The sequence below is a fragment of the Dendrobates tinctorius genome, unplaced genomic scaffold (genome assembly GCF_039654945.1).
Source record: "Dendrobates tinctorius isolate UK_male_01 unplaced genomic scaffold, ASM3965494v1 ptg000166l, whole genome shotgun sequence".
Classification (NCBI taxonomy): Eukaryota; Metazoa; Chordata; class Amphibia; order Anura; family Dendrobatidae; genus Dendrobates; species Dendrobates tinctorius.
In genome coordinates this window covers 4,796,702-4,940,880 of record NW_027361833.1, presented here as the reverse complement: position 1 = coordinate 4,940,880, position 144,179 = coordinate 4,796,702, and the positions used below count along the sequence as shown (strand labels likewise).

At 41.9% G+C, this 144,179-nt stretch overlaps 1 long non-coding RNA gene across 2 annotated transcripts; it reads left to right on the top strand.

Moving 5' to 3' along the window:
* The first annotated feature begins 33,979 nt into the window (after positions 1-33,979).
* LOC141053643 (uncharacterized) lies at positions 33,980-101,822 on the top strand. Of its 2 annotated transcripts, XR_012221246.1 has the most exons (4): positions 33,980-34,317; positions 95,975-96,075; positions 100,420-100,931; positions 101,630-101,822. It is a non-coding gene; the product is annotated as an uncharacterized lncRNA (long non-coding RNA). The 2 variants fall into 2 exon arrangements; XR_012221247.1 differs by lacking the exon at positions 100,420-100,931.
* Positions 101,823-144,179: the final 42,357 nt, after the last annotated feature.

The following is a 144,179-nucleotide window of genomic DNA, read 5'->3' as shown; positions in this document are numbered from 1 at the left end:
AGAGTAATTGCCAGAAGAAACTTAGGTTGAACACCACTGTTAGGGTTCTAGGTAGAAACCTGAGAGTGGACCCTCTGGGTCGTGGCTCCAGAGCCCCCGAGGGCGAGCGGCCCAGGTGATGACCACCCCCTATACAGGGAGTGTTAGGGGCAGGCCCAAAGGGGATGGGACCATGACAGCCAGAACCAAAGGGACGACCCGGGGAGTAAACAGAAGAGCAGATCAGAGAATGGGAGGGTATATGAGGAATTGAGTGGGCCCGGGACAGGAGGAGACAGGCTGCAGGAACCGGGCAGGATTAGGACGGAGCCGGGACCAAAAACTGGAATGAAAGGACACAAGGAAATTAGGAGACACTGGCCTAGGGGTTCGGGCAGAACACCAGATAGGGGAAGGAAGCGAACTATGCCGGAGACAGACAGTTACTGAGGCAGAGGACCAGGCGGGGAACAGGCACCGGGGAATACAGGATGGCGAAAACAGAGGACCCGGGGAGAGGGGTAGGAGGAGAGAACGAAGAGGAAGGCAACAGCAGGGAGAACTGGACAGGGATCCCAGACGGAAACCAGGGCAGAGAGCAGAGCGCAGCAGGGGGTGCGCAGGGACCTGAGAGTCGGGGGTGACGCTGCGCAGGAACGCTAAGCGCCACGGATCATGACAAACAGGCGTCTTACCTGTCAAGACGCCACGCAGAAATACCCGGTGGGCGCCGCCATGATGGGGCGGAGCCACCGGGTCACGTGCTCCCAGGATGCCCAGCGGTCGGTGACAGGCGAGCGCGCATGCGCGGGCCTCTGACGCGCCGTGACCCTGCAAAGCCAGACAGGGGACGGCGCTAGACAAAAGAGGGAGGGCACTGGGAGGAGGAGGACCCCAGGTGAGCGTCAGGGAGCGTAACAGTACCCCCTCTCTTACTCCCCTCCTTCTTCAGGCGGGACAAAAACCTTCTCATGATATGAGGAGCAGTGATGTTCTCCCGGGGCTCCCATGACCTCTCCTCAGGGCGGAACCCTTTCCAATCAATAAGAAAAAAGGTTCTACCCCTGACAGTCTTCTTTGCCAAGATGTCCTTGACATCAAAGAAGTCTTCAGCGGTGCTAGGTTGAGGAGCATGGGACGAAGCTGGATGAAAGTGATTAAACACTGCAGGTTTGAGGAGTGAGACGTGGAAGGAGTTGGGAATCCGCAGAGAGGCAGGTAGTTTTACTTTATAGGCCACATCATTGATGCGACTCAAAACCTCAAAGGGACCAATGTAACGCGGGCCCAATTTATAAGAGGGGATCTTAAGTCGGATGAAGCGCGGGGATAGCCAGACCCTATCGCCCGGATGATAAGGAGGGGCATCCAGGCGTTTCTTGTCAGTGTACCTCTTCATCCGATCACTAGCTCTCTCAAGGGCCCCTTTCGTCTCCTCCCAAATTTTAGAGAATTCCGAGGACAAGGAGTCCGCCGCCGGCACGCCCGAGGTGGGGGAAACGGGAAGAGGAATGCCCGGGTGTTGCCCAAAAACTACAAAAAAGGGAGATTTGGAGGAGGATTCATTTGGGCGATTGTTGTGGGCGAATTCCGCCCAGGGAAGCAGCGAGACCCAGTTGCTCTGGTGTGCATTAGAAAAATGCCGAAGATAAGAGGTTAACACTTGATTGATTCGCTCCACTTGGCCGTTGGATTGCGGGTGGTAGGCAGAGGAGAAAAGGAGTTAGAGAAAAAACCACATGTGACAGTTCGACCAGTGGAAGTTCTTTGCAAGAGAACTGCTCCTGCTCCCACGGATGATGCATCGACCTCGAGAATAAAGGGTCTATCGGCATCTGGACGCTGGAGAACAGGCGCTGTAGAGAATTCTTTCTTCAGAGTTTGAAAGGCGTCTTCTGCCTCTGGAGGCCAGAGGCGGGGATTGGCCCCTTTGTGTATGAGAGCAGAGATAGGCTTGGCTATGGTGGAGAAATGAGGAATAAATTGCCTATAATAATTAGCAAAGCTGAGAAAGCGTTGAATGGCTTTGAGACCAAGGGGACGAGGCCAGTCCAGGACAGCGGACACTTTCTCGGGATCCATCCTCAGACCAGACCTCGAGACGATGTACCCTAGGAACGGCAGGGACGGTTGCTCTAAGACGCATTTCTCCAACTTGGCAAACAGGTGGTTCTCCCTTAGACGTTGTAACACTTGCCGTACGTCTCGCCGATGGGTAGAGAGATCTGGAGAGAAGACAAGGATGTCGTCAAGATAAACAACGACACAGGAGTAGAGGAGATCTTGAAAAATATCGTTAACGAGCTCCTGGAATACTGCTGGTGCGTTACAGAGGCCGAAAGGCATAACCAGGTATTCATAGTGACCGTCACGGGTGTTGAACGCGGTCTTCCACTCATCCCCGGCGCGAATTCGGACCAAGTTATAGGCTCCTCGAAGATCAAGTTTGGTAAATATTTGTGCTCCTCTAAGGCGATCAAAGAGTTCGGGGATGAGGGGTAACGGGTACTTGTTCTTTATCGTGATGCTGTTCAGACCTCTGTAGTCGATGCACGGACGGAGCGAACCGTCCTTCTTCTTGACAAAAAAGAAGCCTGCGCCCGCAGGAGAGGAAGATTTCCGTATGAAACCCTTGGCCAAATTCTCTTGAACGTACTCCGACATGGCTTGCGTCTCTGCCGGCGAGAGCGGATAAATCCTTCCCCTCGGAGGGATGGCTCCAGGCATGAGATCGATGGGACAATCATAGGGTCGGTGCGGCGGAAGATTCTCGGCCTCCTTCTTATCAAAAACGTCCGAAAAAGAGCTGTAAGCGATGGGCAACTCGGAGGGCATGGAAGGGGGACGGGAACCACCCACGGGACACACCGGCAGCAGACACCTCGCCCCACAGGACTCCCCCCAGCGCAGGATATTGCCCTTATGCCAATCCAAGGTAGGCCCGTGGGCTCGTAACCAGGGAAGACCAAGAAGGATAGGATGAGAGATGCCTGCTAGGACATAAAAGGCAATCCTCTCTTTGTGCAAGGCCCCTACTTGGAGTTCTACCTCGTGGGTGACTAGGGTAATGGCCTCTTGAAGAGGTTTACCGTCCACGGAAGTGAGGATCCGTGGAGTCTCTAAGGTCTTGACGGGGACCGAAAATTTAAGGACCTCCTTGAGCCTAATAAAATTTCCTGCTGCGCCGGAATCCACATAGGCTGCCAGAGAACAACGTTTACCACCAACGTGCAACAAGAAAGACAGAGTGAGGGGTAGAGAGGTATCACATACACCTAGGGAGGCCTCTCTTACCTGACCTAGGCGGAGGAGTTTTCCGGACGTTCCGGGCAGGTACGGACCAGATGGGAGTCACTGCCACAGTAAAAGCAGAGACCGTGGGTGCGTCTCTCCTCCCGGCATTGTCCAAATAGCTTAAGCCGGTCTACCTGCATGGGTTCCGGCATAGAAGCTGAAGCGGATATTCCGGACCGAGGGCAGGGCGGACCACGGATGGCTGGGGAAGCACGAGGAAGTCTCCTCTCACGAGCACGTTCCTGGAATCGTAGATCGATACGGGTGGCCAGAGAAATCAGATCTTCTAAGGCGGTGGGAGTATCACGCCCAGCCAGCTCATCCTTAATTCGACCCGCGAGACCTCGCCAGAAGGCCCCTACCAATGCCTCGTTGTTCCATCCCAAATCAGAGGATAGGGTCTGAAATCGGATGGCATATTGACCCACGGTTTGGGACCCTTGGTGGAGGTTGAATAAGGATTCCGTGGTAGAGGCCAGACGGCCCGGCTCATCGAACACTCGACGAAACGTCTCGAAAAAGGTACTTAGCTGGGAGACGACAGGATCATCTCGCTCCCAGAGAGGGTTAACCCAAGCCAAAGCATCTCCCTCAAGATGGGAGACAATAAAAGCCACCTTGGCTCGCTCAGTGGGATATTGCTGAGGCAGGAGTTCGAAGTGGAGGCGGCACTGGTTCAGGAAACCCCGACACAGCTTGGGGTCCCCGTTGTAACGAGGCGGCTTAGCTAGACGGGGCGGTGGGTGAGGGGCCAAAGCTGGGACGGGAGCTGCGGCAACCGACTGCAGGGAGAGTAGGCGGTCGTCTATAGAGGCCATATAACTGAGGATATGGGTCTGGGTATCTCTTTGCTGCGCCAGCTCTTGCTGCAGGCCAGCCAATTGGGAAGCATTCCCAGGATCGGAGGACTGGAGTGCGGAAAGACGAGAATCCATGGATTTCATGAAGGCCATGATACGGGTTTGATTCTCCCGCAAAAACAGCAACTCCTTTTGAGCCGCAGCGGCTCCAGCGGGGTCCATGGCCTGTTTGTTCTGTTAGGGTTCTAGGTAGAAACCCGAGAGTGGACCCTCTGGGTCGTGGCTCCAGAGCCCCCGAGGGCGAGCGGCCCAGGTGATGACCACTCCCTATACAGGGAGTGTTAGGGGCAGGCCCAAAGGGGATGGGACCACGACAGCCGGAACCAAAGGGACGACCCGGGGAGTAAACAGAAGAGCAGATCAGAGAATGGGAGGGTATATGAGGAATTGAGTGGGCCCGGGACAGGAGGAGACAGGCTGCGGGAACCGGGCAGGATTAGGACGGAGCCGGGACCAAAAGCTGGAATGAAAGGACACAAGGAGATTAGGAGACACTGGCCCAGGGGTTCGGGCAGAACACCAGATAGGGGAAGGAAGCGAACTATGCCAGAGACAGACAGTTACTGAGGCAGAGGACCAGGCGGGGAACAGGCACCGGGGAATACAGGATGGCGAAAACAGAGGACCCGGGGAGAGGGGTAGGAGGACAGAACGAAGAGGAAGGCAACAGCAGGGAGAACTGGACAGGGATCCCAGACGGAAACCAGGGCAGAGAGCAGAGCGCAGCAGGGGGTGCGCAGGGACCTGAGAGTCGGGGGTGACGCTGCGCAGGAACGCTAAGCGCCACGGATCATGACAAACAGGCATCTTACCTGTCAAGACGCCACGCAGAAATACCCGGTGGGCGTTGCCATGATGGGGCGGAGCCACCGGGTCACGTGCTCCCAGGATGCCCAGCGGTCGGTGACAGGCGAGCGCGCATGCGCGGGCCTCTGACGCGCCGTGACCCTGCAAAGCCAGACAGGGGACGGCGCAAGACCGAAGAGGGAGGGCGCCGGGAGGAGGAGGACCCCAGGTGAGCGTCGGGGAGCGTAACAACCACCAACAGAAAACGTGTGTGCAAAGCGTTTCTCTCGTTTAGGACAAACAGAAATAATATGCGAGGCATCTCCACAGAAAAAACACAGCTTATTACGCCTTCTGAACTCCTGACGTTCGCCATACAACAACCCCAAAGCTTGAAAGAATGCGTTCACATTAGTCAGAATAGGATCATCTGGTTTCAAAGAAAACGCCCAATCCTGGGGATCGCCACGCAGCAAAGAGATGACAATTTTAACCTGCTGCGCGGAGCTCCCTGACGAGTTAGGCTTCAAGGCAAAAAATAATTTACAATTATTTTTGAAACTCAAAAATTTAGATCGATCCCCAAAAAATACATCAGGTGTAGGGATCTTTGGTTCAACAGCATGCGAACGAGCAAGGTAGGCGGAAATTCCCCGCACTTCCGCAGCGAGCTGCTCCACACGATCAGACAATTGCTTTATCTCCATTGAGAGAAAAAAAAAATTCCCCCTACGGCCTCAGAGATATAGAGGAAAGAATATACACACACACTTTTTTTTTTTTTTTTAACACAATTCTTTCCTGCTATTGAGTACCCTAGGATCTGCGGTATGGCGGGTGATTCTGTTATGATTGAGTCACCGTAGGAGGCAAAACAGAAATGCTAGCTAAGTCCAGAAAACCAGAGCAGTTGGCAGCTATTGGATTGCAGACCCCTGATCCTATCACAACAACTAACAGTAGCCGTGGGGGTTCCTACGATGCCCTAAACCCCTCGATCACAGCCGGAGAATTAAATAGGCCTACAGAAAGAAAGGGGAAATCTAAACTGCCCCAGAGCAGACCCCAAAGCAATAGGCAGCCCCCAACATATAATGACGGTGAAGCAAGATGAAAACACTAACACAGACAGAAAGATAGACTGAGCAAAGACGGGGCCCAAACTACCTAGATAGGAAAGGACAGGAAGGCTGCTGTCTGCAATCCGTGAAAAACCCTATGAAAATAAGAGCCAACAGACTGACAGTGAAAAAGGCCCTGAAGACGCTAGGCTTCAAAAAAGCTATGTCAGTACTCAGGAATATTCTGAAGACAGAGCAACAGGCAAAAGGAGATTCAGCTCACCCCAGCAGGGAATGGCAGAATCCAGAAAAGCAAGGAAAACAAAACATAAATGCAAACAGGCAAAGCAGAAAACTTAGCTTTAGGGAAGCAGGAATCAGACTGGTGTCCTAGAAGTCCACAGAGAAATCACCCGCAGGGCAGAAGGGCGTCGGCAGCCTTATATCCAGTCAGTGACTCCACTCAGCCAGTCATCCTCATTAGTCTCAGGTGCCTGATAATCAGGCTTATTACCTTCCTTTACCAGAATAGGGAGTTCACCAGACCTCAGTGACAAAGGGGAAAATGAACTCACAACAGTCCCCATCGTTCATCCTATTTTTCTATCTGCACTTGTGTTTTCATCTTGTCTCACCGACATATGTTTGGGGGCTATCTATTCCTTTGGGGGTCTGCTCTGGGGCAGTTTAGATTTCCCCTTTCCTGCTTTAGGCTTATTTAGTTCTCCGGCTGTGTCGAGGCGTCTAGAATCACCGTAGTTGTGTGGATAGGGTCAGGGGTCTGCAATCCGCTTAGTTACCAACCTCTCTGGTTTTCTGTGGCTTAGTTTGGCCTTGCTTTCCTCCTCGGTGACCCAATCATAGCATAATAGTATCCCTGCCACCCCAACGCACGTTTTGGTAGAACTTAATCAGAAAAAAGCAAAAGAGGAAAAAGGTTTACACGTCCAGGCCTCCAGACAAATGCACTATCACAAACGTGGAGACCTTTGGCGCAGATAACGGGCTCACGTATTTTGGCCAAAATATCAGCTAATACTCCACATTTTTTAATGTGTTTTTTGCACTTTTTATTCAGGGTGCATTTGGGCCCATTTGGTCTTGTAAACTGCGGTGTCTGTTCACATGGCATGCATTTTGATAGCGCTGGGCAGCCGCCTGAGCTAATAGAAGGGTGTCACTACCAGGCTGACCTGGATGCTGTGCATGGCCATAGTGTGAACAGCGCCGCATACAAGTTTTTTATTGTGCATTAACATACCAGGCAACCGCCCCCTCCATGTATTGGTAGGCTGGGAGCGGTTGTTACATCGGTATTCTTGCACCTGTGTGGCCATCTTAATTATATGTGTCCACTGCATCCTGATAGTGCATTTGTCTGGAGGCCTGGATGGGTAAACCTTTTTGCTCTTTTGCTGTTTTCTATTATTGGAGGATTTTTTAAGTCCTCTTTCTGTGCTATTTCAGTGTTAGAACTTAATCAGGTAGCATGTTAAGCAAGCAAGCAACAGTGATGGCAATTTTTCCTCACAGCAGGCAAGTTAGGACATCTACTGGAAGTGGGTATTTAAGTGATACTCAGTGTTTGTTAGACCTGAAGGTCTTTGTGAATAAATACGGGATGAGCCAGGCTGGGGCACATTAGTAAGGTGTTAACTGTTGAGAGTTCCCTTACATGCTTCACAGAGTGCAGTTTGAGTGTAGGGTCTCAGCACAACAAATTAACCAGTGTGGCCGTGCGCAGGGAAGATGGAGGCCCTCAGCGTAACCTGTTACTCTTATGTAACGTTCTACACAAGTTAGTTGCCGTCGTCTGCAACCGTGAAGTATGAACTTCTGTCATACTGTACAGATGAAAAACTTAAGTATTATTCCTGCTACTCATTTTACATATGTTCTAGATCCAGTAACCGAGACTTTATTTTAAGAAACTTGTCTGTCTTCTTCAACATTGAGCTAAAGGGACCCCGTGTCGTATAAATCGTGCCTGAATATATAATAAAGGTGTTAATAACACTATTACAAAAATTTGCACACAGCCAGAGATTCCTATGTAAGGTGTTTAGGGATGCAGAATTAGATTTCATCAAAATTCCCACCCGTACAATTTGTCTCCTTTTAGGGGAATCTGTCAGCTACTTCATGCGAGACCAATGTGTAGGTTATGTATTGGAAAAGATATAGACAGATAAGTAAAAAGGCTGACACTTCCAACTATAGCTTTTTACTTTGTCATAAAGGAAAAATCAGTTGTAAGGAGGCCAGGGTGGTAGTCATGGCAACAGGCTGTACGGTTCCAACACCCTGGCGCCCCACAGATAAAATACAATGTCCCCTCTGCTGCAGGTGCAGCGTGCGCAGCAGAACACTTACGGTTACTGTCAGAGTTCCTTCCAGTTCTGGCCCTCCAGCTCCATGTTCCCAAGTTTCATATAACACCTCGGAGTCACAGTCTTTTTTAAACAGTTCAACTTTACTTATCAAAAGGGCACTCATTATCTTGGCAGCACAATTCACACAGAGCCACGTATCCTGCGCTATCCCTGCCTTGAGGGCAGACTCAAATCTTTCCGTACTCTTTCTCTCTTTTCTCCTGGTAATCCCTGCTGTCTCCTTGGACTAGTCGTGTCCCTTCCAAGCCATCAATGTCACCAGCTCCCTGTCAGCCCCTTGTCCAGTTCCAATTGGAAAGGTGCCGGGAATGCCACCTCCGCTGTTACCGCCACGGTCATAGACCCCGGATCTTTCCTGAAGATGAACCTGTTAAGCTGGTGCCCGGCTGCACTATTCTCTGCCTGGGGCCCCTTACTGCCATAACAGATTTATCCCCACGGCCGTCCATTTGCTTCATCTGCTACTTACTCCTCATCTTGCTCTGCTGTCTAATCAGGAAGTGTCCTGACTATATCTCCCCAGTCTGCACTGCTCTGCTCTGCGACCCATCCCATCAACTTAATCCCTAAGCTGCCTGCATCTAGCACTCCTATCTATTCTCTAATGTGCCCCCCTCAATTCAACCCCACTATTACTCTATGCTAACTTCTATCCCAAACCTTAAACACAGTACATGACATTACAGTGCATAAAGGTTACAGTTCACAATAATAAACAATGAGGTGCTGCATTTAATCATGTGAACAGCTTACAGGGAAGAAGAGGCTTGTGAGGTTCCCCGCCACCTCCTTACACAGCCACAAGGTGGCATAACATGAAACGTACAGTCTATTTGAATGACAGAAAACATGTGCTAAGATAAGTGCTAAAAGTGATTACTTACTGCACCTAAATTATCATTTTTCCACACTTCAATTCCAGTCACCTGACCTCCACTGCCTCTTTCTAGAGCACTGTGGAATTCCTTTTGTTTTCAATAAGCTCCACGACATTCACGACTTGTTTATGTCTCAAAACCTATCCTTCCTGGGCCTCACCGAAACATGGCTGACATCCTCTGACACAGCCTCCCTGTTGCACTGTGTAAAGCCCCTGTCACACTAAGTGACGCATCAGCGATCCCGACCATGATATGACCTGGTCAGGATCACTGTGAGTCACTACATGATCGCTGGTGAGCTGTCAAACAGGCAGATCTCACCAGCGATCAGGACCAGCGATGATGCGGGTAACAAGCACGTGCGGCGCTTAGTTACTCGCTGTTTACCTTGGATACCAGCTCCCAGCACGAGCACGCTGGTATCCAGGGTAAAACAGCGGGTAACTAAGCGACACGCGCACCTAGTTACCCGCTGTTTACCTTGGATACCAGCTCCCAGCGTCTGCTTACAGCGCTGGGAGCTCGCTGATCGATGGTCTCCCGCTGCCACACGCAGCGATGCGTGCTGGCCAACGGGAGACCAACGATCAAAAAAATGTCCTGGACATTAGAGCACGATCAGCGATACCCGGCGGGGGGGCCGGTCGCTGATACTTGTAACACACAGCAAGATCGCTGGTGAGATCGCTGTTGCGTCACAAAACTTGTGACTCAGCAGCAATCTCGCTAGCGATCTCGCTTAGTGTGACAGGGGCTTTACAGTGACCTTCACCTCATACACACCTCACCCAGGCATTAGACGTAGTGGACAAATTGGTCTTTGATTCATCTGTCTGCTGCCTTCCAACACAGTATCCTGATACAAAAATCCTCTCTTCCATGGTGTCAAAGACCTTGCCCTAACCAGGATCTCCTCAAACCTTTCTAAATGCATATTTTTCATCTCCCATTCCCATATGACCTCCTCACCCCACCCTCTCTCTGTTGGTGTCTTTCAAGGCCATGTCTAGGAACCCCTACACTTCTCCATCTATACCTTATGCTTTGGGACAACTCATAAAGTCCGATGGTTTCCAGTACTCTGATGACACTCCGATCTACCTCTCTGGTCCTGACGTTACCTCTCTGCAGGCCAGAAACCCAGAGTGTCTATCAGCTATATATTCCTTCTTCTCGTCACACTTCCTAAAGTTCAATGTGGACAAAACCGAACTTATCATCTTTCTTCCATCCCACTTAATTCCCCTACTTGATCTATCTATCACAATAAATGTCATCACACTTACCCCTGTTCCATAAGTCGGCTGCCTCAGAGTAACCCTCGACTCTGTTTTACCTTTCAAACTGGCAATCCAAGCTCTTACCACCTTTTGCTGCCTCCAACTTAAAAATATTTCCAGAATTCATTATTTCCACAACCCTGAATCTACTAAAATAATATTGCATGCCCTTATCATCTCCCACTTCGACTACTGCAATATACTCCATTGCGGCAGTCCTGCTAACAGTCTTGCATCATTCAAATCTGTCCTTAACTCAGCTGCCTGACTAATCCACCTCTCTCCTTGCTACTCCTCCGTGTCACCTCTCTGCAGATCCTATCATTGGCTCTCAATTGCCCAAAGTATCCAGTTCAAACTACTGACATTAACTTAAAAAGCCATCCATAATCTGTGTCCTCTGTATATCTCCTCAAACCTTCCCACACATAATATGCCATCCTCCCAAGATCTCCTTCTCTCCTCCACACTCATACATATGTTCCTCGCTTAATCACCTCTAAGACTTCTTCTGAGTATCTCCTACTCTATTGAATTCTGTGGCCTAGCAGGTACAATTATCAACCACATTCAGAACTTTGTAACATAGCTTGAAAACCCATCTCTCCAAGAAAGCTTACAGCCTGCAATTACCCAACTGTCACTCTGTAAGGCTATGTGCACACGTAGCAGAAAATTTCTGCTTAAAAACCGGACTCCCTTCCCAGAGACCGCGCTTTTTTTCTGCGCGTTTTCAGCTGTTTTCCCTCTCCTGTTATCACTCCCCCGGCCGACATGTATAGCATGTGCCAATAAATCTAACACTATTTCCATCAGCTCCAGGAGTGCGGTCCTCTTTTCTTCTTGGATATTTTTTGCGCAAAAAACGCGCTGTTTTTATGTGTTTTTTTCCGCGCGGTTCCAGACCCATAGAAATGGCCAGAAATGCGGAAAAATCCACGAAATTAATGAGCATGCTGCGTTTTTTACCGCGAAGCGGTTTTTTCGTGGTGAAAAACGCATCAATATGCACAAAAAGTGCAAAATGCATAGAAATGAGTGGGAAGCTTATTTTTAGTGTTTTTATAGCAGATTTATTGGTAAATACGCTAAAAAAACGCTGTGTGTGCACACAGCCTAAGAAGGTGGCGGGGACCCTCATTTACCTTCTCTCTCCTTAACGCTGTTCACCTGTGCCACATGCAGCACTCTGATATTTTATCAATGTTTTTCTATTGTGTGCACTGTAATGTAAATGTATTTGTCATGTGTTGCACATAGGCTTAGGGATAGATTAGGAAATAGTGCAGGACCATAGGGGGATTAGAATAGAGGGGGACATTAGAGATAAAGAATAGGATAGATAAGTGTGTTAGTGTAGGTATCGCAGGTACGCGGGATGCAGTGATGAGACGGGAGATGGAGTGAACTTAGGGTACCGTTACACCTAGCGATGCACCAGCGATCCCGACCAGCGATATGACGTGGTCAGGATCGCTGGTGCATCGCTAGGTGGTCGCTAGTGAGCTGCCACACAGGCAGATCTCACCAGCGACATCGCTGGGGACGGGGATCGCTACTTACCTGTCAGACGCGGCGATCCTGCGTCCTCCCGCCCGGCTCCACGCGTCGCTCGTCGCCGCCGCAGGAAGTGACCGACGAGGAATGATCCAGGAGCTTCTCGCGCGATCAGCGATAACCAGCGGGGGAGCCGGTCGGAGGTAAGTATCACATGCAGCGATATCGCTAGCAATATCGCTGCTACGTCACAAAATCGGTGACTTTACAGCAATATTGCTAGCGATATCGCAGTGTGTAACGGGGGCTTTAGAATGTATTTTTTATATATATATCTATAAGGGCTATCTTGAGTAACCGACAAGCTAATAACAGTTGTCCTTGCAGGGATCAGAACAATAATACACATATAACACGATCACGACTACCCGGTCGAAACCGGTAACTATGGGGCCGCGGTATGGCCGACTACAGGTCCAGAAAACTACAGATTATCAATTACAACGTGTCACTTATCCTCCTCTGATGTCCGGCAGAGTGGTGGTCGATATCTCTCCGGCATCCTAGCCACTGGGCCCAGCCTATGAGGATCTGACACAGGCTTCTGGCGCTCCTACGCACAGGTGGAGTGTGGGCACATCAGGCCCCTGTAGAGTTCCTCTGTGTTGCACCTCCCAGCGGGTAGGCTGAAGCCGCGGACTGGAGTCGGACATGGGTGGCTGGGGGCGGCGGCGAGCAGGCCGCAACCGCGGGCTGAAGACGGGCGGTGGCGGCCATGGGTGGCGACGGGCAGGCCTCTGGGCAGCGGCGGGCACAGGTGACAGCAGGCAGGCCGCAGCTGCGGGCTGGAATCGGGTTGTGGCGGCCGTGGGTGGCGACGGGCAGGCCGCAGCTGCGGGCTGGAGTCGGGCTGTGGGGGCCGAGGGTGGCAGCGGGTAGGCCGCAGCCGCGGGCTGAAGTCGGGCAGTGACGGCCGTGAGTGCAGTCGGGGTCCCTCTGCTGGTCAGCTTGGTGCCCTCTCCTTCCTGTCCTTGGTGAGTCTCTCTCCAGTCCCTCTAGTCGTCGCTCTCTCCTTCTGGCTCTGGCTCTCTGGCGCCCTCCAGTCTTCCTGCTCTTTCTCTCCCACTCTGTCAAGTGCCCCCTGCTGGCGTCCTCAGCCCCTTTTATATTGATTCCGCCCCCACTCCTTCTAGAACTCTCCCCGGTCCGTCCTCTAATTATGTCCCCCGGAAACAGTTTCCCTAGGAACCTTGGTGACAGTCCCCTTGGTTCCGGCCCGGTTACACAGCTGGGACTCCCCCTCCTACACTAGGTTAGGCAGAGACAGCATTGGGTTATTCCGTAGGGAGGAAGGAAGTGGCCTTTTCCAGCAGATCAATATACTCTGAATATAAAAATTGTTCCGGAATAGTTTGAAATACGTGACATATAATTCAAGGTGATCACTTGACCTCTAAATTTCCGAGGTTTTATTAGGCATCTTTGAGACTTAATGGGCAAAAAAGTCAGATCCGTGGAGGCCTTTCTGCATCCCAGATGCCATAGGACACCATTAGAGGTTTTGTGAAATCCAGGCTTTAAAAGTTCAGAGAATCAATGCAATATTAGCCAGGTCATTCAAATGTTATGGCTGATGAATGTATTTTAATATGTTGCTTGTAAGTACAACATTCTGTGCTATTGTGGTTTGCTTAGTTCCAAATTCCCATATGGTCTGATCCATCAAGCCCTTTTCATCAGAACAATGGCATCGAAAAATTAAAAACTTTTGAAAAATGCATAATTTTATACCATCTCCAATAATATTTTGGAAACTGAGTGAAGGTTAGTGAAAGGGCGTGTTGTCTATCATGACCCTACAAAAGTGGCACAAATTATAGCAGAAATCTACTCCAGTCAAAAGAGTCCACAGGTAACTGAAAGTGGGCCCAAATTCATTAAGAAGTATTTGTCCCTTATGATTGTGGTGCACATTACTTTAACAGACCCTGGTTCCAGACTAGTGTATAAAACATTAATGTGGAATTTACCCCATACAGTTACAGCTGTGGCTTTCTTCAGCCACGGCTAGAGGAATCATGGCACTTCATTCATATTGTTTTTCATATATTATTTTTTTATGGATTTAAATGTACTGTATTAACAGTATGAGGTAATCTCTAAAATTCCTATATTGGAAACAGAAGGTAGACAAAATTCTGTCAGTTAATCATGTATCTATTAAAGGGGTTGTCTAGCTCATCAAAAATAATCTGAAGATGTATTGAAAGGTAATAATATACAGCTTACTATTTAACTTAAAGTAAGAAGGATGTCCTGATCTCAATATATCAGCTGTCATTCTTGTTTCCGTTCAATACCAGAGTGTGCTTTCTGTTTTGTCACCTGGCTGGTGCTGCATGTAAAGTGGCTGGCTGACTGGCTTATTTATAAATCAGAGTAATTTATGGAACGTCGACACTGCTATTCTCAGAAGGTCTTGTGGCACTGTTATGTTATGTAACCGCTGCAGCCAAGCCAATGATCGGTTGCACCTTTTACTATTCTGAGTGGACATCTGTTCTAACAGAATACGGCAGGGCTGCAGCCGATCAGCGGCTGCTAATTGACTGCCGTAGTCACTTGACACAACAAAGTCACAAAACTCACCAAGAATAGGAGGTATTGCACCATTACAAGAGGTGAGAATTAATGTTTTTATTTAATAGAGGGCACTGAACTGATTAAACAGGGATTGTCTAGTGGTGGAAAACCCCTCTTAGCCATCCCCCCTATCTGTCTATGCTTTGGACTTGAGAGAGAACTAGCTCGTTTAGCTATTGAAATGAGCCAGTCGGTCAGCCTCCTTCACATATTGCATTTTTCACAAAGCTCTCTACTGTGTCGGAAACAAAATGGGCCTGGTACTGGTCAGATCGGGGCTCCACTCCTAATTTAAGGATATTAGTAAGTTGTGTAGCTTTCTAGTCAAAACATATCTAAAGATATTCTTTGAGCTCGACAATTCCTCGCATGCAATGGTGACAACTAGAGATCAGCGAATTTGTTCAGTTTTTTGTCTCCGAATCTGATTTTGACAGATTCGCGCCATATTCAAACACTCTTCGTGCCGAATGTTTCTTTAACCCCTTCACCCCCAAGGGTGGTTTGCACGTTCATGACCGGGCCAATTTTTACAATTCTGACCACTGTACCTTTATGAGGTCATAACTCTGGAACGCTTCCATGGATCCCGGTGATTCTGACATTGTTTTCTCGTGACATATTGTACTTCATGTTAGTGGTAAAATTTCATTCAAATAACTTGCGTTTATTTGTGAGAAAAACGGAAATTTGGCGAAAATTTTGAAAATTTTGCAATTTTCCAACTTTGAATTTTTATGCCCTTAAATCACAGAGATACGGCACACAAAAAACTTGATAACTAACATTTCCCACATGTTTACTTTACATCAGCACAATTTTGGAACCAAAATTTTTTTTTGTTAGGAAGTTATAAGGGTTAAAAGTTGACCAGCGATTTCTCATTTTTACAACACCATTTTATTTTTAGGACCACATCACATTTGAAGCCACTTTGAGGGGTCTATATGATAGAAAATACCCAAAAGTGACACCATTCTAAAAACTGCACCCCTTAAAGTGCTCAAAACCACATTCAAGAAGTTTATTAACCCTTTAGGTGCGTCACAGGAATTTTTTTGAATATTTAAAAAAAAATGAACATCTAACTTTTTTTCATAAAAAAAATACTTCAGGTTCAATTTTTTTTATTTTACCAAGGGTAACAGGAGAAATTGGACTGCAAAAGTTATTGTGCAATTTGTCCTGAGTACGCAGATACCTGATATGTGGGGGGGAACCACTGTTTCGGTGCATGGCAGAGCTCAGAATGGAAGGAGCGCCGTTTGACTTTTTCAATGCAAAATTGGCTGGAATTCAGATTGGACGCCATGTCACGTTTGGAGAGTCCCTGATGTACCTAAACAGTGGAAACCCCCTACAAGTGACCCCATTTTGGAAACTAGACCCCCCAAGGAACTTATCTAGATATGTGGTGAGAACTTTGAACCCACAAGGGCTTTACAGAAGTTTATAACGTACAGCGGTACAATTAAAAAATCATATTTTTTCCACAAAAATGATCTTTTCACCCTCAATTCTTATTTTTCCAAGGGTAACAGGATGTAAAAGTTATTGTGCAATTTGTCCTGAGTATGCTGATACCCCACATGTGGGGGTAAACCACTATTTGGGCGCATGGCAGAGCTCGGAAGGGAAGCAGCGCCATTTGACGTTTTTGGCTGGAATTGAGATCGGACACCATGTCGCATTTGGAAAACTCCTGATGTACCAAAACAGTGGAAACCCCCCACAAATGACACCATTTTGGAAACTAGACCCCCTACGGAACTTATCTAGATGTGTGGTGAGCACTTTGACCCCCCCAGTGCTTCACAGAAGTTTATAATGCCCGGGTGTGAAAATAAAAAATTTGTATTTTTTCCACAAACATGATCTTTTAGTCACCATTTTTTTATTTTCCCAAGGGTACCAGGAGAAATTGGACCCCAAAAGTTGTTGTCCAATTTGTCCTGAGTATGCTGATACCCCATATGTGGGAGAAAACTACTGTATGGGCACACGTCGGGGCTCGGAAGGGAAGTAGTGACATTTTGGAATGCAGACTTTGATGGAATGGTCTGCGGGTGTCATGTTGCCTTTGGAGAGCCCCTAATGTACCTAAACAGTGGAAACCCCCCACAAATGACACCATTTTGTAAACTAGACCCCCCAAGGAACTTATCTAGATGTGTGGTGAGCACTTTGAACCCCCCAGTGCTTCACAGAAGTTTATAACACCCGGGCGTGAAAATAAAAAATTCGTATTTTTTCCACAAACATGATCTTTTAGTCACCATTTTTTATTTTCCCAAGGGTACCAGGAGAAATTGGACCCCAAAAGTTGTTGTCCAATTTGTCCTGAGTATGCTGATACCCCATATGTGGGAGAAAACTACTGTATGGGCACACGTCGGGGCTCGGAAGGGAAGTAGTGACGTTTTGGAATGCAGACTTTGATGGAATGGTCTGCGGGTGTCATGTTGCCTTTGGAGAGCCCCTAATGTACCTAAACAGTGGAAACCCCCCACAAATGACACCATTTTGTAAACTAGACCCCCCAAGGAACTTATCTAGATGTGTGGTGAGCACTTTGAACCCCCCAGTGCTTCACAGAAGTTTATAACGCCCGGGCGTGAAAATAAAAAATTCGTATTTTTTCCACAAACATGATCAATTAGTCACCATTTTTTTATTTTCCCAAGGGTACCAGGAGAAATTGGACCCCAAAAGTTGTTGTCCAATTTGTCCTGAGTATGCTGATACCCCATATGTGGGAGAAAACTACTGTATGGGCACACGTCGGGGCTCGGAAGGGAAGTAGTGACGTTTTGGAATGCAGACTTTGATGGAATGGTCTGCGGGTGTCATGTTGCCTTTGGAGAGCCCCTAATGTACCTAAACAGTGGAAACCCCCCACAAATGACCCCATTTTGAAAACTAGACCCACTAAGGAACTTATCTAGATGTGAGGTGAGCACTTTGAACCCCCAAGAGCTTCACAGAAGTTTATAATGCCAGGGCATGAAAATAAAAAAATCGTATTTTTTCCAGAAACATGATCAATTAGTCCCCAATTTTTTCATTTTCCCAAGGGTAACAGGAGAAATTGGACCCCCAAAAGTTGTTGTCCAATTTGGCCTGAGTACGCTGACACCCCATATGTGGGAGAAAACTACTGTATGGACACACGTCGGGGCTCGGAAGGGAAGCAGTGACGTTTTGGAATGCAGACTTTGATGGAATGGTCTGCGGGTGTCATGTGCGTTTGGAGAGCCCCTGATGTACCTAAACTATTGAAACTCCCCACAAGTGACCCCATTTTGGACACTAGACCCCCCACGGAACTTATCTAGATGTGTGGTGAGCACTTTGAACCCCCAAGTGCTTCACAGAAGTTTATAACACTCGGACGTGAAAATAAAAAAATCATTTTTTTCCACAAAAATGATATTTTTGCCCCCAATTTTTTATTTTCCTAAGGGTAACAGGAGAAATTGGACCCCAAAAATTGTTTTGCAATTTGTCCTGAGTAGGTTGATACCCTACATGTGGGGTAAAACACTGTTTGGGCGCATGGCAGAGCTTGGAAGGGAAGGAGCAACATTTGACTTTTTCAACTCAGAATTGGCTGGAATTGAGATCAGACGCCATGTTGCATTTGGAGAGCCCCTGATGTGCCCAAACAGTGGAAACCCCCCAATTATAACTCCAACCCTAACCCCAACACACCCCTAACCCTAATCTGAGCCCTAACTCTAGCCCTAACCCTAGCCCTAACCCTAACCCTAGCCCTAACCCTAGCCCTAACCCTAGCCCTAACCCTAGCCCTAACCCTAACCCTAGCCCTAACCCTAGCCCTAACGGGAAAATGGAGATAAATACTTTTTTATTTAATTTTATTATTTTTCCCTAACTAAGGGGGTGATGACGGGGGGTTTGATTTACTATTTATGGCGGTTTTTATTTTTGGCAGCTGTCGCACGCTAAAAGACGCTTTTTATTGTAAAAATAGTTTTTGCATCACCACATATTGAGAGCTATAATTTTTCCGTATTTTGACCCACCAAGTCATGTGAGGTCTTATTTTTTGCGGGACGAGTTGACGTTTTTATTGGTACCATTTTCGGGCACGTGACATTTTTTGATCGCTTTTTATTCCTATTTTTGGGACACAGAATGAACAAAAACCAGCGTTTCATGAATTTCTTTTGGGGGGGTGCGTTTACACCGTTCCGCGTGCGGTAAAATTGATAAAGCGGTTTTATTCTTCGGGTCAGTACGGTTACAGCGATACCTCATTTATGTCATTTTTTTATGTTTTTGTCGGTTTTATGCAATGAAAACTATTTTATATAAAAAATAATTATTTTTGCATCGCTTTATTCTGTGAGCTATAACTTTTTTATTTTTTCGCTAATGATGCTGTGTGGCGGCTCGTTTTTTGCGGGACAAGATGACGTTTTCAGCGGTACCATGGATATTTATATGCGTCTTTTTGATCGCGCGTTATTACACTTTTTGTTTGACGGTATGATAATAAATCATTATTTTTTGCTTCGTTTTTTATTTTTATTTTTTAAGGGGTTCGCTAAAGGGGTTAACTAATGGGACAGTTTTATAGGGCGGGTCATTACGGACGTGGCGATACTCTAATATGTGTACTTTTATTGTTTTTTTTATTATTATTTCCAAAAAATGGATTTATTGGGGGAATATTTTTTTTTTTTTCTAATTTATTTGGCGATTTTTTTTAAATTATTTTAACACTTTTTTTTTTTTTTTTTTACTTTATTAAATAGTCCCAGATGGGACATCACTGTCCTGTGACAGATCGCTGATCTGTCACATCACAGATCACTGTGACAGATCAGCGATCTGACACAGGCACTGCAGAAGGCTTCCTCATGCCTGCGCTTTGCAGGCACTGAGGAAGCCAGCTTCCTCAGGCCCCCGAAGGCCCCCGTCGCCATCTTGGATCCGGGGGCCTGGAGGAAAGGAGTCCCCCGCAGCAGCGCTGCACATTGCGCTGCTGTGGGGGGCTCAGGGAAGCACGGAGGGAGCGCCCTCCCTGCCGATGCTTCCCTTTAACCCCCGGTACACCGCGATCATGTTTGATCGCGGTGTGCAAGGGGTTAACGTGTCGGGGGCGGTCCGTGACCGCCCCTGACACATTGTGCCGGGTGTCAGCTGTGATAATCAGCTGACACCGGCCGCGATCAGCGGCGCTCACCACGTGGGCGCCGCTGATCGCGCTAGACGTACTATCCCGTCCATGGGCATGGGGGCCCGGGTCCCATGGACGGGATAGTACGTCTCATGTCAGGAAGGGGATAATGATCGGTTCCAAACATATTCAGTAATTTCTACTCCCATTGAGCCTAATGACGTTCATCTGTGTATGACGAATATTGCAAAAACAATATTCGATGCCGATCGTATTCGGAACCGAATCCGAACAAATTCACTCATCTCTACTGACAACACTCAATTTTTTTAATGCATATATTTAATTATTTTTAGGAAAAAAACTGAAGGGTACACAATCTAAATGCTCTCGTTTATTTGTATGGGAATAACTATAGGTTTATTTCTTTCTTTATTTTTTAATGGTCTTCGGCTTGATCTTGAGCCATGGCGACTTAATGGATGAACGATCTGTAGGAGGATCGATCTTGTGCAATTCTAGCTAGGGTCTTCTTTGCTGTTATCGTGATAGTATCAAGCCATCAGATTTTTTACAGCTAAATAATAACATGAAAAATATTATATATCTAATATATAAAGCTCAATGTGGGTGTGTGTGTATGCATGTATGTATATCCGGGATTGGCATCCGCACCGTCGCAGCTACAGCCACAAAATTTTGCACAGTCACACGTCATAGGCTATGTTGTGAGGCGAAATTTTAACCCCGCACGTTCCAATTCACCAAACAATTTTGCCCCTATCTACATAATAGGGAAAAAGTGTATGTGTGTATTGGCATCTGCATCGTCGCAGCTACAGCCACAAAATTTTGCACAGTCACACGTCTGGACCCCGAGAGCGTCATAGGCTATGTTGTGAGGTGAAATTTTAACCCCGTGCATTCCAATTCACCAAACAATTTTGCCCCTATCTACATAATGGGGAAAAAGTGAAAGGAAAAGTGTTGGAGGCAAATTGACAGCTGCCAGATGTGAACAAGGGGGACATAAAGAATGAATGCAATGGCGCCAAAGAGTATATACCCTACAGTTGCTAATGTGGGGCCCTGACGTGGGATACTCACCACACACTGGGATATGAACACACAAAGAAAATGCGCCACACAGTACCACGTGCTTCAACACATATACCACTGTGGCGCCCCTGAGGCTTCAGTCGCCACAGAGGTACTGCACCTCCTCCTGAGGTGTGGTGCCCCACTATCCAGGTAAGGTGGGAACTGCTAACCACGCTGCAACACTCGCATCCCACACAACATGGTAGTTCAGCAAAGCAACATTGCGACTCCTTGCTTAGAGAGTAGCAGAGCACCTTTGGTGGTTCCCTGCTTGGAACACGAAGCGTGCTGGAAGGTAGGTGGAGTTTTGAATACATAAAGAGCGGGAAGAGTCAGTCAGTCAGTCAGTGAGTGGGAGAGAGAGACTCACTCGGAGAGGAGTGAGGATCTCTGGAAGAGGGATGGTGGAAGGAGTGCTGCAGCTGCCTCAGTGATCTGAGCCAGCTGGCACAGGAAAGGAAAGAAGGAGAAAGACATTAGACTGAAACCTGACCTTCTATGAGAGAGAGGGATTAGGACGGAACGAAGGAGTAAAAGGGAACACAGAGGACGTGGGTTAGAGGAATAACCCTGCCTAGAAGTTCTAAGCGCAAGGCCAGGGCCTGGTCCCCGAGGTTGTATGGATACTGAAGGTCCTGCAGCAGACACCGGTGGAGTAGTGGGCTGTAAATGCACTACTCCCATCTAAGACTTGGGGCACAACAGCATATTGGATAGTGAGCCAGGACTCAGGAGTAAGGAGTCCCCGAAGCAGGCTACAGCTGTCTGCCGTACAAGTAGAGTTCTTGGGAACATCTGTCAGGAGGCACTCCAGTGTAACTCAGTACTAGGAGTACTTCACTTAAAGGCGCTATAGAGGAGACGTTCAGAAAGGTGCATTTTGGCGGAGTGTTGGGAGGGAGCATCCTATCTTGCCTGGAGGTTGACTGAGCCCAGGACCTGGAGGACACAGCACGGAAGCAGGCATCTGTGTGAACTGCAGACTGTGAGTAAAGCTTTGGAACTACATGCCCTGGTGTCCTCCACTTATTCCCGCATCACTACACCCCGCACTACTACATCTGGGCACTGGCCTCTACACCGCCTGTGCCTCTCCTACATCTACACTGCCCTGGGACTACAGCTCCACCTGTGAGGAGCTTCACCATCTTGGCTGCAACCCACCACCAGTCCCAGAGTATCTGCATGCAGCGTCAGCCTAGCACCTCACTTGCCGAACACCACAGGTGGCGTCAGGAACTATTCATAAACTTCATTTCATTGTTCATTCATCCCCTTTTTGCCATGGAGCCCCAGGGCCACGGACCGGGTCACAGCTTCCGTGACAACTCCCATTGAGATCAACGGGCCCGGTACCGAGTACCCCGCTAGGCCCTGGTGGGGTGCTCCACCACCCTCAGCACAAATTTCACCACACATACACCAACCTCGCCACATAAAAGTTGAAACACAAAAGTCGCCACTCAAAACTCGCCACGCTGTCCCAGAGCTGTTTAAAAGATGAAAAATGAGCTGTGATTGGTTGTTATCAGCAACAGTTTTCTTTGTAGGCAGTTGTGGTAACTGAGGCCTATTATTCTTTTCATTTCTATGGTGTTATCGTTCTTCTGTAAAGCTGGAAATAGCACAATTTACTACCGTGCCCACACAGACCACCCTCTGACACAGACTGCAGGGGGAGCCCAGTATCACACAGGATAGGATTAGATACACGGCTCAGCAGTCAGTATCACACAGGATAGGATTAGATACACAGCTCAACAGTCAGTATCACACAGGAGAGGATTAGACACATGGTTCAGCAGGCAGTATCACACAGGATAGGATTAGATACACAGCTCAGCAGTCAGTATCACACAGGATAGGATTAGATACGCAGCTCAGCACACAGTATCACACAGAAGAGTATTAGATACACGGCTCAGCAGACAGTATCACACAGAATAGGATTAGATACACGGCTCAGCAGTCAGTATCACACAGGATAGGATTAGATGCACGTTTTTTATGTGCAATATAATCATTATAATTTGTTATAACTAACCACAGTTGGTTACTATGCCCAGGCAACGCCGGGCTCTTCAGCTAGTTTACATATAAAATTTATAAGAGTTATGCTTATCCACTATAAGGCAGCAGCCATACAAGTAACCTAACAGAATAATTTTGTTTAGGGCAAGAGAAACACCTGGCAAGCTGTAACATATAAAAAAAAATGTTCATAGCATGTCAACACATTCTTTACCAAAATTGAGGGGAGTTGAAAATGTGAGGCTAAAAGACCCCATCCTTTTAAGATATCAAGACTACTGTGGCCAATACACCTTCAAGCCTGTCTGCTCTCCTTCCCCGGTCGCTCCTTGGCACTATACTATCTTTTTTAGTGCTGTCATGTGTAGCAATATTGTCACATTAATGTTTGAGTTAAATGTAATGAAACTGTGTAATTTAGACTTAGCTTAACTACCATAGTATTCAGTGAAATAAAATTTCCATTCTAACAACCTTAATAAGTGTGACGACACAGCATTTCTTAATTATGCCAGTCATAAATTTCAGTATGACAAGAGACATAGGCTATTATCTTTATGTTGACTATTGAATTTATGTGTTTTTCTTTGATTGGTCAAGAAACACAGACTATTGTTCATATGAGCCTGAATATTGACTTTTGAGTTGCTGTTTGGTGCAACTCATTGTCTGCTATCTTTGAGGGACAAGGACATAGTGTAAGTAAACAATAGATGTTTGTTAATATATTGATTACACATTGTACCAGGCCAGCTAGTTGTTGACCTACAATAAAGAGAAGGATGAACTATGCAGATTGATTAAATGCTCAAACAATGAGAGTTAAACTCATCCCATCTCGACTGTGTGGATGATGATCTGAGCCACAGACAGGCCCGGATGGGTAATATAACCAACCGGGTATTTTCCCGCTGGGCCGCTGTCATGTGGGCCGCGGGCGGCCGCTTGCCAGCTGATGCGGCCACTGGCCTGGCTGTTGCTCCTTCCGCCGGCCCTCTGCGGGCACGGCGGTTATAGTTTCCAACCCTCCCGCACTGCAGGGAGATAAGCCGCCACACACCCCCACGCACCCCATCCTCGCCGTAGCATGAGACCTACCCCCCGCAGCCACTCACAGCGTCGCTTGCCTGCTCTCTTCTCTGTTAACAGGACCTGTGATGAGGTCACATGAGGGGAGGAGTCAGGGGTCACATGATCAGGAGCCTTTGTCCAGACCCCTGATCATGTGACCCCCTGACTCCGCCCCTCCCGTGACCTCATCAAAGGTCCTGTGTGCTCAGCCTTGCCTCTTGGTGTCTGCAAGACTCTGCTGTGCTGTTGTCATGGTGCTGGATGAGGTAAGTATGTGTGCGGTCAGGAGGGGTTTACAGGGTAGATGTAGCAGAGCTGTGTGTGTATGAGGTGTACGGAGTGGAGCCGTGTGTGTACGAGGTGTACGGAGCGGAGCCGTGTGTGTATGAGGTTTACGGAGCGGAGCCGTGTGTGTACGAGGTGTACAGAGCGGAGCCGTGTGTGTACGAAGTGTATGGAGAGGAGCCGTGTGTGTATGAGGTGTACGGAACAGAGCCGCGTGTATGAGGTGTACTGAGCGGAGCCGCGTGTGCGAGGTGTACGGAGCGGAGCCGCGTGTACGAGGTGTACGGAGCGGAGCCGCGCATGTACGAGGTGTACGGAGCGGAGCCGCGTGTGTATGGGGTATACGGAGCGGAGCCGTGTGTGTACGGAGTGGAGCCATATTTGTACGGGATGTACGGAGCGGAGCCAAGTGTGTACGAAGCATACAAAGCTGGCTTTTCCCATGGACACAGGAGTACATGGTGGAGCCCCGAGGAGCATTTTAAAACACACACATGACGTTCCACCTGAAGTGATGTGCTGGAAGCTGACCGGAAAAGAGATAATTTCTTGAGGAGATTGTGACGGAACCAGGAATGCTTCAGGTCCATCACCATGTCCTCCTCCAACAGCGCAGACAGCAGGATCGCCTTGGAATCGGGGATGTTGGCCATGTGAGTGGATCATGATATGTCCTGCACCGGTAGGCTCAGGTGGGCACTACAATGGGAGCCGGGCTGCTATAGTATCTTTATAGAATCTTTCTTTATTTCTTTCTCTCTTTTTCTTTCTTTCTCTGTTCTTTCTTTCTCATTCTCTGTTCTGTCTTTCCCTCATTTTCTTTCTCTTTCCCTGTTCTTTCTTTCTCTCTCTCTGTACTTTCTTTCCCCTCTTTCTTTCTTTTTCTTTCCTCTCTTTCTTTCTCTCTGTTCTTTCTTTTCTTTACTTCTTTCTTTCTCTGTCTGTTCTTTCTCTGTCTCTCTCTGTTCTTTCTTTCTTTCCCCTCTTTCTTTCTCTCTCTGTTCTTTCTTCTTTCTCTCTCTGTTCTTTCTTTCTCTCTCTTTTTTCTTTTCTCTCTCTCTCTGTTTTCTCTCTTCCTTAGTGACAGTCAGTGTGCCCATAATGCCAGCCACTGTGCCCTCAGTACCAGTCAGTGTGATCAGCAGTGCTAAATGGGTGCGATTAGGCGTGAACATGGGTGTGACTAGTTGTGAAATGGGTGTGGACGGGCGTGGCCTAAAATTTGCAGTGGCGCGCTGCGCACGCCGCAGTCTTTGTCCCTCTTTCCATTCTTCAAAAGTTGGGTGGTATGATAGGGGCAGCTATGACCAGGGGGTCTGGTTGCCCAATGGATAGCAGTTCTGCCAGGAATTCTGTCACCATGTGTACAAAAGAGGACAGAGCTTTGGGAGGAGTACTGTACCTAAAAGCAATAAATAGGACTGAGCTGAAATACTGGGCACAGCTCTGACTACATGTTATATAGTCGTGTTATTCTCCTCTCACTTCTTGTAACCTACAAGTGTACAAAGATATTATATAGTCACCATGTGACTTGTGGGCCTGTGTAACTTCAAATGCCAGGGCTGAATTTTAGTCCCAGTCTGGCCCTGGCCACAGATGTGGGTATAAAAGGGATTTCTATCATTCTGCAAGAATAATCAGAGAGACTTCGCAAATCCACAGCTAGGAACATTCTACAGGATGTCAGCTTAGGGGACCACGAAACTAGCTGAAAGAACACAGATCTGCTCTATTGACAGTTGCTGAACCCTCACAGATGTCTTGAAGAATCCAGGTTTAGACAATCAGGTCACCTGGTCCCATACCTCACCGCTCTCAGTCAGCTTCCTAAGCTTGTCATTACCTCCTCTCTGTGGGTGCCTGCAAAAAGTGGGGTGCCATTGGTGGGGGATAGTCGGCCTCAGAAGCCCAAAAGTCACAGTTGATCTAATCCAGGTAAGTCAGTGGAAAGGAGAGACTCTGTAATTTGCACCATATTGGGTATTTTGCTGGGACTGTTCAATATGTTATTGTTTATTGGTGGATAAATAAATTATTGCCACACTGTTTTATCCTCACCCTGTGCTGTCTGAGTAGTGTTCTGCCCAAGGGAAAAGAGAACGGGCGTTCAGTGGGATGTGCTCTGGTTCATGCAATCTTTCTAAAGACCCCTGGGCCAGCAGACGAGAGCACCCACTGATCTCAGTGTCTCCCCAATAAGTACAGTATATCACAATGGAGCAATAAAAAATAATAGATTTCCTAAATGCCTTTTTTCGGGCAATAGTGCTATGTGTAAATGAGAGTTTAACAGGTCTTTTTGTTAATATATAAAAAGGGTACCACGCTGTACACAAAAACTTAAAACATAAAAGTCCACAAAAACCACCAACAAAGTGGATCCTTAGATAATACCAATTGCAACAAGTTATCTGAAAAATATATAAATTGCCTACTGAACTTAGCAGCATTCCTAATATACGTACATTCCAGTAGGTAAATTGACATACACAATGTGATCCAAATCTAATGTATAGAAGTGCTGTATACAGGTGCCATCCACGGGACTGCTCTGCTTACCCTTGCTTGGTGCTTGTCGGCAGGTTCTTGACCTCACGAAGTGAGGTGAGATGCATGGGAAAGTGGAGGAGAGTGTAGGTGCGGATAAGCAGAGCCAGGGGCGTCCCTGGTTCCTCAGCAGGAAGGAAAAAATAGCCAACCGGAGTGATAGGAGGGTCGGAAAGAAACCAACACGTATCAAGGGACTCCGTCCCTCTTCATCAGGGTTACCGTGTCCCTACTAGCATCGTCAATATATACACACACGCGCTGCCAGGACCCACCTGTCTCCACCTGCGTCTGCCCAATATTCCTAATTACCAAATATGTTAATTCAAGTGGCGTTTTAAGAGTTTATTATTCACCCTCGTGATATACTTAAGTGTGCAAACTGCACACAATTTATATTAGGTTCCAAAGGGTTCACAAATAGAGATGCTCAATAACCATTATGAATGAAACACTATTGTTTGAGGAGTGCAAACTATGGTCAACAAAAAATATGTAAAATAATTATCTAAAAGGTAAAAAATAATAATAATAATAAAAGTAAATCTTTATTGGTGTCAAATAGAAAAATGTTAAAAGAATAAAAGTTGACGTATTAAAATGATGTGCCCTCCAGTGTATGAACCAGTCAACCAGATCATACATACTGGAAAAAAACAATTGGACCCTCATGGTCACATAAGTATGCATGGTACTAATATGAGAAAATAGGTCTTTTTGTTAGATGAAAACTCTTCCTCAATAGAAAAGAAAAGGTGGCAATTACACAACTCCAATTTGGAACAGCTCATATTGCTCTTAGGTATGGTACACATAGTATCATTGTTCATTTTAATTGCTTGAGATTACAGTGTTATAATGTGTTACTAATTAAAGTATCTTCAGTTTTAAATAGTTTATTATACAATGTAGAGAAGTATTAGAGCATATAACATAAAAAAAAAATGAAAAATCACATTTTCTGATACACGTGTTTCTTGTATTTATTTGTGCATAAAAAATAAATTGAATGGCCTGAAAAAAAAATCATCCAGCATAGTTGGAAATGTCATCCATGGAAAGGCCTGTGGTGACTGAAATTGTGCATGTAAGTGGGATTCGGTCAAGTTCCTAAAATGAATTTTTGTAATGTGGAGAATCTGCAGAAAAAAAATCTATCTATCTATCTATCTTTATCTACTGGTCATTAACTTCTTTGGCACAAAGAAATGGTATTTTCAATTCAAGCTAAATTTAATAGGCATGCACCATAATTACTACGTGGTTGCTGCATGTTTTACACATGTTCACTGAAACCTAAAATGGAGCTATGGCTACAGGGAGAAAATACAGTTTTATTCTCCCTGTAACCGCTCACTAACAGCAGCACACCACGTAGCTGCTATGGGGGACCCAGGTGCCAGCGGTGCAGCAGCGGGTGACAGGAGGCAGAAGTCGGCTGCTGCGGCTAAAGCTTGTCCCCACTGCTAAAGAGAAATGAATATTCACTCTTCCCCACACCCCCTTGGCATTCATTTCCCTTTTTAATAGCGGGCAGTGTTAGCCGCAGTGTTAGTGTTAGCCGCAATCTTTACTCTCCCCTCCTTTTATACGTAACTGATTCTGGTAATATACAATTTATACAGAAACTGATAATCAGTGGTGTAGGTGGTATTACACAGGGCTCAGCATTCTGAGCTCTGCTAGAACTGCAGCAGAGAAATCTATAATTCTATCTGCTGCACCCAGCATACTAAGTGATATATCTCTGGAATCAGGGTCTCTATCCCTACATCATGCTGCTATCATAGCAAAAACCTGATGACAAATTCCTTTTAACATAAGTTGTGACCTAACATTTTCAAGATAAGATCTCTACAACAGGACAGGAGAAAGTAAAAACTATGTTTTATTCAGCTCGGCAGACACTATTCCATGATATGATCAGTAACTGGTGAAAAGTCCTCTTTAAACTTAAATCTACATTTGTACATTTTATAATGTTGCTGAGTGGTCCAGTTACATATCATTACCATTATGCCTGGTGAATACAGAGTATAGAGAAGGTGGTCTTATGGTGCTAATTGTGGTTGAGGCGTTGTCTTGCTACTTGTCACAACCGAGTCAGGGTATTTCTAAATGTCAGGGTGTGTGTGGTAATATTGGTGGTTAGGACCTACTAAAAATGATCTAAGGGAGGACAATGTAGGATCATTGATTATTGATCATTGATGTGTGTGTGAGTTAAAGGGGTGTTTCCATCTCCAATATCCAATCCCAATTATGTAGTAGGTGCAATAATAATAATATAGCAAATACCTCCAATTAGTAATTCAGTATAGTTTTTCTGATTCGCTATGTCACTTCCCTCATGTGAAGGCATTGCAGGACCTTAGGTATCCATGGTTACGACCACTAGCAACTAGCTGTCACTATATCAGTGGTCGCACCCATGGATACCTAAGGTCCTGCTAAGCCTGCACATGAGGAAAGTGACATAATGAATCAGAAAAACTATACTATATTTGTAATTAGAGGTATTTGGTAATATTTTTATTATTACACCTACTACATATTGGGATAGGATCTTGGAGATGGGAGTACACCTTTAAGGCTAGCCCATCTGGTCTGATTACAGAGAAGAGATACTGTAAGAGAAATTACAGAAAAAGGTTTGTGCAGTGCATGTATTAATGGATATAGCTGCTTTAGCGGCACTAGGGGCCCTACAGAATTGGCCATGCTCCAACTTAGTGTAAACGCTGCGCTGTTTCTGCTGCACTTTTGTGCAGAAAATACACTGTATCTATCAATTCAAGCAAAGTGGATGTGATCTGATGAAAAATCTACATTTACTTGCAGGTAACGAACTCTGCTTTTAGGCTAAATTCCCACGGTGAGTATTTGGCGAGCTTTTGATGCTGCTGTTTTTTCGATGCGTTTTTGAGTACATCTTTTACATGTATTTTTATTGCGTTTTTACCGCTGACATTTTTGTCTCCTTTTGGTATGTCATGTTTTAAATCAACCTGCTTTATTTTGGAAACTTCCTTTAACTTAACTTTGGTAAAACTTAATTGATATTGAATTACGGTACACGTGCCTTTAGCATATTTACAGCACTGAAATCTCCTAAAAAAACTTATATGCATATTTTTATTTGCAGATTTTCCCCATCTTATTCGAGTCCATGGGGAAAATCTACGAATAAGACCCATGTTTACTGCAAGAGAGACGGACACATTGCAGATTTCAAAGCGCAGCGCGGGTCAGTCAGCGCCACGTGAGAAAGAAAGTACAGGGGCCATCTGATTTCTACAAATCCCATCCACTTTGCTGGAACTGTAAAATGTCGCATTTTTTGGCACAGTGAACATACTGTATGCAGCCTAAAAAACTCTCCAAATAGTCATTATGGGGCCATAACCTTAGATGTATTTTTCGCTTCAGTTTTTTTTCTAGACATATGGGAGGAGGGGGGGCTGAAAAATAACAAGCAAATTTTTATATAAAGTTGTAGTTGCATTTTTAGGGGCGGAACAGCAACATTTCTCCACTTTAAAAAACCCTACCTCGAATGCACTCTAAAGACGCATCAGAAAAAGGGAAAAATTCATAAAAGAGCAAGAATTAGAGCACATTGCGTATTTTGGTGTGGAATGCAGCAGAAAGAATATAGTGTTTCTGCACATCGGAGCACGTCTTTAAGGCTATGCCTGAATCATGTATTTCCTTTTAATATATACATGTCAACATCATTTATTTAACCAAAATATTTCCTGTGCATATTTATCGGCTAAATGTTGATGGGTGAGGCTATTACTCGAAAATAATCACAAAGTTGTGGCGAAAGTGATCTGCAGACCTCGGCTATTGTATGGGTTAAAATAAGAGTCAATCCCAAATTTTTTTGCTTTCAACAATTCAGCATCCTCTCGCCAGTAGGTGGCGCTGATGCCCTTAGAACTATTTGGCACTGAACTCTCAACCAGCGGGAAACACTCAGGTTAAATTTCACCATCCAAATAAACAGGGCTTAGGTTTCTTTTTCGCGCAGGTATTGGTAAATATGTTGCTAAAGGATCCACGTCTCTCAGTGTATGTGACTAGGTAACTAGACACAGGGCGCCGCTGTGCATAGCTTATTAGAACAGAAGAAAGATTTCCCCTCTTTGCTACCCTGTTCGGATCATTTATTGTTAACCAGGCTAACTGCAAATAGAGGTGGAAGGTCAGGAAACAGATTTTAGAGAGAAGCTAATTTTTAAACCTCTTCAATTCCGTGCTGAGCTTTTCCAGCCTTTGTGCGCCATGTGTACCACCTGCAGATTGTTCCTTAAAGGGGTTATCTCACCACCTATCCAAAGGACAACTGGGACCCTCACCCATTGCTAGATTGGGGAAATTTTAGCCTTGTTGCAAAATATCACATTAGATCATATGCCCAACTCTAAGAGATTGCTGGAAAAAGCCCAGCGCAGCATTTAACAGCCCGATAGGGAGCAAATAGGGAACGAGTCTCACATGCGCACTGCTACACCACTTCAATCTCGGACCCCCACCTATCAATAAGTTATCAGCTAATCTGTGGATAGGCCTCCTCCACAAAATCTTAAAGGGGTTGTCGGGAGAAAATAAGTTATTATTTTCTCCCGACAACCCCTTTAAGATTTTGTGGAGGAGGCCATATACTAGAATTCCAAATGCTACATATATTAGGAGATATTAAGATGTGATCTGCTAAATAAAACAAAATATCTCTTTTCAAAATATTCCCAAAATCCGTTTTCTAATCTCCTTGATATTAAAACTGCAGCACAGCAAAATTCAAATTATTATTATATATGGTTTCACACCCAAACACTTTACGAACATAACCGTTGAAATATGATCTGTGATCTGACGAGTGCAGGCACACTCCGTTTAGAGTGCCCGTCGGCCATTGAAATCTAAGATTTGTATTACTAAGGTTTGCCAGGTTACCACACTAGGACACTAGTAAGGTTGCTATCGAGCCTCCTGATGATCCCAGAGGGGTGAAACGCGTCGAGGCGTATTTAGGCTATGGGGAGGCTGTTGGAGTATACGATGAGTATCCCATTTTTATTTTGAGCTTTCCACCGATGATATGTTCTATCCGCTTTTTGATAATATGATGAGATCTGAAAACTGATGGTGTGGATATAAGCTCTATATGTGTTTTTCGACCCTGGCTAAGTTTATTAATCATGACCTATGAGGATGTGGTATTTTAGACTATACATATACATGTCTGTGAAGCAATACACATGCTGCGATAATTAGGTGGATTGACACATACTGTTTGCAGCTGATGAGTCATGATGTATTGTACTTTTGTCAGTCATATTTATATGCCTGAGCCATGAGTCAGGACAGCACTGTCTCCCCATAGGCCTATCTATTCATGTGTTCCTTTTTATGTGTAACATTTTGTGGGTTCTAGGGTCCCCCTTATCGTAGGTTTGTCTCTGTTATTTGGCAGGGGTTCCCTTAGCATCGGGGAAGGGACTTCATTAGTGGTGCTAGGGTAAAATAGGGCCCCTAGGGACAGCCATCGTTGAGCGGGGGCGCCACAACGTTCCCCCTAGGGTGCCAACCTCCGCGGTTAGGAAGGTGATAATAGGTTACCTCAATAGGGACTCCTAGGACATTCCCCACAAATCATTTTAATATATTTACTTTTGGACACTTTTTTTGTTTTGTCTTTTGTGTTCACTTGTGGTGTAACCCTGGTGGGTTTTTTATTAATAAAATATTAGTTTTTAGGGTATGCTATATGATTTCTATCACCATCATATTATATTATATCTTAAAGCAGTACTCCTAACATTTTTTCCCTAATTCTGTCTAACGATCTATGCAATGCATTGTAGGTGCATTAATATATTTACAGATCGCCGTCTTCCATGGTTTCCAGCGCATCTCCTGTCCTCTTCTAGGTCATGTGATTTTAATTCAGAAAGGGGGTTTAGGGGTCACCAAGAAGTCACTTTCTCGGTGAAAGTACATGGAGCCTGCGTCTCCATAGGCTTATATTGAAAAAGTATCACCGTCCCGGTATCAGCCGGCAGAAGAGGGAGTGCTCATGTGATCTAGGAGAGGACCGGAGCAGCGCTGGAAACTGGGCAAGATTGCAATCTGTAAGTATATTAATGCACCCACACTACATTATGTAGATAGAAATCATAAGGGAAAACAAATGTTAGAATCTATTAATATCTTAATTTAAAAAAGTCTTTCCCCAAAGGCCTTAAGCCTAATTCATATTGCCATGTAGTACCTGTGGTTAAAGTGTAATCTATCTAATATCTGCCCACCAAGGTTCTACTGAACTGGACTGAGTTCGCCATAGATGCAGGGCAACCTGTGCAGCCGCAGAAAGGCCCAAGAGGTAAGGAGACCCTCTTCCATCTCCTAAGCAGGTGGAACTATGTTTCAATGTGAGCTAATGGACTGCAAAGGGCCCATATATTGTTCTTGCACCGGGGCCCTCTCCTATTTGCGTCCGCCCCTCCACAGATCACTTTGGTGCTGTAAGTATAGTTTTAGAGGAGGAATACAAACAGTTAAATTTGTCTGTCTAAACGAGGCCACGGACATGACAAATAACATTAAAAATAATAAATGGTCCGGTGTTAGCACATGATCGCTTCACAATGACTTACTGTCCTATAAATGAGATGATCAATCCCAACAAAGTGGACAATTACGCACCGCCGGTATTGTTAACCCCGGTGAATTATCCATAATCATTATCTGATTGGCAAATTTATGGTGCAGTTGTGATTGGAGATCAATTATCATTTTAAAAATGAAACATTGCAGAATTTAACTTGAATTGGAAGCCATGGCAATTATAAGCAGTTGGCCAGCTTAAAGATAATCTGTAATAAAATATCAGATAGTCATTTAATATATTAACCCGTGCCGCCCTGTGCTATAGGAACCGTGAGAATTTCGGACTATTCCTAGTTTCCCCTAACTTTGCATCGCTCTGATTTACTTATCTGACTTGGTAATTCTCCTTTAAGAAATGAACTATTCCCTATGAATATTTAATGTACTTTGCCTGCATTATCCACATGATGTGGGTTGGAGCTTCACTTAGACTGGGAGATCTGAAAGGTGCTGGAGAGAAGCAGCGACATTTTAAACTACCTTGTGATTGCAATCCCTGAGTGGAGCTGCAAACATTTGCGCTGACAATACGAGATGACAAATAAGGCGAGATGGCGGCGCAGGGGATGAGTGGGGTAGTTGGTTCATTTCCATGACAATGCTGGGAACACAGTTGGAGGCTGCGTTTCTCTGCCTGGTGCACTTCTCTGCAGCAATCAGCCCTACCAGCCCAAGCCCTAAGTGTGTGCATTTGTCTCTGATTGTGTAAGGAAAATGTTCCCAAAGATTTGTCTTGTAGAAATCCTTACGTTTGTGCGGCCAGAACAACTGCACCTCTGGGGTAAGTTCAAGCATGTAGGGTTTCATTGTCCAGGCTGCCTTCTTCATTAATGTTCTCCTCCATATCAGACCCTCCTTCAGATGGTGCACATGTAACATGCATGTTTTATTATATTGCATTGCTCTTCTTTATTATGTGTTGCATGCATTTTTGTTTGTGCGCTTGTGGGTCCATTTTTAACTGTTTCAACTCCCAACACATAGAACATTAAGATAAAATTGTCATCAGCTTACTAATTGGACACCTTTCCCTATGTGAGATTGCAGCGTATCATCTGCTCCGCAGTGAGAGCTTGTGACACGTACATTGCCATGCTTGGAAAAGAAAAAAAGTGTATAAAATTAGAATGGTTTTGTCCCTGACTTGTAGGCCTGGGAGTGTTATATCTGGAAAAGTTGAATTATACGTCTGACTCGGTTACAGGGTATTTTCCTGTAACAGATTTCGCAGGCTTAGCCTAAACACCATGATATATGGTTTCTATATAGCAAACTGTTTAGATCAATATTTATGTTGATAGTATCATACTAACAAATGGTTAACGCTGATTACGCTATATGTGTATAGTCATTATTACATTGGCATTATTATAAACATGACCTAAACACCATAGTGTCATTTTAGTAGTCACTGACAGTAACACGCAGCAGTAACATGATCATTATTGTATTTGTTTATATGTATATATACTACATATATAATCGAGACATGCAGAAGAAATGTAATAAATATACATATATTGTAATTGTAATATAAATGTAATTAATATGTATATGTGGATACTAGATAGATAGAAAGATAGATATCTGATAAATGAATAAATAGATTGATAGATCAGTGATAGACAGATTTATAGATAGATAGATAGATAGATACATGATAAATAGATTTTAGATAGGTAGATTGATTTGTGATAGATAGATAGATAAATAAATTGGTATGTGATAAATAGATAAATTGATAGATGATAGATAGATAGATAGATACATGAAAGATAATAGATAGGTAGATAGATAAATATGGGATAGATTGATATGAGATAGATCTATAGATAGATATTAGGTAGATAGAGATAGATAGATAGATAGATAGATAGATAGATAGATATGGGATAGATAGACAGATAGATAGATAGGTAGATAGATAGATAGATAGATAGATAGATGTTCTCTATATGTTTATTGCTTGGCTATAATTAAGAAAGGGGTACGGGGTATCTGAAATCCAAAAGTATGGCTGCCTTAGTAAGCAGACTATGTACTTTCCGTCAGTATACTGTAGCTGCTTTTCCTCCCACACAAGTGACGAGTACTTTTATTACACTTTCTGGTGAGAACATTTGTAAAAAGACATAACATGATTTATTCCATTTGTGTCTCGTATCTTCTTAATATCATTTACAATGGTGTGAAATCCAATATTTACTAAATACTGTGATTCACATCCCTATAGGCCTTTTAAGTAGTTGGCAGATTCTTTTTTTTTTCCCCATGTTCATTTTCCATAAAATTGCAGTTGAGCAGATTTTAACATGACGATCCTCCTTACTTCAAGACTGATACAAACATTTGGTAGACAACGAGTTGCTTGAGTCATTTTGCGCCTTAATTATGTTTGTGTAAATGGCGTTCTGCAGTCATTTAGTCTGTATTCGTGACTCGGGCTTGAATGATAGCTATGGATTCCTTTGGAGACTGGGATTCTTATCAGATGGGCTTCTTGCATGATCAATAATGCCATTAGGATTAGAGAAGCAGCACACGTACCTATATCTAATTAACCTGTTCATGTGAGGGTAACTGGCAAGAGAATTGGAGATCCGGGTAAACCAAGCAGATAGAACAGTGGCGCTATACACACATATAAAATCCTTCTTTTCAATATTGTTATTTTACTGGCATAAAAGATAAACATAGAATAAACAGTGACAAAAATTGCTATTCTTTGTGGAAACTCACTTTGTAAATTATTATTTGTAAAGAAGTGAGAACGTCTCCCTTCTTGTTTTCTTTCTTTATTACAGCACAGTGAGGGGAAGTCAATATTTCATTGTCTTTTGAAAGTGGGAATTTGGAACCTATAGGAACTAATGAGACGTTGCGTTACACGCTGCGGCTGCAATCTGATTGGTTGGCATCTGGGAACCTACAGGTGTTAATACTGCGCTCTAAGCATATTGTATAAATGTATGCTCTACCTATACCTAGCTCAGAAATAGCATTATATTTGTGTTATACTTTGCAATATTTAATTTGGGGAAACAAATTTGTCAAGCCAAGGATCTCTAAAATGCACACAAAGCCAATCTGAGCCAAACCCAAGAATAAAATATTTAGAAAAAAATTTGGAAAAGAAAAATGTTTTCACAAAATTAATAATGGTGAAATATTTCACACATTTGATGGTAATGCTAGCCTACATTATTCTTAAAGGCAAAACCAGAAGAAGTGCGTAAACACTGAACAATCTGGAAGACATATGTTCTGCCCTACTGCCATCACTATCGGGCCCTGCTGCATAAAGGGGTCCAATGGCACTTTGCACATAAGAAGTCATTATTCTTCTTATTACTGGCACATGGTAGGTGGGAGGCTCTGCTACAGATTTTGCATTATGGCCTAAAGCTTTGAGTTACACGTCTACTTGTAAGACTATCGGCTGACTGGGAGCGACACAAAGCCATTTATCGGTGAAGAAAGTCACACAAAACTTTTAGTCTTCCTAGCTCCTGCTACGAGCCTTACTCCACCTTTAGGAGCTGGAGATATTTGTAGAGAAGGCCTGCGAGATCGGAGAAATATGGGGTTAGTCTTGGTACAGTGGCCACATTATGCAGAATAAAATCAGCCTGTTGTGTAAGGAGTCTCAGACAATGCCCTCGATGTGTAGAAAGTGGCCTCTGTTCAATGCATGATGCAAAGATGGAAGGAGAGGCTGGAGATTACAAGAAAGAAGTCATATTGCTTTTCTCAGGACTTCTAAATAAATGGAATGTAGTTTCCAATATGTCACAGTTACGAGCACTAGCTTGTACATAGATTAGTTCGTGCATTATACTTTATGCACTTTATACATTTATCTGCTTAACACATTAGTACTTTACAAGATTTCCTTCTTTCATACTATTTTATGTTTTGCCCTTTACTTTTTGTTATGTGCTGACAATCAGGAAACATATAGGTGGATATCTATGCAATAGCCCGTGTATGTTTTATATGTTGTTAGTCTTCTGTCCGTTGGATGTGGTGTGTCTTTTTTTGACCTTTTTAAGGCAATTTAAATAAATTTTGAATTTTATATATACCGTACTAAGTTTTTCTGTGATTTCCTCTATGGCACAAGACAATCCTGGACATACCCCTCTCTTAGTATTGTAACATTTTGAAACTTGAAAAAAAGATATATGTATATGTACAGTACATATGTATATATATATATATATATATATAATAGCGATGAGTTAAGTGTTTTTATGATAGCGATGAGTTTTGTGTTTTTACGAGTTTACACATTATATATATGTATAATGTCTAAACTCATAAAAACAAAAAACTCATCACTATCATATGTTGACTCATTGTCTGCCTTGGTGTAAGTTTATCAATAGATTGACCACTATTGTTGGTTGTGCAGACGTGTCTTCCAGGCCTAGCTGTAGAGAAAGACTATCAGGGAACAAACAGGCCATGGAAGTTCTCAATGCCATTCCATAGTTGCCTCCATACTGAAATAAAGGGATAAAGAAATACTCCAAGGCTTTGCTTAGCTATGGAAACCTAGATCTGCTTAGGGCTCGTCTACACAAATATTTTTTTATATTTTTGTTAGCAGAACTGATGAATGATGAATTGGACAACAGATTCTATCCAAATCTAGGTGACGAACACCTGGCATGGTCTATCAGAGAGATTTACTGTAAATAAAAAAAACCTACCATATTCTGCAACCCGCCATACTCATACCACCACATCAGTCTATACCACACTCTGCAGCAGTCAGTGCAGGAATCGCAGCAGTTTACTTTACATTTATACCTCTCTTCTCACTCACACATGTAAAGATAAAGCTATCTGCTTGTTCTGGAACATCTGCTTGCAAGTCTGGGTTGAAGGCACAAACTGAATCATTGCTTCCATAACCTCCATGTATGATGTGGCAAAATAATAACCAAAAATCATCCTGCGTGAGACTTAGATATCACAGACACTTTTTTTCTGCAGTATTAACTTTTTAGAATCAATGTAAAAAAAGTATTAAGGTCGTCCAAATATCTAATAGTGCAAATATAGATTGTGTCAGGCCCAGTTTATGTTGTTTTTATACTTGTCCATTCTTATATATATGGGAATAGATTCCAGGATAGGCAATAACTTCCTGGAAGAAAGGTAAAGGAAAATGTTTCCCTTCTTCCCTAGAATTAATAATCATTTTTGGAAAAATTTGTGGAAAAAGAGCCTAAATTGTGACTCATGCTACGGCATACACTTCAAGGATGTTCCCAGGGCTTTCCTGACACGTGCTATGCTGATATGCTGAAGATGTCAACCCTCTGTGCCTTGTCTTTCTTCTAATATACTTTCAATGTGTTGAGAATGGTTGAAGAAATCCTGTTCTTCCCCTTTTATTTCTCCAGGGGACATCCAGGAGGTGGTAGGTGGGTAATGTGACATGAGCTTGTTTTTTGTAAATGAAAAAAAATATTAAGTTTAAATCTGACTTTTTATGCAGTTTGGTGGTCTACAGGTGTGAGATGTACTGAATGTAGCACATTGTCTAGCAAAAAATGCTACCCAACCAATCATATGTAAAGCAAAGGAAGTCACATAGCATAAACGAAATTGTAAATCTTTCATCACACCACCAGAACCCTAAATCCTAGCACCCGAAAGACAATGTTGTGACCCCCCTCCCTTATACTATGCAGAAGACAGATATGACCTTGTATGTACTTTGCCCCACTCCGGGACTTCTACAGGAAATGACCATGCTTGTTCACGGGCTGTCTAATGCTTGTCACTAATCTCTGTGCACAAAGCCTTTGGCGTGGTCATCGGCGCCATTTTTGGGTGTGTTCTGGTGTTCCAGGTTTGGATGTGTCTTAAAAGAAGAAGACAGAATCTTTCAACTTGCATATAGACTGCAACATTTTTTTTATTGATTTCTAATCCACTGATGGACTTGGATATGCACTGATAAGTTTTAATGTAATTTATGCACAGCTATGTTCACACTGGCATTTAGGTTACATTCCATATTTCAATTGCTCTTGATGTACAATCTGCTGCGCTGTTCTATGTCACTTAATGGAATCTTACATTGAACTATGCAGGTGTATATGTGTGTGTGTATATATATATATATATATATATATATATATATATATACACATAAGGGTTTTAGGTATATATATGTCATCTCCTTTCATTAGGCATACCACATGTTTTACTCTTTTTAACCCATCTTTTGATCCAGATAACTTTTTACGGTGACAGCATCACTCTAAAGTCTTTGATGATTGGGAAGCTATCTAATATGTAATCAAAAGCTGCAATAGTGGTATCTAAGACAATACATCAAAAGTGCTATCATTAATTAAAAATGATGGCCTGGTCTAAGGTTAGGCTAGACCCTCCCTTGGTGCTCCGACTTTAGGCACTGTCACCTATCAACAGCCTGCTTTGTAGCAGCAATACTAGATATGGCAGTGTTGTCCCATTCAAGCGAATGGGACAACACTGCAATATGCAGAACTAAACCAAGGTAAGTTCCAGCCTGTAAGTGGACATAAACATTGAAAAGCTGCAGCGCTCATTCAAGCCTCCTTAAATAGTATTGATGTCCTATTCTGAGGATTTTAAAAGGTTGGTTAACCCTTTTAAAGGGAATCTGTTGCCAGTTTTTTTACCTCTAAACTAAGAGAAGCATAATGTAGGGGCACAGACCCTGATTGCAGTGATGTATCACTTACTGAGCTGCTTGCTGTCATTTTGATAAAATCACAGTTTTCTCTGCTACACATCATCCAGTTCTCTGAATGCTGAGCTCTGTCTAACCCTGCCCACACCCCTGATTAGCAGCTTTCTATGTACACTGTACATAAGCAGAAAGCTGACAATCAGTGGTGGGTGTAGGGATACACTGAGCGAGCAAAAGGACTACATGGCACAAGACAACAAGTCCTCTACTGATAATCTGCCCAAGTACAGTGTATACAGAAAGCTGCCAATCCAGCTGTGGGGGCGGGGTTATACAGAGCTCATGAATATGCCTAACCACTTGGTAGCAGGTTTACTAGTCCTGTAATGATAATATCCTATGGATAAAACAGTGATTTTATCAAAACTACAGCAAGCAGCCCCATAAGTGACACGTCATTGGAATCAGGGTCTCTTTCTCTACATCATGCTGATCTCAGATTAGGTGTCAAATACATGATGACAAATTCCCTTTAAAACAGATCTCAGCTGAATGTATGTTTGGCCCACAGCCATTCTTCCCAACCTTTTTCCAATAGGGTGGCAAAAGCAGCTGCCTTTTTCTGTTACCCCCTACTGGAGTTCAATTCATAAATCTCACTTAAACCTTATTTGCATAGGTAACTGTTTGTGCTTTTTAAAAGCGGCGAAAGTAATGTAAAATGACAAAAAGTACACTTTTTGGACAACATTTGTGACTTTTTGTTGCCAAAAAAAAAATGGTGCAAAAAGCCTTGATAATTCCCCACCCCCAACATTGAGCATATCTAATAATTTGCAATGGCTGGGAAAAAAGGAGGCCATACATTACACAAATTTAAATAATGCACAAAACCCAAGGCCAAAGCAGGACGTGGAGTATTGGCCAGTCACATTGCTTTTTGGCAGGCGCTTCTACTTATACGCTGAGTTTGTGAGTGAGTATAGATGGTTAATTGATTTCCAGGAGCTTTGGCCATTTCAATCTGTTTTCCATTTAGCTGTATATGTGCGCACCTAAAATGTGTTCTCATCATGTGCTTCATGCTACACATGCACTGTATACACGATATGCACCTACACTTCAGAGGTTTATTTACCAAAGTCCCGCGAGTTCCCGCTAGCGATGTACACAATCGGATGCCTCTCCGTAGATGAAGCAGTGTGAATACGTGGAAAGCTGATGACTCATACAATGTGCAGTTTCATTTTCTGACTTACTGTCTGGCCGCACTCACTGGGGTTTAACACAAAGAGGAGCAAGACTACGACTTGTTTAAAGCGATTCAATGTTTTCTAGAAATAGTTTATTTGAAATAAAAAGTTCAGTCTCCCGCTCGCTGCTTACATTGGGAACTGTAAACATCGAATTTAAGCCAGTCATACAAATATAAACAGTCAATGTATTGAGACTCTCCTGTTCTGGGTTCCGCCCTTGCCTTTTGTGGTCCAGCTTAATTTGTAACACATTGAAGTGACTTTATAGAGTTACACACAAGAGCGTCGTTCTTTGTGAATTTACATTCATTCTATCAGTTTTTTGCAAAGTAACTAAGAAGCCGCTATCGTTTGCTGATATGGTCACGAAATCTGAGTGAGATTTCCATATTTGACCATTGTCCACTCCATGAGTGACCTCTCCGGGCTGCCATCTTGCTCTTTTAAAGGGAATATGCCTTCAGAAAATAACCTACTGTTTAAATTAGGTTACGGTAAATACATTTTATAAACAGTAGTTAGTGATGGGCCAACGTGCTCGGCACTGCTCGATACTCGATGGAGCATCAGGTGCCTGTTCGGGTTTCGCGCAGCAGCGAGTATCACGTGGTGTCCCAGAAGAGGCTCACTTGAATTTTATGATGTCGGGCACCGCACTGAGGGAGAGAGAATGTTTTTCCGTCCACCGGCAAGATGCTCGAGTTTACCATTCACTTCCATTATGCTCTATCACGTCCAACGTCCTCGATTTGCATACTGAGCACTTCAACATTTCAGTGCTAGATCAACAGTAATCGCAATCTCATACTTCCTGTTTCAGTGCTAGATCAACAGTAATCGCAATCTCATACTTCCTGTTTCAGTGCTAGATCAACAGTAATCGCAATCTCATACTTCCTGTTTCAGTGCTAGATCAACAGTAATCGCAATCTCATACTTCCTGTTTCAGTGCTAGATCAACAGTAATCGCAATCTCATACTTCCTGTTTCAGTGCTAGATCAACAGTAATCGCAATCTCATACTTCCTGTTTCAGTGCTAGATCAACAGTAATCGCAATCTCATACTTCCTGTTCTTTCAGGAAGTTCACATTTACATTATTATGAATGTGGTGCTATTAGATGTGTCTAGAGGTGTTATCTGTCATTGTAATCCTGCTTTTGATGATAACGAGACCTCTGAAAAGTCTTCTGTAAGGAACATTAAGTATAAATCTCCCAGATGCTGAAATGAAAATGATAAGATTTCTATTTGTTAATATAATTTGTGATACAAAAAAGCACTTGCCAAAATTTTGAAAAAATTAATTGAACATAAAAATGAATTTTCAGTCACTATTTGACATTTTCTGAATATACATTTTCTTTTTTAGACTTTATTAGACAATAATTCTGCGGATGTTTGGAGAGTTTTTCATCATTCATGTCAATTGAACAGTATAGTGTTGAGCTTGTAATACTGAAGAGCATTTCATCCTAAGGCCACCCACAGATGTCAGTAATGCTTTTTGTACCCATGTTCCAGTTGCAAACTCCCGACCTCCCATGGATCAATTAAACTGATCTAAGTTTGCTTTGTTGTTGGACAGCAGGAGGTTTGGTGTGGCAGATATATGACAAACTACAATTTGCCCACATTATGACGGTGGTCTTAAGTAAGAAAAAATGTCTGTAGCCAGCTCGGATTCGTCTGTGGGCATACTGGCTGGTGCCAAAAGGCTTCCTTGTGGGAAGTGCATTTACTAAATGAAAAGTTTACACAAGAATACAATTTGGTATTCATATATAAATTATTAGAGGTATATGTAAATTTGGTTCTCATATTTCTGTTGGACTAGGGAGAGGACACCCTTTAATGACCAGGGGGTTAGGAAGTGGGTGGGATGTAGTCTGCAGAGAATTCTAGATGTTGTGGGAAGTACATTCGATGATTTAGAGAGGTATTCTTATCTTGTACATTTCTAACTTACAGTTCTACTATCCTGTGTTAGTTCCATGTCTCACACTGGTAACTCCTCCTTGTTGTATTGCTCCTCTGATACTGGGTGGCTTGACTGTGTGTAAGGCATCATGAAATCTGAAATATTTCCAATGGATTTTGGGTCGCAATGTAGTGCCCAGTGTCAGAAAGTTGGGTCATAGATCTTCCAGTAGGACAATGACCCCAAATATGCTTCAAGAAGCACCCAGAAATGGATGGAGACAAAGCATTGGAGAGTTCTGAAGTGGCCAGCAATGAGTCCGGATCTACACCCATTGAACACCTGTGTAGGGATCTTAAATTTGCTGTTGGGAGATGATAGCTTTCAAATATGAGAGACCTGGAGTAATTTGCAAAAGAAGAGTGGTCCAAAATTCCAGAAGAGAGGTGTAAGAAGCTTGTTGATGGTTATAGGAAGTGATTGCTTGCAGTTATTTATTCCAAAAGGTGAGCAACCAAATATTAAGTTAAGGGTGCCAACAATTTTGTCCAGCCCATTTTTTAAGTTTTGTGTGAAATTGTGTCTAATTTGCCTTTTTTCTCTGTTTTTTTATGTTGCTCCAATACACACAAAGGAAATAAACGTGTATAACAAAACATACAGTATGTAATTGCAATAATTTTCTGGGAGAAATACTTCATTTTCTGGAACAATTTCAAGGGTGTCTACGCTTTCGGCCATGATCGTATAACCAACTACATATGCTATCATATAATATACCTTTCTCCTGATGGGTTCCTTTTTGCATAGTGTTGTAAACAGAAATCAGTAAAGTTGTGCTCCTCTTTCAGACTTATTAGCTATGTATGTTTATTTTCTTTTAACTTGGAAACATATTGCCACCAATAATGATTTCAAATATCCAGATGCTCCTTATTGGTAAGGTGAGTCTCATACATACAATTATTATTTAAATTAAATGTCATAATTGGAAAAGCAAGTGTATGAAATTGAGTGATGACATATTTTTAATGTCTACGAATGTTTAAAATGTATATTACAGAAGGATTGGGACTGGTTCCAGATTATCTGTTGAAAAGAAAGAAGCAAGCTATTAACCAGAATGGATGTAGGTTTACCTCTAAGGCCTCTTTCACACATCAGGTTTTCGCCGTCAGGCGCGATCCGGCGCTTTTGACAGAAACCGGATCCGGCGAAATGCAATGCCGGATCCGGTTTCCCCCCCATTGACTTGCATTTGCGCCGGATCGCGCCGGATGGCCATGCGTTTCATCCGGTTTTCGCCGGATCCGGCAATGTGTCGCGATCCGGCGTCTGGAAAAAACGGCTACTGTAACGTTTTTTGTCTCCGGCGAAAAAGCCGGACACGCCGGATCCGGCGCGTCCGGCTTTTTCACACAATGAAAGCCTATGAGCGCCGCAATGCGCCTGATCCGGCGAAAGCCGGATCCGGTGGCCGGATCCGGTTTTTTTGGTCTGAGCATGCTCAGTAGCTCTGCCCACTACAACCTGTCAAAGAAGGGCTGTAGGAACATGCTATATATAGTTTTCCAGTAGCCAATCCCGTTCGGAAGGCCACAAGGGTCAATTTTAAAAACCAGATCCGGCGTAATCCGTCGAAAAACGGATAGAAAAACGGATGAGACGGATCCGGTTTTGTCTGTCAAGAACAAGACGGATCCGGCAGAAAACCGGATCCGGCACATCAGGTTTTACAAAACATTTGCCGGATCCGGCATTCCGGCACGATGCCGGATCGCGCCTGACGCCGAAAACCTGATGTGTGAAAGTAGCCTTAGACAGGAGGAGGGTAGTTATCACATTTATTGCATGTGCATGTCCTAGTGATTGCGTGTGATAGTAACAACTCACTATTCCCACTGTCTCAGACACTAAGAGAGGCTAGTTAGTCAGGATTAGGGAACAATATCTATATATATAAAACTGAATGTATGTATATGTGTATCACCAACCAATCACGAAGCATCTTTCATTCTACCAGAGCTGTTCAAAAGAAGCTGAGCTGTGATTGGTTGCTATTACCAACAGTTTTCCTTGCAACCAATCACTAAACATCTCTCATTTCACCAGAGCTGGTTAAAAGTAGCTGAGCTGTGATTGGTTACTATGAGCAAGTTTTCCCACTTGACAACACCTCAGCAGACACTGACATGGTGGGAGAAATCTAGCATCTATGGGAACATAAGCTCCCAGCCATTGTCTGTGGAGCGCCCTCACTCACCAGGGCCGTGGGGTACTCGGTACCGGGCCGGTTGATCTTCTCAACTGAGAGTCGTCACGGCAGCGGTGACCCGGTCCATGGTCATGGGGCTCCATTTCAAAGGGGGGTTGTTTCAGTGTGCTTGTGGTGGTGAAAGTTTATGTGATTCGTGAGGCCACCTGTGGTGTTCGGCAATAGAGATGTAAGCCGATGCTGCAGACAGATCATCTGGGACAAATGGTGTGGTGCAGCAGTGATGTTATAGCCCTCCACAGGCAGGGCTGTAGTCCCAGGGCAGTGTAGGTGAAGTAACACGTAGTTGGTGTAGTGTCAGGTGCAAGGGATGCAGCAGTGCTGGGCAGGTTGGCGCAGGAATAAGCGGAGGACACCAGGGCATGTAGTTCCAAAGCTTTACTCACAGTCTGTGGCAGATACAGGTGCCCGCATCCATGCCATGTCCTCCGGGTCAGGAGCTCAGCCAACCTCCAGACAAGATGAAGTACTCCTTTCCAACACTCTGCCAACATAAGTGCCTTTACTGAACGTCTCCTCTTGTAGCGCCTTTGAGTGAAGTACTCTCAGTACTGAGTTACACTAGAGTGCCTCCTGTCAGATGTTCCTATGAACTCTACTTGTACGGCAGACAGCTGTAGCCTACTTCGGGGACTCCTTGCTACGAAGTCCCGGCTCACTAATACAGTTATGGCCAAAAGTATTGACACCCCTGCAATTCTGTCAGATAATACTCAGTTTCTTCCTGAAAATGATTGCAAACACAAATTCTTTGGTATTATTATCTTCATTTAATTTGTCTTAAATGAAAAAACACAAAAGAGAATGAAGCAAAAAGCAAAATATTGATCATTTCACACAAAACTCCAAAAGTGGGCCAGACAAAAGTATTGGCACCCTCAGCCTAATACTTGGTTGCACAACCTTTAGCCAAATTAACTGCGACCAACCGCTTCCGATAACCATCAATGAGTTTCTTACAATGCTCTGCTGGAATTTTAGACCATTCTTCTTTGGCAAACTGCTCCAGGTCCCTGATATTTGAAGGGTGCCTTCTCCAAACTGCCATTTTTAGATCTCTCCACAGGTGTTCTATGGGATTCAGGTCTGGACTCATTGCTGGCCACCTTAGAAGTCTCCAGTGCTTTCTCTCAAACCATTTTCTAGTGCTTTTTGAAGTATGTTTTGGGTCATTGTCCTGCTGGAAGACCCATGACCTCTGAGGGAGACCCAGCTTTCTCATACTGGGCCCTACATTATGCTGCAAAATTTGTTGGTAGTCTTCTGACTTCATTATGCCATGCACACGGTCAAGCAGTCCAGTGCCAAAGGCAGCAAAGCAACCCCAAAACATCAGGGAACCTCCGCCATGTTTGACTGTAGGGACCGTGTTTTTTTCTTTGAATGCCTCTTTTTTTCTCCTGTAAACTCCATGTTGATGCCTTTGCCCAAAAAGCTCTACTTTTGTCTCATCTGACCAGAGAACATTCTTCCAAAACATTTTAGGCTTTTTCAGGTAAGTTTTGGCAAACTCCAGCCTGGCTTTTTTATGTCTCGGGGTAAGAAGTGGGGTCTTCCTGGGTCTCCTACCATACAGTCCCTTTTTATTCAGATGCCGACGGATAGTACGGGTTGACACTGTTGTACCCTCGGACTGCAGGGCAGCTTGAACTTGTTTGGATGCTAGTCAAGGTTCTTTATCCAACATCCACACAATCTTGCATTGAAATCTCTTGTCAATTTTTCTTTTCTGTCCACATCTAGGGAGGTTAACCACAGTGCCATGGGCTTTAAACTTCTTGATGACACTGCACACGATAGACACAGGAACATTCAGGTCTTTGGAGATGGACTTGTAGCCTTGAGATTGCTCATGCTACCTCACAATTTGTTTTCTCAAGTCCTCAGACAGTTCTTTGGTCTTCTTTCATTTCTCCATGCTCAATGTGGTACACACAAGGACACAGGACAGAGGTTGAGTCAACTTTAATCCATGTCAACTGGCTGCAAGTGTGATTTAGTTCTTGCCAACACCTGTTAGGTGCCACAGGTAAGTTACAAGTGCTGTTAATTACACAAATTAGAGAAGCATCACATGATTTTTCGAACAGTGCCAATACTTTTGTCCACCCTCTTTTTTATGTATGGTGTGGAATTATATCCAATTTGGCTTTAGGACAATTCTTTTTGTGTTTTTTCATTTAAGACAAATTAAATGAAGATAATAATACCAAAGAATTTGTGTTTGCAATCATTTTCAGGAAGAAACTGAGTATTATCTGACAGAATTGCAGGGGTGTCAATACTTTTGGCCACAACTGTATGTTGCTGTTGTGCCCCCAAGTCTTGTGTGGGAATAAAGTGGTCACTACTTCTATTCCTCCGGTGTCTGCTGCAGGACCATTAGTATCCATACAACCTCGGGGACCGGACCCTGGCCTTGCGCTTAGAACTTGAAAAGGGTTCTCCTCTAACCCTGGTCCTTTTTCTCTTATTCTCCTCACGTTCCATGCTAATCCTTCTTTCCAATGGAGAATCAAGCTTCCTTTCTCTGTCTCTTTCCTATGCCAGCAGACCCAGATCACTGTGGCCTGCTGCAGAACTTCCTTCTTCCCTCCCTCTCCCAGGGATCTTCTCTGTCTCACACTCCGTCCGTCTACATCCTCACTCTCTGACTGAGTGAATGGACTGACTGACTGAACTCAACTCTTCCCGCTCTTTTAGGTGAACTAAACTCCACCCACCTCCCAGCACATTTCGTGTTTCAAGCAGGGAGCCACCAAGGGGTGCTATGCTACACTCCAAGCAGGGAGCCACTGAAGGTGCTTTGCTACACTACTTTGCGGTGTGGGGTGCAGGTGTTGGAGCGTGGTCAGGAGTCTCCATCTTACCTGGATGGTGGGGTACAACACCTTAGGAGGAGGTGCAGTACCTCTATGGTGACTGAACCCTCAGGGGCGCCACATCTACCCCCCTGAAAGGAGCAGAGAGCACATGACAGAAATGAATCCCCCCTCCCTGCCCATATCCCCATCACACATCCTCCATCCCATAAGCACATCTTCCCTCTTAAAGGGATCATTGGTATGGAAGTCAGAGCAAATCCATCCAGGGCTTTGGTTTTGACCCCAGGCTTCCCTTAAAGGGATCCCTGGTATGGAAGTTAGGACCGTTCCACTCAGCTCTGTGGTTCTGACCCCAGGGTCTCGTAACGGGATCATTGGTATGGAAGTTAGGGCAAATCCACTCTGCACTATGGTACTGATCCCAGGCCTTTCTTAAAGGGATCTCCGGTATGGAAGTCAGGGCAAATCCACTCTGCACTTTGGTACTGACCCCAGGCCTCTCTTAAAGGGATCTCCGGTATTGAAGTTAGGGCAAATCCCTCATCGCTCTGATTCTCACCCCAGGCTTCTATTAAAGGGATCATTGGTATGGAAGTCAGGACAAATCCACTCAGCGCTCTGGTTCTGACCCCAGGCCTCTCTTAAAGGGATCCCCGGTATGGAAGTTAGGACCGTTCCACTCAGCGCTCTGGTTCTGACCCCAGGCTGATGGGATGATCTGGGATATTAGGGGTAGTAGTCTGGTGGCTCTGGCTGACGGGATGATGTGGGATATTAGTGGCAGTAGTCCGGTGGCTCTGGCTGATGGGATGATGTGAGATATTAGTGGTAGTAGTCCGGTGGCTCTGGCTGACGGGATGATGTGGGATATTAGGGGGAGTAGTCCGGCGTCTGTGACGGGATGATGTGGGATATTAGTGGTAGTAGTCCGGTGGCTCTGGCTGATGGGATGATGTGGGATATTAGGGGTAGTAGTCCGGTGGCTCTGGCTGACGGGATGATGTGGAATATTATAGCGAATGTGGCTATGCGGAGTGGGCAGGGCTCTACACTCAACTTTATATATATATAGATATAATCATTATAATTTGTTATAACTAACCGTAGTTAGTTACTATGCCCGGGCAGCGCCGGGCTCTTCAGCTAGTCCCAAATATTTTAAGGTGTCATTTTATGATTATTGATGACCATCATTAGATAACGCCTTTAAATCTTCTTCACTAGTTTAGTGACCATTCAGTAGACATAGGCAAGTGCTGTTGAACTTTGATATATCCCTTGGTCTATGCGAACATCTTTGTACTCTTTTTGAAAAGGGTTATCCAGCCTTAGCTTTGGCTATAAATATTGGATCAATAAAGATCTGACCCTTGGCACCCCCCACTGGTCAGCCGCTTGAAGATGTCGCAGCACTAGCGGTAGGACTGCGGTGGTGATGCAAGGTGAAGCCCTTCCACAAATAATATAAAAAGTACCATGCAGGCAAGTTCGATCCTGTTAATTTACGGTGAGATAAATGTTAGAGAGAACTGTCACCAGGTCAAAAATGGCCAGTTTTTGCTCTTATTTTATTCCCACAGCTCCCCTGAGTAATCCTTACCAGTCATGGGGTTTCAGAGATATGAGGCTTTTTATTTAGTGCTAATTTTTATTGTACACACCAAGTGGGCATGGGTCACAGGGTAATAATGCAGGACTGATAACAAATTCCTATTTAATCCTGTGAGTAATGGCCCCTTGTAAAAGTTTAAAAACTAGCACTGAATAAAAGTCTCATAACTCTGGAACCGTATGGTGGATTAAAAAAAAAGGAACGATCAGGGGAGTAACAAGAATAAAATAAGAGTGAAAACTTTAGGCCTGTTGATAGGTTCTCTTTAAAGGGGCTACTGTGCTCATGTTAGCGCCACAAGACCCTTGAATCAAAACAACTACATGGTTGCTGAGAGTCTGCCTCCCACTTATCTAATCCTGATGGCCTATGTTACAGGGAACTTGTCACGTTGGACATGCAGTATTAACCATGGTTTAAAAAAAGAGAAGCTGAGCAGATTCAGTATAATTTTTATTGTATTCATTGAAATCCCCAATGTTTGTATTTATTGGATAATCCTATTAGTGATTGACAGTTTTCTCTGCATGTACAGTCATACAGGGAAGACTGTCAATCACTGAATAGGACCGCCCACTGGACTCATATGCATACAGACACCATGGATTTTTATTGAAACTATTCCCACAAAATTTATATCAATCTGAGCAGCTCTTCTTGCTCTCTAATACCCTGCGTGCAGATGAGGTACAATTTTCAACATGACAGGATCCCTATAAAGCTCAATAGCCACTTTTATTCTGGTGAGTTATGAACTATGGAAAAAAGAAAAAGGCAGGAAAAATGTTCATATCCAGACTTCTTAAATGTTTTGAATAGAAATAGAATTTAGCAATCTACACACATAGACAAAATTGTTGGTTCCCTGCTGTTAAAGTAAGAAAAACCCACAATGGTCTCTGAAATAACTTGAAACTAAAAAAGTAATTTTCAGTCTAAATTTACTGAATATCAACTAATGAAGATTAGACATTGCTTTTGAATTCTGGTTCAACAGAAAAAAATAAAAATAAACTGATGAAAATGGCCTAGACAAAAATTATGGCACCCTTAACTTAATATTTTGATGCACAACCTTTTGAGGCAATAACTGCAATCAAATGACTTCTGTGACTCTCAATCAGACTTTTGCTCCTATCCACATGTATTTTGGACCATTCCTCATGATCAAACTGCTCCCGCTATCTCAGGTGTGAACAGAGTCTTCTCTAGTCTGCATGTTTCAGCTCCTCCCACATATTTTCAATTGGATTTAGATCATGCATGTCAAACTCTAGCCCATGGGCCAAATTCTGGCCTGCAAGGTGATTACATTTAGTCCTCGATGTTGCCACCTACCCCCCATTGCAGTTTCAACTGAGTCAGCATCTTGGATCTCTCCCTCCACCATCACTCTCCCTCAGCGTGCGCGATGACATCACTATTCTGTGTCCTCTGTGCTGAGCACTTTAGAGCTGCAGAAGAGCTGCCGAGGAGACTGGAGCAGCTGGGACTGGGATGAGGTGGGTATTTTTTTCTTTTTTTTTATGTGCGGTCATTATACTGTATGGTGGACTATGTGTAGCCATTATACTGTATGGAGGATTATGTGGGGCCCGTTATACTTTTTCTTTTGTATAAAAGCAACTATTTTCTCCACTACATTGTGAGGCTTACCCAATTTTTTCTTTCTTTTGTATGTGGGGCCGTTATACTCTATGGAGGATTATGTGGGGCCCATTTTGTGTGGAGGACTATGTGGGGCCCATAATTCTGTATGGAGCACTATGTGGACCAATTTTACAGTATGTGGGGCCATTATACTGTATGGAAGACTATGTGGGGTCCATTATACTGTATGGAGGACTATGTGAGGTCTATTATACTGTATGGAGGACCTTGGTATTCACCTCTAATCTCTTTCGGAGTTGTTTTGGGTGTTTTGATTCCCATTAATATTATCCATTTATTCGATATATCATCAATTTTCCTCCTGCAGCCACATGCAGTTAGCTACAGTCCCACAGCCATTAAGCTTCTCAATAATTTGTGCAGCTATAGTACCAGAAACATCAAGCTGTTTGGAGATGGTCTTATATCTTTTACCTTTAACATGTTTGCCTATAATTATCTTTATAATCTGAGACAACTCTCTTCTTAGCTTTCTTAGATCCTTGTTTAGTGTGGTACATACCATGATACCAAACAGTACATTGACTACTTTTCACCCTGCAAATAGGAAGACTGACTGATTGCAGGTTTGTAGACATCTGTAGTACTAATTATATGGACACGCCTTAGTTTAACATGTCCCTATAGTAACATTTTTTTCAATCTGTTCTAGTACACGTGACAGACATTCTGCTACTCTTTACTTCTGCAGGAAATTATAAACAGGAATATAAGAATTATCGGGAATGAATGACTGGTCATTTTTTTTTAGTAAAGTAGCATGATTTCATATGAGTAATCTTGCCAACACGTGCAACAATTTTAGCTTGTAACATGACCGTATTCATTGAACCAAGCAATTATCTCTATGTATGTGGCACATTTGAAATCAATACATAATGTCTGAAGAATTTGATCACCCATTACTTGGAAATAATTATATTGCTCTGTGTCTATGAAGGGGGTGAGCTATGGCTGAGAGATTAAACTGTCAGTTTCTTTTCTGATCTCATTATCGGTTTCTCCGGGATTTTACGGAGCTATTGGATCCTACTCTGATACTCGGGAGCTCAATGACTTTTATTCTGTTTACTTGAGGCATAGAAAACACTATGCTTTATATAATCAGTGGAAACCCAATAACATTGGAAACATTCTGCTCATTGTTACTGTAATAAATGTCTTAAATCTTAGATTTCCTTACATTTCTCACTTCATTCCCTCAGTATAGTCACACTGGATATGTGGAGTAATCATTTAGCCATGTTATAAGATGACAAACAAATTTAAAATGTTACTTTTCATGTACTAACCAGTAAAGACCAGGAATGTCTCATGGATGGATTTCATTGACATTGACACAATGTTTCTTTTGTGGGAGTGCTGCGTTTTCTTGGATCCTCTGGAGCTTTACATGGTAACATGGTTTACTGTTCTACAAGTTGGAACATATGTGGTTTTTAGATCTTGCGTAAACATGCAGAAGACCAATGCCATGTCCAAATTACACATATGTAGTGGGACTCACTTCCTGATAAATAAATCAGATCTGATATGAGTCAGCTAGATGTGACCGCCATTGCTGGTGACCACAAATCTCGCTTCTGGTATAGTTCCTATATCACACAACAGAAAGGCTACTAGGCACTCTTTAGGCTAGATCCCTTAGGCATCTAACAGCATATATTGTCACTGGACGCCCCTACATAGGACCATATTATCTAACCATATGACATGCTACTTGTAATTTCCCCCTCCCCAAAGACTTTTGATTCCCCTGATGAGGTCTTGACTAGAGTTGAGTGGATGAATTTCATCCGCTCAATGACGACTTTTATTTCCCATTGACTTGCATTGGGGGAGGGTTTCAGACGAAACTCCGACTTTTTTTGCCCTAGTCGGACCAGTTTCATCCGTAACAAATTTTGTTTCATTCGGGTTTCACGAAACCCGATCCGACCAAAGTCGCTCAACTCTAGTCTTGACACCAAGGCTGAAACACGTAGGGACTTTGGGGGTCATATATAGTAAGTCCATTCTTGGGTACTGCCCTTGTTAGGGCAACAGTCTATATATGGGGCTCAACAGGGGATATTAGGATTATATGACTTTCTTCTCCTTCTTCCAGCACCTTTCCCCTTGGTCTATATCGTCTACCAAGGAAATGGGTGAGAACTTTGCATTTTTTACCTACACTGTTTTCGTCATAGGCACTTTCACATTCTAAAGCACAGTTTTTGTGCATTAGTACTTTGCATTTTTTTAACATTTCTACCTTTATATGTTCCCTGTGTTTATATGAGCATGGATCTTTTTAGTATTATTTATTAAAGGTTACGTTTTATTGACACTCTCATTGCTTTATATATAAAATGAGTCAGATCTGACAGAATGTTAGCTCAGAACGCAATAGACGCTAATGCGCAGGCGCAGCCGACGGTGCTATTTTGATAGTGATTTTTTTTCTTTTCAGCACAGCAATAAAATAGGCACTAACTGAAAAGTGATAGTGTGCAGTCACCGCCATTTTGATGAAGTGACATGTTTTTTTCAAGTACACACATTAGTATATTCATTATGCAAACTAGGGGGCAGGTCCCTGAGGGATCAGTGACCTGTCAGCAGTCTGCATTATGAATATCTAATCAAAGCACCACATACCCCAGCCCCGCCTTAGGACATGAGCATATCATTAACACAAAACTGAAAATAAAGATTAAGAAACAGCCACAAGACGGATTTCATAAACCAAGGAATCATTGTAGTCAATATAACTGCGCCGACCTGACACTGTCTGTAGGTTACTGTGCACAATCCTGCTGACAGGTTCCCTTTAACTGCAAAACCAGACACAGGGGGATATTTAACAGTGCGACTACACCTGAAACTAGTCAGAAATCATGGTGCATGCCATTACTTATGTCTTTTTACGCTTTCTCCAACACTCACAGCACTTAAAGAAGTGCATGTGATTGGTCTAATTTATTAATAGGCGCCTTAGCTCTGTCTGAATATGTTGGAGGTATGCTCTTATATTTAACAATAATTTAACTCGTTAACAATCAATCACCTAACCTAAGATAGCAGGAGGCAATAAAATGCAGAGGCAAACAAACAATCTTGCAGGCTAACATGGATAATAAACTGTAAGGCTGTGTGCCCACGTAGCGAAAACGCAGCAAAAACGTTTAAAAATCGTGTACAGAACGCCCCCCATGCATTCCTATGGCATTCCGCACATGCTGTGCTAATGCTGCGCTTTTTTCCGCGGCGGAATCGCATCGCGGAAAAAATCGCAGCATGCTCATTCTTTTGTGCGGAATCGCAAAGAATTGCCGCGATTCCGCACCCATAGGAATGCATGAGAATCGCTTACTTCCCGCATGTGGCTATGCCCACCATGCGGGAAGTTAAGCGCCTCATGTGCGGTTGGTACCCACGGTGTGGAGGAGAGGAGACTGTCCTCCAGACCCTGGGTACCATACCCCTGTAAAAAAAGAATAAAAAATCGGGGTATATTTACCTTCCGGCGTCCCGTGCTGCATTCCCGGCCTAAGCGTTCCCAGTAATGCCTTGCGGCACGGTCCTGTGATGACGTAGTCTCGCGAGACTCTAGCGGTCTCGCGAGATCGCTATAGCAACGCGAGACTACGTCATCACAGGTCTCGCAAGGCATCACTGGGAACGCTGAGGCCCGGGATGACAGCGCGGGACGCCGGAAGGTAAATATACCCCGATTTTTTTATTTTTTTTAGCATTTTAACATTCTATCTCAATAGTAAAAACCTGGTCACACTTGTCAAACACTATGTTTGACGAGTGTGACCAACCTGTCAATCACTTTCCAAGCGATGCTTCAAATCGCTTGGAAAGTGCTTGAATATCGCACTCGAAAATCGCGGCAAAATCGCGATCATAATCGCAGTAAAATCGCGGTGAAATCGCGCAGAAAAAAACGCGTGATTTCTGGGAAGGAGTCCGGTTTTTGGTATGCGTTTTAACACGCAACGTGGGCACATAGCCTGAAAGTGAGATCACCACACCATTAGGGACAGTGGCGTAACTACAAAGTTATGGGCCCCGCTGCGAACTTTCAAATGGCCCCCCCATGCCAAAATACATGCACATCTCCGCTCCGTACACCTCGTACAAGCGCGGCTCTGCACACCTCATACACATGCGGCTCCGCACACCTTGCACACATGTGGCTCCACTCTGTACACCTCATACACATGCAGCTCCGCTCTGTCCACCTTGTACACACACGGCTCTGCTCCGTACAACTCGTACACACGGCTCCGCTCTGTACACCTCGTACACACGCAGCTCTGCTCTGTCCACCTTGTACACACACGGCTCCGCTCCGTAGACCTTGTACACACAGCTCCACTCCGTACAGCTCATACACACGTGGCTCCACTCTGTCCACCTTGTACACAGACGGCTCCGCTCCGCACACCTCGTACACGCGCGGCTCTGCTCCATACACCCCGTACACACACGGCTCTGCTCCGTACACCTCGTACACACGTGGCTCCACTTCATACACACATGGTTCCGCTCACCTCGTACACACACACGGCTCCGCTCAACTCGTACACACACGACTCCGCTCACCTCGTACACACACGGCTCTGCTCACCTCGTACACACATGGCTCTGCTACATCCACCCTTTAAACCACTCCTGACCCAAACAGAAACTTACCCTCATCCAGCCAGCATCATGACAACCAGCACAGCAGAGTCCTGCATACATTGAGGCCCCTGATCATGTTAGCCCTGACTCCTCCCCTCCTGTGACCTCATCACAGGTCCTGTGTCACAGAACAGCCATATCGTCAGGCCAATTACAGCCTGGCAGACAATCAAAGAACGGAGCTGCACAGCCAATGAGCGGCTGCAGCTCCGCGATCGGATCCCTAAGGACTCCGGGCCCCGTCGCAAATGCGACCTTTGAGACCGCGGTAGTTCCTCCCCTGATTAGGGATTAAAGAATTATATATAAATATATACCATTGAATAGCGGAGCTTTACACACTTTGGAGTGGGATGCTGGCCTCAGAAAGGTTAAAACACAGCAGATAAATACAATAAATATATACAGTATACCATTGGATAGCAGAGCTATATTGTACTGATCCCACCAGATAGTGGACCACATGGGCTTCCTCAGTGTCCAAGGCCTTGGTGTAACTGAAGCCTCTGCTCGACATATACAGTTGTGGCCAAAAGTATTGACATCCCTGCAATTTTGCCAGATAATACTCAGTTTCTTCCTGAAAATGAATGCAAACACAAATTCTTTGGCATTATTATCTTCATTTAATTTGTCTTAAATGAAAAAACACAAAAGAGAATGAAGCAAAAAGCAAAACATTGATCATTTCACATAAAACTCCAAAAATGGGCCAGACAAAAGTATTGGCACCCTCAGCCTAATACTTGGTTGCACAACCTTTAGCCAAAATAACTGCGACCAACCGCTTCCGGTAACCATTAATGAGTTTCTTACAATACTCTGCTGGAATTTTAGACCATTCTTCTTTGGCATACTGCTCGAGGTCCCTGATATTAGAAGGGTGCCTTCTCCAAACTGCCATTTTTCGATCTCTCCACAGGTGTTCTATGGGATTCAGGTCTGGACTCATTGCTGGCCACCTTAGAAGTCTCCAGTGCTTTCTCTCAAACCATTTTCTAGTGCTTTTTGAAGTATGTTTTGGGTCATTGTCCTGCTGGAAGACCCATGACCTCTGAGGGAGACCCAGCTTTCTCACACTGGGCCCTACATTATGCTGCAACATTTGTTGGTAGTCTTCAGATTTCGTAATGTCAGGTAAGTTTTGGCAAACTCCAGCCTGGCTTTTTTATGTCTCGGGGTAAGAAGTGGGCTCTTCCTGGGTCTCCTACCATACAGTGCCTTTTCATTCAGACGCCGACGGATAGTATGGGTTGACACTGTTGTACCCTCGGACTGCAGGGCAGCTTGAACTTGTTTGGATGTTAGTCGAGGTTCTTTATCCAACATCCGCACAATCTTGCGTTGAAATCTCTTGTCAATTTTTCTTTTCCGTCCACATCTAGGGAGGTTAGCCACAGTGCCATGGGCTTTAAACTTCTTGATGACACTGCGCACGGTCGACACAGGAACATTCTGGTCTTTGCAGATGGACTTGTAGCCTTGAGATTGCTCATGCTTCCTCACAATTTGGTTTCTCAAGTCCTCAGACAGTTCTTTGGTCTTCTTTCTTTTCTCCATGCTCAATGTGGTACACACAAGGACACAGAACAGAGGTTGAGTCAACTTTAATCCATGTCTACTGGCTGCAAGTGTGATTTAGTTATTGCCAACACCTGTTAGGTGCCACAGGTAAGTTACAGGTGCTGTTAATTACACAAATTAGAGAAGCATCACATGATTTTCGAACAGTGCCAATACTTTTGTCCACCCTCTTTTTTATGTTTGGTGTGGAATTATATCCAATTTGGCTTTAGGACAATTCTTTTTGTGTTTTTTCATTTAACACAAATTAAATGAAGATAATAATAACAAAGAATTTGTGTTTGCAATAATTTTCAGGAAGAAACTGAGTATTATCTGACCAAATTGCAGGCGTGTCAATACTTTTGGCCACAACTGTAGCTACATCTAAATATTATATATATAATCAATGTAATGGAATGTAATCAAGAGGATGATAGATAGTCACAAGCCATCAAACGAAGAACTGCTTAATTTTCTGCACCAAAAGTAGTGTGAAAGACTGGTGGAAAGCACGCCAAGACACATGAAAGCTGTGATTAAAAACCATGGTTATTCCACATAATATTGATTTCTGAACTCTTCCTGAGATAAAACATTAGTATTGTTGTTTCTAAATGATTATGAACTTGTTTTCTTTGCATTATTTGAAGTCTGAAATCACTGATAAAGTTTGGTGTATAAAAAAAAAAGTGCGGCAAAACCTTATACCTGCATTTTCCAGCATTTTTTCAGCGTTTTTTTACACTACCCATTGATTTTAATGTGTGAAAAATGCTGCAAAAATGCTGAAAGACGTGAAATGCTGCATTTTGCAAAGATGTAGCTCTTTAACAAAACAGTCAGGAAAAAAAACAATGTGTGTGCATGAGGTTTCCCTCATAGACTTTGCTGATACTGTGAAACACAGTGGAAAATTTGCTTAAAAATGCTGCAATAACTCAACATGTGAACATAGCCTAGCAGGCTAATTAATAACAACAATAATAATAATATTTATTTATATAGCACCAACATATTCCTCAGCGCTTTATAGTTTAACAGTTTCAAAACACAAGTCATAAGTAACAACGTTAAAAATACAATAATTAAAGCAAAATAAGACAACCCTGCTCGTGAGAGCTTACAATCTACAATGAGGTGGGGGAGATACAAAGTGCAGGTGTGTATTTACAATGATGGTCCAGCCATCTTGAGGGAGTGGAGGATAGATGGAGATGGCCCATTTACTACACATGCACACTTCCACATAGAATGACTTTGATTAGTGAACATGATAGGCCGCTGTGAACAAATGTGATTTGAGGGAGCGCCTAAAACACATGCAAATTGTGGATAGTCCTAATTTCTTGAGGTAGAGCATTCCAGAGGACTGGCGCAGCACGGGAGAAGTCTTGGAATCAGGAGTGGGAGGTACAGATTAGTGCCGAGGTTAGTCGAAAGCCGTTTGCAGAGACAAAAATGAGGGAGAAGATGTAAGGGGGTGCTGCATTGTGGAGATCTTTGTGGGTGAGAACAAGCACTTTGAATTGGATCCTATAATGAATGGGCAGCCAATGTAAGGACTGGCAAAGAGCGGACGTGTTCGATTACCGATTAGCCAGATGGATGAGCCTGGCTGCTGCATTAAGCATGGACTGGAGAGGGGAAAATCGAGTAATGGGGAGGCCAATTAATAGAGCATTGCAGTAGTCCAGGCGGGAGTGGATCAAGGCGACAGTAAAAGTTTTAGTTGTTTCCATGGTGAGAAAAGGGCGGATTCTAGAAATGTTCTTTAGATGTAAGCAGCAAGAGCAGGCAAGACATTGTATGTAGGATGTGAAGGACAGATTAGTGTCAAACATAATACCCAGACAGCGCGCCTGCTGCTGGGGTGTTATTATGGTGCCAGTCACGGAGAGGGAAATATCAGGTTTAAGCTCTGAAACATTGGTCAAAAGTCTATGAGCACACAAATACCCAAACTTTTGTATCAACCCATTTTATTGTTTGTAATTTTTAAAACTTAAAAGATGACAATTTTTTTGAGGCAAAAATATATACAGTATATATACTACATGTATTGTAAAGATTTTTTGTTTTAGAATGAAACTTTTTCTAGACTAGCCAAAACAGCAATTTCATTTTAAAAAATGAATTTCTAATGCATTAAAACTATGTATAAATGAGCATGTTTAATGAAAACCATATGTGATCTTTGTCTTTCTATTTCGGGGTATGTCACATGAATCTTTTTTTGCACTTTCGGAAAACATGATTAGAAACTGATTCAGAAATTATAATGTTTCTCGGTTTACAATTTCAGAAATCTGATATATGGTAATGAAAGCTGATGAATGATGCTCCATTGGTATTATTATGAGTGAGTCCAGTTCTTTCAGGTTATAATCTGTAAAATAATAAGGTTAAAATAATGAGGTTAAAAGAGGTCAATGAAAAATGCAATACATGATTTGCCAGTTTCATTTTGCTAGTGGATTTTACAATAAATGCAATTGTTCTGTTTCTATTGCAGTGTGGTGACGGTGCCCAGCTGTTACTATTGTGGAGGCGTTTTCTGATGTACCATCAATAAGTGCCAAAATTTGTTGCTGTTATTTTTTTTTTCAGTTTCTCTTGATGGCAGTCCTGTTTCTAGTTTGTAATTCTGCTTAGTTTTCGTAGCTTTCTCCTTCACGTGAAGACTCTTTCATGCAGATGCAATGGACCTAGTTTTCTGTCTTACTCTAGCTGCATCTTCCTATTCATCATCCTATTGTTGAATTTCTCATTAAAGAAAATCTGTCACCAGGTTTTGAAACCTCATCTGAGAGCAGCGTAATATAGGAAAAGAGACCCTGTTTCCAATGATGTATCACTTAGTTTACAGGAGACAGCAGTAGTGACATTTAGGAGAACTCAAAAAGCTAACCCCTCTTTCACCACAGTTTTCTGTGTACATTGTCTATTGACAGTGAGCTGCTTATCAGAGTAGGGGGCGTGGTCAGACCAGGTCTGATGGGAGCTGTAGTCCAGGCAATGATAATCTCCTGGTAATAAAACATTCATTGTACTGAAACAACACGCAGCCTAATAAGTGACACATCCCTGAAATCTGTGTCTTTACCCCTATCTTATGTTGTCCTCAGATTACATAGCAAAATCCCGCTGACAGATTCCCTTGAAATACTTTATTCCAATTGAAAGAAGCTCTGAACTTCAAGGAGGTGTTGTTTTCAGCTAGTCATTAAGACACAATGGCATTTTTCTCAACCCAAATGGTTGTATACATTTAAGGACCCGATTCATAAAGCTTTGTGAAAAGTTGTAGGGATTGCTGGTCCTACTATACAAATCTGAAGAAAACATTTTCCGATATGCATCTTTTTTTGTCACTTCCAATGCGATTCCAATATTAAAGACTTGTAATCATATTAGTTGAATAAGATTTTCCCGATAAGCAATAATAGTTATGGCCATGTGCAAATTTTCTTTTTTAATCCATTTAAAAAAATATAAAATATTGATATAAATAGTGGTCTTAATACTGAGCTAGAGGCACAGGGCAACCAATAGGCTTGACATCAAGATGCGTCTGAGAGAAAGTGATGAGGAGTTAAGAGTTTCTCAGGTTTGCTCTTGAACTATCACATCAGGTCACATTGGGGGCTTTTCTTAATCACACACAGGTGAGTTAATCTGTTTGGTTTAGTCAGTAATTACTCCTCATGATCCCACCAAAGGAAACCCTTAAAAGTTGACCTATTGGGCATGTTTAATGACTAAAGTTGAGAAACTTTAGCTTAGAGTTCTCACCAGTAACCTGAACTTTAACCTCTCCCTCTATTACTTTCCCTACTCCATTGCCCTATGCTTCCTGCACTTTCAGTATCAACATGGGAAAAAAAAATAAATCACATTTTAGCATTATAAAAATCCCCCGACCATGGCATGTATACAAGTAATGTATTTGTTATTAAATCTAGTATGTGTAGTGAAACTATTTGCATGCAAAGTACAAAATATTTCCTTAAAAGTTAACTATGAAATGTAGGATTAATTATTACTACAAGGCAGATTATTTCTTACTATCTATGTTATGCCTACAAGAATAAGACCACCCAAGGTTCTGCTGATCCAAACTTGGCTTATTATAAAACTAAGGGGGTCCATCTCTAGTGACCATAATATTAGAGTACAACAAATGGCACACAGGGGAAAATGCCTAATATGGTGCAATGCATCAACTCATATGGTGCCATACATCAATTTACATGGTGCAATACATCTAATTATATGGTACCATACATCTATTTATATGGTGCCATACACCAATTTATATGGTGCAATACATCTAATTATATGGTGCCATACATCCATGCCATACATACTGAACCTGTCAAAGACTGAACTCCTGGTGTTTCCTCCCTCTACTAATGTACCTATACCCGACATTGCTATTTCTGTGGGTGGCTCCACTATTACTCCCCAGCAACAGGCCCGCTGTCTTGGGGTCATACTTGATTCTGAGCTTTCCTTTGCCCCCCACATTCGATCACTGGCTCGCTCTTGTCATCTGCACCTCAAAAACATTTCTAGAATTCGACCTTTTCTTACTTTTGACTCTGCAAAAACTCTTACTGTTTCTCTTATTCATTCTCGTCTGGACTATTGTAACTCTCTTCTAATCGGTCTCCCTCTTACCAAACTCTCCCCTCTCCAATCTGTCTTGAATGCTGCAGCCAGGATCATATTCCTCACCAATCGCTACACCGATGCCTCTACCTTGTGCCAGTCATTACACTGGCTACCCATCCACTCCAGAATTCAGTATAAACTTATTACCCTCACCCACAAAGCCCTCCATGGCTCAGCACCACCCTACATCTCCTCCCTTGTTTCAGTATACCACCCTACCCGCGCCCTCCATTCTGCTGATGACCTGAGGTTAGTATCCTCAATAGTCAGAACCTCCCACTCCCGTCTCCAAGACTTTATACGTGCCGCGCCAATTCTTTGGAATGCACTTCCCAGGTCAATACGATTAGTCGCCAATCCCCACAATTTTAAGCGTGCCCTGAAAACGCATTTATTCAGACAGGCCTATCGCCTCAACACATTAACCTAATCTATCCCTGTGTGGCACAGCCAAAAGTTTTACCATAACCAGATTTCCTGCATCATGTTCCCACATGCTTTATGCATCCATTAGCCCTCTGTGTCTGTACTGTCACACACTTTATGGCTGGTCCATACAATCAGGGCAACTGTTACCACCCACCTTTCGTGTCTACCTCTTTCCTCATAGACTGTAAGCTTGCGAGCAGGGCCCTCATTCCTCTTGGTATTTGTTATAATCTACTCTATGTGATTATTGTTATGCTGTAATGTCTATTGTCTGTACAAATCCCCTCTGAAATGTAAAGTGCTGTGGAATATGTCGGCGCTATAAAAATAAAATTTATTATTATTATTATACATCAATTTATATGGTACCATACATCAATTTATTTGGTGCCATAAATCAATTTATATGGTGCCATATATCAATTTATATGGTGCCATACACCAATTTATATGGTGCCATACATCAATTTATATGGTGCCATATATCAATTTATTTGGTGCCATACATCTATTTATATGGTGCCATACATCTATTTATATGGTGCCATACACCAATTTATATGGTGCCATACATCTAATAATATGGTGCCATACATCAGTTTATATGGTGCCATACATCAATTTATATGGTGCAATACATCTAATTACAGTGTATATGGTACCATACATCTATTTATATGGTACCATACATCAATTTATATGGTGCCATACATCAATTTATATGGTGCCATACATCTATTTATATGGTGCCATACATCTATTTATATGGTGCCATATATCAATTTATATGGTGCCATACATCTATTTATATGGTGCCATACATCTAATTATATGGTGCCATACATCAATTTATATGGTGCCATACATCTATTTATAGGGTACCATACATCAATTTATATGGTGCCATACTTCAATTTATATGGTGCCATACATCTATTTATATGGTGCCATATATCAATTTATATGGTGCCATACATCTATTTATATGGTGCCATACATCAATTTATATGGTGCCATACATCTAATTATATGGTGCCATACATCAATTTATATGGTGCCATACATCTAATTATATGGTGCCGTACATCAATTTATATGGTGCCATACATCAATTTATATGGTGTCATACATCTATTTATATGGTGCCATACATCTATTTATATGGTGCCATACATCAATTTATATGGTGCCATACATCTATTTATATGGTGCCATATATCAATTTATATGGTGCCATACATCAATTTATATGGTGCCATACATCAGTTTATATGGTGCCATACATCTAATTATATGGTGCCGTACATCAATTTATATGGTGCCGTACATCAATTTATATGGTGCCATACATCAATTTATATGGTGCCATACATCTGTTTATATGGTGCCATACATCAATTTATATGGTGCCATACATCTATTTATATGGTGCCATATATCAATTTATATGGTGCCATACATCAATTTATATGGTGCCATACATCAGTTTATATGGTGCCATACATCAATTTATATGGTGCAATACATCTAATTATATGGTACCATACATCTATTTATATGGTACCATACATCAATTTATATGGTGCCATACATCAATTTATATGGTGCCATACATCTATTTATATGGTGCCATACATCTATTTATATGGTGCCATATATCAATTTATATGGTGCCATACATCTATTTATATGGTGCCATATATCAATTTATATGGTGCCATACATCAATTTATATGGTGCCATACATCAATTTATATGGTGCCATACATCAATTTATATGGTGCCATACATCTATTTATATGGTGCCATACATCTATTTATATGGTGCCATATATCAATTTATATGGTGCCATACATCAATTTATATGGTGCCATACATCAGTTTATATGGTGCCATACATCAATTTATATGGTGCAATACATCTAATTATATGGTACCATACATCTATTTATATGGTACCATACATCAATTTATATGGTGCCATACATCAATTTATATGGTGCCATACATCTATTTATATGGTGCCATACATCTATTTATATGGTGCCATATATCAATTTATATGGTGCCATACATCTATTTATATGGTGCCATATATCAATTTATATGGTGCCATACATCAATTTATATGGTGCCATACATCAGTTTATATGGTGCCATACATCAATTTATATGGTGCAATACATCTAATTATATGGTACCATACATCTATTTATATGGTACCATACATCAATTTATATGGTGCCATACATCAATTTATATGGTGCCATACATCAATTTATATGGTGCCATACATCTATTTATATGGTGCCATATATCAATTTATATGGTGCCATACATCTATTTATATGGTGCCATACATCTAATTATATGGTGCCATACATCAATTTATATGGTGCCATACATCTATTTATAGGGTACCATACATCAATTTATATGGTGCCATACTTTAATTTATATGGTGCCGTACATCAATTTATATGGTGCCATACATCAATTTATATGGTGTCATACATCTATTTATATGGTGCCATACATCAATTTATATGGTGCCATGCATCTATTTATATGGTGCCATACATCAATTTATATGGTGCCATACATCTATTTATATGGTGCCATATATCAATTTATATGGTGCCATACATCAATTTATATGGTGCCATACATCAGTTTATATGGTGCCATACATCAATTTATATGGTGCAATACATCTAATTATATGGTACCATACATCTATTTATATGGTACCATACATCAATTTATATGGTGCCATACATCAATTTATATGGTGCCATACATCTATTTATATGGTGCCATACATCAATTTATATGGCACCATACATCTAATTATATGGTGCCATACATCTAATTATATGGTGCCATACATCAATTTATATGGTGCCATACATCAATTTATATGGTACCATACATCTATTTATATGGTACCATACATCAATTTATATGGTGCCATACATCAATTTATATGGTGCCATACATCTATTTATATGGTGCCATACATCTAATTATATGGTGCCATATATCAATTTATATGGTGCCATACCTCTATTTATTTGGTACCATACATCAATTTATATGGTGCCATACATCTATTTATTTGGTACCATACATCAATTTATATGGTGCAATACATCAATTTATATGGTGCCATACATCTATTTATATGGTGCCATACATCTATTTATATGGTGCCATATATCAATTTATATGGTGCCATACATCTATTTATATGGTGCCATACATCATCAATTTATATGGTGCCATACATCTATTTATATGGTGCCATACATCAATTTATATGGTGCCATACATCTAATTATATGGTGCCATACATCAATTTATATGGTGCCATACATCAATTTATATGGTGCCATACATCTAATTATATGGTGCCGTACATCAATTTATATGGTGCCATACATCAATTTATATGGTGCCATACATCTAATTATATGGTGCCGTACATCTATTTATATGGTGCCATATATCAATTTATATGGTGCCATACATCTATTTATATGGTGCCATATATCAATTTATATGGTGCCATACATCTATTTATATGGTGCCATATATCAATTTATATGGTGCCATACATCTATTTATATGGTGCCATACATCTATTTATATGGTGCCATACATCAATTTATATGGTGCCATACATCTATTTATATGGTACCATACATCTATTTATATGGTACCATACTTCAATTTATATGGTGCCATACATCAATTTATATGGTGCCATACATCTATTTATATGGTGCCATAAATCAATTTATATGGTGCCATACATCAATTTATATGGTGCCATACATCAATTTATATGGTGCCATACATCTATTTATATGGTGCCATACATCTATTTATATGGTACAATACATCAATTTATATGGTGCCATACATCTATTTATATGGTGCCATATATCAATTTATATGGTGCCATACATCAATTTATATGGTGCCATACATCAATTTATATGGTGCCATACATCTATTTATATGGTACCATACATCAATTTATATGGTGCCATACATCAATTTATATGGTGCCATACATCTAATTATATGGTGCCATACATCAATTTATATGGTGCCACACATCAATTTATATGGTGCCATAGATCAATTTATATGGTGCCATACATCTAATTATATGGTGCCGTACATCAATTTATATGGTGCCATACATCAATTTATATAGAATCATAGAATCGTAGAGTTGGAAGGGACCTCCTGGGCCATCTGGTCCAACCCCCTGCTCAAAGCAGGATTCGCTAAATCATCCCAGTCAGATGTCTGTCCAGCCTCTGTTTGAAGACTTCCATTGAAGGAGAACTCACCACTTCTCGTGGCAGCCTGTTCCACTCATTGATCACTCTAACTGTCAAAAAGTTTTTTCTAATATCTAATCTGTGTCTCCTCCCATTCAGTTTCATCCCATTGCTTCTAGTCTTTCCTTGTGCAAATGAGAATAAAGTTGATCCTTCTACAATGTGACAGCCCTTTAGATATTTGTAGACAGCTATTAAGTCTCCTCTCAGTCTTCTCTTTTGCAAACTAAACATTCCCAAATCCTGCAACCTTTCCTCATAAGACAGGGTTTGCAGACCGTTCACCATTCTGGTCACTCTTTTCAGAACTTGCTCCAGTTTGTTGATGTCTTTTTTAAAATGTGGTGCCCAAAACTGGACACAATATTCCAGATGAGGTCTCACCAAAGAGGAGTAGAGGGAAATAATGACTTCACGTGATCTAGACTGTATGCTTCTGTTAATACATCCTAGAATTGCATTTGCCTTTTTTGCTGCTGCATCACACTGTTGACTCATATTCAGTCTGTGATCTATTAGTATACCCAAGTCTTTTTCACATGTGCTGTCACTTAGCCCTATTCCTCCCATTCTGTATATGCTTTTTTCATTTTTATTGCCCAGATGTAGTACTTTGCATTTCTCCCTGTTAAAAACCATTCTGTTAGTTGCTGCCCACTTCTCCAGTTTATTTAAATCTTTTTGAATCCTCTCTCTCTCTTCTCTAGTATTAGCTATCCCTCCTAGCTTTGTGTCATCAGCAAATTTAATCAGTTTACCCTCAATTCCTTCATCTAAATCGTTGATAAAGATGTTGAACAATACAGGGCCCAGGACAGAGCCCTGTGGTACCCCACTTGAGACATTCTTCCAACTGGATGTGCAGCCATTTACGACCACTCTTTGGGTCCGATCACTAAGCCAGTTATGAATCCACCTAACAGTTGCCTTGTCCATTCCATACTTAGTCATTTTTTCAATAAGGATTGTATGAGAGACTTTGTCAAATGCTTTGCTGAAGTCAAGATATACTATATCTACAGCATTTCCTTGATCCACCCAATCAGTGATACCGTCATAGAAGGAAATTAAGTTAGTCTGACATGACTTATTAGTTACAAACCCATGCTGACTCTGTTTAATCACTTCATTCTTATCCAGGTATTGACATACATGTTGTTTAATAATGTGTTCAAAGATCTTTCCTGGTATAGAAGTCAGACTCACCGGCCTATAGTTGCCTGGGTCCACCTTCTTCCCCTTTTTGAAGATAGGAACAACATTTGCTCTTCTCCAGTCTTCTGGCACTTCTCCTGTTCTCCAAGAATTTTCAAAGATTATGGAGAGGGGTTCAAAAATTTCTTCTGCTATCTCCTTCAGTACTCTGGGGTGTAATTCATCTGGACCTAGAGACTTGAATTCATTTAGGTTAGCTAAGTGTTTCCTCACTATCTTTCTGTTTATAGATATCCTGGATTCTTCTATTCCCTTAATAGGACAGTGAATAACAGTTGATGTTACATTTCCTTTCTGAGAGAAAACAGATGCAAAATAGGAATTTAAAAGTTCAGCCTTCTCAACATCCTGTCTTACCATTTCATCATTTTCATCCTGTAAAAATCCTATAGCATAATCTGATAATCTGATTTGTGCCCTGCAGGTTCTGCAGACAGCATTATATTCTTCTTTAGATATGCCACCCTCTTTCCATTTTATAAACATTTTTTTTCCTTTTTAGCATGTGCTTAAGTTCTGTGTTCATCCATCCTGGTTTCCTTAAATGCTTCCTATTCTTCCCTCTTTTCGGAATTGTTAACAACTGTGCTTTGAGAATTTCATTTTTCAAGATTTCCCATCCCTCCTGGACATTTTTGTCTTTTAGGATATCCAGCCATTGGATCCCTCCAATTCTCTTTCTGAATCCCTTAAAATCTGCCTTTCTGAAATCTAACCTTGACGTCTGAGTCTTCACAGGTCTTCCGCCTCTAGTTATCCAAAATTCTAAAATAGCATGTTCGCTACCTCCTAGGGTCCCAGCCACTTTTACCTCCTCAACCATTTCCTCCCTGTTTATAAGGATTAGATCCAAGGTAGCAGTTCCCCTTGTTTTCTCCCCTACCTTTTGGAAGATAAAGTTGTCAGCAAGAGAGGATAAGTATTTCCTTGACCTGTTAGTTTTGCCTGAGAGAGATTCCCAACAAATGTCTGGATAGTTGAAATCTCCCATGACAACTATGTCATATTTTTTGGAGAACTTGGCCATTTGATGCATAAAGAGTTCATCCATATCTTCAGCTTGCACAGGCGGCCTGTAGTAAATGCCTACAATGGTGTCCTTTCTATTGTTCTGTCCTTGTATTCTTACCCAAACAGTTTCCACAGAACTCCCAGTCTCTGAAGCTTCAATCTCTGTGCAGATATACGCGTTTCTAACATACAATGCGACACCCCCTCCTCGTTTATCAAGTCTGTTTCTTGCAAATAAGTTGTATCCTTCTAGCCCTGTATTCCAATCATGTGTATTGTCCCACCAAGTTTCAGTGATTCCAATGACATCATATTTCTTTTCCTGTGTTAGTAGTTCCAATTCTCCTTGTTTGTTGCCCATGCTTTGTGCATTAGTATAGAAACATTTTAGTTTGTGATTGGTTTCTCTTTCTCCAATATTTTTATTAATTAGATTCTTTCGTCTTTGTTCTTCCTTTCCACTTCTAATAGCAGAGTTCTCAATAGCATTTGTCAGGTGTATGGCTTTTTCTGGTCTTTTGCTTCCCTTCCCATGTTGTTCTAGTTTAAAGCTCTCCTTACAAGTGTAGCAAGGCGACTTCCAAATACATGCTTTCCAGTCTTCGTAAGGTGCACCCCATCTCTAGCAAGTAGTCCATCGTATAAGTAGTTCACTCCGTGATCCAGAAATCCAAATCGTTGCTGACGGCACCATCGACGTAGCCAGTTGTTCACCTGCAGAATCTTATTCCACCTCCTTGCTCCATGGCCATCCACTGGGAGGATGGAAGAGAAGACCACCTGCGCTCCCAGTTCTTTCACTTTCTTGCCTAAGTCTTCAAAGTCTCTGCAGATGGTTTCCAGGTCATTTCTTGTGGTGTCATTTGTCCCCACATGTAGTAGCAGGAATGGGTAGTCATCTGTAGGTCTGAAGAGTCCTGCTATCCTGTCAGACACATCTTTAATTTTTGCACCTGGAAGACAGCACATTTCTCTTGAAGTTATATCCGGTCTGCAGATAGCGGCCTCTGTTCCTCTCAACAGGGAATCCCCCATGACCACCACTCTCCGTTTCTTCTTCACAACATTTTTCTTTCTCCATCCAGGAGGACTCTGAAGGCGTACAAGGTTGCTGTTTGTTGGCAAAGTCTTATCCTGATGTATTTCTTCATCGTTTTCCTGCGTGAGAGCCTGGTACTGGTTTCTGAGCAGTATGGGTGCTGACTGCCTCCTGATCCTCCTGCTTCTCTGGGTCACATGTCTCCATTCCTCTGTTTCTTCAGGTGCACTTCGAATTTCTTCTCTTTCTGTAACATGAAGAGATAATTCTGCTCTGTCCAAGAACTCTTCACCTTCCTTAATGATCTTCAACGTAGCTAACCTCTCTTCGAGATTTTGCAACTTTTCCTCCAACAGGGACACAAGCTTGCATTTGTGGCATGTGAAGTTTGGCTTTTCCACTGGTAAATCTGTGAACATGTAGCAAGAAATGCAGCTCACCAAATGGCTCCTGGCCTCTTCCATCTTGAGATTTCTTAAAAACGATGAAAGATGAACCAAAATGAGCCGGTTTTTCCGATTTCCTCTTTTCAGCTGCAACGGCCAAAACCCAGTGATCGTTGAGCTCGCGGAGACTCTTCACTTATCCCAGAAGGCACTGGGAATATGCAAATGATCTCCTCAAGACTCTTCCCCTGGTTTATATGGTGCCATACATCTATTTATATGGTGCCAGACATCAATTTATATGGTGCCATACATCTATTTATATGGTGCCATACATCAATTTATATGGTGCCATACATCAATTTATATGTGCCATACATCTATTTATATGGTACAATACATCAATTTATATGGTGCCATACATCTATTTATATGGTGCCATATATCAATTTATATGGTGCCATACATCTATTTATATGGTGCAATACATCTATTTATATGGTGCCATACACCAATTTATATGGTGCCATACATCTATTTATATGGTGCCATATATCAATTTATATGGTGCCATACATCAATTTATATGGTGCCATACATCTAATTATATGGTGCCGTACATCTATTTATATGGTGCCATATATCAATTTATATGGTGCCATACATCGATTTATATGGTGCCATACACCAATTTATATGGTGCCATACACCAATTTATATGGTGCCATATATCAATTTATATGGTGCCATACATCTATTTATATGGTGCAATACATCTATTTATATGGTGCCATACACCAATTTATATGGTGCCATACATCAATTTATATGGTGCCATACATCTATTTATATGGTGCCATAAATCAATTTATATGGTGCCATACATCTATTTATATGGTGCCATACATCTAACCTATATAGTGACACACAGAGATCCTACAGCTCTGTAAGGGCAGTTTCACACGTCCAGATAATTCCGGTACCGGAGCTATCCGTGTCCGTGTGTCCGTGTGCATACGTTTGCCATCCGTGTGACATCAGTGTGCTATCCGTATGTCCGTGTGTACCATCCATGCGCTGTCCGTATGCTGTCCGTGTGTCCGTGTTTTTGAAAAATTATTTTCAATGTTAACCCTTTGACTTTTAAAAACGCACACGGATCGCACACTGACAGCATCCGTGTGCGGTACGTGTTTACACGGACCCATTGACTTGTATGGGTCCGTGTGATCCGTGCTGTTGCACAAAAACGGACATGTCAGCGTGTTTTGCACCGGACACACGGTCCGTGAAAACCCGCTGACATCTGCATAGACACATTCATTTGAATGGGTCTGCGTGTGTCAGTGTCTCCGGTACGTGAGAAAACTGTCACTACACGTACCGGAGACACTGATGTGTGAAACTGCCCTAATAGAAAGTGCCTCATTACCGACTACAGGCTATTCTTATAGGCAAAGCAAAGCTTTTGGGAGGTAAAAAATGGAAGCACATACTTATGATGCCAAGAGCACTAGGTCAGCTGCCTTAAAAATAAAGGTCCACAGCGGTGGAAAAGCAACACTTGGCCTAGCTAGGCAAGATTGTCTTCTAATCTTTGGACCGGAAGCATTCCCTGTCCAGTATTGAACACCTTATACTCCAAGCACAAGAAATTTTTTAAGAAAATTTTACAAATAAAAAATTGCATATTGTTATACTCGTATTTATAACAATTTTTTTATTTAACTACTTTATTACCCCAAGTTAGCCCTAAGCCTAGTCTAAGTACTAACCCTTGTTAGGATTAAAAAAGTTAAGTAAAAGTTAAAAAAATATATATACTATTAGTATTTTTTTTCTTACAAGAGACACTTTTTAAAAATTTGTGACCAATATAACAATGCTCTCTTCATTATAATGAGAGTTTTTGTCATCTTCATCTTCAATTTCCATCAGGGCACTGAAAAGAAGAGATGTCTCAGTGCAGCAGAGTCCTGGACCATGTCACATAATCTCCAAGTAGAATTATTGGGACTCTTAGGACTGATTCAGAAGCCAGATTTTCATTACCGAATTCTATCTGTGATAGCATTCTTACTTATTTTAGTCTTTGGGGCTGTTTGCACGTCTATGTATTTTTGCGGACATGTCAGCACTATGCTTTACAGTATAGCACTTAGCCCAATGTCATAATATGGGACAGTACAGATCTGCTATTTTTCTCTTATGCTGATTTGGCATGAGAAAACAATCGCAGCAAGCTGCTGATGTATCTGATGATTGGATCATGCGCCCCCATACAAGTCTATTGGAGCGACTGAACCATTGGACTGCACTCGGATGTCATTCAAGTGCAGTCGGATGTACGCACACAGAGATAATGGAGAAGATGGAGAAGTAAAATTCTATCATGCGAGAGACTCTCGGATCTACTCACAGCATGCTACGATTGTTTTCTCAAGCTGAATAACATTGAACCGTCGTTTGATGAATAGCACTCGTCCCCATGGTATTCAGTGGGGCTGTGCACATGTCAAAATATTACAGTATGCACGATTTGCTTCCAATAATCAGACCGCACTCAGCCATTCAATTGAATATAAACACATGGGCCATGCACACAGCGAACAAGTCTGTAGGACAGTGTTCACACCACAAAAAGACTGAAACACAGAAAAACACAGTAAAACAAACGCATAAAAATACTCTGTTGTAAAAAACACAGTAAACAGCAAGTGCTAGTAAACTTGCTGTTTACTGTTATTTTTTTACAACAGAGCATTTGTATGCGTTTGTTTTACTGTGTTTTTCTGTGTTTCAGCCATTCAAGTCTACGGGCAGACAGAATGGAGACAGTGGAGAATCTTTTTGCTCCTCCACCTCTGGGAAAATCAGATCACACTGTGTTCACCCTCTGATCAAACACTAATCAGAGTCTGATCAGAGTGTGATTAGCATAATCTGACCGATTTTCTCGGACGAGAGAAAAATGGTTGTGTGACCCTAGTCTTAAAAGGACCAGGAAGGCCAGCTAATTCAGTCTCCTTTCTTTTAACATTTAGGGCCAATCCATGGAATTAATTGTTGAGTGCTGGACCTCTTTAACGTCATTAAATTATAGAAAAGAATACACTCATCAGTCTTCTGACGTTTATAATCTTTATACGGCTGCAACTAATACTGTATATTTGGCCTTCTATTTTGTTTTTAGCCATTAGCCATTGATGAAGAAGTTCTGAATATTTGTAATTCTCTTTAGTCAGCAGCATTGTCACATCAGGTTCAAGTCACTACAGGAATGTGTTCCACTGGTTTCACCTTTTACTGTTCTCATGCACTGGCCTAAATAGGATCTGTGATAAGGAAAAAAAAATGGCCAAGTTTTGCTCTCATTTTATTCCCTCTGCTTCCCTAAATTTTCTGCTTTTTATTTTATTTTTAAATCCATTATACAGTTCTGGAGATATGGGCACTTTTATTTAGTGCCAATTTTTATGGCCTTTTTTAAGGGGGCAGTGCTCACAAAATCTGTCTGCAGGGGGTATTTATGCAGACTTTATCCAAGTACCATATTTTTCAAAGTGCCAGGACAGTTAAACATGGCAGTTAGACATTGCAGGAGACATGCAAGATATTCAAAGAAATTTGTTTCCTGGTCTTTGCATTGCAAAATATATTCACTGAATGTATTTGTATAATTTATCTTCAATCACTCACATCTACCGCCCTTTTACATACTCTGTGCATTCGATCCATATCAGCCCCTCTCCTGTCTTCTAGTATGTACAGCTCTCATGCTCTTTTCACAATCTTGAACCACTTTGATCCGTTCACTCCCACCATACAATTCAAGAGACACTCTCACAAATCACTCAACCATCTACTCACTATCTCTATTCTCCTTCTCCTAGTTGCCAGAGACATCTCCTAATTCTGGCCCTTCTTGTACTAGCAAGTTTAATCCCTCCCTTGCTACATTCGAACCACCACAAATCTCATTAATATACGGTACCTTGCATGCCTTCTGTCTCTTTTTACTGCGCCCTCTGTAACGCATGGTCAGCCTGAAATAAATCATAAGCATGTAGGTAAAGAAATGTGAACGGCACAGCTGCACAACTCTAGAGACACAAGGCTCATTAAAACTCATTAAAACTCCAGGGACACGGGTGCCGATCAGCATGGATAGGGCCAGCATCCAAATTCACCATGTAGGAAAAAGAGCATGGCACTCACCGTCCCAAAAAATGTCTGGTGGGAAAACGCACCAGACAGCGGTCGTGAAACGGTTGTCGTTTGGGGTGATTTCCACTTGAGCCTCCCTGCCTCTGTTTTATATGTATCTACAATAAAGGACATTTTTTGGGACGGTGAGTGCCATGCTCTTTTTTTTCTACATGGTGAATCCAGCCTGTAATAAACTCTCCTACATCCCTGACTTTGTCCTTTCAAATTCTCTTAACTTTCTAGTTCTTATTGAAACCTAGATCCAGCAGTCAGACTTCACTGCTGCTCTCTCATGTGGTGGCCTACATTTTTCCCATACTGGAAGTGTTGGTCTGCTCCTCTCATCAAAATATACTTTTCAGGTTATCCCCCCAGTACTCTCACTTATCTTCCCTTCTTTAGAGGTCCACTCTATCAGACTCTATCAGCCCTTCTCCCTGCAAGTGGTGGTTGTGTATCGCTCTCTGGGCCCCTTCAGTCAGTTTCTGGATCTTTTTGCCACCTGTTTCTCACACTTCCTATCCTGTGACATCCCCACCCTCATCATATGGGACTTTAACATACCCATTGCTGATCCCCTTTCCCAATCTGCCATTCACCTTTTATCTCTAACGTACTCCTTCGGCCTTTTAGAGCTGCTAACTATCCTACACATGAAGATGGGATTACTCTGGACTTGATCTTCTCCCGGCTCTGCACAGGGCAAGATCTTGCTAACTTCCCTCTCCAGCTCTCTGACTACAAACTCAGCACTGATGATCTGGCCAATTATTTCAAAGAAAAAATTTACCATATCCAATAGGAAATTTTCTCCCAATCCCCTAATGCTATGCATTCTCCTCCCTCCTGTGCTGTATCTAGCTCACTTTCTGTCGTTGAACCGGTCACTGAAGAAGTATTCTCACCCTACTTCCTGCAGCAGTTACCCTATTCCCTCACATCTCCTCCAGTCCCTTTCCCCAGCTATCACCACTCACCTAACTAAAATATTTAATCTGTCTCTCTCATCTGACATCTTTCTCATTTAAACACACCAGCATACACGCATTACTTAAAAAACATCCCTCGACCAAAACTTTTCTGCTAACTATAGACCTGTCTCTATTTTCCCTTCATATCTAAACTTCAGGGACGCTTGTTCATCTCCTGTCTAATGTTCTCTCAGATCACTCTATTCTTGACCCTTAATAATCTGGTTTCCGCTGCTAACACTCTACTGAAACTGCTCTCACTAAAGTCTCTAATGATCTACTAACAGCTACATCTAATGGTCACTGCTCCATGCTGATTCTCCTGGATCTCTCTGCAGCATTCAACTCTGTGGGTCACCAGCTCCTCCTCATTATGCTCCGCTCTATCGGTCTCTAAAATACCACTCTCTCCTAGTTCTCCTCCCATCTTTCTGACCGCTCCTTCACTGTGTCTTTTGCTGGTTCCTCTTCCTCTTATCTTCCCCTTACTTTTGGGGTTCCTCAAGGATTAGTCCTAGGCCCCATTTTCTTCTTATACACTGCCCCTATTGGACAAACCATCAGTAGTTTCGGTTTTCAGTACCATCTCTATGACACTAAATTATACACATTATCTCCTAACAATCCCTGAATTTACTGCAAAATACCAGGGATTGTCTTTCTGCTGTCTCTGACATTATGTCCCCACTCTAACTCAGGGGTGGGGATCCTCAGGCCAGGGAGCCGTTTTTGGCCCTCGATGACCTTCTATACAGCCCCGGGCAGATTCCCGGGGACCACAGTCCTTGGGTCTATGGCTGTATTTTGACAGCCATTTGCCAATTGATTTCTTTTTGCTCTGTGAGTGAACGCAAAGTTCACTACTGGATGCTGAGGCACGCACAATGAAATATTACGTCCTGACACCAGTGCCAGCTTTAGGATATACCTTGTGGGCAGAGTTAGCAAACAATTTGTATGGCCCCCAAAGGATGGCATAAATATCCAAATGGCTCTTGGCAGAAAAAATATTTCACACTCCTGCTCTATCTAATACTGAATTTGTCAAAATCTGAACTCCTGCCTCCACTAATCTACCTATGCCCAACATTGCTATTTCCATGTGTGGTTTTACCATTACTCCCCAGCAACATGTCTGCTGTTTTGGTGTCAGATCCTTCCTTCACCCCCTACATCCGATCACTCGCTCGCTCTTGTCTTCTACACCGCAAAAATATTTCTAGAATTAAACCTTTTCTTACCTTTCACTCAGCAAAAATTCTTACTGTAGCTCTTATCCATTCTCATCTGGACTATTTCAACTGTTAATGGATTGGTCTCCCTCTCACTAAACTCTCCACTCTCCAATCTGTCCTGAAGGCAGCAGCCAGGATCATATTCCTTTCCAACTGTTACACTGATGCCTCCACCCCGTGCCAGTCACTACACTGGCTGCCTATCTGCTACAGAGTTCAATATAAACTTATCACACTCATTCACAAAGCGCTCCACGGTTCAGCATCACTCTACATCTCCTTCTTGATCTTACTCTACTACCCTACCTGTGCACTCTGTTGTGCTAATGACCTAAGACTAACATCCTCAATAATCCTAACCTCACAATCCTGTCTCCAAGACTTCTCATGTGCTGCACAAATTCTTTGGAATGCACTACCCAGGACAATTCGACTAATCCCCAATAACCTCAGTTGTAACCGTGATCTAAAAAACACATTTCTTTAGACTTGCCTTTCAAAGCACTACCCTTATCTAACAATCCCTGTTATGCCCACACATTTTTTTTCATATCAGAACCCTCTTAGCATCTGTCCACATACCCTCCACTCATTTATTAGCCATCTGTGTCTGTACTTGTACACATACTGGCTGGTCACCGGTTCTTGTAGCGTTGTGAATCCCCCTATGTATTTTATTGATGGCTGGACTGTAAAATACAAGTTTTTTTTACCATTCTCCTTTCTTGTCTCTCCTATTTCCTCATAGATTGTAAGCTTGCAAGCAGGGCCCTCACTCCTTTTGATATCTGTTGATTTTATGTGTTTTCTGTAATAACTTTAATGTCTGTAAAAGTCCCCTCTAAAATGTAAAGTGCTGCGGAATATGATGACGATATAGAAATAAAAATTATTAGTATTTACCATAAACAACATATAGTAGTTGTATTGCAGCAACGAGCCTTACGTTAGCCGTTTAATACTTTTGCAATTTACTGCTTATTACAATTTTCAGCCATTCTTTTGTCTATGATATCTTCGGTCTAGCTTGTAAGTGGGGCAGTATGTTGGCTCAGTGGTTAGCACTGCAGCCTTGCAGCGCTGGAGTCCTGGGTTCAAATCCCACCAAGGACAACATCTGAAAGGATGATAATGTGTGCAAACTGTAAAGCGCTGCAGAATATGTTAGCGCTATATAACAATAAAGATTATTACTGCACTGAAGCAAGCCAGGATTGGGTGATAAAGTGTGTTCCAGCAATCCTCTGCAGCTCCAAAAGAGTGCTCCAAAGCTCAATAGAAAACAGCTTGTAGACAAGTTCTGCAATCACTGGTGGTCGGTTTCCAAGGCAACAAGCTCAAAAGAAAATAAACCTAATATTTCAAGAAAAGGCTGAAAATTTTGATAAGCAATAAATCGCAAAATTGCTTGTATTTATAAGCACTGACAATACTCATTTTTCAAGATGGGACTAGTATTCAAAACATTGAAACAGCTTTGAAATGGCTGACCAATATATAGTGCAAACTGCATTAATTTCTCCTCCCCCCTGAAAAATATGAAACGCATCGAAAACACTGAGAATGTAATGTAAAAGATGTTGCTTGCAGTCCTATGTAAAATTGTGGACAACAGTGATAACTCTCTGAGAGCAAATAATATAGTACATGATGCCTGCAGCCTAATGAAACGCCATGGATAACTCAGTGATAACTCTCAGTATAAATACTGTAGTAGAATATTACAAAGCGTCAGTACTGAAGTAATAAGAAGACGGTAAGCTGCTTTGTATAATGTAGTACTTTTATTATAATAATCTTCGACATTTCGGCAGTTCTGGCCTTTGTCAAGGTTACCTATGTGAAAACAGTGAATACACAATGTCAAATACAAGACGTACAAGATGTACAATTATGTACAAAAATAAAAGAATATGACCAGAGAAAAACTGGTGGAAAGTGATCACACAACTATGAACTCGTTCATGTTTAGCAAAATTAAATAAGCAAAGTGAATATATGACGGAAGCTATCCCACATAGGAAGGTCGGAGAGTATTAACAATACGTTAATGAGTACTTGGGATCAACAGGTAACAATCAGGAAAAGGTCTAATTATGTAAATTAAAGAGATGGGATCCCTGTGCATAAAAGGGAAGAGGTATGTATATTAAGAGAGAAAGAGAAGACATTGTAGGTATGTTCCTATTTTGTCATGCCTCATACCGTATTTTTGTTCTTTTTAGTTTCCTTACGAGACCACCCTGGTAGTAGATCATTTCCCCTTTTTGCTTCCTTTCCTGTCCCACCTGTCCCTCCGTTATTCCCTTTCCTTTTCTCCAGTTGTAAATGCGCTGTTTTCACATAGATAACACTGACAAAGGCCAGCATGGCCCACACATCGGACATGATCTGTAAACATTGGTTGGCGAATAATTAAGGCACTCATTATGCAACGTAACTTACCTTTTTTTCTTGGCCCAAAATATTCACAGCAGAGCAGACTATTTCTTCTTAGTAGATTATTATTATTTTATTTTTAAACACCAATAAGGCCATGGTATTCTACATGTGAAAATGGTTTACATACAAAATACAAATATAAATTCCAATAAATAGACTGAGTAAGACAGTGGGGGAGAGGAGGCTGCCCTCCTGGCTTACAAGGTAATAGGGAAGGAGATAGCAGTTAGAGGGAGGCAGCAACATTGGTGGTGGTGAGGTGACAGCAGGGTCATTGCCAGCTGTAAGCTTTTTTGAAGAGATGGGTTTTTAAGTTCTGTCTCCAGGTTCTGAATATTGGAGACAACTGGGCTTATTGAGATATGGGATTCCAGAGGATGGGTGATGCTTGGGGGAAGTCTTGAAGGTGATTGGGTAAGGAACGTGCAAGGGTGGATGAGAGAAGGAGGTCCTTTAAGGAATCGAGATAATGGGAGATTAGTTCAAAACTATATGGACAGCCTTATAGGTCAGTGTTAGTAGGTTAAGCTCTATTCCTTGGGAAATTGGATGTCAATTAGGAGATTTGCAGAGCAGAGACGTAGAGGAGTAGTGAGGGGAGAGATTGATTTGTTGGACAGCAAAGTTAAGGATGGACTGGTTCTATATAACACAAATGTTACCACCATACAGTGACTATATAGTGGTAGATACACGGTATACACAAGCACTCTTTGCAGAGCCTAAAAGTATACTGTACAGTACAGAGAAATAAATTCGCAGGCGACGTCTACTCTGATCATAATTGTTCATTCTACCATTTCTTCTCCATTTGATCCGTAGCAAATTGATGACTTCTTGCATCTAAGACTTAACCCTGCAGAATGTAACTTACAGACATCTTTGACTAATCCTTTTTCAAGCACTTCTCCTATGGTAATATTACCTTAGACAGTAACAATGCACATTTTGAAGGCACCACATGGGAATAGTGCCCCTTCTCTCTCCACCTGATAATAATGCCTATTCACAGTAACATTGGCACTCTCCTGTCTCCATTTGATAAAACTGCCTAATTCTAATATTACCCCTTCCATTCTTCCACATAGTAATAGTGCCTCCAGATGTTAATAGTCCCTTCTGTCTATAATAGTAATACTGCTTCCACACGATTATAAAGCCACCCTCTCTGCCTCCACATAGTAATTGTGCCCCTTTTTTGCTTCCAATAGTAAAGTGGCTTAATAAGGTTCCTACAGTTCCTACTTCTTTCATCCAATAAGACATCAGGCATGGATAAATGCATCTGCAGGATGCAGGACTTGCCTCATGCTTGTCTCCTATTCTAATAAATAGATCATGTATTTGATACCTGTACAGTCATGATCGGTTGTCTTGTTGATTAGCAGCATTTCTCTGTACCTGATGACCTATTAAAGAGTTTGTTCAGGCTTGGGAGAAAGTCACTCCATGTGCAAATCACATAAATGCAGTCATGTGACCACCCAATTGAATTGGGAATGCTAGGCAATCATGACAGTGTGCTCACTACACCCTGTCACATTTTGGCAGTCTGCAGTCACATAGTGCCTGCATGCCTGGGCAACCCCTTCAATACTTCAATATACTGAAAAAATACATCATGTTGCACACATATATGCATCTATTTATATTTAATAATGTGCACAGAAGAGTGTCAGGGAACCAATTGAAAAGCCTATTTAAGTGTCAAAATGCCCGTATAGCTATTTCACAACCTCATACACAGAACTCTTCTGAGTGGTGCAAAATCCAAGACATGTATCAAACTTTCAAAGAGAAGAAGGAATGTCAGCACTCACCAGGTCTACAGGTAAATCAGTCCATTTTTATTATCTTGATATCCTGGACAATAATATAAAGTGTGGTAGTGCTAGTAATATTGCAATGCAGGTGCAGGGATTTCAGAAGACAATGAAAGACATGGTGGACAACGACCGTTTTGCGCTGCACTAGTGCAGACCTGTAGAAGCGCTAGTGTAGCGCAAAACGGTCATTGTCCACCATGTCTTTCGCTTTCTTCTGAAATGCCTGCACCTACATTGCAATATTAGCACTACTGAACTTTATGTTATTGTCTAGGATGTCAAGATAATAAAAATGGACTGATTTACCTGTAGACTGGGTGAGTGCTGACATTCCTTCTCTTTAATTTTCTTCTTTCAATTCTTGTTTGAAGGATTTTCATCCATTATTCCTTGGAAAATTCTTGCATGCACTGCTATTTTGAGGTCTAGCCACAGATTTTCTATAATATTCAGATCAGGAGACTGTGAGGGCCATTGTAAAACCTTTAGCTTGCGCCTTTTGAGGTAGTTTACTCTGGGTTTTGACGTGTGTTTAGGATCATTATCCATTTGTAGAAGCTATTCTCCTTTCAACTGTAGCTTTTTTACAGATGGTGTTATGTTTGTATCAAGAATTTGTTAAAATTTAATTGAATCCTTTCTTCCCTCTACCTTTGAAATGTTATCCATGCCATTGGCTGCAACACAACCTCAAAGTATGATTGATTCAACCCCATGTTTAAAAGTTGATGAGATGTTCTTTACCTGAAATTCAGTGTCCTTTTTTCTCCACACATACAGTGGGGCTAAAAAGTATTTAGTCAGTCAGCAATAGTGCAAGTTCCACCACTTAAAAAGATGAGAGGCGTCTGTAATTTACATCATAGGTAGACCTCAACTATGGGAGACAAACTGAGAAAAAAAAATCCAGAAAATCACATTGTCTGTTTTTTTTTCATTTTATTTGCATATTATGGTGGAAAATAAGTATTTGGTCGGAAACAAGCAATCAAGATTTCTGGCTCTCACAGACCTGTAACTTCTTCTTTAAGAGTCTCCTCTTTCCTCCACTCATTACCTGTAGTAATGGCACCTGTTTAAACTTGTTATCAGTATAAAAAGACACCTGTGCACACACTCAAACAGTCTGACTCCAAACTCCACTATGGTGAAGACCAAAGAGCTGTCAAAGGACACCAGAAACAAAATTGTAGCCCTGCACCAGGCTGGGAAGACTGAATCTGCAATAGCCAACCAGCTTGGAGTGAAGAAATCAACTGTGGGAGCAATAATTAGAAAATGGAAGACATACAAGACCACTGATAATCTCCCTCGATCTGGTGCTCCACGCAAAATCCCACCCCGTGGGGTCAGAATGATCACAAGAACGGTGAGCAAAAATCCCAGAACCACGCGGGGGGACCTAGTGAATGAACTGCAGAGAGCTGGGACCAATGTAACAAGGCCTACCATAAGTAACACACTACGCCACCATGGACTCAGATCATGCAGTGCCAGACGTGTCCCACTGCTTAAGCCTGTACATGTCCGGGCCCGTCTGAAGTTTGCTAGAGAGCATTTGGATGATCCAGAGGAGTTTTGGGAGAATGTCCTATGGTCTGATGAAACCAAACTGGAACTGTTTGGTAGAAACACAACTTGTCGTGTTTGGAGGAAAAAGAATACTGAGTTGCATCCATCAAACACCATGCCTACTGTAAAGCATGGTGGTGGAAACATCATGCTTTGGGGCTGTTTCTCTGCAAAGGGGCCAGGACGACTGATCCGGGTACATGAAAGAATGAATGGGGCCATGTATCGTGAGATTTTGAGTGCAAACCTCCTTCCATCAGCAAGGGCATTGAAGATGAAATGTGGCTGGGTCTTTCAACATGACAATGATCCAAAGCACACCGCCAGGGCAACGAAGGAGTGGCTTCGTAAGAAGCATTTCAAGGTCCTGGAGTGGCCTAGCCAATCTCCAGATCTCAACCCTATAGAAAACCTTTGGAGGGAGTTGAAAATCCGTGTTGCCAAGCAAAAAGCCAAAAACATCACTGCTCTAGAGGAGATCTGCATGGAGGAATGGGCCAACATACCAACAACAGTGTGTGGCAACCTTGTGAAGACTTACAGAAAACGTTTGACCTCTGTCATTGCCAACAAAGGATATATCACAAAGTATTGAGATGAAATTTTGTTTCTGACCAAATACTTATTTTCCACCATAATATGCAAATAAAATGAAAAAAAAAACAGACAATGTGATTTTCTGGATTTTTTTTTCTCAGTTTGTCTCCCATAGTTGAGGTCTACCTATGATGTAAATTACAGACGCCTCTCATCTTTTTAAGTGGTGGAACTTGCACTATTGCTGACTGACTAAATACTTTTTTGCCCCACTGTACCTTTGATTATTGTGGCCAAAGGGTTCTATTTAAACCTCATCAGTCCACAGGACTTTTTTCCAAAATGCATCAGGCTTGTTTAGATATTCTTTTGAATATTTCTGACTCTAAATTTTATGGTGAGGACGCAGGAGAAGTTTCTTCTGATGACTTTTCCATGAAGGCCATATTTATGCAGGTGTCTCTGAACAGTAGAACAATATATCACAACTCCAGAGTCTCCTAAATCTTTTTAAATGTCTTTTGTTGTCAAGCGAGGGTTCTGATTTGCCTTTCTAGCTATCCTTGAGTAGCTCTCACTGAAATTTTGCTTGGTGTTCCAGACCTTATCTTTACCTCCATTCCTCCTGTCTGCCATTTCTTAATTACATTCCGAACTGAGTAAGTGGCAACATGAAAATGCTTTTCTATCTTCTTATAGCCTTATCCTACTTTATGGACCTCCACTATTTTCATTTTCAGAGTGGTAGGCAGCTGTTTAGAAGAACCGATGGCAGCTGTTTTTGGCACAAGGTTAGAGGAAACTGGGTTTTTATGAAGCTGAGAAATCTGCATCACCTGGCTTTTCCTAATGATGATGGTGAACAAGCTATATCCCTAATCGGCTAACTAAGGTCTGAAACCTTGGTCAAAGTTATCTGAGCACACATATCTACAAGGGTGCCCAAAGTTTAGTATTGGCCTATTTTCCTTTTATGTAATTTTTTTTAATTAGTTTATTAAACCGTAAACAGAGTATACAGCATACATACTTGTACATGGTGTTAAATACTGTATAAGATATATATGTTTCAGATGACATCAAATGCAAAGCAAAATGTGCATACCAGTTGTATACAGAATAAAACATTTTGTCAATTAAATCACACTGGTCTTATGTTATTACACAAGTGATGAAACCTATCTAACTTCTGAACCGTACCTACATCTACAAAAAACAACAACTATTTCGCAGCCTAATTCCACTCAACTAGCTATTTATTACATGATATCTCCACTCTACAAAGTAAGGTGAGAGGAGTTCCACCTCTCCCAAATCTTCTCAAATTTGCCCGGGCATCCTCTGTTTTGATACAGCGTGCGCTCATATGGGATGATCGAGTTCACTAAATTGATCCAGATCCCAAGAGAGGGAGATGAGCCTCCCATCCACTGTAGTGCCAGTACCTTACGTCTCCCGTAAGAAAATCCCAGCATATTGACCCCATGTCTCCTCATCCCACACCCCAAACAACCAGACCAGTGGCTCAAGGGGAACGGGAACTTGTACCAGGGATGTTAATAATGATGTCACCTCCTTCCAATATTGTGCAATGATAGGACACTGCCAGATCACATGGATAAAGTCTGCATCTGCTGAATGGCATCTTAAACATTCTGATGATTGGTATCGGCTCATCTTAAAGAGTCGAGTCGGAGTCAAATACGATTGATTTATAATATATAATTGTATCATCCTGTTGTTAACAGACGGAGATACCCTGATTGGAGACTTCGAAATTTCCTCTCACTCTTCCTGTGCATCAGGGTTGAGCCTTTCTCATTTCCCTTTAACCGAATCTATGGTGGATTCTGTCTCTACTGACAGCATGTATGTGTATAGTGAGGAGATGAGACCCTGGGGACCCTGTGATTTAAGGATTCCTATCAAGGGTAAAGACGAGATAGCACTGCCTGCACCTACACATCTCATGTGTGATTGAAAGGCTGACCTTAATTGTAAATAACGGAAGAACTGGGATCTCGGGACATTGCATTTAACCTGTAATTGTTCAAAAGATTAGAGTTCTGTGATCATATAGATCACCTATCGTAGAAGCATTGTATTGAGTCCAGAATTCGGCAGACAGGTGTTCAAGTAATGCCGGAAGGTAACCATTATTCCATAGGGGCATTTCAGCTATAATATCTCTAAATCCAATCACCCTTTTAATCTGTTTCCACACTGAGCGTGCCAGGCGAAATAGGGGTAACAAACGGGGGACATTTATTTTTTCCAATTCCAAAAAACCCAATGGGCAATTGGCTCGTGCGGCATGAAGCAGATGATTTTCAGAATTAGGGAGGTGATTACCAGGCATCCAATTACTTATAGCTCTGGCCTGTCCAGCCAGATAATAGAGAAAAAATCCGGTAACGCTGCCCCCCCCCCCCCTTTTTAGGTTTTTGCAGAGTGAATAGTTTGAGTTTAGGCCTGGTTTTTCCCCATATAAAAGATGTAATCTGGGAGTTTAGGTTCGCAAAGAAGGATCTGGGCACCACCACAGCACTGTGTTGAAGAGAATAGCTGAGCTTAGGGAGTAACATCATTTTAATTAAGTTGATACGTCCGGCTACGGACAGCAGGAGTTTACTCCAATTTGTGAATTTGACTTTGACCATCTCCAGCAATGGATGTATGTTAAGTTGCAAATTAAGCGTACTGTCTTGAGAGATATAGACACCTAGATATTTAAAACTGGGTACAATAGGTAATGAGGAGAGAGTCTCAAGCCGTGGCATTGGGGCATGGGAGAGAGGCATCAGGGCAGATTTCTCCCAATTTATATACTGGCCAGAATATTTACTGAATTTATTTACAGTGGGGCAAAAAAGTATTTAGTCAGTCAGCAATAGTGCAAGTTCCACCACTTAAAAAGATGAGAGGCGTCTGTAATTTACATCATAGGTAGACCTTAACTATGGGACAAACTGAGAAAAAAAATCCAGAAAATCACATTGTCTGTTTTTTTTTTCATTTTATTTGCATATTATGGTGGAAAATAAGTATTTGGTCAGAAACAAAATTTCATCTCAATAATTTGTGATATATCCTTTGTTGGCAATGACAGAGGTCAAACGTTTTCTGTAAGTCTTCACAAGGTTGCCACACACTGTTGTTGGTATGTTGGCCCATTCCTCCATGCAGATCTCCTCTAGAGCAGTGATGTTTTTGGCTTTTCGCTTGGCAACACGGACTTTCAACTCCCTCCAAAGGTTTTCTATAGGGTTGAGATCTGGAGATTGGCTAGGCCACTCCAGGACCTTGAAATGCTTCTTACGAAGTCACTCCTTCGTTGCCCTGGCGGTGTGCTTTGGATCATTGTCATGTTGAAAGACCCAGCCACGTTTCATCTTCAATGCCCTTGCTGATGGAAGGAGGTTTGCACTCAAAATCTCACGATACATGGCCCCATTCATTCTTTCATGTACCCGGATCAGTCGTCCTGGCCCCTTTGCAGAGAAACAGCCCCAAAGCATGATGTTTCCACCACCATGCTTTACAGTAGGTATGGTGTTTGATGGATGCAACTCAGTATTCTTTTTCCTCCAAACACGACAAGTTGTGTTTCTACCAAACAGTTCCAGTTTGGTTTCATCAGACCATAGGACATTCTCCCAAAACTCCTCTGGATCATCCAAATGCTCTCTAGCAAACTTCAGACGGGCCCGGACATGTACAGGCTTAAGCAGTGGGACACGTCTGGCACTGCATGATCTGAGTCCATGGTGGCGTAGTGTGTTACTTATGGTAGGCCTTGTTACATTGGTCCCAGCTCTCTGCAGTTCATTCACTAGGTCCCCCCGCGTGGTTCTGGGATTTTTGCTCACCGTTCTTGTGATCATTCTGACCCCACGGGGTGGGATTTTGCGTGGAGCACCAGATCGAGGGAGATTATCAGTGGTCTTGTATGTCTTCCATTTTCTAATTATTGCTCCCACAGTTGATTTCTTCACTCCAAGCTGGTTGGCTATTGCAGATTCAGTCTTCCCAGCCTGGTGCAGGGCTACAATTTTGTTTCTGGTGTCCTTTGACAGCTCTTTGGTCTTCACCATAGTGGAGTTTGGAGTCAGACTGTTTGAGGGTGTGCACAGGTGTCTTTTTATACTGATAACAAGTTTAAACAGGTGCCATTACTACAGATAATGAGTGGAGGAAAGAGGAGACTCTTAAAGAAGAAGTTACAGGTCTGTGAGAGCCAGAAATCTTGATTGCTTGTTTCTGACCAAATACTTATTTTCCACCATAATATGCAAATAAAATGAAAAAAAAACAGACAATGTGATTTTCTGGATTTTTTTTTCTCAGTTTGTCTCCCATAGTTGAGGTCTACCTATGATGTAAATTACAGACGCCTCTCATCTTTTTAAGTGGTGGAACTTGCACTATTGCTGACTGACTAAATACTTTTTTGCCCCACTGTATAGTGGTGATCACTCTTGTCAGTGTTTCCTCCGCTCTACCCATAAATATTACCATATCATCAGCATATAGGCCTATGGTGTCTGTCCGATCCGCTATTTCTATACCCACGATATTAGGGGAAGATCTTATACGAAGTGCCAATGCCTCAATCGTAAGAGCAAAAAGGGCCGGGGAAAGGGGATACCCCTGATGGGTTCCCCTGTGTAGTGAAAAGGGCTCAGATATGGAACTATTTACAATGACCCGGGCTTTAGGCTTCATATATAATATATTAACCCATTTTAGAAATCTGTCACCAAAGCCATATCTCTGTAAACATGCATGAAGGAAAGGCCACTCAAGAGAATCAAAAGCCTTGGCCGCATCCAACGATGCCAATGCCCATTCATTGTCCGGTACCAGGGAGCTATATTGGACCACCGACAGGACTCGCCTAATATTGATGGAAGTACTCTTACCAGGCATAAAACCGGTTTGGTCAGGGTGTATGAGATCTAATATGACTGAGTTCAACCTGGTGGCCAAGATTTTCCTAAAAATCTTATAGTCCACATTTACTAACGATATGGGCCGATAAGATCCACAATCTAAAGGGTCCTTCCGCTCCTTTTTAAGCACTATTATATTAGCCTCGTAGAAGGATTCCGGCATGGATTCCCCCTCCCAAATCCCCCAAAACACCATTAACAGAAGTGGTGCCAATATCTCCCGGCATTTCCTGTACAGTTTGATAGGAAACCTATCCAGTCCAGGGGCTTTACCAGAGGCCATATCTTTCATGGCTTCCTCTATCTCTTTCAAAGTAAATTCAGCATCCATAAAGGCCCGCTAGGAAGAACTTAATGTGGGAAACTATCTGACAGGTAGTCTAGACACCCCCTGGTTATCAACATCAGTTTTAGAGTTGTACAATGAACTATAATAATCATAAAAGCAGCTCAGCATTTCTTCAGTTGAAGAAACCAAGGTACCATCCGGGTTGCGAACCTGTAATATTGTATTAGTTGTATTATGTTGACGCACCAAGTAAGCTAAGAATTTACTTGCCTGATTCACCAGCTCGATAAATAAGATCAGCGAGCAAAAAATAATTTACGTTTGGATTTAGTGTCAATATGTTGTTGAGTATATAATCTCTGAGCGGTCAACTACTCCATCCTATTGTTATTAGTCTGCTCAGATATGTAGGCAGCCTCCAAATCTTTCAAATGCCGCTCCATCTCGCCACCCTCCCCCGATGTCACTCATTTAATGTAAGAAATCATAGAGGATAAACAACCTCTCAGGTATGCCTTAAGGTTATCCCAAAATAAGTTGATATTCCGGGGTTCAGGGTGGGACAAGACAAAGCAACGCAACTGATCAATCGTTCTATCGGGGGATTTCACCAGCTTCAGCCAGAAAGGGTTCAATTTCCACGTTATCCTATTATTTAATGGTCCGTATTTAAGTTTAAGAATGACCGCACTATGATCTGAAATCCCCCTACTGCCATGTTCAATATTATCCACCCTCATTGCCAGACTGCTGGATCCAAAGATATAATCTATGCGAGACAAGGAGCGCTTAGTGGATGAATGGCAAGTATATGTCACGTGGACCCGTCCTGTGTGACATGACCCGCAGGTCAGTAACTAAAACAACAAAACTGGCATGTGTAACTGTCCTGTGTGACACGACCCGCAGGCCGGTAACTGAAAAAACAAGACATGTGGGAAGGGGAAACAGTTACAATGGTTGGCCCTGCGATAGGGAACGGGGATGTGGAGACCTCCTGCACTCCCCTGAGTCAGTGTCCCTCACACTCCTAACGTTCCCTATACAGGCTCCTCACCTGTCGCCGAGCTGGATACCTGTCACCCTAGCATACCCTACACCTATCCCTTGCTAGGGAGCTGGGTGGTGCAGGCACTGGCCCCACCACTGTACTAATACACACCAGGGAAAAATACAAACAGGGGAAATACCAAAAACACTTATCTTGCTCTGCTGCAGCACCTTCAAGCCAGCTGCTAACTTCACCAGGTTTCTGCAGTGGCTTCACACCTCAGCCAACTGCTCCCTTCATCGTGGTTGGAATCCCAAAAGGACGCTATCACCAGCCCCTGCTCATAGACCATGTGACCCTATATAGGAAAAGGGAATGGTCAAATGATCAGGGGCCAAAAAGCTGCTATAACCCCAGTGACCACCGGGGGCAAAAGGCAAAGCAAAGAAAACATCAAGTGCAATGACACTTGTGGCCACCGGGGGGCAAAAGGTAACCAAAGCAACTATTAGTATGCAATGACACCCGTGGCCACCGGGGGCAAAACTAACCTTAAGCCAAAGGCTTGAAGGAAAAAAAAGGTTTACATGCGTTAATCCAGAAGCTGACACTACTCCAAGAATTGGATCGTGACAGTATATTCCCTCGTCTCAGGGTGGCGCATTCTCCATAGATCGAGCCATCCGTTACCCTCCATGAATTGTGACAGTTGGGATGCAGCCGGCGGTGGGGTCCCACTCAGTATACCATCACCCAGTCTCAGCTTATCAAGATGATTGTTCATGAATAAATTAAAATCCCTCATGCAAATGACATCTGCATCTGGATAGTTCAGGATAAAACTCAATGCCTTCTGGAGAATTGGCATATTGGTTGGGGGGGTTATAAATACACAGAATAACATATTTCCTATAATTGATCAGTGTGTGTACAAACACAAAATGCCCCTCAGGCTCTTTCCGGGCCTCTCTGGCTTCCCACCTAACATCTTTATGAATTAATAGTGAAGCCCCCCTTGAATAGTTGGTATGAAATGCATGAATAAACCATTGTACCCACGGTTTTTGCACACACCGAACTGTGTCTCTGGTCAGGTGTGTCTCAACCAAAGCCACAATGTGAGGATGATATTGTCTAATTTGTGAGAACACCTTATTTTTATACCCCTCACATTCCAGGTCATACATGATAATTCAGAATCCATTCCCACCTATCCGGATATGTTGCATATTGGTGTCCGAGCAGAATTTAGAGATATCACACAAATAACAGATAATTGCCATTGGCTACGACTTTTACCTAAATAACAATAAAAACTAAAACTTTTGAAAAAGAGGAAACTAAATAAGAACCTAATAATATAGGAGCAGCGTCCCACACCCCTATCAAAAAGCAAATAAGGGGATACCTTCACTGAGCACATTGTCTGGTATTGTTGGTAACTGGATACTCGCCGGGAAAGCTCCAATCAGACCTTTAGTTGAAAGGATGCAAATTAACAGCCGGTATATTAGGATTCTTTTGCAGGGGATCCCTTATGGGACTGCAGCCATTCAGTCGCCTCCGCTGGATCCGTAAAAAACACGGAGGTGCCGAGCAACTCGGAGCCGGGCCGGATATATCATTGAATATATAATGTTTCTTTCCCTGAGACGTTTCTTGATTTCGATGAATTGTGCTCGTTGCTTCTGAAGTTCCATGGAAAAGTCCAGGAAGATTGAGGTCACGGCATTATCGAACTTGATGGGACTTTTTTGCCGTGCAAGACGCAGAATGGTATCTCTGTCTTTACGGTTAAGGATACATGCCAGGAAAGGTCTAGGTGGGACTCCCGGAGGAAGGGGTTTTGTAGGGACCCTATGAGCCCTTTTAACAGAGAATACTGAAGAGAATTCATCTCCCAGAGAGGTCTTAAGCCAGCCCTCCAGAAACTGCTCAGGATGTTGACCTTCCGAGCGTTCCGGCAGACCAATGATACGGATATTATTCCTACGCATTCTGTTCTCCAGATTGTACGCCTTCTGCTTCCAGGCATTCATAGAGCCCGTCACGTTTGTTAACTTGGCCTCCATAGGTGTAATGGTGTCCTCTACCTGGGACACTCTAGCCTCCACTTCCGTGATGCGTCCCCTCATGGCTTGCATATCTTGACGGAGTCTCCCCACCTCGGTGTAAACGTCCTCTATTTTCTCAGTCAAGGATGTCCTGGTTAGGGAGATAGCTTGCATTAACTGTTCGGACGCCTGTTTGAGGGTCAGTTCTTCCTGCTCTGTCTCCTCCTCACCCTCAGAGGGACGATTTTTACGCTGAACTTGAGAGGGATTATTTCTGAGAGATGGTGCACTTTCAGAGGGATAAGGTCTGGCAAACGCTTTTAGTTTTTCTGCTGCTCCTAACCCCTTAAATCGACTCTTGGTCTGTGGCAATATGACAGAGTAAGATAGCTAGAGGTATATGCTCTGGAAATTCCCCACTCCAGATGGTGAACACAGCAGGGCTATTAATAGATGATTATAGCCCAGGACACACAAAGGGGCCACGTTAAATTCTGAGGACAGTGACCAGTAGCGAGTCAATAGGGCTCCTTATAGCCAGAGGGGGGAAAAGAAAGGGGGGGCCCACAGAGACAGCAGCAGTGGGGGGAGTTCAGAGGCTCCCACAGTAATGGAGCCAGCGGGTATAGTGAGTTTATCAATGGAGGGGGGAGAACACAGGGCCCAATCTTTCAGGGCACTCACCACGCGTCCCCTGTAGTCTTCAGCGTGTGTATTCACTGCCCGAGTAGCGCTGCAGCGGTATGGGCCGACGCTGCAGCTCTCACTGACAGAGTGCGCGTCTAAGATGGCCGCTGCCTCGTGCAGGTCCATCCGCCCGTCCCGGCCTCTAGCACATCAGAGCCGCTCAACGTCCTCCTGCGGGAGGTCCAGGAGGATCCCGATATCCAGGGGGGTCCAGGCAGCTCCAGATATAATGTAGTAATAAGGTCTAGATTCCAGGATAAGACAGGATTCTCAGGAGCTCTCCCAACATGAGTCCTCTCTCTTCAGCTACATAGCCACGCCCGTCCTTTTTGTGTAATTTTAAAAATGACAATATTTTTTTTCCTTTAGGCCTTTTAGAGATCACTTCATCTTCAACTTTCTTAACTATTGACAGTAACAGTAATATTGATCAGGGGTGCCCAAACCTTTACATGTCACTGTAGTACTATCTGTATTATTTCACTAGTATCTGATATCTTTTGGGGACCACTTTTCTAAAAGTATAAAACTAATTTTAAGGTAGTACAGGGAGTTTTTGTTAAAGACGCACTCCCATCAAATTTTTTCATCCACTTAATATTTTGCAATCATCATATTATAATCACAAAAATTTGCCCAAATGTTTTCCTTATCCCCTATACCGGGTGATATACCACAGAACATCCCTGTCACTTTTATGGTAACAAGAAAGTGTGAAAAATTGGTACCACACAATGGTATATCAATGATAAAATCTCATCCTTTATTATAACATTAAAACAAAGTACAAAAGAAAGGTGCAGGACAAGGATAAAGAGGAACTAACAATCCATAGGAAATCCCATTACAGCAATAGAACTAATGTCATTGACACAAAAAACACCCACACAATGTAAATACGCAGTAACATAACAGCGTTAATGATACACGGAAAGCAAACACCCACAATGTCCCTTTATGATGCAATTAACCACCACGGGTATACATTAATTAAAAACTGTCTGGTATGCAGCTATCTTCCTATATATTCTCCTGACAGCGCAATACATGTAAATAGTATGGGGGGTGTGGCCAATAGTATCTGGTACATACCAGTGTCAGCTGGCGGAGATCCCCTGATGTCCCTCTGCCCCGACGCGCGTTTTGCACAGCTTTCACCTCACGATGAATATATACATTGTGTGGGTGTTTTTTGTGTCAATGACATTAGTTGTATTACTGTAGTGGGATTTCCTATGGATTGTTAGTCCCTCTATATCCTTGTCTAGCACCTTTCTTTTGTACTTTTAATGTTATAATAAAGGATGAGATTTTATAATTGATATACCATTGTGTGGTACCAATTTTTCACACTTTTTGGTTACCATAAAAGTGACATAATCATCATATTATATAGCACTGTGAACTTACAATTACTCACTTTGCCTTTCTACCCAGTTAATTTTTCTCTTTTCTTTTTCCTCCTCTTCAACTCCTGACCCAGTTTCTCTGCTCCTCCCCATGCCAAGGACTTTTGCAGTGATGACTCATGCAGGGAAAAGAGAACTCCTGCTTCAACAAAAAAACAAAGGGGATTCAGCTAGTCTATTTTCAGTCACATGATGTCATAGATCTAATGGAAAAGAAAAGAATTAACTGGATAGAAAGGCAAAATGAGTAATTGAAAGTACACAGCAATATATAATATGATGATTGCAATATATCAAGAGGATAACATTTTTGATGAAATGCTTCCTTAAGATAGAACCAGCTGCCAACAATCTAGCAGTTACAGTAAGTTTAGGAAACTTTTGAAAGCAAAAACCTCTTTTTTGAAAAAGTCTAGCTAGTACTTTTGAGACAATACAATAAAGATCCGAGATACAAGTCCCAGATCAAAGTGCATTGTGGTGCACTCAGTATACAGCATTGGCTGAAACATTTTATATCAAGATTATTTGACTTTAGAGAGGAGGCAAAATTCAAATTCGCACAACTTTTCTTAAGAGATTCTTTTCACATAGAAGTTTTTCTCCATCATTGTTTATCCCTTATTATGCACTGGGGTTTCTCCAGGCTCTGGAGCATAATAAATGTAAGATGTAAAAAATATTAAAAAATCCTTATACTTACCTTATTTTTCATGTCTTCGGCACCTCTGCTCCTCACTGACATCCACCCAGTTCTCGCTGCATGTTCTGACAACCGCCTCTCATACTGAAATCACTGGACTTCCTGAGCTGATGAAGCCCAGGTGGGATCTACTTAAGCACGCAAAAGCTCACAGCGTTGTTAACTTATGCGCACATGCACAAAACAGTTCTGGATCTCATCAGACCTGAAAGTCCTGGCCCACGGTGAGGATGCCCATAGTTTTCAGCACAAGGGCGGTGATATGAAGATGTGATGAGGACAAGTAGGGTCGTAGAAGTGAGACGAGTATAGGAATTTTTTTTTCCTTTTTTAACCTTTTGACTGCCATTTATGGTTCAGAAAAATGGTGTCCAGCGGCCATTTTGCTGAATCCACACGGAAGCGAATTACAAAATGTTTTGGGTAGTATTCAATTCTACTCAAATGTATTTGCTCATCTCTATTTGGCATTAATACTTGCAAAAAATTGGATCAAAAAGTCAACTCTTCCTAAGAAAACTAGTAGACAGTATTTCAAGATGGCTGGTTGTATGTGGGGATAATTACAAGACGTTTGGAGACCTGCAAACATTAAATTGATGCAATTTGAACATTTGGAGTTGTTTTTATGAAATACATTTACTGAGATTGAAGGAACTTGCATTAACAATTTGACTCAATTGCATGAAAAAGTGGAGCTTGTTCTGTAATTATGAAGTAAAGAGGCTTCATAACAGATATAGTTCAAGGTTTTACAAATTGCACCCATTTAGTAAGAGGTGCGCAAATAATTTGCAAGCAAACGGAAATCAGCCAAATTCAGCGAATCACCTTTATTTGATGGTATTCATTATATGTGATTTTTTTTTCTATTTTCTTAAGTAATCACTTAAGTTCTTCACAGTTTCTTCCTTGCATATAAAAAATTAACACATTTCTTATTTTTTTAAGCCGTTGAACAAGTGAATAAAAAACGGCATTTGGGATCAGAAAAGTGAAAAACAGTCTTAATTGCCTTGGGTTTACAAGTGGATGTTCAAAGGAAAATAAAGGTGAGGTATATCTCATGCTCTTCTTCAACAACATAAAAAAAACTTTATTGTTATAGCATTTTTTTTTACTTTAAGTCTATAAATTTTGAAGCACCCTTTGTAAGGTGAAAGGAATTTATCATCAGATTCACACCCAATGATGGCAAGTGTGTGAAAATGTAACCCAGCAGGATATTCTTTTTCAAATGCCCCTTGTTATCCTAAATGTCATATGTGTACTGCTAATGTTGCAGCAGCCATCTGTAAATTTATGCTAGGAATGCCACTGTATCAAGCACCAAAAATTCACCCCACTATATAAGTTTCAAAAGATATTTTTTAAGCCAATTAATACATATCTGTTTAAGCTGTGGACATATTTTTTTATTTATTATGTCATAAACCTCATTGTAGCTAGCTGCCAATGCCTTTCAGTGCAACAGGCTGCATGGCAGACATACAGTGGCTTGCAAAAGTATTCACCCCTCCCAACTTGGCATTTCTTGTGTTTTGCTACCTCACAAACTAGAATTTCACTGAGTGTTTTTTGAGGGTGTACATCAGTTCACGCAAAGAACATGCCTACAGCTGTGAACATTTAGTTTTCTTTTTTTGTGAAGCAAAAACAAATAGGAGAAAATTGCTGAAAACTTCATTGTGCATAACTATTCACCCCCCTAAAATCTGTACTTTGTAGAACCTCCTTTGCAAGTCACTTTGGATAAGTCTTTATGAGCTTTCCACATGTTGTCACTGGGATTTTTGCCCATTTCTCAAAGCAAAACTGTTCCAGCTCTTTCAAGTTAGATTGTTTCCTCTGGTGAACAGCAATCTTCAAGTCTAACCACAGATTCTCAATTGGATTAAGGTCCGGGCTTGAGCTTTGACTAGGCCACTCCAAAACAATTACACATTTCCCCCTACACTTGAGTGTTACACCATCCATCTTCCCCTCAACTTGGACCATTTTCCATGTTCTTGCTGCCGAAAAACACCCCACAGCATGATGTTTCCACCACCATGTTTCACTGTGGGGATGGTATGCTTTGAATGATGAACTATGTTGATCTATCCTTTACCTTGGTGGCCAAAATGTAAAATTTTGGTCTCATGTGACCACTGAACCTTCCATCATGCATTTGGGGAGTTCTCCACATGTCTTTTGGCAAACTCAAAACAAAACGAACCTTACAATTTTTGTGTGTAAGTAAAGGCTTTTTTTCTGCCCAATCTTCCATAAAGGTCACATCTATGAAGTGTACAGCTTATTGTGGTCATATGGACAGATATTCCAGTCTCGGCTTGGGAACTCTGCAGCTCTTTCAGGGTTACCTTTGGTTCCTGTGCTGCCTCACTGATTAATGCCCTCCTTGCCCGCACTGACAGTTTTGATGGTAGGCCCTTTCTTGGCAGGTTTGTTGTGGCACCATGTTCTTTCCATTTGATGGTAATGGATTTGATGGTGTTCCTGGGGCTCAGAAGAGATAGGGTTTTTTTTATAACCCACCCCTTACTTGTACTTCTCAACAATGTTGTCCCTGACGTGTTTGGAGATCTTTTTGGTCTTTATAGTGTTGTTTGGTTAGTGGTACTTCTTTTTAATGGGGTTGCAGCTTCTGTGGTCTTTCAGAAAAGGTGTGTACAGTTAGGTCCATATATATTTGGACAGAGACAACATTTTTCTAATTTTGGTTCTAGACATTACCACAATGACTTTTAAACAAAACAATTCAGATGCAGTTGAAGTTCAGACTTTCAGCTTTCATTTGAGGGTATCCACATTAAAATTACATGAAGGGTTTAGGAGTTTCCGCTCCTTAACATGTGCCACCCTGTTTTTAAAGGGACCAAAAGTATTGGACAATTGACTCCAAGGCTATTTCATGGACAGATGTGGGCAATCCCTTCGTTATGTCATTCTCAATTAAGCAAATAATAGGCCTGGAGTTGATTTGAGGTGTGGTGCTTCCTTTCGGAAGGTTTTGCTGTGAAGGAAACATGCCGTCAAAGGACCTCTCCATGCAGGTGAAACAAGCCATCCTTAAGCTGCAGAAACAGAAGAAACCCATCCGATAAATTGCTACAACATTAGGAGTGGCAAAATCTACAGTTTCACGAAACAGTCACTGACCTCAGGGAGACCAGTCAAAGAAAACACTGCGGCAGCCGACAAAGGCGCTCAATCAGTGAAATCCTAGGTGCATTGCTCCCTGGGAAATACGAATATGCAAATAAAGTCCGTGGAGGCTCATTTAAGAGTCTCAAACACGGGACTAGACAGATCTTCCTCCAGGGAAGGATCCAGCCAAGGAGTGGCTTCTTAGGAAACCACCATTACCACCATATTAAGTGGCCCTTTAAGTCAATATCCAGCTCTTTACGAGTTTACAGATATGACAAGGGAAATACCAAGGCCAGGTATCCATCCACAGACAGCTGTTTCGGGGTGTTGCCCCTCATTAGTGTGGAGTAGGATTCTGGCTAGGTGGGAGCAATGCCTAGTAGACCAACATCACGAAACAATCACTGACCTCAGGGAGACCAGTCAAAGAAAACACTGCGGCAGCCGGCAAAGGCGCTCAATCAGTGAAATCCTAGGTGCATTGCTCCCTGGGAAATACGAATATGCAAATAAAATAAGAGCTGGATATTGACTTAGAGGGCCACTTAATATGGTGGTTTCCGAAAGGAGCCACTCGTTGACTGGGTCCTTCCTTGGAGGATGATCTGGCTAGTCCCGTGTTTGAGACTCTTAAATGAGGCTCCACGGACTTTATTTGCAAAATCTACAGTTTGGTACATCCTGAGAAAGAAAGGAAGCACTGGTGAACTCATCAATGCAAAAAGACCTGGGCGCCCACGGAAGGCAACAGTGGTGGATGATCGCAGAATAATCTCCATGGTGAAGAGAAACCCCTTCACAGCAGCCAACCAAGTGAACAAGACTCTCCAGGAGGTAGGCGTTTCATTATCCAAATCTACCATAAAGAGAAGACTGCATGAAAGTAAATACAGAGGGTTCACTGCACAGTGCAAGCCACTCATAAGCATCAAGAATAAAAAGGCTAGACTGGACTTTGCTAAAAAGCATCTAAAAAAGCCAGCACAGTTCTGGAAGAACATTCTTTGGACAGATGAAACCAAGACCAACCTCTACCAGAATGATGGAAAGAGAAAAGTATGGTGAAAGCGTGGTACAGCTCATGATCCAAAGCATACCACATCATCTGTAAAACACGGTGGAGGCAGTGTGATGGCTTGGGCATGCATGGCTGCCAGTGGCACTGGGTCACTAGTCTTTATTGTTGATGTGACACAGGACAGAAGCAGCCGAATGAATTCTGAGGTATTCAGAGACATACTGTGTGCTCAGATCCAACCAAGTGCAGCCAAACTGATTGGTCGTCGTTTCATATTATAGATGGACAATGACCCAAAACATAAAGCCAAAGCAACCAAGAAGTTTATTAAAGCACAGAAGTGGAATATTCTTGAATGGCCAAGTCAGTCACCTGATCTCAACCCAATTGAGCATGCATTTCACTTGTTAAAGACTAAACTTCAAACAGAAAGGCCCACAAACAAACAGCAACAGAAAACCACCGCAGTGAAGGCCTGGCAGAGCATCAAAAAGGTGGAAAAACAGTGTCTGGTGATGTCCATGAGTTCAAGACTTCAGGCAGTCATTGCCAACAAAGGGTTTTCAACCAAGTACTAGAAATGAACATTTTATTTACAATTATTTAATCTGTCCAATTACTTTTGGTTCCTTTAAAAACAGTGTGGCACATGTTAAGTAGCTGAAACTTCTAAACCCTTCATCCAATTTTAATGTGGATACCCTCAAATGAAAGCTCAAAGTCTGAACTTCAACTGCATCTGAATTGTTTTGTTTAAAATTCATTGTGGTAATGTCTAGAATCAAAATTAGAAAAATGTTATCTCTGTCTAAATATATATGGACCTAACTGTATATACTGACAGACCATAAGATATTTAAATTGTACACAGGTGGACTTCTATTCACTAAGCATGTGACTTATGAAGGTAATTGCTTGCACCAGAAATTTTTAAGGACTCCATCGCACAAGTGGTGAAAACATATGCGCATGCCAATTTTTAGTTATTTCATCCCATACATTTAATTTCTGCCTATATTTTTCTCTCTTGACTTCACCAACTTAGACTATTTCGTGCTGATGCATCACACACATCAAACCTTTAAACACAGGTTATAATATAACAAAATACATTACAAGGCACAGGGATGAATACTTTCGCAATCCACTATACAGTGTGACTGCCCACTCCACTGATGGTAACACATAATGATATCTTGAACTTTATGTATCCTCTATACCACAGGTTGAGAATGGTTTGTCTAAGGATGGGTTCACTTTGTATTTGGGCAGTACATCAGTAGCTCCATAGGAGCTTCCGTTTAAAGCCCTGAAAAATGGGATTTCAAAGGAAAGGAAGCCAAAGTCAAGGTTGGAGGAAATTCTGAACAGTTCCAAATAGCAGCCAATTTTGCATTGAAACCATCAAACCTCTGCTGAAAAGCTGAAGATGAAGAGGAATTTTACCTTTGAGACAACAATGAGCATACACATACATCCAAATCAACAAAAGAATGGCTTCACCAGAAGACCAAAGTTTTGGAATGGTACAGATAGAACTCAGACCTGAAGCCAATTGAAAATCTGTGGGTTGTCCTGAAGAGGACTGTACACAGGAGATGTCCTCACAATCTGACAGATTTGTGCTGCTACTGCAAGAATGAGTGTGAAAAGATTGTACCATACCGATAGACCCCTACTCAAAAAGACTAAATGCTGTCATAAATTCAAAGGGTTGAACAAAGTATTAGTTTAAAGGTGGGCATATTTATGCAACTACATAATTTTAGCTCTTTAATTTTCTTTTCTCACCCAAAAAAGTTTCAGTTTGTTTTCAAATGGATTAGCAAAGATCATAGATGGCATTGAAAGTGAAAAAAGTTCTGAAATGACTTTTTTTGGTATGATTTTTTTTTTTACATAACAAGAACCTGGTATTTTAGCAGAGGTGTGCAGAATTTTTATATGCACTGTTTATATTTAAACCAAACTTTTCTCACTTGGTGCACTCAACTTTATGATGATTTAATTAATAAGAAATATCCGGCATTAATATTCTACATTTATAAGCACTTAATCATAGATGAATACGGAAGCCTTAAATATGTAAAAGAGCATATTGTGCACTTAAAACCTGTGATGAGAAACTTGCGCACATAACTCCGCTCTGTGCTGTATCCTATGTCTGTAAACATTTCACTGCCAAGAAAAAAAGGATTCTTGAAACTATTTCAAAGTCTAGTTTGCTGCAGTACTTCACTATATTTTCTCCTACAATAGAGCTGTTTTCCCACAGTAACCCTCAGCTAGCCCCGTCAGCAAGACTTGCTGTAGTTTAATAGGATGCCTATCATAATATATTGAAAACTTGTCAGTGGTCCAAATTACCACATCTTGTTTTGCTTTGCTACATAGTGGTTCAGTATATAATGGTGTCTCTTATTCTCCACCTTCAGGCAAGAGTCTCTGCAGCTATATGAATGAGAAGCTGACCATCATCAGACACATCTTTGATGGATACTTGAATAATTCAAGGAGAAAATCAAATTCTGATGAATGTCTTTTGTTTGCTGTATATTAATTAAATAGGTAATAAAGCAAAAACTAAATGCTAATATTTGACAATAAATCCCTTTAAGGTTGTGTTCACGTGTGCATTGGCGCCTCCATTTCAGATCGCATTAAGAAGCTGCCTTCTCTAACAGGAAATAGCACCCTGTTTTTGTATTATTTTGCTAACAGGAAGCCTTTATATATTTATTTTACAGCCTTTTTTGTAGCTTGTGTTTGGTGGGATTCAAACCCAGGTCCTGTAGTGTGAAAGGCAAAAACACAATCAGTGACCTACAGACTGGACTACGGCGTGAGAGAGAATTTTCTCTGTCTACAGGATTCTTATTTAAAGGCAAATTGTACAGTAAATGCAGTTATCTTTGCATATGTCACAATATTATATGGTAAGTCACTTAATTGCTAATCTGAGTTGCTGGGTCATGGTAGGCATCTATTTAGGCAACCATTGTCATGGATGGCAGTGCCAGTATAGAGTGAGTTCAGGAATTGAGCCTGCTCCACACAGAGCTAGTGCCAGCTGGGCATTATAGGAGACCTTGATTTTCATTACCTACAGTATACCTGAAACACATGGGCTAAAATACTGCCTGAGCATCCATCCACCTACCCATGGACCCACCCAGCCATCCATCTACCCATCAACCCATCCATCCACCCACCAACCCATCCATCCACCCAGCCATCCATCTACCCATCAACCCATCCATCCACCCACCAACCCATCCATCCACCCACCCATCCATCAACCCATCAACCCTTCCATCCATCATTTTGCATAAAAAGGAAAACATTTACTCCCCAGACAAACCTTTAAATCGTATAGGCATCTCAGAGGGTAATTCACATTCAAGCCCCTACTTTATCAGTGAGAATGGAAATCTGACTTGTAAAAGTGATTCCACCACAAGCAGACTTATGACATAAATTGAGATACCAGCTATAAATAGAGATTACTAGATCACAAGCGAGGGGATTTTGGAAAACAATCAAAAAAGAAAAAAATGCATAATATTCTTCAAGGCTAAAATAAGCCCCATTCTTAAGTGTTTAACGCTTTCCAACACTATGCTATACATACGGGCAGCACAAATCATAAGCAAAATTCATGGTCAGCAAAGGGTGTCATGAGTAACTTTGCCAGTATTGGGGAAGAGGAGGCCCAGGGACATTACTTGCACAGGGATCTCTGACTGCCTCTGCTGAAGTATATACTGCAATACTGAAAATATAAAATAAGTGATCAAATGATGGCAGGTTAATAGGAGACAGTGCCTGGGTTTCATAGGAGATCATGATTTTCTTTTTGTATTAAGTATTGCAGTATGTAGTACAAGTGATCAAAAGCTCACAAGTAGAGTTGAGTGATACCATCCGATACTTCAAAGTATCGTATCGGATGGTATCGGCCGATCTTTAAAAAAAGTATCGGTATCGCCGATTCCGATACCGGAAGTCCCATTCAAGTCTATGGGACTTCCGGTATCGGAATAAGAAAAACCCTTTCCTGCCCTTGTACAGCCTCTCTGGGGTCTGTACGGGCCTTTCGGGGGGCTGTGCCGGCCTGCCAGGGGGTCTGTGCAGGCTCCGGTGGTCTGTGCCGGCCTGCCGGTGGTCTGTGCAGGCTCCGGGGGGCTGTGCCGGCCTGCCGGGGGGCTGTGCCGGCCTGCCGGGGGACTGTGCAGGCTCCGGGGGGCTGTGCCGGCCTGCCGGGGGGCTGTGCCGGCCTGCCGGGGGGCTGTGCCGGCCTGCCGGTGGTCTGTGCAGGCTCCGGGGGTCTGTGCAGGCATCGTCCGATGGGACTACAAGTCCCATCGGGCGATGCCTGCTACCATGACAGTGATTGACACATTAGCCAATGATGGGACAGTAGTAGTCCCATCATCCGGCTAATGTGTTAAATGTAAAAAAAAAAAAAAAAAAAAAAAAATTACATGCTACATACATACAACATGCATACTACATACATGCTACATTCATACTACATACTACATACATGCTACATTCATACTACATGCAACATACATACTACATATATACTACATGCATGCTACATACATACTGCATACTACATGCTACATACATACTACATATATACTACATGCATGCTACATACATACTACATGCTACATACATACTACATACATACTACATATATACTACATACATGCTACATACATACTACATGCATGCTACATACATACTACATGCTACATACATACCACATACATGCTACATATATACTACATGCATGCTACATACATACTACATATATACTACATGCATGCTACATACATACTGCATGCTACATGCATGCTACATACATACTACATACATACTACATGCTACATACATACCACATATATACTACATACATACAATACATTCATACAATACATACATAGACATACAGTACATATAACATAGAGTAACATACTTACCAATACTTGTCACATTGTTCCCCGAAGCCATTGTCGTCTACGGAATAAATATTAACATAACAAACCACAAAAATACTCACCCACGATCCGAAGCAGTCCACGAGTGTGTCCCACGACGATCTTGGGTAGAGAACTGCAGCATCAGCTGTTGCTGCCGTTCTCTACGGGCTGCAGGAATCCAATGACGGAAGGTAGGTATCCTTCCGCACTGTATTCCTCCGCCACTTAAAAAAAAAAAAAGTCCCTAGTCTCACTTTATGCCATTGCTGTGTGGGAATTTCCCACACAGCAATGGCATAAAGTGAGACTAGGGACTTTTTTTTTTTAAGTGGCGGAGGAATACAGTGCGGAAGGATACCTACCTTCCGTCATTGGATTCCTGCAGCCCGTAGAGAACGGCAGCATCATCTGATGCTGCAGTTCTCTACCCAAGATCGTCGTGGGACACACTCGTGGACTGCTTCGGATCGTGGGTGAGTATTTTTGTGGTTTGTTATGTTAATATTTATTCCGGAAAGACAATGGCTTCGGGGAACAATGTGACAAGTATTGGTAAGTATGTTACTCTATGTTATATGTACTGTATGTCTATGTATGTATTGTATGAATGTATTGTATGTATGTAGTATATATGTGGTATGTATGTAGCATGTAGTATGTATGTAGTATGTATGTAGCATGCATGTAGCATGTAGTATGTATGTAGCATGCATGTAGTATATATGTAGTATGTATGTAGCATGCATGTAGTATATATGTAGCATGTATGTAGTATGTATGTGGTATGTATGTAGCATGTAGTATGTATGTAGCATGCATGTAGTATGTATGTAGCATGTAGTATGTATGTAGCATGCATGTAGTATGTATGTAGCATGCATGTAGCATGTAGTATGTATGTAGCATGCATGTAGTATATATGTAGTATGTATGTAGCATGCATGTAGTATATATGTAGCATGTATGTAGTATGTATGTGGTATGTATGTAGCATGTAGTATGTATGTAGCATGCATGTAGTATGTATGTAGCATGTAGTATGTATGTAGCATGCATGTAGTATGTATGTAGCATGCAGTATGTATGTAGTATGTATGTAGTATGTATGTAGCATGCAGTATGTATGTAGTATGTATGTAGTATATATGTAGTATGTATGTAGCATGCATGTAGTATGTATGTAGCATGCATGTAGTATATATGTAGTATGTATGTAGTATATATGTGGTATGTATGTAGCATGTAGTATATATGTAGCATGCATGTAGTATGTATGTGGTATGTATGTAGTATGTATGTAGCATGCAGTATGTATGTAGTATGTATGTAGTATATATGTAGTATGTATGTAGCATGCATGTAGTATGTATGTAGCATGCATGTAGTATATATGTAGTATGTATGTAGTATATATGTAGTATGTATGTAGCATGTAGTATGTATGTAGTTTTTTTTTTTTTTTTTTTTTTTTTTTTTAACATTTAACACATTAGCCGGATGATGGGACTACTACTGTCCCATCATTGGCTAATGTGTCAATCACTGTCATGGTAGCAGGCATCGCCCGATGGGACTTGTAGTCCCATCGGACGATGCTTGCACAGACCCCCGGACATCAGCACAGCCCCCCGGCAGGCCGGCACAGCCCCCCGGCAGGCCGGTACAGACCCCCACAGGGTGCACAGCCCCCCGGCAGGCCGGTACAGACCCCGGGCAGTCCACACAGCCCCCCGGCAGGCCGGCACAGCCCCCCGGCAGGCCGGCACAGCCCCCCGGAAGGCCCGAAATGACGGCGCATCATGATGCGCACACACCGCGCATCATGATGACGTCAGGCCGTCAATCAACTGAACTTCCGATTCCGATGCCGAATTCCGATATTGAAAAAATATCGGAAGTCGGTATCGGAATTCCGATACAGCAAGTATCGGCCGATACCCAATACTTGCGGTATCGGAATGCTCAACACTACTCACAAGTCAATGTCCCTTAGGCCTCATTAAGGTGCCCACTCTTAAACATGTACATAAAAAAATTGTGCCATCGGTGATATGCATTCGAGCTTCATCAATGTTCGGTCAGTGTCCATTTTTATCATCTGGGTATGATCAGTGATTTTCACGTATGTCTAAATATATACAGAACACAGATTGCATACTGATGCCATCCGTGTGCAGTCTGCGATATTCACAGACTTGTATAGGTACTTTCCATCAATGATAAATAAAATTGATTCCATCAATAAAAGTCCAATCTAAGAAAAAACTAAATTATTTAATCCCTATATTAAATACTAAAAAGAAAAAAATTCCAAACTAACAGATAGTTGGTCTCCACACTTCCAAGAGAGCAATAAAAAGCAATGAAAACATCATATGTATCCCATGGTATAGCGATAAACTACAACACAACAAAATGTAGCTCCTCTGATGGAAAAATAAAAAAGTTATGGGCTGCAAAAATAGTGACACAAACCACATTTTTAAGCCACTAATATAATAAAAAAGTATGCTAGTATGATATCATTGTACTTTGACAGACCTGCAGAATCATATTACGAGGTCAATTTTAACAGAAAATGAAAATTGGAAAACAAACCCTGAAAAACAGTGGCAGAATTGCATTTATCACCATTCCAATGCACTTGGAATGTTTTCCCCATTTTTTAGCACATTATATGGTTAACCCCTTCACGACCCATGACGCCTACGTAGGCATCATGAAAAGTCGTGCCCAAACGACCCATGACGCCTACGTAGGCATCATGCTATAAATCGCCCTCCTGCGGGTCGGGTGACCGGCCCAAGTTAATCCCAAGGGGCATGGCTTAGCCCCCACGTGCCTACGATCACTCTGATTGGCTGTTAAAAGTGAAACAGCCAATCAGAGCGATTTGTAATATTTCACCAATGAAATTTGGTGAAATATTACAATCTAGCCATGGCCGATGCTGCAATAGCATCGGCCATGGCTGGACACCGACACGCAACCCCCCCCCACATCGACTGGCAGGGGCCATCGGCCCCCCGCCACTGATGGACGGCGGCGATCGGTCGCCACCGTTATCATCTGCACCCCTTCCCCTTCCTTTCACTTCCCCCCACCTTCCGATTTCCTCCCCCGGTACCGCCGATGTCCTGCTGTGGCTCCCGATGTCCCGCCGTCCGGATCATGGGTGCCGCCATCTTGGAAAATGGTGGGCGCATGCGCAGTGCGCCTGCCATTGTCCAAGATGGCGGCGCCCATGAATTTGCCGGCTGCCCATTCATTTTTCATTTTGATCACTGTGATAAACTCTCACAGTGATCAAAATGAAAAAAAAAGTAAATACACCCCCTGTTTTTCACCCCCATAGCCAGGCACAAACAATAAAATAAAAAATATATTTTTTTTTCCATTTGGGGTTAGAATTAGGGTTAGGGTTGGAATTAGGGTTAGGGTTAGAAATAGGGTTAGGGTTAGAATTAGGGTTAGGGTTAGGGTTAGAATTAGGGTTAGGGTTAGAAATAGGGTTAGGGTTAGAATTAGGGTTAGGGTTAGAATTAGGGTTAGGGTTGGAATTAGGGTTAGGGTTGGAATTAGGGTTAGAATTAGGGTTAGGGTTGGAATTAGGGTTAGAATTAGGGTTAGGGTTGGAATTAGGGCTAGGGTTGAAATTAGGGTTAGGGTTGAAATTAGGGTTAGGGCTGGAATTAGGGTTAAGATTAGGGTTAGGGGTGGGTTGGGATTAGGGTTAGGCTTGTGGTTAGGGTTAGAGTTGGGATTAGGTTTACAGGTGTGTTGGGGGTTAGGGTTGTAGTTAGGGTTATGATTAGGGTTTGGTTAGGGTTAGTGTTGTGTTGGGGTTAGAGTTGGAGTTGGAATTGAGGGGTTTCGACTGTTTAGGTACATCACGGGGTCTCCGAACACGACATGGCACCATAATTTATTCCAGCCAATTTTGCGTTCAAAAAGTCAAACAGCGCTCCCTCCATTCCGTGCCCCGACGTGTGCCCAAACCGTGGTTTACCTCCACATATGGGGTATCAGCGTACTCAGGAAAAATTGCACAACAACTTTGGGGGTCTAATTTTTCCTGTTGGGAAAATAAAATATTGAGGGCTAAAAAATGATTTTTGTGAAAAATAAATGATTTTTTATTTTCACGGCTCTGCGTTATAAACTTCTGTGAAGCACTTGGGAGTTCAAAGCGCTCACCACACAACTAGATAAGTTCCTTGGGGGTCTAGTTTCCAAAATGGGGTCACTTGTGGGGGGTTTCCACTGTTTAGGCACATCAGAGGCTCTGCAAACGTAATATGACGCCCGCAGACCATTCCATCAAGTCGGTATTTCAAAACGTCACTACTTCCCTTCCGAGCCCCGATGCATGCCCAAACAGTGGTCCCCCCACATATTGGGTACCAGCGTACTCAGGACAAACTGGACAACAACTTTTTGGGTCGAATTTATCCTGTTACCCTTGTGAAAATAAAAAATTGCGGGCTAAAATTCATTTTTTGAGGAAAAAAAAAGATTTTTTATTTTCATGGTTCTGCATTATAAACTTCTGTGAAGCACTTGGGGGTTCAAAGTCCTCACCACACATCTAGATAAGTTCCTTGGATGGTCTAGCTTCCAAAATGGGGTCACTTGTGGGGGTTTTCCACTGTTAAGGCACATCAGAGGCTCTGCAAACATAACATGACGCCCGCAGACGATTTCATCAAGTCGGTATTTCAAAACGTCACTACTTCCCTTCCGAGCCCTGACGCGTGCCCAAACAGTGGTCGCCCCCCCACATATCAGGTACCAGCGTACTCAGGACAAACTGGACAACAACTTTTTGGGTCGAAATTATCCTGTTACCCTTGCAAAAATAAAAAATTGCGGGCTAAAAATCATTTTTTGAGGAAAAAGAAAGATTTTTTATTTTTACAGTTCTGCATTATAAACTTCTGTGAGTACTTGGGGGTTCAAAGTGCTCACCACACATCTAGATAAGTTCCTTGGGGGGTCTATTTTCCAAAATGGGGTCACATGTGGGGGGTTTCCACTGTTTAGGCACATCAGAGGCTCTGCAAACCTAACATGACACCCGCAGACCATTCCATCAAGTCTGTATTTCAAAACGTCACTACTTTGCTTCCAGGCCCCAACGTGTGCCCAAACAGTGGTTCCCACCCACATATGGGGTACCAGCATACTCAGGACAAACTGGTCAACAACTTTTGAGGTCCAATTTCTCCTTTTACACTTATGAAAATAAAAAATAGCGGGCTAAAAAATCATTTTTTGAGGAAAAAAAATATTTTTATTTTCACGGCTCTGCGTTATACACTTCTGTAAAGCACCTAGGGGTTACAAGTGCTCACTATGTATCTAGGTAAGTTCCTTAGGGGGTCTAGTTTTCAAAATGGGGTCATTTGTGGGGGAGCTCCAAAGTGTAGGCAGACAGGGCCTCTCCAAACACGACATGGTGTCCGCTAATGATTGGAGCTAATTTTCCATTCAAAAAGTCAAATGGTGCTCCTTCCCTTCTGAGCCCTGCCGTGCACCCAAACAGTGGTTCCCCCCATATATGGGGTACCAGCGTACTCAGGACAAACTGAACAACAACTTTTGGTGTCCAATTTATCCTGTTACCCTTGTGAAAATAATAAATAGCGGGTTAAAAAATCATTTTTGAGGAAAAAAAATGATTTTGTATTTTCATGGCTCTGCGTTTATAAACTTCTGTGACACACTTGGGGGTTCAAAGTGCTCACTACACATCTAGATAAGCTCCTTGGGGGGGTCTAGTTTCCAAAATGTGGTCACTTGTGGGGGGTTTCCACTGTTTAGGCACATCAGGGGCTCTGCAAACGCAACATGATGCCCACAGAACATTCCATCAGTCTGCATTCCAAAATCGCGCTCCATCCCTTCTGAGCTCTCCCATGCACCCAAACAGTGGTTCCCCCCACATATGGGGTATCGGTGTATTCAGGACAAATTGCACAACAACTTTTGTGGTTCAATTTCTCCTGTTACCCTTGTGAAAATAAAAAATAGCGGGCTAAAAAATCATTTTTGAGGAAAAAAAATTATTTTTTATTTTCACGGCTCTGCGTTTTAAACTTCTGAGAAGCACTTGGGGGTTCAAAGTGCTCACTACACATCTAGATAAGCTCCTTGGGGTGTCTAGTTTCCAAAATGGTGTCACTTGTGGGGGAGCTCCAATGTTTAGGTACACAGGGGCTCTCCAAACACGACATGGTGTCCGCAAACAATTGGAGCTAATTTTCCATTCAAAAAGTCAAATGGTGCTCCTTCCCTTCCGGGCCCTGCCGTGCGCCCAAACAGTGGTTTATAACCACATATGAGGTATCGGTGTACTCAGGAGAAATTGCTCAACAAATTTTAGGATCGATTTTATCCTGTTACCCATGTGAAAATGAAAAAAATTGATGCTAAAAGAAAACTTTTGTTGGAAAAATTAAAATGTCCATTTTTTCCTTCCACATTGCTTTAGCTGCTGTGAAGCACCTGAAGGGTTAATAATCTTCTTGAATGTAGTTTTGAGTAGCTTGAGGGGTGCAGTTTTTAGAATGGTGTCCCTTTTGGGTATTTTCTGCCATATAGACCCCTCAAAGTGACTTCAAATGTGAGGTGGTCCCTAAAAAAAATGGTTTTGTAAATTTTGTTGTAAAAATGAGAAATCGCTGGTCAACTTTTAACCCTTATAACTTCCTAACAAAAAAAAATTTTGTTTCCAAAATTGTGCTGTTGTAAAGTAGACATGTGGGAAATGTTATTTATTAACTATTTTGTGTCACATAACTCTCTGGTTTAACGGAATAAAAATTCAAAATGTGAAAATTGCAAAATTTTCGCCAAATTTCCGTTTTTTTCACAAATATATGCAAAAATTATAAATTTAATACTAACATGAAGCCCAATATGTCACGAAAAAACTTTCTCAGAATCGCTAGGATCCGTTGAAGCGTTCCTGAGTCATTACCTCATAAAGGGACACTTGTCAGAATTGCCAAAAATGGCCTGGTTATTAAGGTCAAAATAGGCTGGGTCATGAAGGGGTTAAATGAACAGTGTGGTTGAAAACTACAACTCATCCTACGTACACCTATTTTAATGGAAAAATGAAGGTATGTCTCATAGAAAAAAAAGAAAGAAAAAGGAAAATGCAAAAATCAAAAAATGGCTGCATCTTTTAGGCTAGTTTCACACTAGCATTTTTTAGCACAGCAATTCGTACGCAATAGAATCGCATGCAAAAAGCGCATCATGCGTTTTGTATGCGTTTGCTTTTTTAGGCGCATGCGTTTTAACCAGTTTCTAGCCATGTTAACTTTTAAAACGCATGCGATTTTAAACGCAGGCGTGCGCATGTCCATGCGCACGCTTGCGTTCCCATAGACTGTAATGTGATTTTTTTGCGCATTCCGTGCACAAGCGTGCACATGCGTCTTTTTGAGACAGGTCGGACGGACTAAAAATGCAACAGGTTGCGTCCATCGCGCCTAGGCGCACACTACAAAAAACGCATGCGTACGAAAACACATACGAACATGTGCATACGCTAGAACATGCGCCCCCATGTTAAAGATAGGGGTGCAGGACGCATGCGCATGGACGCGCACGAAGCGCAGCGCTAAAAAACGCTAATGTGAAAAAAGCCTAAAGGGTTTAATAAGCATGACAAACTAGTCAAATGCTAGCTAAAAAAAATACAGCTTATCTCACATAAATAAGACCTCATGTAGTAATATTTATGGAAAAAAGAAAAGGTATTGCCACTAAGGCTGTTAATGTAGAAGGGTGAAAACAAAAAAAATTCTCCTGGCTTCCTGAACAAGTGCATCTCCAAATTTCCATCAATAAAAGCGTTAAAGAGGTAGCCCAACAAAAGTAAGGTTGGGTAAAAAATAATCAAATGATGTGTTCTCACCCTCTGTGACCCATAGCAGGTTAAGAGGACAGGAATCAAAAACCTCTACATTTGTCAGTTGCTGAGGCCTGTGATTTGCTGTGGTAGTCAGGGGACTAGAGTGGCAGAGACTCATACAATGATGTCGACTAGAGTTGCAGGGACTCATACAATGATGTCAACTAGAGCGGCGGAAATTCATACAAGGATGTCGACTAGAGCGGCAGAGACGCATACAAAAATGTCGACTAGAGCGGCGGAAACTCATACAATGATGTTGACTAGTGCGGCTGTGACTCATACAATGAAGTCGACTAGAGCAGCGGAAACTCATACAGTGATGTCGACTAGAGCGGCTGAGACTCATACAATGATGTCGTCTAGAGTGGCAGAGACTCATACAATAATGTCGACTATAGCGGCAGAGACTCATACAATAATGTCGACTAGAGCGGCAGAGACTCATACAATAATGTCGACTAGAGTGACAGAGACTCATGCAATAATGTCAACTAGAGCAGCGGAAACTCATACAATGATGTCGACTAGTGCGGCTGAGACTCATACAATGATGTCGACCAGAGCAGCGGAAACTCATACAATGATGTCGAATAGAGCGGCTGAGACTTATACAATTATGTCGACTAGAGCGGCTGAGACTCATACAATGATGCCGACTAGAGTGTCAGAGACTCATACAATAATGTTGACTATAGCGGCAGAGACTCATACAATAATGTCGACTAGAGTGGCAGAGAATCATACAATAATTTCGACTAGAGCGGCAGAGACTCATACAATAATGTCAACTAGAGCGACAGAGACTCATACAATAATGTCAACTAGAGCAGCGGAAACTCATACAATAATGACGACTAGAGCGGCAGAGACTCATACAATAATGTCGACTAGAGCGGCAGAGACTCATACAATAATGTCGACTAGAGCGGTGGAAACTCATACAATGATGTCGACTAAAACGGCAGAGAGTCATACAATATTGTCGACTAGAGCGGCGGAAACTCATATAATGATGTCGACTAGTGCGGCTGAGACTCATACAATGATGTCGACCAGAGCAGCGGAAACTCATACAATGATGTCGAATAGAGAGGCTGAGACTTATACAATGATGTCGATTGGAGCTGCTGAGACTCATACAATGATGCCGACTAGAGTGTCAGAGACTCATACAATAATGTCGACTAGAGCGGCAGAGACTCATATAATAATGTCAACTAGAGCGACAGAGACTCATACAATAATGTCAACTAGAGCAGCGGAAACTCATACAATAATGACGACTAGAGCGGCAGAGTCTCATACAATAATGTCGACTAGAGCGGCAGAGACTCATACAATGATGTCGACTAGTGCGGCTGAGACTCATACAATGATGTCGACTAGAGCGGCGGAAACTCATACAATGATGTCGACTAGTGCGGCTGAGACTCATACAATAATGTCGACTAGAGCGGCAGAGACTCATGCAATAATGTCGACTAGAGCGGTGGAAGCTCATACAATGATGTCGACTAGTGCGGCTGAGACTCATACAATGATGTCGACTAGAGCAGCGGAAACTCATACAATAATGTCGACTAGTGCGGCTGAGACTCATACAATGATGTCGACTAGAGCAGCGGAAACTCATACAATGATGTCGACTAGTGCAGCTGAGACTCTTACAATAATGTCGACTAGAGCGGTGGAAACTCATACAATAATGTCGATTAGAGCGGCAGAGACTCATACAATGATGTCGACTAGAGCGGCAGAGACACATACAAGGATGTCGACTAGAGCGGCAGAGACACATACAATGATGTCCCATTCTAGTCACTGTACTACGGCAGCTAAACAGTCTTCAGCAGTCAATCTATTAAAGAATGAAATATTATCCCTTCTTGTCCAATTGGAAACTATCAGAATGGCCAGTGTGTTGAAGCCACATTTTAGAATGAGGGAATATATATCATTTTATTGTTACATCCAACTTTTCTGTAAGATAATTTTTTATAACAAATTTTATGGCATATAGTTGTATCTCTCCTTTTATGTCTTGTTGGCAGTTTTTGGTAGAAACTACAGTGTATTTAAAGGGGTTTTCACATGAACAAAAGTAAATTTTAATCAACAGATCTTGGAATAATAATAATTTCCACAATTGGATGTTTTTTAATAAAATGTTACACATTTACCACAGCTCCTGGGCAGGGGAGGAAGCAAAAAAGAGTATATAGACATTACAGCAGGGGATCGCAGCTGATTCTTTCTTTGATGTAAAACATTGTTTACAAACAGGCAGGGGAATGTTTTACCTCACAAAAAGATTCAGATGTGATTCCACACTGTAATTTCTATATAAGGGGCACATTTATAAGATTATCTCAGCACAGGAACATTTTATATAAACACATTCAATTGTGGAAATTATTATTATTCCAAAATATATTGATTAAAATCAACTTCGGTTCATGAAAAAAACCCTTTAAGATATTTTTGCATATATTTTCACGGTCTACAGTTGTGTTCCGAATGTGTATATGCACGTGTCTGTGTTTGTATATGTGGGAGATGCATAACATGTTCTTCACATGGGTCTATGGTTGTCAGTGTCCACCTGTGATCGATCCAGTGCTCGTAAGACGGCATTGGTATCAGTCTTGTGACCTGTGATCAGACCCCGCCATTTTTTATTTTCTTCTATACCTGCTAATAAGAAAAAAATGGAAAAATAAATAAAAAGGGGAACATAGCCTAAGTGACATGCAGAACTACAAAGATTAACATCAGGGCCGGGACGATGGGTAGGCACCCGACTATGGCGCTGCCTCCCCTAAGGGGGAGCACTTTGGGGAGAAAAAAATATGCCATGACTGTGGCCACCAAGCATGTTCCACTGGCCGCAGATATTCAGCACAGGGTGGGGTGAAGTGTCAGTCATTGACACCACTCACCCCTCTCTTAGTCTCCCTTATGGCCGTTGCTCTCTCCATAAACTCAATTGTTTTCGCATCTGTCTGACATGAATACAATTGATGTCAGAGCCGCACCACACGGGACAAGAGCAGGGGACCTGTAATCAGCTCCCTGCCAGTAACTCCAGCAGAACACAGGACATTTCCGGCCTGCACCCTGTTGGAGACAGTGAACGCAGGGGATGTTGGATGGCGAGATACAGTGACATCATCAAACCAGCCAGTGACCACTGCTGTACATGAAGCAAGGGGAGACTGTAGCCGCGGTGTGCAGGGAACCGGGAATAGGTGAGTATAAGCCTTTATTTTATATTTTGCCAACGAATAGGGGATATGTGAGGAGCTGGCTATGGGAGACATAAGAGGGGTTGACTGTGGGGGGCATATGTGGTGCTGGTTATGGGGGACATATGAAGGGTTGGCTATGGGGAACAAATGAGGGGCTGGCTATGGGGGACATATGAGGGGCTAAATATGGGGACATATAAGGAGCTGGCTGTGGGGGACATAAAAGGGGCTGGCTATTGGAGAGACATAAGGGACTTGAGATGGTGAACATATAAGTGGCTGGCTATGGTGGACAGATGAGGGGCTGGATGTGGGGGACATAAAAGGTAATGGCTATGGAGGACATAAGAGAAGCTGGTTGTGGGAGACATAATGGCCTGGGTGTGGGGGACATAAGAGGGGCTAGCTGTGGGGAACATAAGAGGGGCTAGCTGTGGGGGACATATGAGGGGCTGGCTGTGGGGTAACATAAGATGGGCTGTTTTTGGAGAACATAAGTCGGGCTGGCTGCAAGGACATACAAGAAGCAGGCTATGGGAGCTATCACAAGAGGGGCTGTGGAGGACATCATATTATGTCAGAGACTGTGGGGAACATTATATTGGGAGCTGTGGGGACAGTGTAATGGTATACTGGGAGATATGGAGGCCATTATACCTGGGCTGTGGGGACATCATACTATATAGGATATGTGGGGGGCCTCACTGAATAGAGAGCCATGGGGGAGTGGAAGTCATTCTGTATAGGGGCATTGGTGGACATCATACTGTATATTGGGGGGCTGTGTTGGAGATCATAGTGTGGCTGTGGTCACCATCATACCATGTAGGGGAACAGTGTGACAGGGGATACAGTTTGGAGAGGACAACGTGGTGGGCAGTATGAGGGCATAGTGTGAAAGGTGCACAGAATGGATATGGAGAGGGGGCAGCGTGAAATGGGGGCACAGTATGAAGAGAGGTTAGCAGGGTGGGGGGAGAGTGTGAAGATATAGAGAATGTAAAGGAAAACTAGAGAGCAGACAGACATGGTATAGGCCATGGTTCATAAGGGCAGCTGGTGTGGCTGAAAAGCTGATAATGGCAGACAGTCTGGTGGTCATAGCTCATTAAGGTGGACAGTGTGAAGGCTGTGTCCAATAGGAGGCTTATTTAGTATGGACAGATGGACAGATTTTTTTTATGCAGAGGGAACTTTAATAACACTGTTATTTTTAAAGGGCACCATGTTGGGATGTGCTGCAGAGAGCCGAAGAAGAGGGAATTCTGCAGAGACTGTGGATGTGAAAAGTTATCATGGTGTATGGACAAGATGGAGACAAAAAGAAAGGAAAGACTGAATCAGCGAAGAGGTCACCCTTAACCCATTAAGGACCAAGCCACTTTGTAGGTTAATGACCAGGCCTTAATTTTGAAATCTGACCACTGTCACTTTATGTAGTTATAACTCTGGAACGCTTCAACGGATCCCACTGATTCTGAGAATTTTTTTTCGTGACATATTGTACTTCATGTTAGTGGTAAAATTTCTTCGCTATAACTTGCATTTATTTATGAAAAAAAACGGAAATATGGCAAAAATTTCTAATATTTTGCAATTTTCAAAATTTAAATTTTATGCCGTTAAATCAGAGAAATACACTCACTGGCCACTTTATTAGGTACACCATGCTAGTAAGGGGTTGGACCCCCTTTTGCCTTCAGAACTGCCTCAATTCTTCGTGGCAGAGATTCAACAAGGTGCTGGAAGCATTCCTCAGAGATTTTGGACCATATTGACATGATGGCATCACACAGTTGGCGCAGATTTGTGGGCTGCACATCCCTGATGCGAATCTCCCGTTCCACCACATCCCAAAGATGCTCTATTGGATTGAGATCTGGTGACTGAGGAGGCCATTTGAGTACAGTAAACTCATTGTCATGTTCAAGAAACCAATCTGAGATGATTCGCGCTTTATGACATGGCGCATTATCCTGCTGAAAGTAGCCATCAGATGTTGGGTACATTGTGGTCATAAAGGGATGGACATGGTCAGCAACAATACTCAGGTAGGCTGTGGCGTTGCAACGATGCTCAATTGGTACCAAGGGGCCCAAAGAGTGCCCAGAAAAAATTCCCCACACCATGACACCACCACCACCAGCCTGAACCGTTGATACAAGGCAGGATGGATCCATGCTTTCATGTTGTTTACGCCAAATTCTGACCCTACCATCCGATTGTCGCAGCAGAAATCGAGACTCATCAGACCAGGCAACGTTTTTCCAATCTTCTACTGTCCAATTTCGATGAGCTTGTGCAAATTCTAGCCTCAGTTTCCTGTTCTTAGCTGAGAGGAGTGGTACCCAGTGTGGTCTTCTGCTGCTGTAGCCCATCTGCCTCAAAGTTCGACGCACTGTGCGTTCAGAGATGCTCTTCTGCCTACCTTGGTTGTAACGGGTGGCAATTTGAGTCACTGTTGCCTTTCTATCAGCTCGAACCAGTCTGCCCATTCTCCTCTGACCTCTGGCATCAACATGGCATTTCCGGCCACAGAACTGCCGCTCACTGGATTTTTTTTCTTTTTCGGACCATTCTCTGTAAACCCTAGAGATGGTTGTGCGTGAAAATCCCAGTAGATCAGCAGTTTCTGAAATTCTCAGACCAGCCCTTCTGGCACCAACAATCATGCCACGTTCAAAGGCACTCAAATCACCTTTCTTCCCCATACTGATGCTCGGTTTGAACTGCAGGAGATTGTCTTGACCATGTCTACATGCCTAAATGCACTGAGTTGCCGCCATGTGATTGGCTGATTAGAAATTAAGTCTTAACACACAGTTGGAAAGGTGTACCTAATAAAGTGGCCAGTGAGTGTATGTCACACAAAATTATTAATCAATAACATTTCCCATATGTCTACTTTACATCAGCACAATTTTGGAAGCAAATTTTTTTTTGTTACGAGGTTATAAGGGTTAAAATTTGACCAGCGATTTCTCATTTTTTCAACAAAATTTACAAAATCATTTCTTTAGGGGTCACCTCACATTTGAAGTCACTTTGAGGAGTTAATTTGACAGAAAATACCCAAAAATGACACCATTCTAAAAACTGCACCTCTCAAGCTGCTCAAAACCACATTCAAGAAGTTTATTAACCCTTCAGGTGCTTCACAAGAATTGAAGCAATGTGGAAGGAAAGAATGAACATTTAACTTTTTTTCACAAAAATTTTACTTCGGGCACAATTTTTCTTCATATTGTCAAGGGTATCAGGAGAAAATGAACCACAATATTTGTTGTGCAATTTCTCCTGAGTACAACGATACCCCATGTGTGGAGGAAGACCACTCTTTAGGCACACGGCAGGGCTCAGAATGGAAGGAGCGCAATTTGAGGTTTTGAACGTCAAATTGGCTGGAATCGAGAGTGGATGCCATGTCACGTTTGGAGAGCCCTTGTTGTACCTAAACAGTGGAAACCCCCATAAGTGACCCCATTCTGGAAACTAGACCCCCCAAGGAACTTATCTGGCTGTGTGGTAATTTTTCCATATTTTGGCCCACAGAGTCATGTGAGAGCTTGTTTTTTTGAGGGACGAGTTGACGTTTTTATTGGTATGATTTTTGGGCAGATGACATTTTTTGATCGCTTTCTATTCCGATTTTTGTGGAGGCAGAATGAACAAAAACCAGCAATTCAGGAATTTTTTTTGTTTGTTTGTTTTTTTTTCTCCGTTCTGCATGTGGTAAAATTGATAAGGCAGTTTTATTCTTTGTGTCAGTATGATTACAGTGATACCTCATTTATATCTTTTTTTTATGTTTTGGTACTTATATACAATAAAAACTTTTATGGAAAAAATAATTATATTTGCATCGCTTTATTCTGAGAGCTATAACTTTTTTATTTTTCTGCTGATTTAGCTGTATATGGTGACTTGCTTTTTGTGGGACAAGATGGTGTTTTCGGTGATACAATTTTTATTTATATTCATCTTTTTGATCGCGTTTTGTTCCACTTGTTCCAAGCGGTATAATTATAAAGCATAATTTTCTACTTTTTTTGTGGGGTTTTTTTTACGACGTTCACTGAAGGGGTTAACTAGTGTTATACTTTTATAGATCGGATTTTTACAGACGTGGCGATACCAAACGTGTTTTTTTTGTTTTTGTTTTATTTATTTTACATACAAATGTGTATTTATTAGGGATTTCGTATTATTATTATTATTATTATTATTATTATTAATAATAATATTTTCTTTAAACAAATTTTTACATATATATTTTTTTTTTTTTGTACCTAGTCACTTTCACTTTTTGACTTTTGAGTGATGGTATAATACATTGCAATGCTCCAGCATTGCAAAGTAGTATACCTATGGAGAAAGCTTCTGAGACCATGCTGTGAGCATGGTCTCAAAGGCTTTCCATAGCTGGATGGCCCGGGGGTTGTCATGACAACCCCGGGTCATCATGGCAGAGATCGGGCCCCACGATTACATCGCGGGGACGCCGATCAGAAGGCAGAGGAAGCTCCCTCCCTGAACGCTGCGATCGCGGCGTCAATGGACGTTAAGGGGTTAAGCTACCTGGTGGTAAATGTTTACTTGTTGATACTCTCTAGGTATCATCAGTATTGTGGTTCCTGTATGGTCCACAGTCTGATAATGACTGATAACAATAACTCCCAGCATCTCCTTACCATTGTTAAGGACGTACAGGAAGTTGTAGGTTTATGAGATACAAAAATACCGTATATGGGTGTGACTTAGAAGGATTCAGCTAGTCAGTTTTTAATCAAATGATTTCATAGACCTAATGGAAAAGGGAAGAATTAACTGGGTAGAAAGGTAAAATGAGCAATTGTAAGTACACAGTGCTTCATAATATGATGGCTGCAATATATTAAAAGAATACAATTTTTGATGGGAGGAGGAGTGCTTCTTTAAAAACAATCATACGTATCCATATCCCTTTATAATTGAGTCTGTTTAGTTTCCATTAGGGCATCTTTAAATGAAACCAACTGGCCCCACTCCCTGTTGAGCCTCACCCCTAAAGTACATCACTTTTTTTTACTTTTGCTGGAATTTTTTGATGAAGGGGGGTACGTTAGGGGTCCTTTTACCTTAGTCTTTGACCCATTCCTTTACTTGGGTGCTGCGGGTTCATCTTGGTCGAGGGGGTGCCGTCAGCTTCATCTGCCTAGTTCACCAAAATACCTTTTGACGGCCTTGATTAGCATAATCATGTGTATTTTGCAAAATAGAAATTATATGAAGGAAAACATCTTGGCCACATTTCCCTAGTGCACTGATCTTAAAGTATGGATGCTGCTATTAAAAAATGTGCATCAATTCGAGACTGGATCACAATGTCATGTGTCCAGGGATCAATATTGATAGAGGTCCTTCAGCAAAAAAAAAAAAAACAGTGGTACTTCTTCCCCAGTATCAAAAATATATTGAACATGTGCTAATATTAACAGGATCTAACAAATAACTAAGTCAGAAGTTGTAGAAGCATCAAATTGCACAAATTGTGAAGCTCAATGATTTTCCGTAGAAGCTATGGTCTCACAACTTTAGCACTAGCGGTAACGAGATAACGAAGAAAATTGCTCATTGCCCTGTGTGCACAAATGAGAATATTTAGTTTCAGCATCTAGGTTTCTGCAGAATACAAAATATTGGAAATAATCCTATTATACCAGTTTTTATCAGTGTCCTCATTATTCAAAGTGTAAACAAATATCATGCAGAAACAACACGAATATTCAGAAAAATATTCAGAAAAGCACAAAGCTTTAGGTATCCTACGTAGATAGCGCCTTAGAACAGATGAACATATGTAGAGTATGAATATAAAAAATAAAAGATGAATCAATCACGTCTTTTGCAAAAAAATAAACACACATTAATATTTCCTATCATTTCTTATAGTCAGTTGGATGATGGTATCAGCTTATAGAAGGAGCAGTATTAAGAGGAGACTAAGAACATGAAATGAACAGGGAAAAAGAAGCCACAAAGCTGGAGGCATAAAATAGAACAAGCGCAGGGCATTATCTTTTCTTTGAGTATAGGATGTATATGTGGTGTGTGTGTGGGTGTAATGAATAGGAGAAGACAGGCATATGTGACAAATTATACATTGTGCTTCTTTATACTGGCTAATATCAGTGGAAATTGCACACGATGCTGGTGAAAAGTCAGGCATATCTGCATGTTTTGTAAAACCAGAATCCATTCATCCACGCAGTATAAACGCGGTGCCCCATCCCTCTGCTGGGACGATTGCTAAGTCAGTACATTTTTGCCTTCAGATCTTATTACAGTCGTAGAATAGAGACGTATCGAGCCACTTACATCTCATGTCAGAGTGCTCATATATTTGAAGGAAAACATTAAAATAACATATGTTTCCATTTGAAGGGGTTACCTTTGCCTACACTTTTTTTTTAAATAATCATCACCTTGCTAAGGACTGGAGGGTATCCGGTTTCCTGTATAAGGGATCATCAACAGTGTTGGCACTGCGATACACTCACTTGTTAAGTTTGGGACAAAAACTATAACAATATACTAATACATAAATGCACTCACGAGTCTAATATTTTCCAAATGGCAAAGGAATATAATCAAAAATGAATCAAGAATTTAGATTTATTCTCCACTTCTTCAAAGAGACTTAACAATGGTCTGTTTTTACCAATTTTAGTCTAATTTTTAGCAAATGTTTTGTTTTTCTGTGGCAAGTACTAAAGCCTATGCTTCGCATGACATTATTTAAATTAATAGTAATATACTTATACATAAATAATTCTGTGTAGCGTCTATCTAATAGATAAGAGCGCAATATTTTTGTAAATTCAGTACATTTACTGTGAGATGCCCATTTTCCTCCATAGGCATTTGTAATATGTATCACTCCCATAAATATATTGCCAAAAGTAAAGGGAGACATTAATCATTGTGTTTACACCCCAAAGTTAGCTCAATTTGTGCGTTTTTTTGTTTTTTTTTAAAGCTTGCGCCAAGTTATTCAATGTTTTATGCCATTTTTTACACTATTTTTTTATTACCTACATCACAATTTTTAAATAACAAGAAAAGGGGCATGGTTAATATTTTGGTGTGAAATACAACTTATTTATGAATGTATTTCTATATAAAAGGTGCAAAAATGTTGCATATTCTAGACAGGAATTAAATGTTTTAACCTTAATTTTTTAACATGCATAAAAAAAATCGCAATTAGTGAAAATGATTAGAGATGAGTGAACCCAAACTTCAAAGTTTGTTGTTCATACTGGGCAGATAGTGCCTGGTGCTGAATGCCGAACACGGACTTCTCCAGGAAGTCCATTTCAATGTTCAGATTTCGGGGGTAAGTCCGTTGCAGGGAGAGAGAATATTTTGCAGCTCAAAAATTCAGATCCCCATTGTTTTCAATGAGGTGCAGATTCTGGTACAAGTTCAGGTAGAGTTCTGGTACCCGAACCAAATTTTGGAATAAATTTTGGGTTGACTACCAGAACCCAAACTTCTTTGGGTTCGCTCTTTTCTACCCATGATTTCTCAGTATTTCTTTTATACGTACCTGTATATCTGGACTATTTAGATGGAGGATGGAGTCCACATTTATGTGCCAATATGGTGAACCATACCACAAAAGTTAAAAAGCTATTTTTGATTTGCAGCAAAATAGGCAATTTTTTGGTCAAACTCAGATGGATCTCAAAAAAGTACCATGTTTTGATTTACAAATGTCGGTACATGTTTATTGCGAGTTAAAAAACAAAAACCTCCTACAACGCACAAATGTAAATAATGCATTATTTTATTATTATTAGGCCATAACTTGGTTCAATATCTAAAGTATCATTGCCATAATATGTATAATAAACTATAATAAGTTCTAAAGTCTTCATGCATGAAAATAAAACAGTATGGAGAAAGTGTCAACGATGCCCAAAGCAGCAAATCAGCACTTTCCTTACATTTAGAAAAGAAAGAAGTGATCTTATTGGTTGCTTAGAATGTAACATTTTTTCAACACGAGGCCCGTATTTTATGTATTTTTCTAGCTCTAATCTACAAATTATGCCAGTCGGTCACCAGGGACTGATTTTGCATATTGGCAGAGTGTTGCTCAGGTGGGACGTTTCCTCAGTAGGAAATACACACAAGCTGCAAGTACATGGTTTATACAACAGTCGCCCAGCTGGATTGGTTGATGCTGTGTGTAGATAGCGCACTTATTTCAATAGTAGTGCTTAGGTTTCCATGTAATATAGAAGGCCTTTAGTCCACATATGTCCAAAAAAGTTGGCAAGTGTAATTTTTTTCTTTAATATATTATGTATATGTAAATACTCAAGGACTACAGTGCATTTAGGTTCATCTGGCATGATTGTTTTTTTAAGTCCTGGGACAAGGACTATTAGCACAAAAACTCAAAGGTTCACGTGTCATGGATTAGTCACCACAAAAATGATGTTCATACAAAATTTTATTTTTTTTTTGTCTGATACTAGGTAAATTATAACATTGATGTGTGAGGCATTGTTTTCTTGTGTTAACCCCTTAACGACCAGGGGTATTTTTGGTTTTGCATTTTCATTTTTCCCTCCCCTTCTTTCCAGAGCCATAACTTTTTTATTTTTCCGTCTATATGGCCATGTGAGGGCTTATTTTTTTGCGGGACGAGTTGTACTTTTAAATAACACCATTGGTTTTACCATGTCGTGTACTCGAAAACGGGAAAAAAATTTCAAGTGCGGTGAAATTGCCAAAAAAGTGCAATCCCACACTTGTTTTTTGCTTGGCTTTTTTGCTAGGTTCACTAGATGCTAAATCTAACCTGCCATTATGATTCTCCAGGTCATTACGAGTTCATAGACTCCAAACATGTCTATGTCCTCTTTATCTAAGTGACAAATTGAAAAAGTATAGGTCATTTAAGGGGATCACCCGACACAGGATTTGGCAAAAACATATAAATCTTTATTTGGACACAGATAACAAACAGAGTTTAAAAACATTAAAAATCGTCACTCATGTGACATCAACAAACAAAGGCTCAGAATAGAGCCACACCTCCCTAGCTATGCACTCCTAATAAAACATAATATGTTGACCCCTGACGAAGCCTCCGAGTGTGGCGCAACGCGTCGGGTCTTAGCCCTCCTTGGGTGCACTCCTGTTTATGGATGACGCCCGTGCAGTCATGGGTTTTATTTATGGATGACATAGGTATTCATTACATCTTGTGTCTGTGTTACTCCAATTGGGGACACAGATGATTGATTGTATTGTATGGCCTTGTTTACTATACAGGTTTACTGGGGGCTGTAATTTGGTTTTGTACAGAGGGTTATTAGTTCCCCTGTACTGTATTATGCATGCCTAGCATGATGTTGTTGAAGCGGCTATAGGAGCATTATTGTGGTCACGGATTTTGTGACACCTTTTTTCGCTATATCTGATATTCATAACATTGGATATCCTTTGCATGATTATATGCTTTTTTCCACATATGCTACAACTGCATTTCATTTCAGGTTCCAGGGTGTTGTTCTCATGCCTGTATATTTATACAATTGTTCTATAGGTATATTATCCATTTGGATAATGCACATTTCATCACTAACAGCGCACTGATTACACGCTGAAAAGGACATGACAGGTTCCCTTTAAACTTTAATAGCACAAAGAATTGATCTTTTTGAAAATTACATAATCTATATATATATAATTGCCTTAAATTGTCCGTCATCCACTTCCGTCTGGATGTCCCCGAATCCCACAATTTACCGCTCTGCACCGGAAGTACGCTGACCGCCATATTGGAATACCCAAGTGATGGGTATTCCAATATGGCACCCGCTGGTGGTACCAGGCCCTTCCATAGTACCACTAGCGGGACCCCGCTGGAACCCCCCACTGCCGCCGGACCCCCCGCTGCCGCAGGACCCCCCGCAGCTGGACACGCCGCCGCTGCTGGACCCGCCATCGCCGCTGCTGGACCCTCCGCCGTCGCTGCTGGACCCGCCGTTGCTACCTGCCCACCCACCTCTGTGCAGTCACAGCCGGCAGAAAAGACCACGGCTTGCGGCCTGTGCTGGAGATGGGGTGCGGGCGCCCTCTGGTGGCCCACACCCCATCTCCAGCACAGGCCGCATGCTGCGGTCTTTCCTGCTGGCTGCCCACTGCCGCCAGGACCCCCCGCCACTGGACCCCCCCGCTGCCGCTGCTGGCCACACCGACGGACCCCCCCCGCTGGACCCGCCGCTGCCAACGAGGGGGGTTTAATGAGGGGGGTTTAATGAGGGGGTATCACACTCACATGTACATACACACACATGTACGCACACTCACACACACACACATGTACACACACACACACACGTTCTCAAATACACACATACCCACATATACACACACACACGTACTCGCATATACACATGCACATGTACTCACATCTCCAGCACAGGCCCGCAAACCACCCTCTTTCCTGCCAGCTGTGACTGCATGGAAGTGGGTGGGAAGGCAACTGCAGGACACATACTCACACACACACACACACACACATGTACTCACACACATGTACTCACACACACACACACACACGTACTCATACACACGTACTCACACACACACACGTACTCACACACACACACATGTACTCACACACACATACTCACACACACATACACACACATGTACTTACACACAGACATGTACACACACACGTACATGTACACTCACGCACACACATGTACACACATACACACACATGTACTCACACACACACACGTACTCATACACACGTACTCACACACACACACACGTACTCACACACACACACACATGTACTCACACACACATACTCACACACACATACACACACATGTACTTACACACAGACATGTACACACACACGTACATGTACACTCACGCACACACATGTACACACATACACACACATGTACACACACATGTACTCACACACACACACGTACTCATACACACGTACTCACACACACACACACATGTACTCACACACACATACTCACACACACATACACACACATGTACTTACACACAGACATGTACACACACACGTACATGTACACTCACGCACACACATGTACACACATACACACACATGTACACACACATGTACTCACACACACACACATACTCATACACACGTACTCACACACACGTACTCACACACACACACACATGTACTCACACACACATACTCACACACACATACACACACATGTACTTACACACAGACATGTACACACACACGTACATGTACACTCACGCACACACATGTACACACATACACACACATGTACACACACATGTACACACACTCACACACATGTACTCACACGCACACACACACTCACACGTACTCACACATTCTCACACACACACACTTCCCTCCCGATGCGATAGTAGATAATACTTATTCTTTGCCACTCCAAACTACCTTTCAGCTACATCTTGGTGGTCTCTTCTACAGCACAAACATAGCAAAAGAATCCAAAAAACATGGCAGAGAAAAGACAAAAGGCAGTCATATTTTCCAACACGGTTCAAAAAACAAATGTACTTATAAGATTCAGGAGATTCTTGTGAGAAAGGCAGAGACAACACAGGTGCAAAATACTGATGAAACTGCCACACACACACACACAGACCGACCAATTCACGGAGGGGGTGGTTGCCTAGCATCAGAAATGCACATACTGTAGATAAGGCTTGCATAGGGTGCCAGTCACACAGATGTTTTTGTTGCTGCCGATCAATGGTCATGCCAAGGTAGAGTACATAAGACCAGTGAATATCATATGATGTCACCTCTGTAGCCACATTAATAATAACCGCTTGTAAGCAATGACACAAAATGATATGCATGTACATCAGCACAGGGGTGAACATGTGTAGAGGGGTCTCAGAAGCTTAGCTCTTTCCACACGCTATAGATGGTGGTAATCTTACACAGCCAGCATGGTATTTGTGTCTAAAAATGGAAGCTGGAGCTGATCTATGATCTCCTCTGGTAACCATATAAATAACGTTGTCAATCTCTGACACTTTAACTGGAGCCATTTCCCATAGGTTACCATGGCAGCTAGGGGCCTTTTGAAGGCCCTTTGCTGCCATCTTGGTACTTCAGTGAAGCTCAGTCAGGCTCAGCTACATAGGAGACCACAATTTTTATATTATACTGCAATACTAAAGGTTCAACTCCCCTGAGGGATGTAAAAATGTTTTTGAAAATATAAAACGTATAGAAAAAATAAATCAAATTCCTAAATCACTTTTCTACCATTAAAAATAAATGAAAAATAAAATAAAATTATTTGGTATCGCTGCATCTGTAAAAGTCAGATCTGGTAAGATCTCAAATAAATAAACTCATATGAAAAAAATGTGAAGAGAATTAAAATGAAAATGCTAGAATAGTGTTTTTTTCATAAACCAAGAAGCCAATACTAAATGGTTGCACAGCAGTGTATAGAAAAATATATCAAACTTTATTAGACATGATTTTTCAAGACACTCATAAGACACCATTTATCATGAGGGCTGTAAAGGGTAACCCACCATGACGAAAGCACCAATACTTTGATGTTGTCATTCTGGTGGGTTACCTTTATCATGAGGGATAATTGAGACCTATTTTTCAGTTCACAGTATTTTCATGTTTGAAAGTAGACCTTTTCCTGGGATTTTCATCTTATGAGAGATTTGAGAATCACATCTAATAAAGTTTGACATGTGTTTCTATATATTGGTGTGCACACCACTTAGTATTGGCTTTTTCTTGGTTCTGATTCTCGTACGAATGCTGAGGTAGCACCCTATAATTATTTCTTTGGTCAGTGCCTTTTTATAAGGCCATGTTCACACATTCAGTATTTGGTCAGTTTTTTACCTCAGTATTTGTGAGCCAAAACCAGGAGTGGGTGATAAATGCAGAAGTGGTGACGTGTTTCTATTATACTTTTCCTCAGATTGTTCCACTACTGGTTTTGGTTTATAAATAATGAGGTAAAATACTCATCTGCACATGGTCTAAGTTGTGTCATGGTAAGTTGTGTTTTTTCGGTCACCACATCTCTGTAAAAAATGCAATAATTCTGAACGTATGTTCCCCAAATTGTTATCAATAAAACTGCCAGATTAGGGTGCAGGAAGGGCCTAGATTGTGAGCCCTCGCGGGCAGGGTCCTCTCGCCTCCTGTACCAGTCGTGCACTTGTTTTTATTATGTATACCCCTCCTCACATGTAAAGCGCCATGGAATAAATAGTACTATAATAATAAATGATAATAACAACAAGGCTTTATGGACAGATAAATAAAATATTACAACTCTGGGACCAGCGAAAAACAATGTTTTTTTATAGACTTCTAAAAAAAAGTTTACCAGTTAAACTTAGATTAAAAAAAAACAATGAAAGTTTGGTATTTTCGTAATCATACTGAACTGAAGAATCAAGTTTCTAGGCCATTTTATAATAAACGCTGTTAAAAGCAAATTACAAAAACCAATGGTAAAATTGCTTTATTTCTTACTTTTCACAGCACTTGGAAATTTGTCATTAAAAACTACAACTCATCCTTACAAAAGCAAGCCCTCATATGGCTATGTCAGCGAAAAAATTAAAAAGTCATGGCTCTTGGAAGAAGGTGGAAGAAAAAATGCAAACATAAAAATGAAAATTGGCTACTGAAGCAAGTGATTAGTATGCTCTAATGAGAAGTTTAAGATCCGAAAACCCCTTCAGGTCGAATCAGACTTACAAACAAAAACATTGCAGCAATACTTTAAAGGAACCTGTCATGCTGAAAGTGGTATCGGATCTGCAGATAGGGTGTTAAAGGGCAGAAGTAGCTGGTCAGATTAATGTACATTTTTGTGGAGAAAAAGTTCAGTGAAATTTGTACTTTATTCAAGGAAATCCCTGGTAGTGCATATATATGAGTCCAGGGGCTGGTCAGTGATTGACAGTCTTCAAGATATGATTGTGCATGCAGCTAGCTGTCAATCACTACTAGGACCGCCCACTGGACTCCTATACATACAAACACTAGGGAGTTCAATGGATAAAATGCAAGTTATACAGAATCTTGTCCAACAAACCAATATGTCCTTCTGCTCAGCTTTTCCTTCTCTATACCACAGTATCCACAGTGTATGTACAACGTGGCAGGTTCCTGATTCTCTTCAGCCCTGGTCAGCTGCGTTCTGTACTAACAGAAGGTGGTAGCGGGGGTTTCTCTGTGCATACTTTTTATTTAGACAGTTGTGTCCTGGTTTTCTTTTCATATTGATTATATGTATGTGGCATATTTATTTCTGGGAACACAGCCAGAGACGTATTTCTTTCTGAACTGTGTGGGTATTCAGATATCACAGCTATATATTCTTAGATCTGTATTGTATATATTATTTTATTTGTTACTATGAAATCTTCCATTTTTTTACAGATATATTTATAGATAAAGATAGATGTGGTATCATGAAGGCAACTAACACAGTGTCACGTATTGTTGTTGCATGTTTGCTGTGTACTGCGCCCACTGTACAGAAAATCACATTTCAGCTAAACTTTCCTTTGTATATTCATGAGCAATGATTTATTTCCCTGTTTTACCTATGTTGCTTTATTTTAATGTTATTGCCGGGTAATTAAGAACCACGATAGTGAAGGAATGTTCACACTAGTGTCAGGCTTCTATTTTTCAGGTGCAGAAATAGAAAAATGTTTCTCCATTGACTTCACTGATGAAAAAACTGGAACCTGTCAGAATAGAGGTTATCTCCTGCCGACTGGGGGTATTAAATCAAAAACAGGGTAGGCAGCACTTCCCATAAATTGCAATGTGGGATACGATGGGTGCTAGTTCTTAAGGAGGTGCCCACTTTGCTCCCATCATTCTAAGTACACCAGATAAAGGGAGGAACAAATCGGCACAGTAAAATGCTAAAACACGATTATTAATTTCTCACCACTATTGGTACAGATAGATAGAAGCAGATAGCAACGTTTTAGGTGTAACACCTTTTATCAGGGGACACTTGTGAGATATACAAGAGTGTTCCTCGGCTTGTACCCTGAAGAAGTCCACCATGAACATGGGAATTCCTGTACTACATATCCAACGATCTATTGCTATACGCATGATGAAGGGCAGGTATGGACTGGGGCGGAATTTCAGCCCTGGCATTAGAAATCACACAGGCCCTTGTTATCTCCTTCCCCAAGCACCGGAACAATATTTTTAATGACACCTGTGGCCTGCTGGGGTAAGTGATGGAATCAGCAACTTTGTGCTCCATCACAACCCTTAACAGTATGGGTATCTTGAGAACACTGACTCTGCTAACAACTGCTAACAAGGCAGCCCACAACCAGATAGGCCCTTCTCTTCTGGCATTTTCCAGAATTGCTAGATGGCCAGTCTGGCCCTGATGAAGGGTGTTATACCATAAACATTACTCCTGTACCTTTTCGGTGTAAATAAAGAACATGCAAAATTAGTCATAAACTGTGTTTGAAGCATTTTCTGGTGCAGTTTCTCCCTTTATCAACAGCTGGTATTTAACTTCTGAAAAATTCCATCAAAATCCATAAGGCCATTCTCTATGTCTTTCTGATAACAAAAGAGAGGAACATCTCCTATCTCAGAAATCAGAAAGTCTGTCTTCACTGAATACATATTTTACCTCAGAATTGAGAATTTTGATAAAGACTGAACAATTCTGACAGAGAAAGAAGCAGATTACTCTGATAAGATACCGTATATTGCAAAATTGCTTATTTTCATGTGCACTATTAATTTATGAAATAAAAATGGAAACAACTGTTAGGCTTTCAATCATGTTAGGCTGATGTATTGGAAGTGCAGACACAGGGAGAATATGAAGTTATATTTTCCCAGCAGTTGCTCTCTTCCAGTCACCAGGGCGGTGCAGACAGCGATAACAGTCACTGCTCCCTACCCTGTGTGCATGCTGTAACCACTCCCCCTGCTCGTTAACTGACAATCTGCTCTGCACAAATGCACGTCCAACAAACAAGCCTAATGTAAGTGCTATTTATATGCAGATTACCACTATATCTGCTGGTTTATAGCATTTAAGGAAGGTTCAAGAGAATCTCTCAGTAGGATCCACCCTCCTATCCTGTCTATATGGGCATGTAGGACATAGGAAGCTGAATAAAATGATACCTTGATATCTGAAGTCTGATGTTTTATTCCAGAGAAATCCACATTTTTCTTATTTGAATATGACCTCTTCCAGGTTATGGAGAGGATGTTGCCTGGAATATAACTTTGTCTCCAGAGATTATTATAAATGAAAAGGGGAGTTATCAGTGTGAGACAAGTACTAGCTCAAAGCAGTAGAACTGAACTTTGTCTCATAACAAACACATTAGCAGCTGCAGCTCTCACGGCTCTGCTGTATTGCAACACTATTGCAATCCTGTCTGCCTGTGAGATGGAAGGTGAAGTCTTAGAGGATCCTGCAGATGTGTCAGATATAATCACACACTGCTCTGCAGTGGGATCAGGAGAGCAGAGAGCGGCCATTACATGTCACACTGATACACACATCACATCACACACATCACACTCCCCCTTCATGCAAAATAAGCTCTGGAGGCAGAGTTTTCTTCCAGGCAGCCTCCTCCCCAGAGCCTGGAAGAGGTCATTTATATAAAGTGATAAAAGATGATTTATCAGCAATAAGACAACTTATATGAGACATACAGTATCGCTCTCCTCAGCAGTCTATACCTGTATGCGCATATTAATAGTTTAGATAGGTCAAATGTGACAGATTCCTTTTAAACCAACCTGGGCCCATTAAGTATAACTTTTAAAGCAGGGAATAATCCCTTTCATTGCATTAAGTTTTTCTGTTCTATTATAGAAATACTGCCCCCCACCCCCAAGGAACTGATATCATGCAGGAAAATGATCTGTTAAATGGCAGACAAAAATGCAGCATACTCTATCTCTTTAAATAAAATGAATAGATTTTACAACATAGGCTGCTAATATGCAGATATGAGCAGAGCCTATCCTAGACAACTAGATCTTATTAGTTTCTGGAAAACAGATACTAATGCCAATAAATTTGTTCAAGGGATACTATTGAAGAGAAAGAGCGCAATAGTGCATTATCCAGTGTAAGTATATCAATTTAAAAATAATACACTCACCAGATGGAGCTTGTAATAAGCATGGAGGATTCGTTGCTGCAGAAACCACAGATCCATGAGGGACCGACGTAGAAGATGCAGGATAGGAAAAAAAGTGGTCAGACAATCCGTGCTGCGAATCACTATGAACAATTATTATTACAGTGGTCTTTATTCGACGCGTTTCGAAGCTTCACAAAACTCCTTCCTCAGGAAAAAACCACCTCAGTCATATCAGATTAATTATTTTACACTTTGGATTAATCAATGATAGCTGGATTGGAATATCTGATGTAAGTATGTTGTCAGTCTTCCAAATTAAATCCACCATATTTCTCAGAGAGAATACCTTTGTGCATAGAGTATCCAATGTAGTATCCATCATTATTTTCTGTCTGAATTGTACAGAAAAATCCTGTGTTCTACCATATTAAATCATATACAAATTTATAGCAATAGATGTGTCCATGAAGCCTACGTATGTCAAATTGTCACCTACATGCGCGATACGCAAAGTTTAATACTACCCTAACAACAACCCATATACATTACAATAACTTGAAATTAAGACACTAATCAGATAACCATTCATTACAGGCATACAAAAAGATCATGGTAGATCGTATAAAATAATATGTGATATTAGTCTGACTGCCAATATATTGAGTCACATTAATGAATGTGGGCCATTGACTGATGATCATAAATGGCTTTTTAACAAAAAAAATTGCAAATAAATAAAAAAAAAATTAAAACATTTTAGATAGCTATTAGGCTTCTTTTACACTTCCTGTGATTTTTGCGGGCCGTTTTTGCGGGCCGTATTGCCGTGATTTTCACAGTCTCCCGCAAAAACGGGCAGCAAAAAACCTTCTCGGATCACCATTTTTCCCTGTTTTAACAAATTGGTGGGAAAAAATATGGTGTTCCACAAATATGGAGTACCGCAAAAACAAGCTACCATTGTTTTTGTGGCACCATTGAAATCTATTGCGGCCAGTCCGTGAGCCATGAAAAATATCGAGCAAGCTCGATATGTTTTCATGGCAATATACACGGCCCTCACGGCCATATGGCACATGGCGCTCTGATGAATTTTTGTGGGCTGTTTTTGCGGACCCATAGAAATCTATTGGGGCTGCAAAAATGGCCCGCAAAAACACAGCACGTGTAAAAGAACCCTTAGACAAACACTTGCCCAGCTACAATACGGTACTTCCTGACTCCCATGACAAAAACTTATCTACATTAAAAACTATGGATTGCACATGTTGAAATCCAGCATGCCTAATCCTTCTTTCCCCAACATCTGCATTGGGGTATATACATATAATGGCAAATGAAGTGGTTGACTTTTTATCTAATGTGTATAATCAAAACTAGAATTGAATAAATAAAATTAGAATAATCCATTGAATGTTGGTGCAACTTCTCTCTAAGACTAAGGATAATGCATACAGTGGCATGTAAAAGTTTGGGCCCCCTGGTCAAAATTGCTGTTATGGTGAACAGTTAAATAAATTGAAGATGAAGTAATGTCTAAAAGGCATAAAGTTAAAGATGACACATTTCCTTTGTATTTTAGGTAAAACAAAAAATATATTTTTTTACATTTAAAAAATTACAAAAAGGAAAACGGGCCAATACAAACATTTAGGCATCCTTGGAGATTTGTATGCTCAGATAACTATGATCAAAGTTTCAGACCTTAACTAGTCTGTTAGGATTATGGCTTGATCACTATCATCATTAGGAAAGGCAAGGTGATGCAAATTTCCCAGTTTCATAAAAGCCCAGCCTTTTCTAACCTTATGCCAACAAAACAGCAACCATGGGTTCTAATAAGCAGCTGCCTAGCACTCTGAAAATGAAACTGGTGGAGGCCATCAAAGCACGAGAAGTCTATAAGAAGATAGCAAAGTGTTTCAAGTTGCCTGCTTCTCAGTTTTAAATGTCATTAAGAAATGGCAGTTACAGGAACAGTGGAGGTCAAGATAAGGTCTAGAAGACAAAGCAAAATTTCACTGAGAGCTCTTCATAGAATTGCTAGAGACACAAATCAGAACCATTGCTTGACTGCAAAATACTTTCAGAAAGATTTAGCAGACTCTGGAGTTATGTTCAGAGACACCTGCACAACTATGGCCTTCATGGAAAAGTTGTCAGAAGAAAACCTCTCCTGCATCTTCACCATAAAATTCTGCATCAGAAGTATGCAAAAGAACATCTAAACAAGCCTGATGCATTTTGGAAATAAATACTGTTTTCCGATGATGTTAAAATAGAGCTCTTTGGCCACTATGATCAAAGGTGTGTGAAGCAAAAAGGGAGCAGAATTTCAGGAAAATAATATCTTGTCAACCATTAAGCATGAGTATGGACCAATCATGCTTTGGGGCTGTGTTGCAGCCAATGTCATGGGGAACATTTCTTTGGTAGTGGAAAGAATAGATTCAATTAACCCCTTTCTGACATCGGGAGTAATAGTACGCTGATGTCGGACACCCTCCCTTTGATGCGGGCTCTGGCGGTGAGCCCACATCTTTTCCAGCACATGTCAGCTGTTTTGATCAGCTGAAATGTGCTGCTAACAGCCGCGGGAAGTATCGCGATCCTCCTGCAGCTGTTAAACCGTTAACTGCTGTTGTCAAACTATGACAGAGGCAGTTAACACTTGCTTCTGGCAAGTGCGCCGGAAATCCGCCCATCGGTGACCCTTGTCACGTGATCGCAGGTCACTAATGGGTTGGCATGACAACCAGAGGTCTCCTGCAGACCTCTTTCGTTTTCACTGTCAGATTGTTATGAGCGCCACTCGGTGGTCGGCACTCATAGCAATTCAGTAATTCTGCTACATACAGGCGATCTGATCATTGCCTGTATGTAGCAGAGCTGATCGCGTTATGGCAGCTTATAATCTCCTATGGAGACTATTGAAGCATGCCAAAAGTAAAAAAGATGTTTTTAAAATTATAAAAGGTAAAAAAATATAAAAGTTTAAATCACCCCACTTTCTCCCCATTCAAAATAAAACAATAAAAAAATCAAACATACACATATTTGGTATCACCACGTTCATAATCGCCCGATCTAACAATAAAAAAGGATTAACCTAATTGCTAAATGGAGTAGCGAGAAAAAAAGTAAAAACTCCAGAATTTCATTTTCTTGGTCCCCACGACATTGCATTCAAATGTAATAACAGGTGATCAAAAGAACGTATCTGCACCAAAATGGTGTCATTAAAAATGTCAGCTCGGCATGCAAAACATAAGCCCTCACCCAGCCCGAGATCGCAAAAAATGGAGATGATATGGGTATCAGAAAATGGCACAATTTTATTTATTTTATTTTTTTTTTTAGCAAAGTTTGGAATTTTTTTTCACCACTTAGATAAAAAAGAACCTATACATGTTTGGTGTCTATGAACTCGTAATGACCTTGAAAATCATATTGGCAGGTCACTTTTAGCATTACTGAACAGCAGTCCACTCCTTGTGAATCTTCCCCAAATTTTTAAATGGCCTTATCTTAACAATCCTTTCAAGGCTGCGGTTATCCCGGTTGCTTGTACACCTTTTTCTACCACACTTTTTCCTTCCACTGAACTCTCCATTAGTAGACTTGGATACAGCACTCTGTGAAAAACCAGCTTCCTTAGCAATGACCTTTTGTGACTTACCCTCCTTGTGGAGTGTGTCAGTGACTGCCTTCTGGACATCTGTCAGGTCAGCAGTCTTCCCCATGATTGTGGAGCCTACTGAAACAGACTAAGGGACCTTTTTAAATGCTTAGGAAGCATTTGCAGGTGTTTTTGTTAATTATTCTACTTTCCTGAGATAATGACTTTTGGGTTTTCATTTGTTGTAAGCCATAATCATCAACATTAACAGAAATAAACACTTGAAATAGATCACTCTGTTTGTAATGGCTCTATATAATATATGAGCTTCACTTTTTGTATTGAAGAACTGAAATAAATTAACTTTTTGATGATATTCTAATTTTGTGAGAAGCACTAGTATATATATTTTTTTGCCTAAAATACAAAGGAAATGAGTCATCTTTAGCTTTAGGCCTTTCAGAAATCATTTCATTTTCAACTTGCTTAAATGATCACAATAACAGTAATTTTGATCAGGGGTGGCCAAACTTTTACATGCCACTGTAAATTCACTTGAAAAAAAAAAAGTAACAGAGTTCCCTTTGCCCCGGGAAGCAATGACTATTGAGTTTTTGGCATCATGGATAGTCCTAGTATCTGTTAGCAGCTGAAAACTTTTTCAGCTGAGTTTCTGGTTTTCTTTATCTGCCTGGCTTGTTATTAGAGGTGAGATCAGTGAATCCTCTCAGCTTAGCATGTTAAGTACTGTGATATAATGTATTAAATATGGGAAGGCAGCATAAATGTATACTTAATTATGATCATGTGTGTAATGTGCTGGCTTTATATTTATGTATTGCAGCACTGTTTTTATGAAACCTGTCAGAAACTGTAAATGATTATCATTTCTCCATTCCAAAACAAGAGTTCTCCCAGAGCCCCAGCATCAGGCATTGGGGAAGTGGCCTCCATTGTACCGTGCATACTCCCATGTGAGCTGCTCTCTTCTGTACATGATTTAGTTGTTAGGATGTGCTCTATTCTGTACCTACATTATACACCCAACATATACAAAGCTCCTATGTTTACATTCTTTATTTTTTCACAAGATGGTTAAAGAGTTTTCTCACTATAGTTACTGATAGCATATTGGTATTATGTGCTGCTCAGTGGGTCTTGGCTGCTGGGACCCACTAAATCATGAGAATGAGGGAGAAGCAGTGCTGCTTATGGACCCTTAGGCTCATTTCTTGCTCAATGGTGCTCTTGGACACCCGCTTTGATGAACATTGCAATACAGTCCATTCTGGTGAACCAGGTTGTGTTGGCCTGGGAGTGTCATTGTACAAGGTCCTATAAGAAATTCCTGTTTACGTACCGTATATACTTGTGTTTAAGCTGAGATTATCAGCCTATTTTTTTAGGCTGAAAGTGCCCCCCTTGGCTTATACACGAGTCATTGTTCCAGGGGGTCGGCGGGGGAGGGGGAGTGGTAGGAGCCGACAGCTCTCACATCATACTCACCCACTCCTTGCGCCATCGCTGCAAGTCCTCCCTGCATCTCTCTGTTGTCCAGGCGATGCAGATTCTTCTTGAGTTCAGCGGTCAGGTGCTACCACTTATTAAAGTAATGAATAAGCAGGCATCTCCACTCCCATAGGCGTGGAGCGCATATTCATTACTTTAATGAGCAGTACCACGTGACCGCTGAACACAGGAACAAGCTGCATCGCCTGGACAACAGAGAAGCAGGGAAGTGCAGAGACCACGCCAGGAGGGGTGGGTATGACAGCGAGGATGGGGGGAGCCATGCCAAGCCATGCATAGAACAGAGGAGCCTTGCATACACGGGGGAGGACAGGGAGGACACCAAGCCATGCATAAAGCAGGGGGGAGGATGGAGGAGCCATGCATACAGCAGGGAGAGGACAGGGAGGACGCCAAACCATGCATACAGCAGGGGGAGGATGGAGGAGCCTTGCATACATGGGGGAGGAAGGGGAGGACACCAAGCCATGCCTATAGCAGGGGGGAGGATGGAGGAGCCATGCATACACAGGGGAGGACGGTGAGGATGCCAAGCCATGCATAAAGCAGGGGGGAGGACGGAGGATCCATGCATACAGCAGGGGGAAGATGGAGGAGCCATGCATACATGGGTGAGGACGGGGAGGACGCCAAGCCATGCATACAGCAGGGAGAGGATGTGGAGGATGCTAAGCCATGCATACAGCAGGGAGGAGGACGGAGGTGCCATGCATAAACGGGAAGGACGGGGAGGACACCAAGCCATGCATGCAGCAGGGAGGAGGACGGAGGACCCATGCATACAGCAGGGAGGAGGATGAAGGAGCCATGCATACAGCAGTGGGAGGACGGAGGAGCCATGCGTACAGCAGGGGGAGCCACACATACCAGGACAGGGGTGAGGGGACAATGTACAACTGGCCTATACTCAAGTCAATAAGCTTACCCAGTTTCCTGTGGCAAAATAAGATGCAGTTTTACAGTTTCCTGCATAATGGGGGATTAGAAGCGACCTGAACGTTTGATATGCCAATCAGACCGTAGTCCATTCAATCTTGGTATCAATAGCTGTGGTTGTAGAATCGTTTCCCCATATAGATAGACAGACAGTCAGACAGACAGACAGTCAGACAGACAGACAGACAGACAGACAGACAGACAGACAGACAGATAGATAGATAGATAGATAGATAGATAGACAATAGTGAACCCAAGTGATTGGATGAGTGCACCAATACCCGAGCGTTGTATTCTTTTATCTACATGATGGCAATTTGGGAATTCACTTGACTAGTTCTGCATGACAAGTCTGTTAAGACTAGGTCCATAAGAAAATAGCAAATTTCACCCAATACAGCAGTTAAAGGCTGCCTACTATTGTTCCCATTTCCGGTCAAGTTCACATTTGCATGTTTACAATGTGTCTTTTTGCTCTGCAACTTAATCAACATTCACAGATGTGTTTGAGTTTTTTAAGAAGCTATTGAAAATTTGATGGACCTTTCATTTCTCAGTTTATAACAGATCATGATGGTTGCCATTACATTAAAATGGGTTTGTTAGGTTTGTGTTTTTTGTGCTATATAAAATGGTGCAGCATGCTACGCTATTGTGCTTGTTATGGAGCAGCAGAACTTGACAAAAAAGAACAAATGTACCTGACAACAGACCTTAAATGGGTTTAACACCTGCTGACAATCTGACATACATTTGCCTTAGTTGTTCTATCGATCTAAAAAAAAATAGATTAAATTCTGTGCACAAAATCTAATCATGACACCGGGCATCTCTATAAGGTTAGGTCGTATATGGCTGGCACTACATCGTCGTCTCCATCCAGCATAAACTGATGGAGGACTTGATCCCACTCTTTGCAAAGGGATCATTTCCACCTGTTCAACATATCAGTTACTGCAGGGTTCCCCAACTCCGGTCCTCAAGGCCCACCAACAGATCATGTTTTCAGGATTTCCCTTGTATTGTACAGGTGATGCAATTGCAATCCTGAAAACATGATCTGTTGGTGGGCCTTGAGGACTGGATTTGGGGAACACTGAGGTATTGGACTGGACAGTTCCCGGTACCTTTTATACAACGTTGGAATCCGGCCTTGAACCGGCACAAGAGGGTAAATGGAGAAAAATCCTTATGGCAGCTCATGCATTTTTTGCATCAGTTCTGATATGTTAAGTTTCATCAGTCTCAAAAAATTAAATCTTATGCAATGGATTTATGTGGACCCAGCCATAGGCCAGCTTCAAGTGAGCATATGCAAAATTGTCCATTTTTCAACCAGAAAAAAAAAATTAATCCAAGTTCTCATCCATATGCAATCCATATGTCAACTTTGTGCATTCATATGGCATCCAGTTTTCACATGAACAATTTTATAATTAATAAAAGGCCACATACAGTTAACTATGTTAATAATTTACTGGATGTGTGAAAAACATATGCCATACAGTGTGTTATTCTTATCCGAAATACAGATTAAAGTGTAGTGGGCTGTGATTTTTTACACGCAGACCATCAGTCCATGTGTATGATGTGTGTGTGTGACATGAATGCTACCCACTTTGCATACGGACCCCATCCTGATGTTTAATATACCTGTCTGAATAAGGGTTTCACATGGTCTGTGCACATCAACCGTGGTGGCATCAGAGGACCCAGTCTGAGCACCCGTCTCCCGACTTCAACTAACTGCTATATATATGATTATAAGGCCACGTTCACACTATCAGCATTTGGTTAGTATTTTACCTAAGTATCTGTAAGCCAAAACCAGGAGAGGAAAAGTATAATAGAAACCCGTCACCACTTCTGTATTTATCACCCACTCCTGGTTTTGGCTTACAAATACTGATGTGAAATACTGACCAAATACTGATAATGTGAATGTGGCCTAAAGCAGTTAGTTCTGGTCAGGAGACTCAGTGTTAAGGGCAGGTCTTCTGATGTGAGAATGGTTAGTGGTGCTGAAGTAGAAGTTAAACCTGGGCTTTGGTGACTGAGAGGACCCAAAACCCTTCTGTCACATAGAGAGACACTGGTATATGGCACATGATAGTTAGGGGGCCCTGTTACGGATTATACTGTATATTGGGGTCTTGGAGCTTAAACATTTCCCTATGACAAATGATGATGACAGTTGCAAACTGATCGGTCCTCTGCCATGACAAAGCTATTTTATATAACAAAAAATACAGTGAAAAAGCATGTGTAAATGCACCATTAAGAAAGTCAGATGAAAGCACTAAGAGCGTGTTCTTTTATTGCCTTAGTACATTCCATTAATACTGTTTGCCAAGCCTGATGTACAAGAACTTGTCTAGCTTGCATAAAGCCCTAACTTCAATCCCATCCAACACTTTTGGTGTCACATGTCATTCCAACTGTGAGCCAGCCCTTATTACCCAACGCCTGGGCCCAACTTCACTAATGTTCTTGTGGGTGTATAGACAGAAATCCCTGCAGCCATATTCCAAAATCTGGAAGGAAAGTGTTATAAAAATGTGGTGGCTGTTACAACAACAAAAAGCAGAACTGTACAGATGTTGCAGGCATTAAAAGAACTTGCCATGTCCAGCGTTAACTTAACGCACCTTCGGAATTTGTATGGGAAAGGCCGCATTACGCACAAACAAATGAATATTTAGGAATACTAAATCTGAATGCGAATTCCCACAGCTTAGATCATGCATTATATAAATACGCACAATATCTATTTATCTATCTATACAAAGCTATAAAATATGGAAATATCTTCATTTAGCCTACAGTTGTAATGTGTATGCTTTTTCTCTTTAAAACATTTAAACAAATACTGAATTCAGAAAAAAAAAATACATTTAACTAAATATACTAAAGTCTCCTAATTAAAGGTATGTTATCTCATAGCAGGACACAAGGCACACACATAAATGATCTTTCTGGATGAAATTTAATGTTGTGCCTTCTTGCCATATAATTATACAGTTATATAACAGATTGTAAACGGATTCCCTTACATCAGAGGAATAAACTGTGCACAAAAATATAGAAGCACGAAGCAGCTCAATGCAATGGAAGGAATTCTCTTAAAAATAATGCAATGTCATAAGCTGTAAAGAGAAATAAAAAATATGAAATAAGCTCCTCCACTTTGTATTGTTTGGCTTTCATTCACATTTATTCTGAGAACAATTATTTTCTATTCTATTTTATAGAAACATGATTGCTAAATATCTAGCTACATTATATATATATATATATATATATATATATATATATATAAATAAAGGGAACACAATTCCATTTGCAACAGGCTGTTTGTGCTCCCTTTATTTTTTGAGCAGTATATATACAATATATTTATTAATATGTCAGCAGCATCTACATATATTTTTCTATCTTTTTTTCTGATGAAAGCCTGTTAGATGAGAGTGAGAAATAGTACAGTGCCTGCGATCCTGTGATGGCTGAGACCACCAGGCCCCCTCTCCACCTGATGATCCCCATTGACTCCCTTTGTAGTTCCCATGTCCTATTGACCTCTCCATGTCTCGCTGACTGGCCCGCACCCGCCAAACAATCTGCTCTCTTTTATATGGAATATTGATTTCCTTCCTCTGTAGGACACAATCCCCGAGATAACATACACCTTCCTCAATGCAAATAGCTTCCCGAGTTATGCTCTTAATTGCACGAGTGGGAGATCTGTTGTGTTGTATAATTTGTGAAGCAACTAATTGTGTACATTCCCTCCGCAATGTCATTTCCACGGTATAGGCATCAATTAATAACCGCAGCATGTGGTGCTCGGATACTGTACACACACGTGCGCCATACAATGCAGTGACCGCGGTGCCAGCCTGCCCATCGCCAGTGCCTCCGGCGGGGGACTCCCTGCTTATTGCTTTACTTCCAATGGAAATTGTAATATGTGTAATTTAGGTATTTGTGCTCCTCAGTGGCTGCTGCTGGGTACTGAGTGGCAAATAGCAATCACAGCAAATATATATATATATTCCACAGTATGTTCTGCAGTCTATCCACGATGCGACTCTCCAAACTCACGTCAGTCTTTTGAACATAACATTTCCCTACTACATAAGGTATTTGCAGACAATGTAAAAATAATCATTATATATATATATATATATATATATATATATACTTATCCATCTATCTATGTGCATATACTGAGACATATATATACATGATATATATAGATGTAAATGTGTGTGTATATATATATATATAATATGCAATTATATGCACGCTATAGGACAGGGAAATTATAGAAAGTCCTGTTTTAATAAAGATAAAGGCAGCCTAAACCATAGTGTGTATGTGAATATAATATATATTTACATACATTATGTCTCAGTTTTGTGCCTCTTTTTACTTTATTATTACTATATATATATATCATAGAGTGTACACATATATAAGTACATCATACACACATGTCTATATATATATATATATATATATATATATATATATATATATACACTCCATGCCTTAGCACCGTTTTTCACTTTATGCAATGTAATAAGTTCAGATGACTTATATTAGCATCTGGCTGGATTTCTTTACTTAATCTACCTTGCCATAGAAAATCATTATCCGATGTGCACTAAAAATTGCAAAGTGCCCCGATGCAAGGGTTGGAGTTTCCATAGGTTACCGCTATTTTCCATGGGCTCCAACATGTTACTGGGCACTGATGCCCTCGACCCCTAATATTTCCGCAATTCTCAGAGCTCACTCATTGTCAGTGATCGGGCATGCTACCATTATGTTGCACACATGCAGCAAGCTCTCCCTGCTCCCCTAAACCCCCTGATCTGCAGCCCCATGCCAGATGCCCAGCTGCATTGCTTTCTGCTCTGCCCCATTCTTGCTTTGCACGGCCATGTGGCATGCATTGATCCATCCCTAATGTGCACACGGTCCCATGGCAGCAGAGCGCTGTCGCCGGCGCAGTTTTAGTGCAGAGCGGCCATATTGCAGCAGTTGTTGGCTCGGTTGCCAGGCAACTGCTGAATGTCTATTCACCCGCGACATTTAAATGTGAGCGCGCAGCAGAGCGCTGCTCCTCGCCTCCTCGGATCTACGCCTGTGCAGCTCAGTGCTAGGCTGCTGTACAGAGGGGAACCCGGCTAATTAGCCCTTACCCAGGAATAGTCACAAGATACAAAGCCTGTAACACGCTGAAATATTTCTCTGCACCATTTATGCTCCTGTCTGTTCTTAAAGAGGACAAATCATTGCTGGGGTTACAGATTTAGAATTTCATCAAATACAATATAACCCATAAATAATGTACAGACAGTAAAAGTCTCCAAAGAGTATAATAAGGATCTGATCTTATTGACATCGTTTATACCGTTAAAAAGCGGAAAACCTGAAGCTCTGCACAAGCCCCACTAGCTCTAGCCTTCTTCCAGCCCACATGCTACAGGT